The following is a 144,179-nucleotide window of genomic DNA, read 5'->3' on the forward strand; positions in this document are numbered from 1 at the left end:
GGAAGATTGTCCTCACATTTGGTTTTTGAATAGACAGATTTTTTGAATACAGAAAGGGATAACACGAAGGTGGGATTTTAGGCATCGATGTTACTTGATGGGGGAGAAAATTCTAGACTGGCAAGACGTTTAGTGCTACCCAAACTGTATTAAAAAGAAGCTTTGCATAGACACCAGACCAGGCAGAGCTAGCGGTGGTGGCCGCCATATAAGATGTGAGGCTCAGAGGAAGCAGGTAAAATTGCAATGGTTTTGAAAATCTGGTTATCTTGATAATGGACTGGGAGATCATGGGAAACTTTTTACGTGTTCTCCAGAAGCATTGTGTCCACTGAAATCTATATACAGTAAAACCTTGGATTGCAAGTAACTTGTTCTGAGAGTGTTCGGCAAGACGAGCAAACATCTCTAAACAATTTTCGCTTGATAAACAAGGGATGTCCTGCAATACGAGTAGTACGTGACGCCAAATGTCACATGATCACAGCTGAGCCAACGGGTCTTCTCACCCCCCCCCCTTCCTCTGGGGGATTGTGGGTGATCATCTCCCATACCCGGATGCTCGGTCTCAGGCCATGGTGTTTGGCAGGAATCAGTGACTTTTCAGGAGGTTGGAAGGTGCCCATTCATGTATTTTTGTCACTTCAAAGCACCTATGGACAGTCCTTTGCTTTTCCAGACACGAGTAACCTTAGGAATGCTTTGCTTCATTCTAGGTCAGGCTGCCTGCGGATATAGCCCCTTTCCTCGGCTGCCTTATTGCCAGTTACATTAAATACAGTCTATGACAAGAGTTTATTGATACTCTACGGCAGTCAACATCCGTTGATGATGGTGAACGTCATCCTACACAATAACCCTTCTCTCCCTGGTCGCTCTCACACCAGCCATGAAGGGTTTCAAAGGTAAGTGCAGGTGAATTTGTTTATTTTTCTTTATATTTTGTATTTTCTTTATTGTTTTGTATTATATTATGGTGTTGTAATCATTTTCATATGGATATTTTGGGGTTGTGGAACGAATCATCTGAGTTTCCATTATTTCTTGCGGGGAAACTTGCTTTGATACACAAGTGCTTTGGATTACAAGCATGTTTCTGGAACGAATTATGCTCACAAACCAAGGCTTTACTGTATATTCATCTATTGAAAAAAAAACAAGAATGGAAAAGACAGAATTTTAGAATTCCTTGCCCTATATCAAGTCTCATGGCTTGGTCAAAATAAGCTTGGTGCTTTTTATTTGCTTGTCGAGTCTGGATCAAGGTCTTGATTCCCAGATTCTTCTCAACAGGGAGGAAACCAACGTAGCTTTGAATGAAAAGTGACCTTAGGAAGACAATGTGGCCACTCTCCCTCCAGAGGCACTCTCTTGGGAGAAAAATCTTTGTTTTTTTTTTTAATTTATTTTTGAGACAGAGAGAGAGACAGAGCATGAGCAGGGGAGGGGCAGAATCCAAAGCAGGCTCCAGGCTCTGAGCTGTCAGCACAGAGCCCGATGCAGGGCTCGAACTCACAGACTGTGAGATCATGACCTGAGCTGAAGTCGGACGCTCAACAGACGGAGCCACCCAGGCGTCCCTATTGGGAGAAAAATCTTAAGGGTGCTGAGATCTTGGAGGGCTTAAGGTTTTAGGAAGGGTGGAAACTTGGCATGGAACGTATTAGAGACCTAGGGACTGCCAGGCCTCAGGGTTTCTGCTGAGGGCAGAGAGGGAAAGAGAAATGGCTTGACTCACCTCCCTCCCTTCTGCCTCCTGCTCCTTCCCCCCCAGCCATTTGTCTGCAGGCTTTTTCCACCATTACCCAAGGAGGAGGGAGAGCATAAAGCCAGCAGAAGAGAGGACAGTATAGGAGGCTCACTTAGAATGGGCTTCCCTCCCTCTCCCCGAAAATGAAAGCCTTCCCTTACAGAAAACAATGTCATTCCCCTATTCTTGTCCCACCCTGTCCGAAGCCTGCTTTCTCCCAAACAGCACCCCGTTGCTTTATTTGTTTCCTTTCGGGCTTGCTATTGACAGCAAGCATTTCTATTCTCTCTCTCTCTCTTTCTCACTGTCTCTCCACCTCTGTCCCCCTCTTCCTTTTTCTCTCTCTAGCTTCTGGTTCTCTTCTGGTCCTGCTGAGAGAACATAATACCCCCTTATTTGTGACTCTGCAGTGATTTCCATGGCAACCGACCCATGGCCCAGGTACGAGTCTGTGCCTTCGCCATAGGGCTGTGCAAGAGAAAAGGCCATTATGAAAGCTGAGTGTCAGCGGGTTTCCTCCCACAGCCCTCGGCCAGAGAGGAACTTCTGCAGGAGCCAGAGGAGGGACACAGGAATCAAAAGCGGGGTTCCCAGTTTGCTCAAATTTCCCCAGTGTAAATGAAATACCTACAGCCCGGCACATGTGCGTGCGTGTGTACACACACACACACACACACACACTCCACTTCTATTTCTGGCCCTTCAGCCACAGAGCAGTTTGATTCCTTTGAAGGGAATCAGCTTCGATGCTGTGGCCTGGAACAAAGGCTGGGGTTTGAAATGAGACGCGGGCTCAGCAGTTAAGCCTGCTGTGTATGGGACGGGGGGTGGGGGAGAGAGTGGGGACAAGAGCAAAGGCAGGGACAGTTCGGAGGTCATGAGGGTGGTGATGTGGGAATGAGGAAGAGATCTCAGAGCCCCTGACCCAACGATGAACAAGAGAGACATGGGGAACAGAGGTTTCTTTCAACCAGGGAGTTCCTGACACAGAAGCTCGTAAGTGCACATTATTGTGCAGTGAGACTTGAATGCGATGAAATGATAGGCGATGGCCAGGGAGCCCGATCCCTCTCCTCGCTTGTCTCTCTTTCTGTCCTTTTCCTTGGATCTCTGCCTTCTGTTCTATTCCGCTGTCGTCTGGGTCGAGGGAATGCCCTTTGGGGTAGATGCTAGAAAAATCCTAGTCAGATTCCCTCTTCCTTCCTCTCCCTTCCCTCCCACCAGAGCTCTCGAATCCCGATAGAGAGACAAGGGAAAGAGGTCTCTTGCCCGCTGCTCGTGAGAAGGGTCTGCTCACTGAAAACAAACGGACCCGCTGCAGTCTGGAGCCGCGAGGGTGTTCCTGTTTCTGCTGCAACCAGGATGAGTTCATCTTTATTAGGCAGATGTATGGAGGACCGGCTTGTCTCCATAACATCTCCACGGCCATCCGCTCCCCATTTCTTTTATTGATCTGCCTGTCTAAATGAGCACTTCTAAACGCGGTGGGAGTTTTCCAATTAGATAAAAGGCAATTCATGTCGCCTGCTGCCTCCGCACCGCACTAACGGCCCCAGACCAAGAGAGCATATTCAAGACTTCTTGGCAGAACAACTTGCTTTAATCAAGACGGCCCCCTCCCGAGCACCCCCGTCCGCAGGACATTTCTCTTAATATGCGGAGGCTTCCTTTATTGGAGGTGGAGAAAAATGAGCTGTTTCTCCAGGAGTGGGGTTTCAAGGTGAGCCGTGCAGTGAACAGAGAACACACACGGCCTGCTCCCTGGGCTGGCGCTCTAGAAAAGGCAGTTTGGTAATTATTTTGGGGGTCAGGCGATGACTTGAGGATTTTCAGATCTCTGGGGGGGGGTCCTCCTGTCCCCGGATGAGTTGGAGCTTGCCTAGCACTGTGTTCTGAGGGCTCCAGCCACGGTCAGGAGGACCGGAGTGGGGCTGGAGGGGTGGTCCTCTCGCTCAAGGAACTTGGGTGAAGTTGCTCTGGGATGGGACCGGGGGACATTGACAAATACTGCCTTCAGGGCACCTTCAGGGGGGCTCAGTTGGTGGAGCATCCAACTCTTGATTTCGGCTCAGGTCACGATCTCATGGTTTGTGAGTTTGAGCCCATGTCGGGTTCTGTGCTGACTTGGGACTCTCTCTCTGTATTTGTCTCTTTCTCTATCTTTCTCTCTAAAATTAAATATATATATATTTATATTTAATATATATAATATAAATAATATAAATATAAAATATATATATATTTTAATGGGTGGTGGCCCAGAAGTGAACTTCTCCATCCCAGGACGTGCACCACCACCCACTGATGAATCCAGAGGGCCCAGAGTCTGGACATCAGCGGGGGCCTCCCGTGGCCTTTGTAGCTGATCCAATCCTGCCCGAAGTTCAAGGTTGTTTTTGCAAGGCAGCTCTGTTTCTCCTGCTGCTTACCGCTTTCTATTCTAACCGGGCTCATCTTCCACGTAGCTGGGCTATCAGGCTTTCTGATTTGGGGTTCTCCTTTTCTTCTTACCTGCAAAAGCTGCCCTCAGCTGAGAAAAGGAAGATGTTTCAACTACCCCCTTTCTCCTTCTTCTAGATTCCTTTTATACCGTTAGTATTATCTTGCTTACTGCTTAGTCACCAATTAGAGCTACTCGTCTGTATTGACTGCTCACCCCGTGCCAGGCACCATGCTGGGTGCTTTACCGGCCATGCACAAAGTCAGACCTCACCATGGTACTATGAAGTCGATGCAGTTGCCACCCCATTTTATTAATGAGGAAACTGAGGCTAATTACCTCGCTCAAGGCATATAGGTATTTGGTTCCACATGTGTGTGATTACAGAATTCTTAGGTTTTCGCACGCCTAGTCAAAGACGGGTAGTAATCATAATGGTAACGAAAATGTGCTATTTGCTTTTGCAGCCACACGGCACAATCAAGGGAGCGCGACACACAGCTTAGCGACCGTGATCTGTGAACCTCTCCTCGCTGGAACCTTCTCAGGTAGAATGACTTGAGCACCCATTTCCTCTGTCTCTAAAGCACCAGCACGTGCATTGAAGGCCAGAACAGCTCTTCTGTAGCCACTGTGAACACAGATCTCCCGGACAGGGCCCGGGGACGTCATTTGGTGGGGACCATAGAAGGCCTGGGTGGGCTATGGTCGGCAAAGAATTTTCTCTCCTTCTGTGTTGTAGCTTTTAAAGGGAAAGCCTTGGATCATTAGATTTTCTTACAGTGTTCTCTTGCTCGAAGAACTTGGGTGAAGTTGCTCTGGGATGGGATTGGGGGACATTTACAAATACTGCCTTCAGGGCACCCGGGGGGCTCAGTTGGTTGAGCATCCAACTCTTGATTTCGGCTTAGGTCATGATCTCATGGTTTGTGAGTTTGCTGACTTGGGATTCTCTCTCTGTATTTGTCTCTTTCTCTGTCTTTCTCTCAAAAATAAATAAACAAACTTAAAAATAAAAAACAACCCAACCAAATACTTCCCTCAAAAGTGGTCCTTTCTGCTAACCTTAAACCACTGATTTGGAAAGAGCCCAGGACCCTCAACTTGGATTTCTCTTCCCTCTAGACAAATTCCCCTCTCTTATTTATATTTCTTTAAAAAAAATTGTTTTAAAATGTGTATTTATTTTTGACAGAGAGAGAGAGAGAGTGAGCATGAGTGGGGGAGAGAGAGGCAGACACAGAATCTGAAACAGGCTCCAGGCTCTGAGCCGTCAGCACAGAGCCCAATGCGGGGCCTGAACTCACAGACGGCGAGATCACGACCTGAGCCGAAGTCGGATGCTCAACCAACTGAGCCACCCAGGAGCCCCTTATTTATATTTCTTCCAAAGACAGGAGACATTTTTATTCTTTCTCTTTTTTCAAGAGTCTTCATTCTGGAATTCTGGAGTTCATGCCCCAGTCCCCCAAATTGCCCTTTGCCATTCTTCTGGGAGGGCATAGGTTTTATGCATATAAGATTTGTGGCAGCTAGTGCAGGCAGTCTAGACCTATCAAGTCTTAGAGTGATGGTTAGGTGCCTTCTGTCCTACCCTCACCTCAAGTTTATTGTCGTTTGGCTCGACAGAACCTTGAAAGTGGGGGTGGTAGCCGGGGTCTTTTGTAGCCACCACAGCCCCGAGCACCGGGCGGTCCACGGAGATGTCAGCGGCCCCGTGTCGTCCACGTTGGTGCACCGTGAACCCAGAGCAAAGCCAAAGGCTGAGTTATGCATTGTGGTAGGGGGTCATCGCTAGTGGGATGGCTACTTTGCCATTGGGCCTCACACCCTTCCTTCCATTCCCGCTCCTGGCCCAGCATTGGAATAATCCCGAACAGTCACGCTGTCTACATGCAGCCAAGGAGGTGGGCCGTTTCCGTTCGTTCCCTCCTCCCTTCTCTTCCGCTTCTCCCGAGCATGGCGCGGTCTCAGAGGAGAGGCACAGCTTGAGTCCTGCTTGCCCGTGATAATCACACTGTCAGCGTGAGGAAGGCAGAGCAGAGAGAAATGAGACACCTTTCAAATACTGAAATTTCTGGGTCTCTACTTCTCAGCGGTGGCATCTTCTCTCCCGCCAGGCAGTCACAGCGTCACTGCCGCTGCACCTCAGGAGACAGAGCCAGAGGATGATGGAGCTGTGTTGCACAGGGGCCCTGGCCACCTGCTGCTCAGAGTCTCCATGAATCCCCTACAGAAGGCTGTGGAGAGAGGCACTTGACCTTCCCTTAAATCGGAAGAGAGAAGAGCCAGGGACTAGTGTTGGAATGAGTGTCCATTCGAGCTGGGGTGGGGGTGGAGGGTTCACCTTTGCCCTTGGAAGAAAAGGAAGTATTTGAAGCCTCAATAAAGCTTCTGTTCATGATCAACCCCCAGCAGGCCTTTATGATAATTTTTATAACTTCTTCACCCAAAACTCTGGGTGCTTTGAAGGTTAATAACTCGTGTTTATCAAAAACTCCCCTTCAAGGAACTTGGGGAGCCTTGTAGACATTATCTAATTCAGAAGCACCACAGCATGAGGGAACGGGAGATGGGGAGAGGATGAACAGCCAAGATTATTCCAATTTAGCAGAACTAATGATATTAATAGCTCCAACATGGAGTTTAAGTGAGTTTTAGAAAAATCACAAAACAAGTCTTGAGCCATCCGGAAAGAGGTCTCTTTACGTCCCCTCAGACTACCTTCTGGCTCCACTGCTGTGAGCTGGAGGCAGCTGGACCTCACTGGCTCACCTTCCTCATCATAAAAGGGGACAAGAAGTCCTACTTCTTGGCATTGTTGTGGTGTTTAGTAAGGTAAAGGGGTAACATGGTTAATGCTTGGCGAGCATTGCCTCCTCTCGCACTCTCTGTAGGGAGTTGCAGGATACCATTATGGCGGACTAGGGGTGGGGAGGGGGCAATGGGCCGTGTACCTTGTACTCTGCTGAGCGTGACTAAGAATAGGGATACTGGAGGTTGTCTGCGGAGGAGGAGATGGTGGCCATTTCTCTTCTCCAGAAACTTTGACATCTGAAGTCTACAGCCTGGTTTTGTGAGAAGACTGACCCTACCCCCCCCATATCTGGAACAAAAGGAGAACATGTCCTCTGAGTGAGAGTGAAATGGAGATGTGAAGCAATTTTATGGTTCATTAGGGATGAAAAAAGTGTCTCTGCCTGAATTGTCTTTGGGGGGTTGAGTCATTCGTGGAGGCTTACAGTTCTCAGCTAGTTTTACCTATCTTCTGTTTTGTTCCCACTGGAAGAGGAAGCCTCTATGAGAAGGCCCTTGGCCTGTGCCTGCTTTGGAGCACTCCAGAATGGCAACAGACTTCCAATTTTAGAGCAGGACACGGCTTGAGAGAGTTCTCTCTCTCAAGACCCACAAATAAGGATGTGTTATGCGCAATGCTCTTAAGCAGCTGTGGCCTTTTGGGGACTTAAAGCCGTAGGAGAAGAGAAAAAGGAAGAACTCATAAAACCAAAGGATCTTGAGGAGTTCTGCCGGGGTCCTCTCGACTGACCGATGTGGGGAGTCAGGAAATGCACTGCTCTTACCCAGCCTCCCCCATTGCTCATTCTGAACAAGACTCGGGTAAGGAAGAGAAGGAGGCTTCTGTAAGTGCCTCTGTTGGGTGGGTCCCTCCTCATTTTAGGCCCTGCCCATCCTTGAGAATCTATGGGAGAACGGTGAGAGGCAGAAGCTTTCGTCTGGCAGCCAGAGGCCTTGAGGTCCCTTTTGGTCCCCCTCCGTGAGCTCATCTGTCTGTGGCACCCTTGAGCCGTGAGGGCTGTGTGCTAGGCATCTTGCCGCCGATGGCGTGGCTCAGATTCACCTCCTCTTGTCCTGCAGCGTAGATCAAGTGACTTTTGGACTTGCATGGTTTGCACCCGTCAGCCGGTAGAAAAGATAAAGGCAGACAGTGCCAGGACAGGAGAGGTGGTGGACCTCGCCAGTTGGTTCTGGTCATGAAGAAATGGTGACTCAGAAGCGGCTGTCAGGTCGCTTAAATCTCGGGACCAACTTGTCATCTAAAAAGAGTGCAGAATAGTTGCCCTCAGTCCCAGTGGGAGCCGCCCTCAGCAGCGAGACCCATCAACACCAAGTTTGAAGCACAGGGTGGATGCAAAAGAAGTTAAGCTTGTTTCTGTTTCCTGATATAACCAGAGCCTTCCTCTTCCCTATAGGCTAGAATTAATACTCAAAGTTTAGAAGAAGAAGCAAATTTCCCCTGCATTCTCTAGCCTCATACTGAAGCCACACAGATCGCTCTATCATCTCTTGGGACACATTTTTGCCCTGGGTATTACCTGGCAAGTGCTGAAAGCTCCTTCCCTTAGGGGCACCCGGGTGGCTCAGTTGGTTAAGTATCCCACTTTGGCTTAGGTCATAATCTCGCATTGCATGGGTTCGAGCCCCATGCAGGACCTTGTGCTGAGAGCTCTCTCTCTCTCAAAAATAAATGTAAAAAAGAAAAGAAAAGAAAAGCCGCCTTTCCTGGCTCTGAGTTGAGGCACTGGAGCCAGGGTGAAAGGTGTCCTGGGACACTTGCCTCTGGCTATTTCAGCTCCAGCCATTTTAAATCTCAGCATAAATGTCTCAGCAGTGTGTTCTTGTTTTTCTGCACGGGATGGATATGTTCAGTGATTTAACAACCCAGCCCATGACCCAGTATTGTTGTTGCCATTGAATGTGTAATTCTCCATGTACAGATGGGCTTTGATTTTCATTGTCCTCCTTGGCTCTAATTGGGAGATGCTTCATGGGATAGCATAAGATGCAGGTGTTCGGGACGCGTGCATCAATTAGGAGGGAAATCCAAGTTACCCTCCAGCAAGGAAATGGTCTCTCGGGCTGAGAGATGAGAAGAGGCAGAGTGAGGAGAACTTGGTTCCTAGTTTAATGGGCGCCAACTTAGGCTAAACTTAGTAGAGTGAGCTGGAGAATGTATGAAATGGGGGGAGTAAAGCCACGTGTAGTTCATGACCAGTGCTGAACCGAACAATGCTGCCGGCCAATGAGCGTGGCCACGTTTGGTTGTCAGGTCTCCCGTCCACAGGCAGACCGGGTGGGGAGAACGACCCGAGTCTTACCTGTGTGCCAAGTGCTTTGCTGGGCCCAGGGCTGCCATTCCGGGACAGGTATGCTCTCCCTGGCCGCGAGGCCCCTGGATTGTCTAAGGCAGACACCCGCAAGGACGCCCCCCTTCCCCACGAGTTCTTCATTGCCCTCCAAAGAGCTGGACATTTTTGTTTTTCCTGAGAAGCTGCTGTGTACCCACCTGTTCATTTATTTATCAAACGCTGTTTGGAAGCCGGGTATTGGACAGAGTGCTGGCCCCAGAGCCACGAACAAGCACAGTCTTGCCCCAGGGCTCTGGGTGCCTGGTCGGGGAGACAGGCACACGTACTGGAGTTTCCCTCTTGAGGGTGCTAACTGCTGGGACAGATGTGTGCACAGGCGAAGGGAAGAGTTTCATTTGGATTCCGTGTGTGCGTGTGAAGGGAATAGGCCAAATGTGCACGGGGGAGTGCATGCACACATTGTTCAAATGAGCAAAGCCTTGAGCCTTTGAAGACAAGGCTGTGTGTTTCTGGGGGTAAAGAAGGACAGCGGGAGGCTGTAACCCTTCACTGTTCTGCACAGATCACAGGTATAAAGAGGCTTTTCTTGGCCTGCTCCAAGGACAGAGGTAAGCCCACAGTGAAGTTGCCAGAGCTAGCAAATAAAAATGCCAAGTTCCCAGTTAAATTTGAATTCTAGATGAACAACAAATTATTTTTCGAATATAAGTATGACCTATGCAATATTCGGGATATACTATACAAGAAGATAGGCTACTTACCTGAAATTCGAATTTAACCGAGTAGCCTGTATTTTGATCCGGCAGTCTGGGCTACAGGCGTCTTGGGGCTGGAGAGTTCGAGGGGGTCCCAAGGCCTTGGGGGGTCCCGGTGGGGAGCTGCTTGGTAAGATAGGCACTGGAGGTTTTCTGAGGTTCTCATTTCCAACCCTGAGGGAAAATCTGCAATTTTTACTATCATAGCACAAATGAAACCATGTTATGTTACATAATTTATATGGCTAATTCATTCATATATTCGCTTTTAATTCAGTCAACAAATATTTAATATGCCTCTGGGCTCCTTGCCGGGCAATGCGTATACAACGTGAGCAAACGCAGAATCGGGTCCAATTCTTGAGGTGTTATCACGTACTTTGACAGATCTATCACATTTCTGGCGGTTGTCCTATTTTCTGTGCCTGCACCTAGGAAGACACTTACTTTCTGTCGCCTCCACCTCCTCCACTCTTACTGACCCCACATTGTTTTCCACGGCCCTGCTCCCGCCAGTGATCCTGCTTTGAATGGCTTGGATGTACCGACCTCAAAGCTTCGGGTAGATCAGAATCACCTGGAGGTCAAACCATGGGGTGGAGACCAAGAAGTTGCTTTTCTGATGTGTTCCCAGATGAGACCAACGTAGGTTGGGGTTCCTTTAAGGTCCCAGGAGAGCAATCACTCTCTCTACCCCAGTGACATCTCTGACCTGTTCATTTCACGTTTCTCCCTCTGGATTCCCTAGAGCTGAGGGCGAAATGGGGTAATCTGATATCTGGCAGCTCCCAGGGCTATTTTGGGAGTAGGATTTCCTTGTTAACTCGTGGAAGTATTAGAAGGGAAGTCTTTTTGGGAAGAGAAATTTTAAAAATCTTATAAATCAACATTACGGTTATATCATGTAATCAAAGTTGATTGCAGAACATTTAGAAAAATCCTGAAAGAGATAGTTAAAGTGACATAAAAATTATTTATAATTCTGGTATAGTTCCTCCAGATATTTTATATACTTATGTATACATGTATTTCTATATTTCATTCATTTATTCATTCATACACCTGCTCAACCAACATTTAGTGAGTGCCTGCTGTGCTCTAGGGCGCTGCCCTGGGCACTGGGGTGGTGGTAATGGGGAAAAAACCCCAAAGATCTCCACCCTCGTGGAGCCTACATTCTCTTGGGAGAAACCGACCATACGCAACGATATAAGTAAAATATGTAATATTTTAGGTAGAGATAAATACTAAGGATAAAAGAATTAACTCAGGAAAGGGAGATATGAAATGTGTAGAGAGTTTGGGATGATGAGGGAATTTGTTTCTGAGAAGGTGATTTTTAAGTTGGAGCCTGTAGGAGGTTAGGCCACTGGGTAAGAGAAGATTCTAGGCAGGGCAAAGGCCTGGAGTGGGGGGCTCCAGCTGGAGTGTCTGAGGAAAGCAGGAGTGCAGGGTGGCTGGGGGGGGGGGGCAGCAGGTGGGGAGCAGGCTGTGGGGTAAGGCATCAGATCACACAGGTCCTTAGGGGTCATAGTGAGGGCTCTGGCTTTCCTCTGCATGAGGTGGGGACCAGTGGAACAGAGGAGTGGTACCGTTCCATTATTCGATTTCCTTAACAGGAACCACTGTAGCAGCTGCGTTGAAGGTAGATCTTAGGGGGACAAAGGTTAGATCAAGGAGATCCAGGAAGCTGCTACAGTAGTCCAGGCAAGACACGATAGTGGTTTGGACCAGGATGGCGGTGGTGGGAATGCTGAGAAGTAGTTCCGTTCTGGATTCTATTTTGAAGGTGGATCCAGAAGGATTTGCTGCTGGACTGAAGAATGAGGGAAAGAGAGAAATCGAGAGCAAGCAGCTGGAAGAGTAGAATCAGGCATTTACGGACAAGGAGAGATGGCAAAGGGAGTTGGCTTTGTAGTGAATCCTGGGAGCTCAGTGTAGGACAGACGGGTTGTGCCATGCCAGTTAGACGTTGCTTGCAAATGTCCTTCGGGTGATTGGGTGTACGAGTCTGGAGCTGGGGGGAGAGACCTGGCTACAGATGTGAACTTGGGGTTGTCAGCACAGAGGGGGTAATTAACGTCGGCAGGCATGCCACGTGGATCCCCTCGCTGGACAGGTGCACACCTTCCCAGCTTCTGTGTTGCGGCATCCCCTCTTCTGGAGAACTTCCCTCTGCTGATGTGGCCATCTCACCTGGTAGAGGAGGAACCCATCCACCCCAGCCCTGCCATGGCATGGTCTGCAGTGAATGGTTAACCAGCTGCACACGATTCATGCTCTAGAGCTTTCCATGCGGTCAGGCTGGACCTTGTCTCAAGCTGAGACTGCGACATCCTTTCTTCCCCCGACCCCTCTGCTCCTCACTCCCTACAGGTTTCTTCTGAGAGCACCCTCTCCATAAGCCACCCCCCGCCCCCACTCTCTCCCCTGGGCTTTTCTAGGGCACTTCATCTAACGAGACAATTCCTTGAAGCTCCTGGAGTGTGGGGATGTGTGTGCTCCGTGCCTGTGCGAGCCATTCTTCTGGAAGCCTCCGGGCTTTTCAGGTTGCCTGTTATCTGATTGCGCGATGAGTCGGGATGGATTTGTGATGCCACCGGCCTCCCAACACCCTGTCGTTAGCAATGCAAGGCTTGTTGTGGGTACAGGCGGGAGGGCGGGCTGGTCCTTGGGGGAGGCGAGCCATTATTTCCGCCTCGGTGCATTCTAATCATGTTTCCCTCTGTCAAACCTCGCAGCGCTTTCCATCTTGCTGCAGAGTCTCTGCTTCCCTTCCCCTCGGATCAGGGACAAATCAGCATGATGAAGCCTGGCAGTAGATCATTTAGAGATTTTCATCTCTATTAGTAGCCAAGGGTTGGCAGCATCTTTTGAACTGGCGTGTGACTACACGTGTGCATTTTGCTTTTACATAGTAGACGGCGCGGCCTCCTCCTTTGAGATGCTGTCTGTCTCGCACACTGATTTTCAAGAAGAATGGAGGTCATGGAGAAGGATGAATGGGCAGTGAGCAAAGTTCTGTGAATTCTGCCCAGCAGAGTGATTCAGGTATCTGTTGGATCTTTTCTACTTTTCTTTTAAATTGGAGTGGCCGCTACCCGGATCAAGGCACAGGGCATTTTCGACGGCCTAGAACGTTCCCTGGTGCCACCTCCCTGTCAATCCTCATCCCTACCCTAAGTAACCGCTGTTCTTACTTCTAGCGCCATCCATTCCTTTTCCTGGTCTTGAACTTTATGTAAATGGAATCGTACAATCTCCAGCCTTCTGTATTAGACTTCTTTGATCTCCTATTTTGTCAGGAAAATTCCTCCATGCAACTGTATGTCCCATCAGTTTGTCCTTTAAAAATTTCTGTTCGGTATTCCATTGTGTGAATCGGTCATGATTTGTCTATTCTACTCTTACCGGATTGCTTCTGATTTTTGGCTATTTTATATTATCAAAACTATCTCAGTGTCTGTAAACTGATTCAATACCCCTTTCCCACAAAAAGCCTGCACGCTCTATAGGATACGGTTTTGTATCCTCCTCTTCATTGTATAGATGGGGAACCTTCATAGGGAGTGCCAAGGACTTCCTTAAGGTCCCACAGCCATGGTGGGGACAGAGCTAGGATGATAACTCTGGTCTCTCGACTGCTGGTCCAGTGACCTTTCCCAGATCCCTGCTAGCATTGCTGCTGAAATTCTTGACATCCCGAGCCCAGGTCAGGGGGCCTCTCCACCCCCTTGTGTTGGTAACCAAACTGACTTCCTGATCGCTGAGACCCTGCACCTCATTTAGCTGGGACCCGTTCACGACTGAACAAGGGCAGTTTCCCCAGTGGCCCTCCAAGCACAGAGATGCACTCCACACTCAGGTGGCAGCCACAATTAAGTCTCTTTCAAAAGGAAGCAGCGGGAATCCCCACTTGACAGGGTCCGCAGAGCTGAGGAAGGCCTGGCCACGACGGGCCCTTCTGGCTGCCGGTGACCCCTCTGCTCTTCTCTGGTCCGCACTGTTCCTTTCTGCCCCCACAATCTCTATTGCCTTCCGGCTCATTTGGCTTTTCTTTCATGGTTCTTGATTTGCTTTTTCAAGCAAGGCCTCGTCTTTTGGAAGAGGTCGTAGGATTTACCGAGAGTGCTGTTGGCACCCACGAGGCCCCAGTCTTCACGGTCGACCTGAAGGTTAGGTGACCTCATTCCATGTTCACGGACGAGCAAACGGAAGCTCTGAGTTTAAGTACGGTGACTAACTCATCCTGGTTTTCCGAGGACTCCTCCGGTTTTGGCGCCGAAAGTCCTACGTCCTGGGAACCCCATCGGTCCCAGGCAAACAGGGACAGTCCGTCACCCAAAAGTGAAGTGATCTGCCTCAGGTTATAAGCCAGGGCTGAGATCTGAACTCAGGTCTCTCTGGTTCCCAGGTGGTGTCCTTCTGGCTCTCTGTTGTTGGCTTTTCCTAGGTGTTCGTTTAGAACAATTTAGAAGGTATTTTGAGGGATAGGCTTGGAAGCCTAAGGCGTGGGTGCCAGAGTTGCCTCTGGGGCGTGGCGGGAGAAGGCGGGGGGCAGCCTGGGGTCAGCTTGATTTGCAGACGGCCTCAGAGGGGCCCTCAGCCCCTCAGCCTCCCTGCGCCATCTGCCTGACTCATGCTGAGGACAGGAAAAGCCCATTTCTTTAGGTACTGCTGATGAAAAGGGAGGGATAGAAGATAGAGTGCTCTTCCTCATCTCCCGATCTTGAGTCAATCTGGGAGTGTCTGAGGTTTGAGAAAGTGGGATAAGCCAGCCACACATGTGACCCTTTTGGACTACGGCCCGTGAGCTGCTAGGTTCCTAATTTTTGGCTAGTTTTGGGAAGAAGTTGTCTGGGTTCCAGTGGGTCTCAAAGCTTCCCCCGACGAGTTTGTTGTGTCCTTGAGCAGCGCCCCTGCCAGGGGGGTGCTCAGCCCTCTGGAGTGCACCCCAACGCTCCAGTTCGCCAGGGCCCAGCCAACATCCCGCCCCACCCCTCCCCACGGCTAGGGTACCTCTGTGGACAACTTCATCTTCTTTGGCACAGCTTATTTATATTACTTAAGCAGGATTTGACCAATTACCTAAATTAAACTTTCTCTATTAGATTTTACTGTTGGGTGCAAAGTTACGTGATTCATTTTCTATCGGAAGCCAAAGCGAGCTTATTGCCTGATCGTGTGTTTTCGTGTGGCCCCAGGGACGCACAACAATTCTTGGCAAAGGAGTATTCTCCCTCCTGCCCACCCACGCTGACACCTGCTTTTCCCTTCCGCCACCCAGCCAATATTAGGCAGCTCAAAGAGAATTTAAGGGAACACCTTCTAGACACATTTAGGCACAGAGTGGAACAGAGGATTGAGCCAAGAGCCTAAATTCATGGACAGGCCGACAAATAGATATGTTGTCTTTGCTTTAAGGCCGCTGGCTCACGGAAGCGGTAATGTTTTCCAGGGAGGGCGAAGTTGTGTGGGAGGAAGGAGGAGGCCAGGACGGGATTGATGGATTTTCACCTATGTGCCAGGCACCATACTTATTAGACCATTGTATTTTTTTAAAACATTTTAATTTCATTATTATTATTTTTAACATTTTTATTTATTTTTTGAAAGAGAGACAGAGCGTGAGCAGGGGAGGGGCAGAGAGAGAGGGAGACACAGACTCCGAAGCAGGCTCCAGGCTCTGAGATGTCGGCACAGAGCCCGACGTGGGGCTCCAACTCACGCACCGCGAGATCGTGACCTGGGCCGAAGTTGGATACTCAACCGACTGAGCCCCCCGGGCGCCTGTATTTCAATCTCATAGCAAACCTTCTGAAGTACTAGGTTTACATGTGGCCGGTGTGTGACTTGTCCATGTCTCAAGGACTTATCAAGCAGCAGAGCCAATACCTCCTCCAAGTCTGAGTCCAAAGCCCACACTTTTCTTAGGAGTTTAGAACAAATTCCTAGAGGATTCTACTACTGGGGGACTTTAGGAGATACCCACATACCTAACTATATCTCTCATCGGTTTTTCCTTCCAAAGGAGGGAATACCACTTGAGGGACTTAAAATTTATTTTCAGAAACAAAAGACTTTTTGAAATTGTAAATATCCACTAAACAATTAGCTGGTTTCCACAGGCCATTGTGTTTTATTTTATTTTTTTGACCTAATTCATTGTCAAGTTGGCTAACATACAGTGTGTACAATGTGCTCTTGGTTTTGGGGGTAGATTCCCGTGGTTCATCACTTACATACAACACCCAGTGTCCATCCCAACGAGTGCCCTCTTCAATGCCCATCACCCACTTTCCCCCTTCCCCCCCATCAACCCTCAGTTTATTCTCTGTATTTAAGAGTCTCTTATGGTTTGCCTTCCTCCCTCTTGGTTTGTAACTATGTTTTTCCTCTTCCCCTCCCCCATGGTCTTCTGTTAAGTTTCTCAAGATCCACATATGAGTGAAAACATATGGTATCTGTCTTTCTCTGCCTGACTTATTTCACTTAGCGTAATACCCTCCAGTTCCATCCAAGTTGTTGCAAATGGAATGATATTATTCTTTATCACTGCCAAGTAGTATTCCATTGTATATATAAACCACATCTTCTTTATCCATTCATCATTTGATGGGCATTTAGGCTCTTTCCATGATTTGGCTATTGTTGAAAGTGCTGCTATAAACATTGGGGTACAAGTGCCCCTGTGCATCAGCACTCCTGTCTCCCTTACACAAGCCATTTTATTTATTTATTTTTTATGTTATATTTTAAGGTTTATCAAATGTCTTTACATTGCCTTTTCCATTACTCCTTTTTTAAAAAAGTTTTTGTTATAATCACCCAGCGCTCATCACAACAAGTGCACTATTTACTCCCCATCACCTCTTTTCCCCACCTCCCCACCCCTGCCCCTCTGGGAACCATCTGCTTGTTTTCTGTAGTTGAGTCTGTTTCTGGTTTGCCCTCTCTGTCTCTCTCTCTTTTCTTTTGAGTGCTTGTTTGGTTTCTTAAACTTCACATATGAGTGAAATCAGACAGTATTTGTCTTTCTGTGACTGACTTATTTCACTCAGCATAATACTCTCTAGCTCCGACCATGTCATTTCAAATGGCAAGACTACACTCCTTTTTATGGCTGAAGATTATTCCATTGTGTGTGTATGTATATATCTTATCTTCTTTATCCATTCATCTATTGTTGGGCACTTGGGCTGCTTCCATAGCTTCGCTATTGTAGATAATGCTGCTATAAACATAGGGGTGCATGTATCCCTTTGGATTAGTGTTTTTGTATTTTTTGGGTAAATGCCAAGTGGTGAAATTATTGGATCACAGGGTGGTTATATTTTTTTAAATTTTAATTTATTTTTCTAATTTACATCTAAGTTAGTTAGCATACAGTGCAATAATGAATTCAGGAGTAGATTCCTTAATGTCCCTTACCCATTTGGCCCATTCCCTCCCACAACCCCTCTAGTAACCCTCTGTTTGTTCTCCATATTTAAGAGTCTTATGTTTTTGTCCCCCTCCCTGTTTTTATACTATTTTGGCTTCCCTTCCCTTATGTTCATCTGTTTTGTATCTTAAAATCCTCATATGAGTGAAGTCATATGATATTTGTCTTTCTCTGACTGACTACTTTCACTTAGCATAATACCCCCTAGTTCCATCCACATAGTTGCGAATGGCAAGATTTCATTCTTTTTGATTGCCGAGTAATACTCCATTGTATGTATATGTGTGTGTGTGTGTGTGTGTGTGTGTGTGTGTATACACACACACACATATGTGTATATGTACATGTATATACATGTATACACACACACACACACACACATACATACACCACATCTTCTTTCTCCATTCATCCATCGATGGACATTTGAGCTCTTTCCATACTTTGGCTATTGTCGGTAGTGATACTATAAACATTGGGGTGTATGTGCCCCTTCGAAACAGCACACCTGTATCCCTTGGATAAATTCCTAGTAGTGTAATAGCTGGGTCGTAGGGTATTTTTATTTTAAATTTTTTGAGGAACCTCCATACTGTTTTCCAGAGTGACTGCCCCGGTTTGCATTCCTACCAGCAGTGCAAAAGAGATCCTCTTTCTCCACATCCTCACCAACATCTGTTGTTGCCTGAATTGTTATTGTTAGTCATTCTGACAGGTGTGAGGTGATATTTCATTGTGGTTTTGATTTGTATTTTCTTGATGATGAGTGATGTTGAGCATTTTTTCATGTGTTGGTTGGCCATCTGGATGTCTTCTTTGGAGAAGTGTCTATTCATGTCTTTTGCCCATTTCTTCACTGGATTATTTGTTTTTTGGGTGTTGCATTTGATAAGTTCTTTATAGATTTTGGATACTAACCCTTTATCTGATATGTCATTTGCAAATATCTTCTCCCATTCTGACGGTTGCCTTTTAGTTTTGCTGATTGTTTCCATCGCTGTGCAGAAGCTTTTTATTTTGATGAGGTCCCAGTAGTTCATTTTTGCTTTTGTTTCCCTTGCCTCTGGAGACGTGTTGAGTAAGAAGTTGCTGAGGCCAAGATCAAAGAGGTTTTTGCCTCCTTTCTCCTCGAGGATTTTGATGGCTTCCTGTCTTATATTGAGGTCTTTCATCCATTCTGAGTTTATTTTTGTGTATGCTGTAACAAAGTGGTCCAGGTTCATTCTTCTGCATGTCGCTGTCCAATGTTCCCAGCACCACTTGCCGAAGGGACTGTCTTTATTCCATGGGATATTCTTTCCTGCTTTGTCAAAGATTAGTTGGCCATACGTTTGTGGGTCCATTTCTGGGTTGTCTGTTCTGTTCCATCGATCTGAGTGTCTGTTCTTGTGCCAGTACCATCCTGTCTTGATGATTACAGCTTTGTAGTATAGCTTGAAGTCTGGGATTGTGATGCCTCCTGCTTTGGTTTTCTTTTTCAAGATTGCTTTGGCTATTCGGGGTCTTTTCTGGTTCCATACAAATTTTAGGGTTATTGCTCTAGCTCTGTGAAAAATGCTGGTGTTCCTTTGGTAGGGATTGCATTGAATATGTAGATTGCTTTGGGTAGTATCGACATTTTAACAATATTTGTTCTTCCTATCCAGGAGCGTGGAATCTTTTTCCATTTCTTTGTCTTCTTCAATTTCTTTCATAAGCTTTCTATAGTTTTCAGTGTATAGATATTTCACCTCTTTGGTTAGATTTATTCCTAGGTATTTTATGTTTTTTTTTGTGCAACTGTAGATGGGATCAATTCCTTGATTTCTCTTTCTGTCACTTCATTGTTGGTGTATAGGAATGCAACAGATTTCTGTACATTGATTTTATATCCTGGAACTTTGCTGAACTCATGAATCAGTTCTAGCAGTTTTTTGGTGGAATCTTTTGGGTTTTCCATATAGAGTGTCATGTCATCTGCGAAGAGTGAAAGTTTGACCTCCTCCTGGCCAATCTGGATGCCTTTTATTTCTTTGTGTTGTCTGATTGCAGAGGCTAAGACTTCGAATACTATGTTGAATAACTGTGGCGAGAGTGGACATCCCTGTCTTGTTCCTGACCTTAGAGGGGAAGTTCTCAGTTTTTCCCCATTGAGGACGATATTAGCGTTGGGTCGTTCATATATGGCTTTTATGATCTCGAGGTATGCTTCTTCTATCTCTACTTTCTTGAGAGTGTTTATCAAGAAATGTTGTATTTTGTCAAATGCTTTCTCTGTATCTATTGAGAGGATCATATGGTTCTTGTCCTTTCTTTTATTGATGTGATGAATCACATTAATTGTTTTGTGGATATTGAACCAGCCCTGCATCCCAGATATAAATCCCACTTGGTCATGGTGAACAATTTTTTTAATGTATTGTTGGATCTGGTTGGCTAATATCTTGTTGAGGACTTTTGCATCCATGTTCATCAGGGAAATTGGTCTATAGTTCTCCTTTTTAGTGAGGTCTTTGGTTTTGGAATCAAGGTAATGCTAGCTTCATAGAAAGAGTTTGGAAGTTTTCCTTCCATTTCTATTTTTTGGAACAGTTTCAAGAGAATAGGTGTTAACTCTTCCTTAAATGTTTGGTAGAATTCCCCTGGAAAGCCATCTGACTTTGGACTCTAGTTTTTTGGGGGAGATTTTTGATTACTAATTCGATTTCTTTACTGGTTATGGGTCTGTTCAAAATTTCTATTTCTTCCTGTTTCAGTTTTGGCAGTGTATATATTTCTAGGAATTTGTCCATTTCTTCCAGATTGCCCATTTTATTGGTGTATAATCACTCATAATAGTCTCTTATTATTGTTTGTATTTCTGCTGTGTTGGTTGGGATCTCTTCTCTTTCATTCTTGATTTTATTTATTTGGGTCTTTTCCTTTTCTTTTTGATCAAACTGGCTAGAGGTTTATCAATTTTGTTAATTCTTTCAAGGAACCAGCTTCTGGTTTCATTGGTCTGTTCTACTTTTTTTTTTTTTTTTTTTTTTTTGGTTTTGATAACATTGATTTCTGCTCTAATCTTTATTATTTCCTGTCTTCTGCTGGTTTTGGGTTTTATTTGCTGTTCTTTTTCCAGCTCTTTAAGGTGTAAGGTTAGGTTGTGTATCTGAGACCTTTCTTCCTTCTTTAGAAAGGCCTGGATTGCTATATACTTCCCTCTTATGACTGCCTTTGCTGCTTCCCAGAGCTTTTGGGCTGTGGTGTTGTCATTTTCATTGGCTTCCATGTACTTTTTAATTTTCTCTTTAACTTCTTGGTTAACCCATTCATTATTTAGTAGGATGTTCTTTATTCTCCAAGTATTTGCTATCTTTCCAAATTTTTTCTTGTGGTTGATTTGGAGTTACATAGCATTGTGGTCTGAAAATATGCACGATATGATCTCAGTCTTCTTGTACTTGTTAAGGGCTGATTTGTGTCCCAGTATGTGATCTATTCTGGGGAAAGTTCCATGTGCACTGGAGATGAATGTGTATTCCACTGCTTTAGGATGAAATGTTCTGAATAAGTCTGTTAAGTCCTGTTAAGTCCACCTGGTCCTGTGTGTCATTCAAAGCCATTGTTTCCTTGTTGATCTTCTGTTTAGATAATCTCTCCATTGCTGTAAGTGGGTGTTGAAGTCCCTTACTATTATGATATTCTTGTCAATGAGTTTCTTTATGTTTGTGATTAATTGATTTACATAGTTGGGTACAACCACATTTGGAGCATAAAATGTTCACAATTGTTAGGTCTTCTTGGTGGATAGACCCCTTAATTGTGATATAGTGCCCTTCTTCATCTCTTGTTACAGTCTTTATTTTAAAGTCTAGATTGTCTGATATAAGTATGGCTACTCCGGCTTTCTTATGTCAACCATTAGCATGATAGATGGTTCTTCATCCCCTTACTTTCAATCTGAAGGTGTCTTTAGGTCTAAGGTGGGTCTCTTGTAAACAGCATATAGATGGATCTTGTTTTCTAATCCATTCTGTTACCCTATATCTTTTGATTGGAACATTTAGTCCATTGACGTTTAAAGTGAGTACTGAAAGATATGAGTTTATTGTCATTATGTTTCTTGTAGAGTTGGAGTTTCTGGTGGTGTTCTCTAGTCCTTTCTAGTCTTTGCTGCCTTTGGACTTTTTGTTGTTGTTGTTTTTCATCTTTTCTCCCCTCAGAGAGTCCCCCTTAAAATTTCTTGCAGGGCTGGTTTAGTGGTCACAAACTCCTTTAATTTTTGTTTGTCTGGGAAACTTTTAATATCTCCTTCCATTTTGAATGAGAGCCTGGCTGCATATTTTTCCAATTCAGCACATTGACTATATCCTGCCATTCCTTTCTGGCCTGCCAAGTTTCTGTGGATACGTCTGTTGCAAACATGATCTGTCTTCCCTTGTAGGTTAATGACTTTTTTTCCCTTGCTGCTTTCAGGATTCTTTCCTTGCCTGAGTATTTTGTGAATATGACTACGATATGCCTTACTGATTGTCTGTTCTTGTTGAATCTTGTGGGAGTCCTCTGTGCTTCCTGGATTCTGATGTCTGTGTCTTTCCCCAGGTTAGGAACGTTTTCTGCTATGATTTGCTCACATAACCCTTCTACTGGTTTTTCTCTCTCTTCATCTTCTGGGACCTCTATGATTCTAATGTTGTTCCTTTTTAGCGAGTCACTGATTTCTCTAATTCTTAAATTGTGCTCGTTTGCCTTAGTCTGCCTCTTTTTTTCTGCTTCATTATTCTCCATAAGTTTGTCCCCTATATTGCTGATTCACTGTTCTGCCTCATCAATCCTTGCCACCGTGGCATCCATTCGAGATTGCGTCTCAGTTATAGCATTTTTTATTTCATCCTGACTAGTTTTTAACTTCTTTTATCTTTGCAGAGAGGGATTCTAATCTATTTTCAACCACAGCTAGTATTCTTATTATTGTGATTCTAAATTGTGGTTCAGACATCTTGCTTGTATCTGTGTTGGTTAAGTCCCTGGCTGTTGTTTCTTCCTGCTCTTTCTTTTGGGGCGAATTCCTCCATTTCATCATTTTGAAGGGAGAAAAGGAATTGATAAGGTAAAAAAATTAAAATTAAAAAATTAAAACCAACACACACACACACACACAAATGAAATAAATGATGCTAGATTCTAGGTGTGTTTTGGTCTGGTTATTGAAAGGAGCTTGATAGATTAGAGAAAAAAGGGGGAAAACAGATAACATTTGAAAATTTGAGAAAATAAATACAATGAAATAGAATAAAACCACATGATGGGGGTAAAATGGAATTTGAAAAAGTTACCAAAAAGTAAAAAATATAGTAGAAAAAATATAAATATTTTTAATAAAAATGGAAAATAAAAATAAAATTTTTCTCTTTCTGTATTCAAGAAAAAGAAAAGAAAGGAAAAAGAAAAAAAGTTGAATAGATGGATCAGTGAATAGACTGAAATACGATTGAGATTACATTGTTTTCCTCTAGAAGTCAAACTACGAAGCGCTTTATAGTCTGCGCACCAAGCAGGTGGAGAGATTTGTGTTCCTTGAAGCGCGAAGTTGGCCCTGTTGGGCGGGGCTTAGTGTAACAGCTCCGTTCTCCACTAGATGGCGCTGCCTCATTTACTCCGGTGGGTTGTTGTGGCGCTTGTAGGTGTGTACGCGCATGCGCGGGAGCGGTGAAAATGGTGTCCCCCAGCTACTCAAGCCTCTAGTAGCGGAACTCTGCTCTCTGTGACCTGCAATCGCGCATGCGTCATTTGTCTCCAGCTTCCCTCCACTCCCCACTTTTATACTGTCCGTGACCAAGCCGTCAGGTTGCCAGGCGGCACCTCCCTGCTGAGTTTGATCTCAGACGCGGCTGTGTCTTCCGACCCCTCACTTCTGAGGGATTGCGGCTTTGTCCCTCCCAGAGCCTCTGCCAGAGGGTATCCCCGAGCAATGGCCGGTGCGGCTGCACCCAGGAATCCTCGCGGGACCGGGCTGCCGCCGCGGCCCAGAAACTGCAGCCGCCCCAGAAAAAGTTGACGCGATCCTGTAGCAGCAGCGCCTCAGGGATTCCGGAAAATCACAACACACATGTGGCGCCAGGCTTCACCCCCAGCGGCCTTGTTCCAGCACCAGCGGGTGCGGTTGTTCTCCGGGGTCCGCCGACACCTTGGCCTGTGGCGGGGAGGGCACACAGCCTGTAGCGGTGTCCTCCCGGCAGGGGAACCGCCTCTCCTGCATGGCCCGAAGACCCCCGGACTCCACTCTGCTCCTGCGGACTCGCCCTTCCCACCAGAGCACCGCCAGGTATCGAGCCGCGGAGTTTCAGACTCTGCGATCCCCTGTTTTTAGAGTCTGAATGGAACTTAAACCCTCTCCTGTCTCCTTTCTCCCTTTTTAGTTCAGTCCCTGCAGCTGTTTCCACTTTTCCACGTTCTCTCCAGCTGCTTTTGGGGAGGGGTGCTTTCCCCGTACTCTCCACCGCTCCCCCCCCCCCCCCCCCCGCCTCCATCTCCACCCTCTCCCCCCCCCCCCCCCCCAAACAGCTCCCTGCCCTCCGGGGCTTCTCTCTCCCCCAGTTCACCTCTCTGCACCGCGTATCTGCTGAGTTCTGTGGTTCAGGTTGTGCAGATTGTCGTGTTAATCCTCAGGTCAGTTTTCTGGGAGTGCAGGATGGTTTAGTGTTGGTCGGGCTGGATTTCATGGACACGAGAGGTAAAAAAAAAAAAAAAAAAAATCTTCCTGCTCTTCTGCCATTTTGAACAGGGTGGGAAAGACCGTCAAGACTGTTCTAACCCCAGAGTAAGTCAAATATGGCCTTCTAGGTAAACAACAATATTGAATACTTGAATCAGCCAGGCGTGAGTGTGAATTCTGGCCGCCACTGGTCGAAAGCAAGTTCTTGAAATCTCTGGGACAGTTTCTTCATCTACGAGACCAAAGGAACGAGCCCCGTTTTGTAGAGCTGGCAACCGTGTGGGGCAGCGAGGTGTCGACAGATGCTAGTTCCTTCCTTCCTCAGAATTCCTTGCTTCGCAGAAGCAAACCTTCCAAGTCGGGTGAAAACATGAGGAGCCGTTTTCCAGAACACCAATGGAGGACAGACGATGAACCCACGGAGTTTCTTTCAGGGGATGCTTTCTGTACCCCGATCCACCTGACACTTAGCTTTCTCTTTGCTTTTCCCTTTCCTGGCCATCTCGGTCTGTTAGGTCACCTCTGTAGAAGGTGAGCGGAGGAATGATGGGAGACCAATCGATAAATCAGTGTTGCTCTATTTTAGCCACCCTGCGGGAGGGTTTGGCGGATAGGAGTTGTGTACGTTTGCTTGAACATTTTAAACTCTGTGGGTTTCCTCCTGGGAATGCTGCCCTCACCTCCATCGAGAGCTCTGGGAACTTCCCTGACATCCGTTGACAGCCGTATCCCCACAAACTGGGGGACGGAGTTGGCTCCACCGGTAGGTGGGAGGTCTGATGTGGGGAGGGTTTGGCATCGCAGCCACCTACACACCTTCCCACACACAGCCGGTGGCGTCTCCTAGGCTTCTCTGGGGGTCGGGCCTGTGGCTTCCTGCCTCTCACCCCTCACTCAGCCCTGCTTGTGCCCAGGTAGGGCCCAGGGCGGGTTTGGACTCAGATGAACAAGAACAGCCGGGGAGTGGGTTCTGTGGCACGTACCTCCTGCCCTTGCCAGGGGCGCCCCACTCTTTGCTCAATGCCCCAACCATCCTGGCCACTTGTGGATGCTCAGCAGTCACGCCCGCCTGGCCCCACATTCCTCCGACCCCTGCCTCCTGCAGGGATCTAGCTCATTCTTCACAGCTCTTCTGGGAATTAACCGCCCCTAGGATGGTTGTGCTTCCTCCTTCCCGGCCCCCTCTATGCAAGGCAGCTCGCGCTGGGGCTCCTCGGTGCAGACCTTGCCTTCTCGGTTTCCGTCACCCTGCATTATGAAAGAGTGTTGACTTTCGAAGGAGAGGCTGTGACACGTCAACCCTAGCTCTTCTCTGTGTTCTGCACCTGACCCTTCCTTACTCTCCTCCCTGCCCTGGGTGCCCCTGGGCGGTCCTCCTCATCCCTAGGACGGGTTATTGTAGTGGCCTGTTACCTACCCTCCAAACCGGTCACCAGGGTTCCCTCCGAGAATGCACGTGGGACTGCCGTTCCTCCCAGAGGCCTCAGTGGGTTCCCTCGAGCCCACGGGGACTGCACCAGTCTGAGTCAGGGGTTTACTGGAGAGATGGAGGGGCTGTGGATGCGACATGGGGAAGGGCAGGCAGCTGATACGGGGTGTGCCAGTGAGCAGACGACCACCGTGGAGGATGGGAGCCCGATCCCGCAGGGGCCCCAAGACGCCGAGAACGGGCCTCAGAATTGCCACGAACGGGGTGACGAACCCAGCTCTTCTCCAAGGCTCCCACTGATCCTTGGCTGAGTTTGCTCCCAGGAGTGTTAATTATCTGACACCGTGGTCTGCCCTGCATAGGGGCCAGCGGGCTCCATCGGCCAGAGGCTGCCCCCAGGCAGAGTGCAGGCGCCTGCAAGAAGCAGCTGTCGGTGGAGCACCGAGCGCGGAGGGCAGCGGGAGGGGCGCTGGCGGGATCCCCACAGCCTGGCTCGTGAGGCCTCGCGCCAGGCAGCCACCTCCCACCTCTTCCGCCTGCACCAGTTCTTGGGTCCAGTAGCCCCCGTGCTGCGTGCGGGGCCCCGCACACCCTGGCCGGGTTGTTTGCTTGTGTGTTGGTTGGTTGCCCCCATGCTCTTGCTTGTGCTATGCCATCTGTCTTGGATGCCCTTTTCTCATTTCTCCATCTGGTTAACGCCTACACATTTTTCAAACTTCAGCCTGACCTCCTCCAGGAAGCCTTTCTTGACTAACCCCTTCCCCAGCCCGACTCAGATGCCCCTTTGCAACATCTTTCGCCGAGCTGTTTCCCTCCCCAGACCGTGGGATCCGTGGCGCATACTCCCCATGTGATTCATCTTCAAGTCCCTAGTAATGAGCGAGCGTGTGGCCTGGCACATGGCAAATATGTGTTGGACTGAATTATGCATCTGTGTTTCATTGTGAAGCACATGCTTGGGACTCTATACTCGGGTCCTGACTTGAACTCGTCTTTGCCCCACTCTCTTCTCATTGGCAGAGGGAGCAAGGAAATAAAACTGAGACCCCTACCCCCCCCCCCCACCTGCCCCTCTACCAGGGGGAAAAGGCACTTCGTTCTTCCATCCAGAGAGAGTGGAGCTGAAAGTGGTGACCACAGGGAGGCGGAGAAGCCGGAGGGGGTAGAAAGCACTAGGGAAATGCACACGTGCGTGCACGCACGCACAGACACACACGCACTTGTGCATGCACGTGCAGAGAAATGTGGACAGACAGGTCCACATGCAGATAGAGAAAAGATAGAGGAAGAATAACAGACAGACTGAGAGGGACTGGACCCACAAGAAAGGGAAAAGGGGATTGAGGGAAGCAGGAATGCACGACAAGGAAAAGGAAGAGAGAGAAAAGAATGGAAGTCTGGAGACGGGAAAGCGTAAAGTTGAGTTCGGTTGTTGAGCGGCTGAGCGTGGCGGGGACTCAGGACACGATCTCCCGGCCGGTGAGTTCGAGCCCCGCATCAGCAGGGCAGAGCCCGCTTTGGATCTCTGGCTCCCTCTCTCTCTGACCCTCCTCCGCGGTTGTTGTTGCACCATGGCACCTGCTCTGGTGGCCGGCCCGTGTGTAGCGTTTGCCGGACCATCTCTAAACCTTCTTTCAGAGACTCAAATGCACTGCAGCAGAGCAGACCCACCCGTGCAGCGGCTCCCACGTGCATGCCTTTGGCCTTGTGCTGTTGGGCTGTGGTGGCTCATGAAAGAATAATGACCCACATCCAGTTTTAAAGCTGCCCAGTGCTCCTCAGAGCCCAGCTGTCTAAACGTTTGCAAGGCTGGCAACGTGGCCCCGCGGGAGGAGGCCCCGAGACTCGCCCCAGGGTCGGCTTGGCTGCCCACCCCGGCTGGCTCCTGGCTGCCGTCACCGTGCCGGGGAGGGGACAGAAATGGCTCTGCCCGCCTCTTGCGTCCCAGGGCAGGAGCCAAGAGAATAGGGCCCTGCAGGGATTCTGTTCCCCTCCCGCGCGCGCAGGTGGACTTTGGAGCTTGGGAAGAATTCTGGTCTTAGAGGCAAGTCCTTCGACGAATCTGTTACCGCAGACATTCTCTTCCCCACCTTTGCTCGACAGCCGCCGTGCCAGGTACTAAGCCATCAACTCCCAGCTCTGAACCCGGTGTGCCGCGCTCGGCGGGGCGATGCTGGATCTGCCTTGCCCGCTGGCTCCCTGCCAGGATTTGCCAGCAGGGGCGCAAGAGGGAGGAAGGGTCTGCTCGCCGCCGTTTCCCTGCCGATGGGCGGGGGGCAGCACCCCGGCAATGCCTCCCCCCACCGGCAGCGCCCTCTCGGGCCACGGCAGCAGCCGAATGCCCAGCGTGGTTGTGTCAGTGCTCAGGGCCAGCCTCGCTGCTCCCCCTCGGAGACACCAGCGCCGGCCAGGGGACATCCCCTCCCCCGGAAGCCTCTGCGGGGGCCCTCCCCCCAACTTCGGCATCCTAACGGTCCCAGCATTCCTCCAGCGTTGCCCCAACCCCGGGGGTTTCACCTCGCCCTGGTGTTCGGGGTTCTGGAGTACCCAAAACGCGATTGCCCGGCTCCCTGCGCAGCCCCGGGCCTATCGGGCAGGTGCGTCACCTGTTCCCTGCCCTCCCTCCCTGACCTCGGTTATCTCATTACCAATATTCTAGGAAGGTAACAGCCCTTTCGGTTCCCGAAACACGCAGGCCACCCCTTCTCGCCGGTCCCCACGGCGGCTCTGTGCGGCCTGTACTAGCCGCGCCTCGGCATCCAGAGAGGCACAGGGACTTGCCCGCGGTCCTAGTGAGTGGCACAAGTTCACGTTTGTCGCCCCGGTTCTTCCTCTTTCCCCTGCGGCCTGTCTCGAGTTGAATGCACCTGCCGGCCAGCTGTAGTTACCTACCGTTTTCCTGTTGGCCTGCCACCGTGCCTGCCCTGCCCTTGGCCCTTGGGCTTTGAACTTTGTCCGTGGCTGTCTGGATCCTTCACCTTCTGCGGGGCATCTCCTTAACGCTGGTGTCCCTCCCCCTTCCCGTGAGTTTGCATTGAAACTAAAAGCTTTCTGCAACCTTGGACTTAGACCTCGTTCACTTAAAAGGCACTTCCCAGAACACTCAATTTTATTCATACCATAAAACAATCCATGTTAAATAGCTGGGTCACTGCATATTCGCAGACATCTCAGCTCTGAACTGCTTTATTTGGATGGCTACTGAAGCATATTCCCAGAAAAGATGCTGCTGGGTGGCACGGGAGAGGCTTGCCCGGGTTGGGTACTTCCAGGGCAGCTCCAGGCATCTTTCTGCCTTAGCGTCACCCCCCACGCCACCTGTGTGCTGCCACCGAGAACAGAAACATGCCCGAGGGAGTGCCCGCTCTCGGACTGCTTCCAGCGTAATTAATGAAAGCAGAGCTTTGCTTAAAGATCCTGCAGCAACAGTAAGTACCAGGCTGCAGCTACGTCAGAGGGGAAGGAGCACTGTATCCGGAGTTAGGGGACTGGCAGGAGTGAGAAACTTGAGCAAATACCAACCTGTGTGATCCTGAGTTTGCTTAACTTTAAAATGGGGATACTAATAATACTGTCCTAGACTGGGGAGTGATTTTGAAAATATTAGGATCCATGCATGGCCAAATTCTCCCTTCCCTATCATCCGTCATACCCATCAGGGTATCCCTCATACCGTCTTAAGGAAAGTATCCCCAAAATAAGGCAGTGGGAATCAAAGTAGAGCTTTATTGATTTCTCAGCAGGTACCTCAAACCCTCAGTGTGGTTGCATTGATTTTATATTGCTTCGTGGCCTAATACAGCACCCGTTTATTATCTCACGGTGTCTATGGGTCAGGATTTGGGGCATGGTTTACCTGGGTCCCCTGTTTCACGGTCTTTCGTGAGGCTGCGATCAAAGGGCTGCAATTCCCATCTGAAGGTTTGGCTGGCAAGGGTCTGCGTGGCTCATTCACGTGGCCGATGGCAGAATTCAGCTACTCACATGAGGTTACACTGAGAGCCTCAGCTCCTTGCCGGCTGTTGGCCCGAGGTCATCCTCAGTTCCTCGTCACGGGGACCCCTGCAATAGGGCAGCTTACGTCATCAAAGCCAGCAAAGGGCAGAGTCCGTTAGCAAGATGATGTAACACTTTTACACAGCCTCATCAGGGGCATCTTCTCACCTCTGCCAGGTGCTGCTGGCTGGAACCAAGTCACCATTGGGGCAACTGTCCTCACTGGGAGGGGATCACATCGGAGTGCAAACGCCAAGGGGTGGAGATCACCGGGGGCCTCTCAGAAGCTGCTTACCGCAATAGGGCTCTTGGATGCAAGCTGGATAAAGAATATGACTGGGACTTGGGTCTACAGTGGGGACTCCCACATCTCTCTCTCCCTTACCCACGCTATAAAATCTAAATCTTGGGATCCATTCGCCGAGGTGTACCTGGAGAGGGGGGTGTGAGCCTTCAAGTGGTCTGCTTATCCATCGCTGGCTTATTTGGTGGAAGGAAAAGGTGGATGATGCAGACTTACTCCAGGGGCCAGGCCTAAGGCAGGAGGAAAGGATTGAGCCTGGGATCCCGCACTGGCAACATGGCGACACGCTGAATGAATGATGTGGTCTCTGATCGGTTAGGTCAGCAACTCCCTTACACAGTAGGGTTCCCTGCAGTGGGAAGAGCAGAGGCGGCCCTGTAGGAAGAAGGGCTGAGCCCTGTGGCCCGGTGGCTGTGAAGGCTAAGTGGCAGCGTTATGCGACTGGACCAGGTGTGTTAAAGAGTATTTTAACGTTGAATTTTTAAAGAAGTCTTACATAGCTTTGCGCAGTGACAGTATCATAGCCAACGAGGTTTATCCGAGGCGCAATTGTTGCTAATTGAACCCTTTTCCCAATACTCCCGCCGTGACGACTTGAAATAAATGAGTCTTACACACGTATAAAATAAGCTCCAGGATAAGAGGTCACTGTGGCAAGAGGGTCCAGGAAAGATCTCATGGAGGAAATTAAATGTAAGATGCTGATAAGCAAAGGGAGGCCAGGTGAGGGCAAGGGTACAGAGGTGGGAAGCCCTGATTCATTCATTCAGCAATCATGATTGAGAACTGACTCTACACCAGCTCTTAAACTGAAAATCTGGAACTAAAAGTAACAGTGTGGACAAATGGAAGAGGCAGATGGGTGCACACAGAGCTTGACCATATACTGACCCAAGAAATAATTAAGATAGCTACAGAGCTTAAAAGGAGCTTAAAGGAGGAGAGGGGTTAATCCCACTGGACAGAGGAGAGAGGGAGCAAAGGGGTAAACAACACCACACAGAGAAAACCACACGAGTGAGATCCAAGATGTATCTTGCAGGCTGAACAAAGCAGATTATGGAGGCAGTGGGTGAGTCTGGTTGGAGGGGAAAGTTTTGTGCAAGGAAGAAGTGGGGGCTGTACATGCTCTGCCCAGTAACAGTGATGATCAGGGATCTTGTTGCATCTTCCTTCCCTTAGCTGCTGTATCAGTTAGCTGTTGCTGTGTAACAAACCACCCCCAAATGAAGTGGCTTAAAACACCACCTTTCCTTTCCTTTCTTTTCCTTTCCTTTCCTTTCCTTTCCTTTCCTTTCCTTTCCTTTCCTTTCCTTTCCTTTCCTTTCCTTTCCTTCCCTTCCCTTCCCCTCCCTTCCCCTTCCCCTTCCCCTTCCCCTTCCCCTTCCCCTTCCCCTTCCCCTTCCCCTTCCTCTTTCTTTCTTTCTTTCTTTCTTTCTTTCTTTCTTTCTTTCTTTCTTTCTTTCTTTCTTTCTTTCTTTCCTTTATTAAGGTATAATTGATACATCAAAAAACTACACATATTGAATGATATGATTTGATGAGTTCCAGCATAAATACACCCAAGATACCATCACTACCACAATCAAGGTAATAAATATATCCAAAAGTTTAGTTTCTTTGTATCTCTTTGCTTTTTGTTGTTGTTGTGGAAACACTTAACATGAGTCTACCCTGCTAACGATTTTTTAAGTGCACAACACCGTATTGTTAATCATAGGCCCTTTGTTGTATGGCAAGTCTCTAATTCATTTATCTTGCCCAACTGTAACTTTATACCCGTTGAACAAGTTACCATGCTAACGATTTTTTAAGTGCACAACATTGTATTGTTAATCATAGGCCCTTTGTTGTATGGCAAGTCTCTAATTCATTTATCTTGCTCCACTGTAACTTTATACCCATTGAACAAGTCCCCATATCCCCCTTCCCCCATCCTCTGGCAACCACCATTCTATTTAACAATTCATGATTTTGTGGCCTGGCTGAGCTCAGCTGGGAGGTTTTCCTGCTCTACATGATGTTGGCGGGGGTCACTCCTGTGTCTGCATTCAGCTGGGAGTTTGGCTGGGGCTAGGATGTCCAAAATAGCTTCCCTGACATGTTTCTTGCCTCGGTTCAGGTGTCTAGAATGACTGGCTGGGACTCCATCTCCAGATGGGCCCTCATCATATTTCTTCATGGCTGCTGGGTTCTACAAGAATAAAAGTGGGAACTGTCAGGTCTCCTAGGGCCTTGACATTCGAATTTGTACAACATCGTGTTTGCCATATTCTATTAGTCGAGACAAGTCCCGGGGCCAGATGTAAGGGTAAGGGAAATCGATTCCTTGCAGGGAGGAGTGGCGCATGTATACTGGGGGGTCATCACTGCAGATGGTCTACGACAGCTGCACCCTTGTCCTCATACTTGATGTAAGAAACGAGGTTCAGTTGAACCTTGCGGTAATTGCGATCATTCAAGCAAACGGAAGGGATCCCCTGGAGGGTTTGAAAGCTCTCAGGGCCTTATGTTCCCCCTGAAACCATGATGTTTTTGCCAGAGAATCTGCCAGTCCCATCTCAAAGACGAAGGAGTAAAAGACAGCACATTTTAATTCTCTCTCAAAAGTAAGCCAGACACGGGATGCCATCAGGATTTGAAAACATTTCTTTAAATCTGATGCACTTACATCCAAAGGCAGGTCATGAATTTTGCTTCATCAGTAAAGCTTCAATCTCCTTGATGAACATATGCAACAGAAACTGAACACAAAAGGCATAAAATTACCATGGTGATGGCTAATTGTGGCGAATCCGCATCTTAGTTCACAGTAACACAAATAACACTCCGGTGGGCTAAGGTGCTGGGATACAGAAAGTATTATTCTGTTTAAAAGGTTGTGAAAATCACAGTCTGCATACATTTGCACGCTCTGATTAAAGTCACATGAGAAATATAGAAAATCAAACATTACTTAATGGTGAATGGGAAAAGGACATCCTCATTTCCCCCAAAGCTATTTGGGACTCTGGTTTAGTATTATGGCGTGAGGGACTGCAATGTGGTTGGTATCCTCTGTAATCAAGAGATGTTGGGGAAACAAGGTATCGATTTTTAGGGTCCTCTTATCTCCCTCTCAGCAGCTTTTTTTTTTTTTTTTTTTTTTCGTTTATTTATTTTTGGGACAGAGAGAGACAGAGCATGAACGGGGGAGGGGCAGAGAGAGAGGGAGACACAGAATCGGAAACAGGCTCCAGGCTCTGAGCCATCAGCCCAGAGCCCGACGCGGGGCTCGAACTCACGGACCGCGAGATCGTGACCTGGCTGAAGTCGGACGCTTAACCGACTGCGCCACCCAGGCGCCCCTCTCAGCAGCTTTTTATACGTTGGCATCTTCTTTCCCAGATGCCCAGAGCTCCTCAGGAACCGGTGCTGTGGGAGGCACCACGGGGAAGACAAAGTCAGGAGAAATACGAGGCTGAACTTTACTGTCATACCCAGGAGGCCTCAACACCTGCCAACTTTGGGCAGTTTAGCTCCGTGAGACTTCATTTCCTTATGTATAAACTGGGAAATGTATGCATCTTGAATAAAAGCAGCCCGAACATAATGGTTGTTTAACGTCCATGTTAGAAAAGACCAGTGCACATGAGATAATGGCCGTCAGGGAGGCTCCAGCGATGCACTAAAATGTGGTTTGGATTCTAGGTTCTGGAAAAATTCAGAAAAGGAGGTCAGGTTTCCTGAGTAAGGAGAGGCTTGGGCTGGCATAGTCGGGGCAGGCTAAGAGGCTGTTCTTGGGAGGCATCTAATGGGGAAACGTGTGGAGGCAGAAATAGGCATGTTGGTGGACAGCGGAGAGACTTACAATGGTGTGCAGGAAAGCAACGGTGACCCATGATGGGGTCACATCATGGAAGGCAGTGAAACCTAGGCCTAGGAGTGTCCTTAGCAAGGAGGCTTAAGCTCTGAATGCCTTTAGGCAACTGCACATATTCCCAATTATTTTAGGTTTGTGTGACGTACTCCCTACTTCCCAGCCAAACCCACTTCAGTTTCTGTTTTTCCCTCTTTTTCCAAATCACACTGTCCTCTTCCTTCTGTAATCTGCTGTTTACTTCCAAGCGCAATTAAAGGACTGGGCCGAAAGCAAATGGAGCACATCTTGCCAACTCTACCTGCAAAACGCATTGCATTTGCTTAACTGTGACTCAGATTTGGAACGACCCAAAAAGGAAAGGGCAATAGTGTTTGGGTGGTGACGGAACCATCCATTACACTGCTGGAAGCCAAGACGGGGAGCCAGTAGAACTATTTGAGAAAAGATGAGCCGTGAAGCAAGATTAATAATAACTCTTCGTGCCTGTGTTGTGATTTTGCAGAGTTTAGAACATTCTCACAGCCAGTAACTCATGTAATTTTTAGGACAACCCGTGAGGTTGTTAAAGAACATGTTGTTGTCCTTATTCTACACATGGGAGGGGTGAGATGGAAAGAAAAAGAAGGCTTGCCCAAAGTCACACAGCGGGCAGCTGGTGGGGCAAATGGAGGCTCAGGTGGCTTGTTACGTTTTTACCCATCAAAGATACGTCCCACGTCTACTGCTCCTGACGTTTGCTCTGATCACCCCCACCATGGTCCTGGTAGGGACACTGGGTCAGGGATTAAGTAGTTGGGAAATCAGTCGGAAGGCTATTTTGGTGACCCAGACACAAGGGGGGGGAGGGTTCATGACTATAGATCCTCCCTCTTTTCCAGGACCCCTCTGGGCATTGTTTCGCAGTCTCCCAAGGGGCCTCCTTTCTTTTGTCCACTCCTTAGACATGGACATCTCTCCGTGTTTGGCCACGGTCTCTATTCTCTTCTTGGTCTTTGTGCTCCCGTGGGTGACACCTGCCTCTCTCCACCATGCTTTTGCCGTCATTTCTAAATTCGCATCTGTAGCCACACTCACTCCCAGATCCAGATCCATTTAAGGACAGTATCTTGACTCACAAATCTCACCCTTTCTCTTTGTCTCTGGAGTCACACACTGGCCTTTGTCCCTTCCTGCCCCTGAACCCTAAATTCTCCCTCTCCTGTGAATCCTTCTTAGTAACATTGAAAATGCTCAGATGTCTCCCACTAAAGAATGAAAACAAGAAACAAGCTTCCTCAAATGATCTTCGAACCCACTTCTGTCTGCAACCACAGACCCATTTCTCCTCTCTCCTTCGTGTACGAACTTCTCTGGGGCATTTTGGGTGCTTGCTGTCTCCATTCTCCACCTCCCACCCACACTTCTCAGCCGACTAATCTGGTCCCCACCATCATAGGTCTGGCTGGGACCCCCGGGGACCTCCATGTCGCGAAATCTAGTGATGCCTTCTGTGTCCACCCAGTCACTCCACTAGAAATCTGAGAATCATCCTTGATTGCTTCATTTCCCACCACACTTAGGCACTAAAGTCCTATAGCTTCTATCTCAATATTGCACGTATGTGCACCCTTCTCTTGAGCCCCACCTTCCCCATCTTAGTAAAGGAATTCTTTTGCTCAAAATACTGTAACAGCTTCGAATTTGTGCTTCTGACACCACCAACACTGCCTCCTAATTCACTTTCACTGTCGGAGTCGTGGCTCTAAAATACTTGTACGCATGTCGTTTCCTTCTCAAAGTTTCAACAGTCTCCTGTTTGGGTGAAAGATAAAAACGTAAACTCCTTTGCATTCTTTTCTTGCTGATTGTTGCTAACAGGTTCAGAGTCCTCTCTTCCTGTTTGTCCCGTCTCCTTCCTCTCTTTGTTCCCGACACAACAAAGGCCCTTCCCATAGTGCTCATGTGTGGCCGGACTTGCTTCTGCCCTTGTTTTTGTTGATGTTCTTCATTCTTCCTGGGATGCTCTCCTTGCCAGCCTAGCAAATGTTTTCCTGTCCTTCTGGCTCAGCAGCCTGACATCATGTCCTTCTTCTGGGAAGCCTTTCTTGCTCCCCTCCCTTAAGGCAGATTGCACGCTGCTTCTCTTAGGTCCCCAGCACACACGGTATACACTTGTTCTAAAGTAAGGACCTATTTTTGAGCTTGGATTCCCAGGAGAGGGGTCCCGCTGCCTCACCTGGGGAGCTACAACGCTTAGCACGATCATGCCTGGCTGGCACTCAACCAACGGTTTTTAAACACATGGATATGTTTACATCGAGTGAGGTAATCGTTTGTCAGCCACAGGAACCCCCCCACTTGGGCTAATTTGTGCAGGATTTATGTTGAGGCTTCTGGAAATGATACCCAAACCATATGCAGTACAGGCAGGCTCTGCAGAATATCAGAGAGCTGTCAGGCAGTCGTTCTCTTTGTCTTTCTCTGGGGCTTGCTTCTTTCTTGTCTGCTCCTATCTGCACATCTTCTCCGTCCTCCTCTTCTATACCCGCTTTCTCTGCGAGGCCCTCACTCTCTGAAGCTCCATAGCTTTGGCTGGCATCCAGCTTTGCATCACGCGTCTGCTCTCAGCACATGCTGCAGTGCCAACACCTGACTTGCAACAGTCCCTGTGTCTCAGTTCACATCATCTAGGAAATTTATCGGTTCGTGGCCAGCCAATGGGATGGCTACCTTTGAATTGATTCCATTCACTGTCGCTAAGGGGGAAAAGTGACTTGGCCTGAAGCTGTTGGTTAGAAAGGAGTATCTGACATGGGATGTTGAAAGGGCAGGTAAATTGATAGATTACCAAAGAAGGGACAGAATCACAGTTTTGTAAATTTGCTTATCAGAACCACTGCAGCTGGGAGTCATGTGAATAGCTGAAGCCGTGGACAGTCATTTCTCCAAGCTTTCAGTGCCCCAGAGAGCCTTCTGTCCACCTCGGCCCTGTATCAACTCCAGATTCTTCATCCCGTCTCCAGCCTTGGTGTCTTTCAGTCCAGCAAATCAGCCTCACACCTAGGATATCAAACGGAAGCCGACTGATCACTCAGCGAGGGTATGGCTCAGCCTTCGGGTGTTTAACACAGGCTGACTTTTATGGCAGCAGTTCTGGGCCAATAAAGTGCTTTGTCCTGAACTGGCATTTCTGGAGGGAGTAGCTCTAGCCCCACGCATTAGAGATTGGGCTTTAGACCCTGGCTGGGTCTTCCGTTCTCCAATTCTTCCCGAGGGCGTTGCTTTTGTGGATTTGCAGGTATCCAAGAAGTAGTGTGAAGTAGAAAGACCACAATTGTGAAGTCAGACAGGCTTGTGTTTCATTTTCACCTTTAATCTTTGCATGCTTCTGTCTTTCCTTCTCCGATAACCCAGAGTAATTTCCCAGGGGGCACATGTACAGAGTTGAGTGTCCTAGGCTCGTTTTGGGCTTATGATGCAAACAAGCCCAGGGATACCTCGTTTATTGCTTCCCACCAGCGAACTAGTATATCTTCCAACTCAGGGCACCCTGAGTCTCTGGGCCATCCGATAAAAGAAATGATTTGTGTTTGAGGTTCAGAGGTGATGAGAGCGATGTCGTCAAGACTGACGTTTCTATTTGGACATCTGGGTGTAGGGCTTTGAGGAATTGTCAAGGAATGGCATGTTTGACATTATTTGGGCATCTGGAGGCAGGAGAACCAGTCTTAAAAGAAGTTTTTTGGGGGAAAATGATCAAACCTCCAGGCTCAGTCTCCTTTTGTATGAATTATAGACTGTAAGGAATGTACTGTAGGAGGAGTAAGGCTTGTCAGAGTCTTGGATACGGTCGCTGGAATAAACAATCAGTTGAAGAAGGTCAAGGCTGCTCTCTTCCTCTGTCACTGGTAATATTGTGCAAGTTGTGCTACTTCCCAGGACACAAGAGGGCCGGTGAACAAACTGAGGAAGTTTGAAATTTGGTGGTCTCCAAACTGTAAGCCAAACTAAGCCTATTTGGGTGCTCTACCTGTGCTCATGATGTTCTGTGGCCAAGTAAACTCTGCCTAAAAGGAAGTTTAAAAGGTTTTATTTATAATTTAAAGAACTTATTGCAACATTGGTCAGAATGTTTAATATGCAGACACACACACACACATATATACATATATATATATATACACACATATATATATATAATATATATATATATATATAAAATCTGGGGGTACATATGGTATGTAGCACCAAGCTTGTTTTAAATTCTTTTAAACATTTATTTACTTTTGAGAAGCAGAGTGAGACAGAGCATGAGTGGGGGAGGGGCACAGAGAGAAGGAGGCCACGGAATCCAAGGTAGGCTCCGGGTTCTGAGCCATCAGCACAGAGCCTGATGCGGGGCTCGAACTCACTGACCCTGAGATCATGACCTGAGCTGAAGTCGGACGCTTCACCCACTGAGCCACCCAGGCGCCCCTTACCAAGCTTGTTTTATGATACAATCCCTTTTCCCACTTTTCTTTTTGGTAGAATACCTTATGAGGCCATCATTATACGAAACCCTGTAAAGCCGTGCGGAAGTTAACTTCAACAAACACTGTTCCTCGCTGTGCATGTACGTAGGACTGTGTTAAGTATTGCAGGTAATGAGACTAGTCAGGAGTCCTTCAGTCATATGAGATTAAGACCCAGTTTTAGCCAGTTAAACTGAAACGTGGAGTATATTGACTCACGTATCTTGGAAGACCAAGAAGCGGGCTAGCTTTAGGTGTAGCACTATTGAGGTGTTCATTGCTGAATGCACATTCAACAAGGTTGAGTGACGTTGGCGAATTTCTCTATTTCTTGTCTCTTCTTGGTACCATTATGGGACAGGCTCTGTTCAGGTGCCAAATGCCGTAGGTTGGGTTCCCGGGAAACAGACTCTTGAATGGGGAGTTTACTGGGGAGAGCCCTTGGGTATTACACCTGTGGGGAAGTGAGAAGGATGTGATTGGGCATGAACCCTGAAGTGGTTGCAACCAAAGCCTCAGCTTATCCTGAGCTAATTCTGTAATTAGCTAATTACAGCTAATTCTGTAAGAAGCTCTGGAACCCGTCAGAGTTGCGGCCACATGGAAGCAAAGAGTCTATGGCTTTCTATTCTGCCATCAGAGGTCACAGCACCAACTCCATGGTAGTGGCTAGGGTCACTCTCTGGGAGGGAGCGTAAGTTGATGATGTATTTCCTTGTGGCAGAAAGCAAGTCCCAGTGAAAGACCCAGTTCTGAGTCACCGGCCACCAACACTTCTGGCAGCTGGGGAGAGGAGTGTGTCGGCCCCGGAAGGGGTAGCTGGACAGAGTAGTACAGGCCCACTGAGGTCAGCCGACATGGTCCTGCCAGTTCAAGGCCGAACCCTAGAACCTTCTCACTCAGTATTTCAGGAGAGAGACTTTCTTTTCAGGAGACGTTTGCGAAGAGGGAATTTCGCTGTTCAGCTTGGGTGCCTACTGCCCCTGTGATGGAGGAGGTGGATGTCATGTGGTTGACAGATCCCCCCTTATGTGGGAGGGGCAGTCCCCCAAAGGAATACGTGCTGCACAGACAGAGAAGGACCAGTGTCACGTATGGCCTTCAGGATCTTCCTGCACCAGAGAACAAGAAAGCACATCCACAGGTGATGATTACTAGTACTTTTACGGCCCGGGACCACTTTGTCTTCTTGTTTTACAGGTTAAGATAGAGAAGGAAACCTTGTTTCTAGCTTACATTTGCGCTCACTCCCAAATCTGTATTCTACATTTTAATTTTGGAGATAACTCTACATATAGCCTAGTGTGGGCTGGTCCGTTTTGATTAAGAATGTGTTTAGAAAAGACAAGAGGTGGGGCGCCTGGGTGGCGCAGTCCGTTAAGCGTCCAACTTCAGCCAGGTCACGATCTCGCGGTCCGTGAGTTCGAGCCCCGCGTCAGGCTCTGGGCTGACGGCTCGGAGCCTGGAGCCTGTTTCCGATTCTGTGTCTCCCTCTCTCTCTGCCCCTCCCCCGTTCATGCTCTGTCTCTCTCTGTCCCCAAAATAAATAAAAACGTTGAAAAAAAAATTAAAAAAAAAAGACGAGGAAAAAAAATGAGGTCGGAATAATTTCCAACCTAATGTATATAGAAGTACCCTCCTGTGAATATTCTTGTCTAACTTTAGTCGTTGTTTAAAGATTTATGCTGGTTCATTAATAATGATGTACTCGCTCAGATTTGTTGAATGCTTACTATTTGCCAGAGACACAAAGAGGCATTTGATATTCATCATCTCAAGCAATCTTTATGACAACCTTGCCATAAATACCATTACTGTCCCCATTTGACAGGTAAGGGAGCTGAGGTTAAATGAGGTAAAGTAATTTTTCCAACGTCTTATAGGTAATAAATGGGGTTTGACTCTAAAACCTGGTGCTCTCCTATGTTGCCTTATTACTAATGCTGACATCTTTTCACCAGGGTTTTTCAAAACAAATTCTTACCTTAGTTGAACACTTAATACCTCGATTCTTGTACAGCAAATTAAAGAATTTGAAATGGAAGATATATTGGAATGATGTCTTTTAACTTATTTCTGGAGATATCTCCATCTGTATTGGAATCGTGTCTTTGATGTTTTAACATTAAAATTGATTTTTTAAATGATATTACCACAGCATGAAAACCAACAGAGGCTAAAACGTTTGTCCTTGATAACTACCATCCCTTCACCTGTTTTTCTTTTTGTGTTTCCTCATAGCTCCGGTCTCTAGAAAGCACTATGTTTACCTATCTGTACCCATGACAGAACTATTAGGTTGAACCATGTGGAGTTTTCAGTATTTTACAGTTTTCCAATGAAAATGGTAATTGATGTGACTCAACCTAATATTTTTTTCACCTTTAATTCAGTACTTTGCATTAGCCTTTTTTTCCCCATATTGCTACATAGCCTTCTTGTCATCCAATGTCTGATGTTCCATAAAGTGTAAGTTCTCTTAACTATTTGAGTTATCCTTTGTTCTTTACCGGAGTAAACAAATGCCTTCCTACACAAATATTTCCCTCTCTGGATTATTTCCTCAGCATAAATTCCTAGTGATGGAAATTACTGGATTCAAGAAAATTAGTATTTTATCCTTTGATATATATATAGCTAAATTTACAGACAGAATCTATTTAAATTGCAGTCAACAGTGTATAAGTGTACTAACTTCATCAGGACCTGCTTAGCCTTGGGTATTATCATTATTTTTGATAATATAATAGGTATAAAATGGTACTTGATGAATATTTTTGTTTGTCTTTGATCACAGCAAGGTAGAGCATTTTCAAATGTTTGTTTACTAATTTCAATTCCTCCTGCATAGATGATCAGATCATATTCTTTGCTCATTCATCTATCGGGCATCTTACTTGATGATCATGTGCATCTGATATAACATAGATAGTAACCCTTTATCTTCCTTTAAACACATTTTAATCCTTTTTCTCTTAAGTTTTATTATATTATTTTAGAAGTTATAAGATAAATCTTTTATTGCATTATATCTGAATTTTTCCCATCGATGAAAGCTTAGAAAGTTTTAATTCCTGTATATATTTAAATGTTATATTTTATTTTATTTTTTGCCATATTTCATAGGATTTTAAAATATTTACTTTTTTAGTGATGCAGAATTTATTTTGACTTATGGTATAAGTTGCGGATATAAACTAATTTTTTTTTAAATTTGCTGATCAGATATCTCTAAGCTATTTCTTAAATTTGTTTTCCTTTCTCCATTGTATAGAAATGCTTCCTTTAAGTGTATAAAAATATTTAATGTGATAGAGTCTATATCTGGAGCATTTATTTGGTTTTCACATTTTTTTTTTTTTTGTGGTGCCAGATATATTTCAATACCTGACAGGATGGTCTCCTCCACTCATTTTCAATTTTTATAATTTGAGAACATTTAAAATCCCCCCCCATTTTTGCCCCTATATTTTTCTTTTTTTTTTTTTAAATTTTTTAATGTTTATTTATTTTCAAAAGACAGAGAGACACAGTGTGAACAGGGGAGGGGCAGAGAGAGAGGGAGAGACAGAATCTGAAGCAGGCCCCAAGCTCTGAGCTGTCAGCACAGAACCCGACGTGGGGCTCGAACTCACGAACTGTGAAATCATGACCTGAGCCAAAGTCGGACACCCAACTGACTGAGCCACCCAGGCGCCCCTATATTTTTCAACTTAGGCCAATTTAATAATATTTTACAATTTCATAATTTGGTTAGATTTAAAAATAGTATATCAGTTTTCTTTTGCTGTTATAAAATAGCACCCCAAACTTAATTGCTTACCTCCACGCAGATTAGTTACCTTATAGTTCTGCAGGGTAGAAGTTTGATGCTGGGCTCACCTGACCAAAATCAGAGTGCAGTAGGGCTGTGATTCCTTTGTGGAGGCTCTCAGGAGAGAATTCACTTCCTTGTCCTTTCCAGCTTCTAGGGGTTACCTGTATTCCTTGGCTCATGGGCCCCTCTTCCATCGTCAAAGGCAACAAATGTTGTTTCCCTCTGTTTTTCCCTCTGAGGAGCCAGAAAATATTCTTCAATTTTAACGACCCTGGTGAATAGATCAGGCTCTGGATAATCCAGGATAGTTTCCCCCCATTGCAGGGTATTCACCCTTGGTCACCTCTGCAAAGTCTCTTTTACCACATAAGGCAACATATTCATAGGTACTGAGATGTAAAATGTAGACACGTTCGTGGGGTATGAAATTTGCCCACGGGGGCACCTGCGTGGCTCTGTCGGTTAATCGTCTTGACTCTTGATTTCGGCTCAGGTCACGATCTCATGGTTTGTGAGTTCAAGCCCCACGTCAGGCTCTGCACTGACAGTGTGGTGCCTGTTTGGGATTTTCTCTCTCTCCTTCTCTCTCTGCCCTTCCCCTGCTCGCTCCCTCCAGCTCTAAAAACATAATTTGCCCACAAAAAGTAGCATCAGAATTTTTAAGGGGATTATGTTAAATATATGTTAAATGAATTTGTTATTTATGCAGTATTTCACTTTCCCATCCATCAGTAAGTGATCACCTGGTGCCATTTTCAGGATTCCTTTAGTGGTTTTTGAAGACCCTTTCTCCTTAATTGCACTCCTTAAACTTCTATGCTCTTGTGCTGGCAGGACAGGTGCTCCTTAAACTTCTAGTTTGTGTGGTGCTATTGTGAGCAGGACTTCTGCCCACACTCCTCCCCAGTACATTTTTCTAACAAGCTACTGCTTGACATCCTTAATTCTTTGTGAAAATTGATTCCCAAATGTAATCTTAATTTGGCATCCAGTCTACAAGGAGAAACATACGCTGGCAATACATGGGGCTGTGCGGATGCAGCCCCCAGGGAATCAGCCCAGGATGCCATGTTGAAAAATCTCCATTTTCACCACTTACTTGAAAAGATGAGAAAATGCTGAGCATTGAGATGACCTTCAAAGCTTAAGAAAGGTTACTGGATACTCGACCTAGTTTGCTCAGTGTCCCGAGCAGAAGGACACCCAGCAGTCCAGGAGCTGCCCTGGCAAAAGGAAGTGGCATATGAGCCTGGGGTGGAGAGGTGAGGCCTTGCCTAGGGACCCTGCACAGCCCCTGTCTCCAAATGATTGATTAATTTCTACCTCAGCAGATTGCAGCTTGTGACCACCTCCTTCTGAGTTTGATATTCATGTTGGAAGGAGACTTGTGATGTGGAAGAAGGGTCTTTGAATTGGGAAATAGGCCTGGTTCCAGCCTCAGTGGAGAGCTGGGCTGAGCCATAGGGTGGCGAAGAGGTGATGTGATTCCTCAGGGGATCAGTTCTCTTATTTGTAATAGGGGGAGTTGGACTAGATCTTTCAGCTTATAAAGTCATGGAGATTTGAAAGAAGGCCAATTCCATTTGAAGAAGGAACAAAGCACCAGTTATTTCAATTCCCACGTTTTCCCCCCTCTACATTGACTCTGGAGTAACACTTAGGATGTCAAAGTTCTTTTTGACCCTTCACTCTAGAAACGTCTCTGACCTTGTGAGCTAATTCTCATCTCAGCCCCGGAGCTCATAAGCAGCCTCAGAATTCTCCAAGTAGTGACGATGGGCCCTGACACCCCTTCTAAATGGTAGGTGTATAGGATTCAAAACGCATTGGTCTCCTGACACTGGATCTCCCTGGGTGTGTTCCACAGGAAGGCTTGCTGTGGAGGCCAGAAGGAGAAACCTCACAGGCTTGTCTTCAAGATTCAGATAAAGTCCGATGCCTTGGCTCCTTCAGGAAATACTCCCTTGTGGATCCTGTTGAAATGATACCCTCCCCCTCTGTTTTATGCACTGAAAAGTCTTGATATTTTGCCTCTTCACCAGCTACTGTTCCCTCCTCTGCAGATCAGGGACTCCGATGGCCAACAAGATCCAGAGGATAGCTTGGAGAAGCTGTGGTTTCAGCTCCAAACTCAACAGACCACAGTACTTTTCCCTGAAATTCTGCCTGTGGCCCGTCTTCTACTTAGTGTCAGTGCTCTCTGTGTAAAGCCTGGTGGCTGAGGCCCAGTCCCACCTGGAGGTCCGGCAAAGCGTTGGTGTCACTGGGCCTTCTTTGAACTCGAGGTTTCCTTCCTCCCTCATGCCCGAGATGGTTGTCATCTGTTGTAAGTTTCCACACAGCTGCGGGAGGTGAAAGCTGACTTCCCTTATCAACGTTATAACTTGCTGTCGGCAGAGGCATCCTGTTCATCCCCAACCCTTTCCTGGGTTGAGCAAGGGAGTGGACCATGAACCTTAAAGTCCTGGGAACCATGTCATAGCACAGATAGCATGGCAGAACCTGCAGTTATGGCAATTTTATAGACCTTATCGAGGGCCTTTATAAACCAGACCCTGTGGGTGTGGAGGCTCATCTTGAAGAGCCCAGAGTCTCGTTTGGAATCCAGACATAGGAACAGTTAATTCTAGTATGGTGATATAAATGATAACTATAGGGCACACACCTTGCTGTTGACTTGCTGGGTTGAGAAATGAATTTCTGGGAGGCTAGTGATTAAGAGAAGCCCCAAAGATTGGGAAAACCACAACTTGTGTGGTATTCTCTTTTGAAGGTTTAATGGAGAATTTAATGGGGGAAAAGGTTTTCCTCCTTTCTTTCTTTTTTAACATTATATAACTATACTACTTTATTACTCGTATTTAAAAATTGGGGGCCAGGCTGAGTGCCTGCGTGGCTCAGTTGGTTAAGCGTGCGACTTCAGCTCAGGTCATGATCTCACACTTTCATGAGTTTTGAGCCCCGTGTCAGACTCTGTGCTGACAGCTCAGAGCTTGCTTGGATTCTCGGTCTTCCTCTCTCTCTGCCCCTCCCACGCTCGCACTCTGTCTCTCTCTGTCTCTCTGTCTCAAAAATAAACATTAAAAAAAATTGGGGGCCAGGCAGATTTAATTTAGGATTCTAGCTCTCTTACTACCTTTGTGGTCCTGGAGAAGTTTCTTAATGTCTCTGACCTTCATTTTCTCAGTGAAGATTCACTGAGCTAACGCACATGGTGATCTTAGCTACTTGTCTGGCACTTACACATCAGCTCTCATTAATGCTATTATTATTACTGTTACTGTTGGAAAATCAGAGTGATGTAACAAAGGGAACTGTTATTATGAACCTGAGACTGACAATCCAGTTGGACATTATTCAGTGGCAGGAACCGTTACAGAGAGCCATCCCGAGGGTTATGGAAAGTCCAGAAACCCAAAGCTGGCATGGTCACAGAGAAACCCTCAACTTCAGAGGGAGGACTGAGGCCCTAGGCCGGTGGGTACCCTGGCCTGCAGCCCGGAGTGCAGTGAGGCCTGGAGGAAAGGGAAGCCCTCAGGACTGCACTTCAGAGGAGGGAATCCCCAGAGTCGGTGCAGAAGAAACGGGAAGACTTTGTGCTGTTGTACAACGTTGGCTTTTGAAGAAAGACTGCCTTGTAGCCTGCGGGCGCGGAAGGTGAACTCAATCTGAGGACCAGAGGGCCGGAGAGAGGGGCCTCAGCTGCCAGGCCAGATCGGAATTCAGAGGTACTGGATGTAGCAGATGGTGGTGCCAGCAGGCTGCCTGCCTTCCTCCCAAGCTGTGGACACGGGCGGATTGGGCTTTCTGCTTCCTTACATAGCGGCGTGAAACTGCAAGTAGGAATACGGGCGTGAGCAAAGGACTCCCGTAAAAGCATTTTTTTTTTTTTTAAAGAAGATGGTGGGGGCACCTGGGTGGCTCAGTCAGTTGAGCGTCCGACTTCAGCCCAGGTCATGATCCCACACTCCGTGAGTTCAAGCCCCGCGTCGGGCTCTGTGCCGACAGCTCAGAGCCTGGAGCCCGCTTCGGATTCTGTGTCTCCCCCTCTCTCTGCCCCTCCCCTGCTCACGCTCTGTCTCTCTCTGTATCAAAAATGAATAAAAACATAAAAAAAAATAATAAAAAAATAGGGGCGCCTGGGTGGCTCAGTGGGTTAAGCGTCCGACTTCAGCTCAGGTCACGATCTCGCAGTCCGTGAGTTGGAGCCCCGCGTCGGGCTCTGGGCTGATGGCTCAGAGCCTGGAGCCTGCTTCTGATTGTGTGTCTCCCTCTCTCTCTGCCCCTCCCCCATTCATGCTCGGTCTCTCTCTGTCTCAAAAATACATAAAAACATTTAAAAAAATAAAAAAAAAACAAAGAAGATGGTGATGGTAGAAATGAAGGTCTAAAGATCCGCGTGTGACAACAACTTACCTAAGTGGAAGTTGGAGGAAAGTAATTGCCTCTGAGGACGAGAATTGGGAACAGGTCTCTTTCGTTATAAAGTCACTCTGGCGTTTGCCTCGATTCCCTGACGTCTTGCAGATGACTCTGTCTTTTCTCGGGAATCGGCTTGCTTAGTCTTCCTCTGTTTTGGAGTAACCCTCCCATGTAGGGAGGAGCGTGCCCACTTTTGTCCTAGAGTTTGTTCCCCACCTGTCCCAGACCTTGCCTGTGACCAGGAACACAGCTTACACTCTGTTCCTGGAGATGCAGACACGTAAGTAGACGGCTGTCTTAGCTCGGGCCGCTGTAACAAAATACCATAGACTGGGTGGTTGACCCAACAGGCATTTTTCTCTCGCAGTTCTGGAGGCTGGGAAGTCTGAGAGCAAGGCGTCAGCACGGCCGGGTCCTCGTGAGAGCTCACTTCCCGGCTTGTACGCAGCTGCCTTGCACTGTATCCACACGTGGCCAGGAGAGACAGAGCTATAATCTCTTCCTTTTTTTATGACGCCGTTCCCATCGTGGGGACTCCGCCCTCATGACTTCTCAGTCTAAACACCTTCCCAAAGCCCCAGCTCCGAGGACCATCCCATTGCGGGGTAGGATTCCAACAGGAATTTTCAGGGGACACATTTACATGGTTCATAACAGCACCTAACCTTGTTTTAGGGGGTAGGGACTCAGACTCCAACAGACGACTACGGTGCCCAAGGCCTGGCATTGAGGAGCTGGGCTCTGTGGTCAACAGAAGGCAAGCTTTGCTGCCCGCTGCCCAACAACTAACTGTGCATATTATATAGCTTCTCTGAGCCTCAGTTTCCCCATCTGTACTTGCCGGGATGAAGTTTCTCATAGTCTCTAGGGTTAGCGGGAGGAGTCGCTGGGACAACTTGTGTAGAGCACCTAAGGTATAGTAGGTGATCACTAAACGTTCATTGCTCTTGTCGTTCATGTCCCAGATACAATGTCCTTATCCATCCATATTTCTATCCCTTCACAAACAGACCAAGAAACTGTAAAAGGAGATAATTGGCTTTTGCAGATAGTGAGCATTTGAGTAACCTCTAGTTTGTCGGGTAAAATTTTCTGCTCGTGTTTATTTGCCAGGCTATCACCCAAGCTGCATGGCTAACCATCAGACAGGCTTCTTGAGATGGAAGTTTGCAAGGGCAGATAGAGATAATAACACCTCGTGGAGTTGGGCTGGTAAAAAGCAGAAAAGATGGTGGAGGGGGGAGATTTAATGATGAGAGACTCCCAAGAGAGAGCCCCCCCCCCCCCCCCATATTCTGTGCTCTTTCAGAGGTCTATCCATGTAGTCATGAGAGGCCCTGGTCACACACATTAAATGAACAAAGAAAGGTTTCAGCGTTTCCTGGACCAAAGTGCCCTAGAAAGGGGTGTGTGTGTGTGTGTGTGTGTGTGTGTCTGTATGTGTATGTGCATGTATGTGAAGCCTCTGTTGGTAGCATGCGCTGTCTGGGCTGTGGTATAAACCATGGAGAGGCAGAGAAGACTTGCCATTTCATCACTTCTCATCCTTCTCTGATGCCAATGGGCATTATTATGACCCGAGAGGACATAGGTTCATGTCTTGCGTCTAGCAGGAGGGCTCCCGGGGCAAGATTTGAGGGGAATGGTAATGACGAAGCAGCCACCACTCACTGACCAGGTGCCAATCGTCAGGTGCTGTAGCAGATACTTGACGCTCATTATCTTCAACCTTGACAGCGGCCCTGCTAAGTACCCCCATCTTATGACATGTCTCTTTGCCTGGTGACTTCTGAAACTGAAGTCCAGAGAGGTCGTGGCACTTACTCAAGCTCCCAAAGCTTGTAAGTGACTGAGCTGTGGTTTAAACACTGTGGTCCAAATCCAAAATCTGTCGTCTACCCCCGTAACTGCTTCCCTCATCAAAGACGAGCAAGGAGGGGCTCCTGAATGGTTCAGTCGGGAGAGCGTCTGACTTTGGCTCAGGTCATGATCTCCCAGTTCGTGGGTTTGAACCCCGCGTTGGGCTCTGCTGCGGATTCCGTGTCTCCCTCTCTCTCTGCCCCTCCCCGCTTGCACTCTGCCTGTCTGTCTCTCTCTCAAAAATAAATAATAAACATAAAAAAAAGCCAAAACCAAACAAACAAAAAACAAGGAAAGGGGCGCCTAGGTGGCTCAGTCCATTAAGTGTCAGACTCTTGATTTCAGCTCAGGTCATGATCTCACGGTTCGTGACTTTGAGTCCCGCGTCAGGCTCTGTGCTGACAGTGTGGAGCCTGACTCTTTGTCTCCCTGTCTCTCTCTGCCCCTCCCCTGCTTGCTCTCTCTCTCTCTCTCTCTCTCTGTCTCAAAATGAATAAATGTTTAAAAAAAAAAGACCAGCAAGGAAACAAACAAACAAACTGACTATGGAATCCTGTCTGGCTCTGACCCGAATCTGTACGGGCGCTAGGGTGTGGTGTCTACAGCAAGCTGAACCGTTCTGGGAAGGGCTGTGGTGTACCCACTAAGTTGAGCACTGTCTGGAGTGGCCGGGGCTATGGATGAACTGGTAGCATCTGTGGGGTCAAGAGGCTACTAGGGCCAGACGGAATAGCAGCAGGTGAAGGGTGGAGGCGGGCACATGTCCCGGGAGGTGCTTCTCCCACTCTATTCCTCTTTGCCGAGGGACCCACAAGTGGGATTCAGATATCTGCTGCCAGCATCTTCCAGACCTAATTCCTTAGTCTGTTCCGAGGCTGCAAAGATCAGTTGTTCGCGAAGCTTTTGGTTTGAGCCCATCAAATGCCTGCAAATGTTGTGCCTTTTTCTCTCTTAAAGTACAGAGTTTAGCCTATCGATTCGTCCTATATGATTGATTTGTCTTTAGGGTTTTTAAATTTTTTTTTTTCAACGTTTATTTATTTTTGGGACAGAGAGAGACAGAGCATGAACGGGGGAGGGGCAGAGAGAGAGGGAGACACAGAATTGGAAACAGGCTCCAGGCTCTGAGCCATCAGCCCAGAGCCCGACGCGGGGCTCGAACTCACGGACTGTGAGATCGTGACCTGGCTGAAGTCGGACGCTTAACCGACTGCGCCACCCAGGCACCCCTAGGGTTTTTAAATATGTTGCCTATATCTTTTTCGCTTCAAGTCACGGGTTGACAGACGTGGAATAAGGTTTCCTGTTAATGTGCTTCTGTTTATTTTTCCTTGTTTTTGATGCTTCCTCCTATGGCCTGAGAGTGAGTTTCAGAGCCTCCACTGTCTTGTGGTTTGCATTTGCCTGCAAAGCTCTGGGCAGCCTTGCATTTTCAACCTTTCTCACTTAGGTTGTCGCAGATGCGTCTGTGGCATTATTGTGGTTGTTTTTTTATTTTGTGACCCAATACACGAATATGGTCTTTTAATAGATTTTTAGATGCTTTACGTTCATTGTTAAAAAGAAGTTGCATGCTACTTCTGTTATCATATTTGGCATTAGGCCTTCGAATTTTGTTTGTTTTTCCATAGTATTTGACTGTATGATCAGTTTTGCTTGTATGTGTGTGGTGGGGGGGGGGTGGTCCGTGTGTACCTTCTGATGATTTGGAAAGGTTGTGGTCCGTTTGAATTTCTTCTAGTGTTCTGTTGGTAATTTCACACTTGTCTTCATTCAGAGAAACCTGCTGGCTTTGAGCTGCGATCGCTTTTGCTTCCATCTCTCTTCTCTCTCTCCGCCCTTCCCCCATCCCGTACCCAGTTTCTCTTTCTTGTGAAATTTCCGGGGCTCACATTCGTACCCTTCAATATACGTGTCTTGCTCCCAATTGCTTTACCAGGCTGAAATGTTGTATTTTGACCCCGGCCTAGAAAAGAGGACAGAGTCAGCTGCCCTACATGACCTTCCACCTTTGTCTTCCCCCAACTCCTCCCAATTTTAGCTAGTAGTATGATTTCTACAGTATCGTATAACACGCACATTCCATTCTAGTCCCCACCGTTCTCAGAGCTTCGTGAAACGGATCAATGTCTGTTGTCAGCCCTTTTACAGTAGTTTCCCTTGTCATCTCTTGGCTGGTTGAACTCTGACCTCTTGTAGTTTCTCCAGGAGGTTCATGGGAATTCATTCCTTGAGTTCTTGTGCGTTTGAGAAATACTTGTTGTTGCCTCTATCCTTACACAGCAGTAAGGCTGGATATAGCATTCCTGGGTTGGACTTTCTCTGAGGACTTGATCAAATTCATTTTCCCATGGTCCGCCTTTATTTTGGGTTGGTAGTTTGAAGCATCAGAATTTTTCTTAACTTTGAGGTGGCTGGCACTTTGGCCTAGCTGCTCAAAATCTCTTTTATTTTTTTTCAAGTGTAGTAGCTATACCAGGAGATGTCTCGGTGTGGGCCGTTCTGTAACAATTTTCTCATGGACATAGTGGGTACTTTCTTTTGTTTTTTAATTTTTTTTAATGTTTATTTGTTTTTGAGAGAGACAGGCAGAAAGCGAGGGGTTGGGGCAGAGAGAGAGGGAGGCACAGAATCTGAAGCAGGCTCCAGGCTCTGAGCGGTCAGCACAGAGCCCGACGCGGGGCTTGAACTCACGAACCGCGAGATCATGACCTGAGCCGAAGTCGGACGCTCAACCGACTCAGCCACCCAGGTGCCCCAATAGTGGTACTTTCAATACGTAAGTTCATTCTTCTTTTATTGGTGTTAAATTTTCTAAAAATAGATCTTTAATTTTTTTGATTTCCAGTTACTTGGCTCTCTGCATCAGAGTAAATATTGGAATTACACATGCGTTAGGTTGCCATTATGTCTTCCATATCACCTTTCTCTTGAATCCTTTAAAATTTTGTTTGTTTTGGTCATTTTTGTCATCTTGTCCTGCTTGTTGCTTTCTGTGTTGCATATCATTTCTCCTTTGTGGACCTTTCAATATAGACTTCATATTTGTGATCGCTTTCCACGTATTCCCTGGGCTCTCTTACCATGTGCTTTGTTTCCTGCTCTCTGCTATTACATATCATGGCAGAAACATTGTAACTCAGCTCTGAGCTTTAAGATTATAAAAAGATTTTTCTAACTGAATTATTTTTAGTTGTGGTAAAATACATGTAACAAAAAAATTAACATTTTAATAATTTTTAAATATACAGTTCAGTAGTGCTAAGTACATTCACATTGTGGTCCTACCAATCTCCAAAACTCTTTTTATCTCATAAAATTGAATCTCTATATCCATTAAACAACTCCCCATCCCCCCTCCCCCCCCCCCCCCCAGCTCCTGGCAGCTACCATTCTACATTCCGTCCCTGACTTTTATTACTTTTGGTACTTTATTTAAGTGGAATCATACGGTATTTGTCCTTTTGCGACTGGCTTATTTCACAGAACATAATGTCCTGAAGGTTCACGCATGTTGTAGCACGTGTCAGAATTTCCTTCCGTTTAAAGGATGAATATTCCACGTGTCCAGACCACATTTCGCTTGCCCGCTCATCCACTGATGGACCCTTTAGCGGCTTCCACTTTGTGGCTCTTGTGAATGACGTTGCTGTGAACACGGCTGTGCTGTGCAAACATGTCTTTGGGACCTTGCTTTCATTTCTTTTGGGTACATACCCGGAAATTGAATTGATGGATCATATAGTAATTCTATTTAAAAATTTTTGAGGCCCTGCCTTATCGTTTTCCAAAGCTGCTGCACCATTTTACATTCCTACCAACAAGGTTCCAATTTCTCCACACCCTTGTCGACACTTTTTTTTTTTTTTTAACTGCAGCTATCCTAATGGGTACAAAATGTTATCTCATTGTTATCTCATGGGTGCGAATGTTGTCTCTTGAGGTGTTTTTCCCTGTGATTAGTGATGTTGATCCTTCGTGTGTCTCTTGCCTGTTTGTGTATCCTCTTTGTAGAAATGTCTATTCAAGTCCTTTGCCCATTTTTTAATCAGGTTGTTTTGTTGTTGTTGAATTACAGGGGTTGTCTCTCCCTCTCTCTCTCTTTCTCTCTCTCTAATAGTTTGGAGACTATTTACTTGACACCTGTCATGCCATGGATTCATACGGGATGGGTTCCAATAGCTCAGGCTCCTTTCCATTTGTTCCTGCAAACTGCTTCTCTGGGTGGAGCAGGCTGGCGCCTCAGTCGAACCCAAGTACCTTTCTCTTTGACTTCCTTCTTTTTTGGATCATTTCCCCTCACACTTCAGGGAGCTATCTTGGCTCTCAGACTGCTTAATATGCTTAATACATACGTTAATTCTCTTGGCAAGAATCTTGCCCTTCATTTTTCTGTTTACAACAATGCCAACAACATGCTGGGTGACATTGTAGACATTTCCAATTTTGCTATGATGACATTTATGGGACATTTCTTTTTGAACGGTGCTTATTCCGTGGATGTCTGCAATAGCACCTTTATTGTAGATTCACACGTATATGTGGCCAATGGAACAACGCCATATTTCCTAAAGGGCCTGGAGAACATAGAGAAGGTGTCTCTCCTCTTTCCCTTTGTGTTGGTCATCTCCGCAAATTACGGTAAGATGGCAGGTCCTGCCGAAAGCCTGTAGAAGTTCTTTATATATTCTGGATATTAACACATCATCAGATGGATGATTTGCAAATATTTTCTCCCATTTCATGGATTGTCTTTTGCAGGTTGTTTTCTTTAATGCACCTAAGTTTTAAATTTTGACGTAGTCCAATTTATTTTCTTTTCTTTTGTTGCCTGTGCTATTCAGTGTCATGCTGAAGAAATCCTTGCCAAATTCAATGTCATGAAGATTTCCCCCTATCTTTTCTCCTCCTGTTTTTTGTTGTTTCTAATGTTTAAACCCTTAGTGATATTAGTAATTTTTTCCCTGTTATTTGTCAACAGTTTGTGTATTTTTTTTTCTGGTCAATGTTTCATTTCATTTTTAAAAAATTTGTATCTTTTTATTTTCGTATGGTCTTTTTTTTATACACATCTGTGTTGATTCTTTCTTATTAGGTCATCTTTGAATAAAACAAATTAATCGCGGACCTATTTTTTTCCATTAGGTTTGGATGAGGAAGGACATTATGATACAGGGTTGTAGGCACCTGAGAGCGGATGAGTTATTTTAGCCTTTCATTATCTCCAGAAAAAAGAAGCGATGCATGGCTGTTTGCAATTGCGAGTCTATCTGTACTGGTCACAGTCTGCCTGCTGCAGAGTCTGTGTGTTTCTTCACTGAGCTCCTTTCCCGTGCAACACTTGGTGTTAAATGGGTCCTAGAAAATGTCCTCTGACAGCTCACTGGTCCTTTCGTGTAGCTCCAGATGAGAGATTGTTTTTCTGGCTGGAGGAGCCATCTTGTGTGGACAACTGCGCTCTGCCAGTTTCGTCTGAGATCTGCACCTGCTTACGTCCTCGTGAACTCCTTCGCTGGATTTGACAGCTCCTTCTCTCTTAGCCCGATTCAGAGTTTCAAAAGTCTATTCTAGCTTGTTGAAGGTAGACTTTGGACTTCTGTTTTCCATTCTCAGTGATGTCGGGGTGACTTCCTAGGGAAAATGAGGCAGGGCCTTACAGTGGGAGTCGGGGTGGTTGTATTTACCTCAGTTCTCTTCTCCTTTTCTTTTTCGAGCAGCTTGATGGCCTCCCGCTTTCCTAAAACAGAGCACCGAGAGAGCAAAAGCGATATGGAAGTTATGGAACAGAATGGTTATACAGCGGACTTTGGACTCTGTCACTTACTAGCTGTGTGACTCTGGGCAAGGAACTCAACCCTTCTGTCTTCATCTGTAAAGTGGCAGTAATAGCGATCATCAAAGGTGTCGTACGGCGCCCACTCTTACGTACTAGCCCACGTAAGTCTCACCTGTTATCGTCATCCCATTTTACAGATGAGGAAATGGAAACAAAGATTGTTAAGTAAATGGCAGAGCTGTGAATCAAACCTAGGCCAGAACCTGTGCTTGTCCACCTCACGATAATCCTTCTGGAGTTCGGTACTTACCTCATGAGGCCGCTGAGAGGATTAAAATGATAACGCACCTCAAGTATCAAAAACAGTGCATGTGGAAAGTGAGAAGTTTTTCCTTTTCCTCTCTACGCCATAGCTTCCTGTTTCTTGTCTTGTCTTTTTTTTTTTTTTTTTAAGTTTGTTTATTTTTTAGAGACAGAGAAAGCGCATGCGTGTGCACAAGCAGGGGAGGGGCAGAGAGAGAGAGAATCCCAAGCCGGCTCTGTGCTGTCAGATGGAGTGAGACACGAGGCTGAATCCCCTGAACCGTGGGGTCATGACCTGAGTCAAAATCAAAAGCTGGACGCTTAACCTGCTAAGCCACCCAGTTGCCCCCATATCATCCTACTTCTCGTCCGTCTCCTCCTCCTTCCTGTATTCATACCTTTTAATGATACGTAGGAGAAAGTGAGGGTTTGGCATTTTGTTCGACAAAAATGTCCAGCATAGGCCGAGCGTTTGAAAACGCTTCTTTCTTCTGAAGAAAAGCCTAAAATATGGACCTTTGTATTCGAGATACATGAGGAAATGATAAGGAAGCTTTATCTTTTAGTCTTTGGGCCAGTTTTCAAAAACACACCAGTGTTTTCAAGAGCTATGGACGAAGTAGAAGGGAAGGAACCGATGACTGATGACTTTTGGAAGCGGCCACTGAACCCCTCTGAGGCACTGGGACGTGATGCCCGGGCCAGTTTGCATGTGAAAGGGGAAAGGTGGAGCGGTGTTGGGTGTCCTTTTCTTGTGTGGAGAGGATCCTGGCTATCGTCCGCAGCGGCGAGCACTGTCTCCTTACCGCGTCGTGGTTTCTACCTCTGGCTTTCAGATATTAGAATCGGTCAGAAACTGGAGAGTTAGTGACCCGTGTTTGCAAGTCACCTTTCCCATCCTTCATGTTTTTCTCCCTGTGTTTACTTCGCTCTCATTCTGCAGATTTTTTTTTGTGGAGCAGGGGCACAGACTATCAAATGGACTGGTTGGTCTGCGTCTGGACTGACTTCCCCTTTAAACACTGAGAAAGAGAAGAGAGGGGGAGAAAGGGAAAGAAAGAAAGAAAGAAAGAAAGAAAGAAAGAAAGAAAGAAAGAAAGAAAGAAGGAAAGAAAGAAAGAAGGAAAGAAAGAAAGAAAGAAAGAAAAGAAAGAAAGAAGGAAAGAAAGAAAGAAGGAAAGAAAGAAGGAAAGAAAGAAAGAAGGAAAGAAAGAAAGAAAGAAAGAAAAAGAAAGAAGGAAAGAAAGAAAGAAGGAAAGAAAGAAAGAAAGAAGGAAAGAAAGAAAGAAAAGAAAGAAGAAGGAAAGAAAGAAAGAAGGAAAGAAAGAAAGAAGGAAAGAAAGAAAGAAAGAAAGAAAAAGAAAGAAGGAAAGAAAAGAAAGAAAGAAGGAAAGAAAGAAAGAAGGAAAGAAAGAAAGAAAGAAGGAAAGAAAGAAAGAAAGAAAGAAAGAAAGAAAGAAAGAAAGAAAGGTAGGTAGACAGAGGGAGGGAGGGAGGGACACCAATTAGTCTCTGAACCCTAATTCCACATTTCCTGCTGGAGAAACTGACAGGTTTGGCTTTGGCCAGGTGTCCGCATGGGTACAACTAAAGGTTGCCACGTTGATGATGTACTTGCTGAGGGTACCACCCTTCCGAGGAGGACTTGGACAAAGGAGAAAATAATTGGTGGAGAGAATGATTGGGATCTCTTAGCCGCTAAATTGCCATGTCAGGCCCCAGTCTGGTAACTGGTACCTGATGTGGCAATGAACTCTGAACGCCAGGGTCTCAGTCCCGGAGGAAACCAGCATCCATCGTCCTGCCCCCAGTTCCCCAGTTCCCAGAGCCTGCTCACCTGCTGGCCTGAATTCCCAGGGTTTAGTCCATTGACTTCCAGGCCCTTGGTTCCTCTTACTTGTCTGATGTGGACTGTTTGCCTACTGTGTTGCTTTCTCTCGTTGGTTCCTGTGTCTTCTTTAAAGTAGAGGCTGGCCTGGCGTGTCGACTTTGTCTCATCTCTGCCAGTTGATTTCTCCCTGAGTGCCTTGCCCTAGCCGCAGGGCACCCTGTACGAAACTTCATCCAAAGTCACTCAAAACCCCTGTTCTGGAAGCAGAGAAGGGGCAACAGTCCTCCTGGCCACTTCCATTCACCTCTTTCCAAATAATGCCAATCTATTTTAAAAAGGGAACCGAGCAATCTCCAGGGACATCTCACCCCTAAAAAGTTCTCCAAGGAAAGTTTAAAGACTAGCTGAGCTGTTGTTTAGAGATCAATGAAAATGAGATGGAATTTAAATATTAAGAAGAAAGCTCTTGCCTTCAGGTAAAGCTGACATTTGCATAATAATGAGAACGACTCGCCAGATGGAATTGAGAATCTGACTGGAATCTGAAATCCTGGTGAGGGAAGATTCATTTACCTGCACTGGCAATGGTAAGTATGCTAATCAGAGGTTCGCTGTTGTCCATCACGTTCAAGGGATTCTGAGACAAAGAAATAGAGAGTTCACAAGTAGGAGGTGATGCAACTTGACATTAAACTTAATTGGGTTTGTTTTCCCATCAGCCCCTGACAGATGTGTGATTGTGGAAGTCTTGGGGGGGGGGGGGGGGCGATGCCCTTCTGTCCGAACTGTCTGACCCTGTCACTACTAGTGCTGTCATTGTCATTATTGTTATTGTGTTGGAGACAACAGGGGGGAGGGAAAGGAAATCTGGAGTATGGCCCAAATCATTATTGAGAAATAATGGGAACATCTAAAAAGAAAAGTTAAAGAAAAGAACGTCAGGACTCCAAATACACATTTTTGTGTCTCGATGGTTAACACAGGGGAGAATTAGTATGTGGGTCTAGAGTCAATCATTTAGAAGGCACCTTAACTTGGAAGTTGAATTTCCTGAGGGAAATAAGGTTATATTAGCCTGTCTCAAACTTGAGCCTGAATTCTTTAATTCTGAGTCAACAGAAGTTATTCTGGGGGAAGATGGAGGTTAAGTCGTGGCAGGCAAAATTCCAAGATAGCCCTTATGATTTCCTGGTGTTTTGCCCTATATGATTTCTTCCTTTTGAGTGTGGGCAGAACTTGTGTCTCACTTCCAATGGAATCCCTCCCATAATTGTGCGACTACAAAGTAGCCGTATAAATGGCAAGGGTGAAGGAATTTTGCAGAGGTGATTGAGGTCCTGTCAGCCGACTGAGTTTATCATGGGAAAGATTATTACGGGTGAGCCTGACCTCACTGCGTGGGCCTCTCAAAACAGGGCTTAGGCCTTCTTTGAAGTCAGAGGCTCCAAGCAAGAGAGTCTCTCTCTCTCCATTGTTGGCTTTGAACAAACTGCCACGAAAGCCTCAAGGAAACGGCTTCCGTCAACAGCCCAAAGGGAATCTGGAAGCAGATTCGTATCTTGTTGAGCTCCCAGATGAAATCACAGCCCTGGTCCACATCTTGATTTCAACCTTGAGACCTTGATCAGAGAATCCAGCTAAGCCATGCGTGGACTCCCGACCCACAGAAACTGAGATAATGAAATGACTGTTGTTTAAAGTTTATGTGATTTATTCCATAGCAACAGGAAACAGATGTAGAAACTTATTCTTAAATACGGCAGCTGGAGATCTGCTGTGCACGGCAGCCTTTCTGGTGGGAGAGTGGGGCAACGGAACCGATGCCAATGGTGTCACAGACACTTTTCTGCAGCCAGCTAGATGCCATTCTAGGCTTTTCTTATCTGTTTGAGGATGTCTCCTCAGGGCTGTGTGGCTAGTATGTCTCATTTCTGATCCTGGAATTACCACCTGTTTAGCCAGCAGGCTGCTTTTCCTTTTCGGTGGAATGACAAACGATGTGACTCACCCAACACCACACTTTCAAAGTAACGACTAAACTTACGTTAGGATTGCGTCCATCGCTTTATCTGCTTCCTGCCTCTTGTTGCTCAACTAGTTTACTTTTTTCTTAATGTTTATTTGTTTTTGACAGAGACAGAGCATGAGCGGGGGAGGGGCAGAGAGAGAGGGAGACACAGAATCCGAAGCAGGCTCCAGGCTCCGAGCTGTCAGCACAGAGCCCGATGCGGGGCTCAAACTCACGGACCATGAGATCATGACCTGAGCCGAAGTCAGACGCTCCACCGACTAAGCCACCCGGGCACCCCTTAACTAGTTTAGTTCAAGTCAAAACCATACTTGTTGAGCATTTACTGTATTACAGGCTTCCCTTGGGGTAAGGACAGGAAGTGGGGGTGTTATTAATTGGATAATAGAATGGGGGGCAGAATCAAAGTCGAGGGCATAGAGTCCTATAGAAATTTCAATAACCATCTACTCAAGTAGCTATTACAGATGGCAGATGCTCAAGTGTTATAATGGATAGCAAAGGGTTGTGGCTCCATAATTCTCAGATTGTGCGACCTTACAAAAATTATCTTCATGGGCTTCATCTGAAAAATGAGTTTAATAATAATGTCAACAAACATAATACATAAGGATAATGATAAAGATAATAATATTGATGATATGTCTTTGAGAATTGTATGGGGAAAAATACACACAATCCTGGTATTAGAGTAAACACTCAATATATGCTACTATTATATTATTGTTAATGAAGAAAATAAATAAGGGAAGGCTTCCTGTACAAAACAACCTTTTAGCTAAGCCTAAAGTTATTGCTAGGTATTTAATGGGGGAAGATATGGGAAGGTTCCAAGCAGAAGGTCTTTGTCAATGATGAGTTGGAAAGTCAATGGCGAGTTGGATGGACAGTGGCTTCCTGTATCTTTCTATCATATCTTCCTTACTTTCTTTGAAAGAACTCAACAGTTTCTTTCTTTCAGAATAGCACTTGGATTTCAGAATGGCATAGATGCTGGTTTCCAAGTCCCCATTAAGTTTACTTTTCTTTCTGACTGTATCTGGGAGTTGAACCCTGACACTTAGGAGAATAAGGACAGTATATGGCTGGTCCACACTTTTCAGAGCGTTCTGGGAAGGGCCTGCTTAGACAGGTATTATGCTGAGTGAAATAAGTCAGAGAAGGACAGATATCCTGTTTTCACTCATATGTGGATCTTAAGAAGCTTAACAGAAGACCATGGGGGAAGGGAAGGGGGAAAATAGTTACAAACAGAGAGGGAGAGAGGCAAACCATAAGAGACTTTTAAAGACAGAGAATAAACTGAGGGTGGATGGGGGGGTGGGGGAGAGGGGAAAATGGGTGATGGGCATTGAGGAGGGCACTTGTTGGGATGAGCACTGGGTATTGTATGTAAGCGATGAACCACGGGAATCTACCCCCAAAACCAAGAGCACACTCTACACACTGTATGTTAGCCAATTTGACATAAATTATATTAAAAAAAAAAAAAGAGGAATCAAATTCCTGCTCTCAAGGTAGCTTAAAATTTAGTGGCAGTAACTAGGGTATAATATTTCTGGGCTAAAAATGTTTCCCCTGCTAATCTATCAAAGACTTCCTCATTCTAGGTACTCTGGAATCATCTTCATGTAAATACGCATATTCAAAAGCGTATTTCTAGACCTAAAACAAAACTGAGTATTAAATCTCTAATCCTGAACCATAATGAGAAAACAAAAAAGGAAGCAAACTTAAGAATATGTGGGCCCCAGCCTTTGGGGAATGGGAAGATGCACAGTCTTAGGTGTGGAAGCGCCCATTAGTGATGAATTTCATTAAAAAAAAAAATCGTAGATAGTTCTGCAGAATCAAGTGTGGCAGGGTAAGTTTCCTCTCCCCTCGCCCCGTTCTTGGCAAAGAGGCAGTGACTCCTAGGACTACATACAAGTTCTGTCGAAGGAGAGGGTCAACAGTATCATGAGAAGGAGCTTGTAGCTTTTCCAGTTTGAAGACTCTGGAAGCTTTAAGCCTCCTCTTACAAATGACAGTATGCATTGCCCTGTGGTCTACAAGGGTAAACCCAAGACCCTGGGGGTGAGAATAGAGGGCTGGAGGGTAGAAACGGAAAGAGGAAGGAGAAGGCACATTAGAGAGAGGACATCTCGGGTGTTCATATAAGGTGAATTCTGTGGGGGATGAAGAGCAAATTGGAGGGAAAATAGAGCCATGCTTTGCCCATCTCCTGAATCCCGGGATTGTTTATGGCTGCCTACTTATTCCCCATTATGGCCTCTACCTGTGCACCTCTTCTACGCTGTTAACAAAGCTCTGGGGTTAATTTGAGGTTAAAATTGCATGAGACTGCTGCATGTGGCACAGTTTTGGCCTCCTCATCAGCATAAGAAGATTCTGGGAGGAGTGAGAGCTGTGACAGCTCCCTGTTTCTTCAAACCAGTTCTGCTAGAGAGCACCGGCAAAGTCCCCACAAAGTCCAAAGTGTTAGAGTCAGCTCGGTGCTCACTTTGGCTGATACTGATGCTGGTTTTGTACACGGAGCATCACTTGATGTTTGCTCCAAACGTTGTACTTAAGAGTCTTGCTATTTGGGAACGACACAAACAGGACTCAAATGTCTGTCACGATGCCTGATGGACCTGAACCAGTTAAACTCTTAACACCTGGATCGCTTGTTGTTCTATATGGTTGAGTCTCAACCCCCTTCCCTCAGAGGGCTGACCACAGTTTATAACTTGTTTATTTATTGCCTGTCTTGTCTAGGCTGTGAGTTCCTTGGGGACTGCGCTGTGTGTCTCGTCTACTGCTTTATATTCACAGTCTAGCCCACAGCCTGGTACTTTCAATGCACATTTGCTGAAGGGATGAATGAATGAATGAATTTCAATGGCACCTTTCTGAGTCCATGAATACGTATGGTTTCTTTTTTTTTTTTTTATTTTTTTTTTTATTTTTTATTCTTTTTCTTTTTTTTTTTTTTTTTTTTTTTTTTTTTTTTTTTTTTTATTTATATATGAAATTTATTGTCAAATTGGTTTCCATACAACACCCAGTGCTCATCCCAAAAGGTGCCCTCCTCAGTACCCATCACCCACCCTCTCCTCCCTCCCACCCCCCATCAACCCTTAGTTTGTTCTCAGTTCTCAACAGTCTCTTATGCTTTGGCTCTCTCCCACTCTAACCTCTTTTTTTTTTTTTTTTTTTTTTTGTTCCCCTCCCCCATGGGTTTCTCTTAAGTTTCTCAGGATCCACATAAGAGTGAAACCATATGGTATCTGTCTTTCTCTGTATGGCTTATTTCACTTAGCATCACACTCTCCAGTTCCATCCACGTTGCTACAAAAGGCCATATTTCATTTTTTCTCATTGCCACGTAGTACTCCATTGTGTATATAAACCACAATTTCTTTATCCATTCATCAGTTGATGGACATTTAGGCTCTTTCCATAATTTGGCTATTGTTGAGAGTGCTGCTATGAACATTGGGGTACAAGTGCCCCTATGCATCAGTACTCCTGTGTCCCTTGGATAAATTCCTAGCAGTGCTATTGCTGGGTCATAGGGTAGGTCTATTTTTAATTTTCTGAGGAACCTCCACACTGCTTTCCAGAGCGGCTGCACCAATTTGCATTCCCACCAACAGTGCAAGAGGGTTCCCGTTTCTCCACATCCTCTCCAGCATCTATAGTCTCCTGATTTGTTCATTTTGGCCACTCTGACTGGCGTGAGGTGATACCTGAGTGTGGTTTTGATTTGTATTTCCCTGATAAGGAGCGACGCTGAACATCTTTTCATGTGCCTGTTGGCCATCCGGATGTCTTCTTTAGAGAAGTGTCTATTCATGTTTTCTGCCCATTTCTTCACTGGGTTATTTGCTTTTCGGGTGTGGAGTTTGGTGAGCTCTTTATAGATTTTGGATACTAGCCCTTTGTCCGATATGTCATTTGCAAATATCTTTTCCCATTCCGTTGGTTGCCTTTTAGTTTTGTTGGTTGTTTCCTTTGCTGTGCAGAAGCTTTTTATCTTCATAAGGTCCCAGTAATTCACTTTTGCTTTTAATTCCCTTGCCTTTGGGGATGTGTCGAGTAAGAGATTGCTACGGCTGAGGTCAGAGAGGTCTTTTCCTGCTTTCTCCTCTAAGGTTTTGATGGTTTCCTGTCTCACATTCAGGTCCTTTATCCATTTGGAGTTTATTTTTGTGAATGGTGTGAGAAAGTGGTCTAGTTTCAACCTTCTGCATGTTGCTGTCCAGTTCTCCCAGCACCATTTGTTGAAGAGACTGTCTTTTTTCCATTGGATGTTCTTTCCTGCTTTGTCAAAGATGAGTTGGCCGTACGTTTGTGGGTCTAGTTCCGGGGTTTCTATTCTATTCCATTGGTCTATGTGTCTGTTTTGGTGCCAATACCATGCTGTCTTGATGATGACAGCTTTGTAGTAGAGGCTAAAGTCTGGGATTGTGATGCCTCCTGCTTTGGTCTTCTTCTTCAAAATTACTTTGGCTATTCGGGGCCTTTTGTGGTTCCATATGAATTTTAGGATTGCTTGTTCTAGTTTCGAGAAGAATGCTGGTGCAATTTTGATTGGGATTGCATTGAATGTGTAGATAGCTTTGGGTAGTATTGACATTTTGACAATATTTATTCTTCCAATCCATGAGCAGGGAATGTCTTTCCATTTCTTTAAATCTTCTTCAATTACCTTCATAAGCTTTCTATAGTTTTCAGCATACAGATCCTTTACATCTTTGGTTAGATTTATTCCTAGGTATTTTATGCTTCTTGGTGCAATTGTGAATGGGATCAGTTTCTTTATTTGTCTTTCTGTTGCTTCATTGTTAGTGTATAAGAATGCAACTGATTTCTGTACATTGATTTTGTATCCTGCAACTTTGCTGAATTCATGTATCAGTTCTAGCAGACTTTTGGTGGAGTCTATCGGATTTTCCATGTATAATATCATGTCATCTGCAAAGAGCGAAAGCTTGACTTCATCTTTGCCAATTTTGACGCCTTTGATTTCCTTTTGTTGTCTGATTGCTGATGCTAGAACTTCCAGCACTATGTTAAACAACAGCGGTGAGAGTGGGCATCCCTGTCGTGTTCCTGATCTCAGGGAAAAAGCTCTCAGTTTTTCCCCGTTGAGGATGATGTTAGCTGTGGGCTTTTCATAAATGGCTTTTATGATCTTTAAGTATGTTCCTTCTATCCCGACTTTCTCAAGAGTTTTTATTAAGAAAGGGTGCTGGATTTTGTCAAAGGCCTTTTCTGCATCGATTGACAGGATCATATGGTTCTTCTCTTTTTTTTTGTTAATGTGATGTATCACGTTGATTGATTTGCGAATGTTGAACCAGCCCTGCATCCCAGGAATGAATCCCACTTGATCATGGTGAATAATTCTTTTTATATGCCGTTGAATTCGATTTGCTAGTATCTTATTGAGAATTTTTGCATCCATATTCATCAGGGATATTGGCCTGTAGTTCTCTTTTTTTACTGGGTCTCTGTCTGCTTTAGGAATCAAAGTAATACTGGCTTCATAGAATGAGTCTGGAAGTTTTCCTTCCCTTTCTATTTCTTGGAATAGCTTGAGAAGGATAGGTATTATCTCTGCTTTAAACGTCTGGTAGAACTCCCCTGGGAAGCCATCTGGTCCTGGACTCTTATTTGTTGGGAGATTTTTGATAACCGATTCAATTTCTTCGCTGGTGATGGGTCTGTTCAAGCTTTCTATTTCCTCCTGATTGAGTTTTGGAAGAGTGTGGGTGTTCAGGAATTTGTCCATTTCTTCCACGTTGTCCAATTTGTTGGCATATAATTTTTCATAGTATTCCCTGATAATTGTTTGTATCTCTGAGGGATTGGTTGTAATAATTCCATTTTCATTCATGATTTTATCTATTTGGGTCATCTCCCTTTTCTTTTTGAGAAGCCTGGCTAGAGGTTTGTCAATTTTGTTTATTTTTTCAAAAAACCAACTCTTGGTTTCATTGATCTGCTCTACAGTTTTTTTAGATTCTATATTGTTTATTTCTGCTCTGATCTTTATTATTTCTCTTCTTCTGCTGGGTTTAGGCTGCCTTTGCTGTTCTGCTTCTATTTCCTTTAGGTGTGCTGTTAGATTTTGTATTTGGGATTTTTCTTGTTTCTGGAGATAGGCCTGGATTGCAATGTATTTTCCTCTCAGGACTGCCTTCGCTGCGTCCCAAAGCGTTTGGATTGTTGTATTTTCATTTTCGTTTGTTTCCATATATTTTTTAATTTCTTCTCTAATTGCCTGGTTGACCCACTCATTCGTTAGTAGGGTGTTCTTTAACCTCCATGCTTTTGGAGGTTTTCCAGACTTTTTTCTGTGGTTGATTTCAAGCTTCATAGCGTTGTGGTCTGAAAGTATGCATGGTATGATTTCAATTCTTGTAAACTTATGAAGGGCTGTTTTGTGACCCAGTATATGATCTATCTTGGAGAATGTTCCATGTGCACTCGAGAAGAAAGTATATTCTGTTGCTTTGGGATGCAGAGTTCTAAATATATCTGTCAAGTCCATCTGATCCAATGTCTCATTCAGGGCCCTTGTTTCTTTATTGATCGTGTGTCTAGATGATCTATCCATTTCTGTAAGTGGGGTGTTGAAGTCCCCTGCAATTACCACATTCTTATCAATAAGGTTGCTTGTGTTTATGAGTAATTGTTTTATATATTTGGGCGCTCCGGTATTCGGCGCATAGACATTTATAATTGTTAGCTCTTCCTGATGGATAGACCCTGTCACTATTATATAATGTCCTTCTTCATCTCTTGTTACAGCCTTTAATTTAAAGTCTAGTTTGTCTGATATAAGGATGGCTACTCCAGCTTTCTTTTGGCTTCCAGTAGCATGATAAATAGTTCTCCATCCCCTCACTCTCAATCTAAAGGTGTCCTCAGGTCTAAAATGAGTCTCTTGTAGACAGCAAATAGATGGGTCTTGTTTTTTTATCCATTCTGATACCCTATGTCTTTTGGTTGGCGCATTTAGTCCATTTACATTCAGTGTTATTATAGAAAGATATGGGTTTAGAGTCATTGTGATGTCTGTATGTTTTATGCTTGTAGTGATGTCTCTGGTACTTTGTCTCACAGGGTCCCCCTTAGGATCTCTTGTAGGGCTGGTTTAGTGGTGACAAATTCCTTCAGTTTTTGTTTGTTTGGGAAGACCTTTATCTCTCCTTCTATTCTAAATGACAGACTTGCTGGATAAAGGATTCTCGGCTGCATATTTTTTCTGTCTAGCACACTGAAAATCTCGTGCCAATTCTTTCTGGCCTGCCAAGTTTCAAAAGAGAGATCAGTCACAAGTCTTATAGGTCTCCCTTTATATGTGAGGGCACGTTTACCCCTTGCTGCTTTCAGAATTTTCTCTTTATCCTTGTATTTTGCCAGTTTCACTATGATATGTCGTGCAGAAGATCGATTCAAGTTACGTCTGAAGGGAGTTCTCTGTGCCTCTTGGATTTCAATGCCTTTTTCCTTCCCCAGTTCAGGGAAGTTCTCAGCTATTATTTCTTCAAGTACCCCTTCAGCACCTTTCCCTCTCTCTTCCTCCTCTGGGATACCAATGATGCGTATATTATTTCTTTTTAGTGTATCACTTAGTTCTCTAATTTTCCCCTCATATTCCTGGATTTTTTTATCCCTCTTTTTCTCAGCTTCCTCTTTTTCCATAACTTTATCTTCTAGTTCACCTATTCTCTCCTCTGCCTCTTCAATCCGAGCCGTGGTGGTTTCCATTTTGTTATGCATTTCGTTTAAAGCGTTTTTCAGCTCCTCGTGACTGTTCCTTAGTCCCTTGATCTCTGTAGCAAGAGATTCTCTGCTGTCAGCTATACTGTTTTCAAGCCCAGCGATTAATTTTATGACTATTATTCTAAATTCACTTTCTGTTATATTATTTAAATCCTTTTTGATCAGCTCATTAGCTGTTGTTATTTCCTGGAGATTCTTCTGAGGGGAATTCTTCCGCTTGGTCATTTTGGATAGTCCCTGGCGTGGTGTGGACCTGCAGGGCACTTCCCCTGTGCTGTGGTGTATAACTGGAGTTGGTGGGCGGAGCCGCAGTCAGACCTGATGTCTGCTCCCAGCCCACCGCTGGGGCCACAGTCAGACTGGTGCGTGCCTTCTCTTCCCCTCTCCTAGGGGCGGGATTCACTGTGGGGTGGGGTGGTCTGTCTGGGCTACTTGCACACTGCCAGGCTTGTGATGCTGGGGATCTGGCGTCTTAGCTGGGGTGGGTAGGCAAGGTGCACAGGGGCAGGAGGGGCAGGCTTAGCTTGCTTCTCCTTAGGTGATCCACTTCAGGAGGGGCCCTGTGGCAGCAGGAGGGAGTCAGATCCGCTGCTGCCGGAGGTTTGGCTCCGCAGAAGCGCAGAGTTGGGTGTTTGCGCGGAGCGAGCAAGTTCCCTGGCAGGAACTGGTTCTCTTTGGGATTTTGGCTGGGGGATGGGCGGGGAAGATGGCGCTGGCGCGCGCCTTTGTTCCCCACCAAACTGAGCTCTGTCGTCCGGGGGCTCAGCAGCTCTCCTTCCCTTTGTCCTCCAGCCTTCCCGCTTTCTGAGCAGAGCTGTTAATTTATGACCTCCCAGACGCTAAGTCGCGCTTGCTGTCGGAACACAGTCCGTCAGGCCCCTCCGCTTTTTGCAAGCCAGACTCGGGGGCTCTGCTTGGCCGGCGAGCCGCCCCTCCGCCCCGGCTCCCTCCCGCCAGTCCGTGGAGCGCGCACCGCCTCGCCGCCCTTCCTACCCTCTTCCGTGGGCCTCTCGTCTGCGCTTGGCTCTGGCGACTCCGTTCTGCTAATCCTCTGGTGGTTTTCTGGGTTATTTAGGCAGGTGTAGGTGGAATCTAAGTGATCAGCAGGACGCGCGGTGAGCCCAGCGTCCTCCTACGCCGCCATCTTCTGACACACCTCAATACGTATGGTTTCATGTCTGTATACCTCCAGGATTTGTAAGGTCACTGTGTCTGTTTAGTATGTTTGGACCACAGGAATAAGGGCCTCTCTGGGTGTTTGTGTTGACACTCCTCCTCTTGTGGACGTGGCTGCCATTTTCTCTCTCTCTCTCTCTCCACCCTCTGTTGCCCTCTCCTGTCGTAGATGGTCTTACTGTCCTTCTCTGTAGCCTGCTTTTTGGTGACCATGTCATTGGAGAGCTAGAGGCTAGCGATTATTTTAATGTTCACACTTGTTCTGTCTTTTTGGTGTGAGGTGTGGGGTGGGGGTAGCTGTTCAGCAAAAGGAGAGAGAATGGCTTCCAGCAGCACAAGTGGGGCAGCTGTAGAGGAGGGCAGGAATAAGAAGGGATGCCCATCTTTCATAAGTGATACGCGCTAGGGAATTCTTCAGCTGGAACACCGTGGCCTTGGTGTTGCCCAAGGTGGACAATGCACGTAGCATCTGCCAGTGAAAGAAACACCATATTTCTCTTTGGGAGTGTGCTGTGAACTTCCGTTGTGGGGTTCAGGTAGAACTCGGCAAATATACCCAAGCCTTACCGAGTATTTTCCGGGATCTGACATATTTGGACACATCTCAGCCATAGGTGGGTTGAAACCTGAAGCATCTCTTCCTTTGGGCGTCCAAGGTATGCCAGGTATATTAGCCAGCATTCTCCAGAGGAACAGAACGAATGATATACATATGTATGTGTGTGTGTGTGTGTGTGTGTGTGTGTGTGTGTGTATGTGTGTGTGTGTGTATATATATATATATATATATATATATATATATATATATATATATATACAGCTACTGTCCAGGCATCCCTTAGCCCTGTCAAGTTCACACTTGAGTGTCTAAACTAAAAATTTATCCACCAAACTGGGTCCTACTGCAAGTCTGGATGAAAACAGAATAGTACCTTCTTCGTGGTCCCAGGAACCAGACCCACTGGGCAAGCGGGGACACAGCCCTTCCTCCCATACAGCTTCTTGATGGAGGAAACTTGGTGCCAGCTTAGAGGTTGGGTTGGGGTTTATGGCTGAGTATGTGTTTGCATATCAGTTGTGCCGGAGAAGAGGGAGGTGCCATCCCAGTGTTGTGATGGTGGCCCCAGTTGCCTTTTCTTCCTTCTGTAAGAGTAATGCTGCTTGTCATTTATAATTAAACATAACTAACAAAGTCATTCTGACAGGCAAGAGACTGTTGGAGGAGTACTGTTCTCTGAGAACACCGAGCTGGCACTGAACCGTTCGTCGGCATTGTTGTTATTGTCTTCCTGCGGTTATGATCATTATTAATAATGATGATCATGATCATTAGGCATAGGAAGAAAATAATGATAAAATGGCTCTAATTAGACATTACAAATACATCATGTTCTTATCATTAGTTTGTCTCGTATTAATTATAATCACTGTAATCACTATAACAATATGAACTTCTGCTTGAGTTTGTCTTCTATATGATCAAAGCACTGAAAGACATGATCTTGTTAGCTTTTATGACATTCTGGCAAAGGGAGTGAACTTTTCAAATTATGGCCCCGTGTGGAGTACGTATGGACTGAAAAACTCCAGAAACCAAAAATAAAATGCAGCAAACTTAATAGTGGGGAGGCGTGTCTGATGAGGCATGAAGTCTAAGGTGAAATGGATTTCAGGAAGTTCACTTCTACTTTCCATGTGAATTTTGCCTCTGCCGTTTCCTAGCTGTGTGACCTTGAGAAATTTGCTTTGCTTCTCTTGACACAGTGATTAATAGTGGTTTATCTCCTATTGCAATGAGAGGCAGCACACATTTCCCTGTTTTACTCCTTCTTTAGTTAAATGACATGACTCAGTGCAGCCTGCAATAAGGTCCCAGGCTGTGAACTCTTGGAAGAAACCAGGGGAATATTTACTTGGCACCTGTCACAGAGTGAGACACATGGTTGGTTTGTGCTTAATGAATGTTGGTTGAATGTATAAAGACATTAAAGGAAATCACTTTATATAATTTACATATGACTTACATAATTTATATCTAGAAGAGATTTTAAATAGATTTTTAAAAGTTTATTTATTTTGAGAGAGAGAGAGAGAGAGAGAATGAATGTGAGTGGGGAAGAGAGAGAGAATCCCAAGCAGGGTGCAGAACCCAGTCCAGGGCCTGAACTCATGAACCATGAGATCATGACCTGAGTCCAAACCAAGAGTTGGATGCTTAACCAGCTGAGCCACCCAGGTGCCCCAAGATTTTAAGTAGATTTATTAATTTCTGGTATATAGATAAGCTTCTGAGATGGCGGAAGTCAGATCTAATCTGCCCTTTGCCCCAGTCAGTTGCCACCCTTGGCCTCTGACTCTTTACTTCCCTCAGCAACTCCAAGTGCTGGGTAGAGACCCTTGGAGGCAGCTGGTGGGAGGGAATGAGGTCCCTGGGCTGTGGTCACCAAAATCGGTGGACACATGAGTGAAGATGGCCCACTGATGCTTGCCATGGCAGTTGTCAGCCCAGCGGGCCACGCCTCTGCGCATCCTCCTTCCTCCCTTCCTCTGTGGCTGAGCTCTCCCTTCCGGGGCTTGCTGCCCCTTTAAGGCCATTCTTGAGCCCAGGCTCGACCTCACGTAACTCCCCACATGCAAACATCGTACACCATGACTTGGACCTGGGCTCAGAGGATCTCCTGTTGGGGGGGAATCCTGAAGTTGGCTAAAAATGGCACAGCCTCTTAGATATGCCAGCACCCCCATTCTGCATAATTTACACCCTAATTGCATCTGTGAGACGTGCTGACAAAAGTAAGTTCAGTTTTGTTTCAATTATCGGAAATTCCTCATTAGTAGGGACACATTAATGAAGTCTTAGTTGTCTTTTTAGAGCGCTAATCACGGAGACTAAGCACACTTCTATCTGGCTTCTCATGCTCGACCTCATTTGCCCTCACCAAGGTCAGCAAATTCCCAGTGTCCTCACATTCAAAGGATGCTTCCGGGCCTGGCCGCGAATCCTTCTGTGCAGTTGTCCGTGCTCTTGCTTTCCCTCCCAGGCTGTTCTCAGAGGCCGTGTGTTTGAGAGAAGGAGGTGGGATCCTCTCTGAAAAGAGGCACCCAGGGCAGCGGGGACTGAAATAAACCCAGGGGAGCGAAATGGACCCCTATTACCAGAGGCCACCGGGATTTGGGGCTGTTTGTTACAGCAGCTAATGTGTTACCCTGGCGGCTGTAGACAGAAATTCCTGGAAAGTGGTTGTTGCCCAGATGGGAAGTCAAGAGGGAGAGTCCTCTCTCCCTGGCGGGGCCACACTGCCTTCCGGCCCCTCTTCTCCTTTGCTAATGACCCCGGCACCTGTCTGGCAGTCAGCAGCTCGCGCTGACTTCCTTCCATGGCTCCCGCAGATGAAAAAGTGGCTCCGCCAGGGCCAGAGTCAGGCCCGACACACTCTTCACCCACTTCTCCTCGGCGTCCCCTCCCGCCCTACGCTCGCTCTTGAGCTTCTCCATACGGTGCGGGGCCATCGATCACCTCCCCGATCTCTGCCTGCGGGCCGGGCCCGGGGATGGGGGCACGGCCCCCGGAGCACGGGTGTGAGCTGGCCATCGTTTCAGGCTCACGAACGCTCCGCAGGCTCCTTTGCCGGTTGCCAGCTCCGGGCTTCGCGTGCTGGAAACATCTTGAGCAAAATGTCACGGAGAGCATCTCGGCAGTGTCCCGCTGGCCGAGGACACGGGGCTGCCGAGCGCGCCATCTGCCCGCAGCCTCTTGGAGGTAATTGTATCAGAATCTCTCGCGTCCTGGAACAAGGGGGATGTCAAATGCACTTTCCTTCCTCTAGGAAGGTAATTTTCATTTTCTCCGTTCACCGGGGCCGCATATGGTTACTGTCTCCAGGTGAGAGAGAGAGAGAGAGAGAGAGAGAGAGAGAGAAGGTGGGGCAGCGCTGTAGGGCGAAGGAAGGAGAGGGGCGCAGTGGGAGCTGGAGGACAGTGAGGGAGGAGGGGCACATATGCTAATTTTGGCAACTTTTAATTAGACGATAGGCTGGAAAAATTTCATTATTATTCTTGCTCAGCTTTCCGACTGCAGAGGCTTGATGTCTTCTTTATTAGTGTAATAGTCTGAAAGCATTTTCTTTTTTTCTCCATTGCTAATTTGCATTAGGGAAAGGCAAAGTGTCTGATACTCTTGCAAGGAAAATATTTTCAAAATTTGCTGAAAACAGAGCTTTCCTACTTTCCCTTCCCCCCTTCCTCTCCAGCTATTGCTTTTTCGTTTGGGGTGGGCGGAAAGGGGGATTCAGTTCTAATAATAAAAGGATGGCTAATGAGACTCTTCTCTGGCAAGAGAAATGCACAGTAAGTCCTCACTGGAAACATTTTTTAGATATGGGGCTCCTCCAACTCACCTTTTCTGGGTCACCTTTCCTGAGATACAGGGGTCTTCTGGATTCCTCTGCCTTTCGGTGGACATACAGAGCCCTTTTGGAAAAGAAGGGAGAACAACATCGCTCACGGAATTATTTATGGAATTTTTATAACAAAGGCTATTGACCAAGACTGAGGGCCGGGCAGCTGTCTGGATGCCCTTGGGTCAGGTAACAAAAGGCCTGTAGACATGAAACGGTGTGCTTTGAAACATTATTTCCATTGTTCTCACAGCAAGTATACAAATCAGATTTTTTAAAAAAAATTGTTTTAAATCATTTTGCAGCTGAAGAAATTGCATTTTATAAAGGAGAAATGATTCACCCAAGGTTGACTAGTCAGTGGGTGATGAACGGGCTCTATTTTCTTGGGATTGAGGGAGGTCATGGGACTTTCAGTTTTAAAATGAAGACAGTGTTGGGGCCCCTGGGTGGCTCAGTTGGTTGGGCATCCGACTTGGCTCAGGTCATGATCTCATGGTTCGTGGGTTCCAGCCCCGCGTCGGGCTGTGTGCTGACAGCTCAGAGCCTGGAGCCTGCTTCAGATTCTGTGTCTCCTTCTGTCTCTGCCCTTCCCCTGCTCACGCTCTGTCTCTCTCTCTCTCTCTCTCAAAAATAAATAAACATTAAAAAAATTAAAAAACCCCTCAAATATGTAAAATTGGTAAGGATCCAGAATTTTGTTAATAAAAAGGTAAGTATCAATTATAATACCATAGATGAAACCCTGAGAAGGTTTTAGAAAAGATAGTTACCAGGATGTATTAGAGTAGAATCATATTCACAGGACATATACTCTGGTAATGGACTAGGCATTAATTTTTAAGAATTTTTTTTTAATGTTTATTTATTTTTGAGACAGAGAGAGACAGAGCATGAACGGGGGAGGGTTAGAGAGAGAGGGAGACACAGAATCCAAAACAGGCTCCAGGCTCTGAGCATTCAGCACAGAGCCCGACGCAGGGCTTGAACTCACGGACCGCGAGATCGTGACCTGAGCCAAAGTCGGACGCTTAACCAACTGAGCCACCCAGGCGCCCCTAGGCATTAATTTTTAATAAAAAAAATAAGCCAGCAAAGGGGTGCCTGGGTGGCTCAGTTGGTTATTCACCCAACCTTGGCTCAGGTCATGATCTCGTGGTTTGTGACTTTGAGCCCCATGTCAGGCTCCTTGCTGTCATCACAGAGCCTGCTTTGGATCCTCTGTCCCCCTCTCTCTCTGCCCCTCCCCCACTTATTCTCTCTCTCTCTCTCTGTGTGTGTCTCAAAAACAAATACACATTAAAAAAACAACATTAAGAAATATGCCAGCAGGGGATATCAATTTCTTTTTAAATTTAGTAGAAATATTACAAAATCCTGTGCAAGAAAGCTAAACAAATAAGCATGAAATAGTTCTCCTTCAGGAACATTTCATATCTTATCATGGTTTGGTCTTACATTTTTTTTTTTTTTTTTAAATTTTTTTTTTCAACGTTTATTTATTTTTGGGACAGAGAGAGACAGAGCATGAACGGGGGAGGGGCAGAGAGAGAGGGAGACACAGAATCGGAAACAGGCTCCAGGCTCTGAGCCATCAGCCCAGAGCCCGACGCGGGGCTCGAACTCACGGACCGCGAGATCGTGACCTGGCTGAAGTCGGACGCTTAACCGACTGCGCCACCCAGGCGCCCCTGGTCTTACATTTCAATGTAGCATTAGGTCAAGCATCAGGCAGAACCGATTGAAATATCTTTTAGGTCAGAAATAGTTGAGTGTAGGTGATTTTATATGGCCCACCCTAACCCTACTATTCCCATCTTGCTGAGGGAGAAATGGAATTTCTTACTGAGATGGTGAATCATTGGAGAGACAGGGTAGGGAGGTGCCTAGCCCTTCTGATTCCCAGCACAGCGCTGTCTATTTTTCCTATTTCCAGCTCCAGTTCCAGTGGCTGTCACAGAGCAGAAGCGTGACGAATCCACGTGTGGGTTTTGAAAAACGGCCACAAATTTGTTGACCCTCTTCCCATCAAGAGGCGGCATCCATGTCCTTCCGCCTTGAATCTAGATAGTCTTGCCATTAGTTTGACCAACGGTATGATGGAAATGACACCACGTGAGCCCCAAGGCTAGGTCATAAAAGGCCATGCGGATTTTGCTGGCTCTCTGGGGAGGCTCATTCTTGTGACACGCCTCTGTGCAGCCCGGTCACCCTGCTCTAAGAAGCCCAAGTCATACGGAGAGGCCACATGTGGGTGCTTCCACGTGTGGGTGTGCACGTGGAGCCCAGACTTTGAGCCATTCTGGTTCAGGTACCAGACGTGTAAGTGAAGGAAACTCCTGATGAGTCGGTCCCCGGCCATTTGAGTCTTCTCAGCTGAGACTCTGGACACGGCACAGCAGAGACAAACCATCCCTGCTCTATTCTGCTCGAACTCCTGACCCACAGCATCCATGAGCCTAATAACATGCCTGCTGTTTAAGTCACTGAATTTGCAGGATGTTTGCTGTTCGGCACTAGGTACCCGAATACTGCGGAAAGGATGTGTACTTTTTCTTGTCCGGGAAGTCAAGCTTCATTCTGGTTACAAAACTGCCATGGGAGCCCCTAAGATAATGTGAGTTCCAGCCCGCTGCTCCCCTGCCCATTGGAGCTCATGCTTGTCATTGGCTGTGCAGGAGCATAAGCCATGCGTGTCAAGGTGACACTGCCCCCAATGGGCTTGATCTGACAACCCTGAGGAGGGCTTCTGCCTACTGTGGGGATCTCAGTCCGCAGACACTTGGGCTTGCCAGAAACATCTCTTGTTATATTTAAAAATTTTTCATCATCCACGATGTTATTTAAATTCATTAGTTAGCTTATAGCGCAGTATTGGTTTCCGGAGCAGAATTTAGTGATTCATCACTTATATAGAACACCCAGTGCTCATCACAAGTCCACTCCTCACTACCCATCACCCATTTAGCCCATCCCCCTACCTCCCTTTCAACAACACAATATATATTTTTAAAGGAACAATGCATATTCATTACAGTAGGAACTGAAAATACAGATGAGCCAACGGAAGAAACCAAGACATCTATAGTCCCAGACATCAGAGACAATTGCTGCTAACACCTCCCAAACCTCCTTTATTGAGCATGAATCACATGACCCAGTTATAAGTGTTTAATTATAATAAAACTCATAGACATATGTATCATACTATCACATCATATATGTATTTTTCTTTTTACCAAAATATCGTTGACATTGTTCCATGCCTATATACAGCTCTAATTTATTTGTACTGATTGCACAAGATTCACTGTGTGATTGCACTGTAATTTATTGCTTCCCTTGTTGATGGGTGTTTATACTTTTACATACGTTTATTGTACAAATCATACTGTATCACCTGAGGATAGTGCTTAAGTGATTTAAGCTGGCTGTTGGTTGATGTTTTTCTTGTTTTGTACATCCCAGGGACTTTGCTAACAGGTTGTCCCTTATTCTCTAGGTCTGTTCTGCCTGCCCCCAACAGATCCATAAACACACACACACACACACACACACACACACACACACACACAAACACACGGGAAAATATGCATAACACACAGGGAAATTCCACAGAAAATGGCATCTTGAGATTTGATGCTTTCAAAAGGAAGTTAGGGTTTTTCTTTCTCAGACATTGTGCATGGTTAAAGCAAACATCTCCTCCAGGAAATAAATGTTTAAAGATGCTATGGAAAGTAGATTATGCCAGACATGAAAGGTTTTGCCTTCCCTTACTGTTGTATTTGTAAATATATCCCCTATGGTTTTTGCAATTAGGAAATGTCAGCATAAATGTGAAATAAAAATGGTCGGGGCAGCTAGTTGGTTAGATTTTCTTTTTTTCTTAAAAAAATTTTTTTTAAACATTTATTTATTATTGAGAGAGAGAGAGAGACAGACCGTGAGCAGGGGAGGCGCAGAGAGAGAGGGAGACACAGAATTTGAAGCAGGCTACAGGCTCTGAGCTGTCAGCACAGAGCCCGACGTGGGGCTTGAACTCACGAAGTGCGAGATCATGACCTGAGCCGAGATCATGACCTGAGCCGAAGTCGGATGCTTAACCAACTGAGCCACCTAGACGCCCCAGTTAGATTTTCTAAAATGGAGGACATAAAAGAGACATAAAAGGGTATTTACATAGATAAAGCTCTCTTCCTTCTTCCTCTCTTTCTTCTTCCCTCCCCCTTCTCTTTTGTCCTGCATCGACTCCTCCCCCTCCTCTCCATCTTCCCCTCCTCCTCCCCTCCTCCCCCTCTCCCCTTCCTGTTCTCCCCCCTCCAGCCTCCTTCTTCTCGTTTTCCTCCTCCTCCTCTTCCTCATTCTTCCTCTTCCTCCTCCCCTTCCTCTACTTCTTCTCCTTTTTCTCTAAGCAGAAGATCCAAAAAGACTCCCTTGCTTTTTGTTAACTGCAGATCAGTAAAATACGGGCTTTTCTTTTCTTGACATTGCTTGCTGGAGTCACCTGGAAACTTTTCACAGGACAGTAGCAATGTTGCTCAGAGGAAGCACTTTGGAAGATGAGGTTTCTTTACTGGGAAAGAAAAGAAGAGTGAATGGACCTATCTCTTGATATGGGTTGGACCTCCCCTGCTACCTTTCCTACTCCTTGGTGTATTTCCACAACTTGAGGTGTTAATCTGGAACTGGTTGAGTGGATGGTTTTTGATAGGAGATTAGGTATGAAGGCAGTTGGACTTTAGGGGCAAGTTGGGTTTTGCCATCAGTCTGAGTTGAGTTAGACTCCAGTTCCATCACTTACTTATGTTGAGAACTGGAGTGTGATGGAAACTCTTTGAACCTAAGTTTCCTATTTTGTATGATGCAGACTGCACAGGGTTGGCTTTGTGAGGAGTGTAGAAGATAAACACAAAGTGATTGGCACACGATAAACGCTCACAAATGTTAGTTTCCAACTCTGTCCAAGACTGCCATTTTGAATGTCATAGTGTAATGAACTGGGGAAATACAATTCACTGGAATTCTCCTGAGAAAATGAAAGGTATCTTTAAGGGAAAGCATTTTTACAAGAGCTTAGGGCAGAACTAGTTACCCCTTCTTCCTCTACCCCAAGGGGCCAGGGTGTGTCCTAAGTCTGTTTCGTGTGCTTAATGGGAGACATTGTTTCATTGGTTGTTCTAGACGTGCTTGCGAGTGAAACCAGGAATCTGTGAGCTCTGGGAGGTAATGTGTCTCCATGTGTAGCCCGAGTCTACCACCAGGCTTTCCTTTGGAAACTGGTAAAGGAGGTCACAGTGCTATGGATTTCAAAACAGCGAGGGATTCAGAGGCAACAGAAACAGGAGAAAATGGACTTTTGAGTTTCCAGATGTTGTGGAGAGGCATATTTATCGTTATGGACAATGGAACTGGGAGTCTGGACAAGTTCAGCTGAGTCTCTTGTGCATTATTTGTGATTGTTTCTATTTACAATCTGTTTAAGATATTGGAACAAGATTGATTTAACCAAATTACTATGAAATATAATCTTTAGGTCTGACTTTTCTGCCCCCCCCCCCCCCCAGATTTCTAAAAGAATACTTTGGACTTCTAACATTGTTATTGCCTTATAAAATATTTAGTGGCCTTCTGCACAAATCCTGGTGCTTTGCTCAGAAATAACATAGCTGGCAGCAGGGATAGGTCAAAGCTGGATGAAATCTAAAATTAATGCAAGAAATGTGCTTGTTTTCCCAGAATATAATTTCTTTCCATTCTGTCCCAGTTTTTCTCCAGATCTTAGACTTGTGTGCTTATCTGCAAGTCTGCATTATTATGCATTTTACAGTCTGCGATCTTTTCTGTTCAAGGACACAGGCTATAAGTCAAGAGCGAGAGTTGGATTCCAAAGCCTGGGCATAGACCATCCAGGATTGGAGCTAGAGAACAGATTTCAGGTGGAGCAGCCACTAGGGGAGGTATTCTAATACATATAGATGGATGGTCAAATTTGCTGCTTCCTCTTGGACCTCACCATGTATATATATAACACAAATTACAACTGTTCTTGATATTAACAACCTTATTATAAGTAATTATTGGAAAGAAGGAAAATTAGCTTTATGCTAGGCCCTGCATTAGATGTGTAAATATAGGCTATGCATGTAATAAATTTAAGTGCTCTTAAAGGAATGTAGAAGAAAGCTTTAGTTATAAATAAAAATAGGGGCGCCTAGGTGGCTTAGTCGGTTAAGTGTCCGACTTCAGCTCAGGTCATGATCTCGCGATCCGTGGGTTCGAGCCCCGTGTCGGGCTCTGTGCTGTCAGTTCAGAGCCTGGAGCTTGCTTCGGATTCTGTGTCTCCCTCTCTCTCTGCCCCTCCCCCACACATGCTCTGTCTCTCTCTATCAAAAAATGAATAAACGATAAAAAAAATAAAACCCATGTTTTTGGAGTGCCAGCTGATAATAAGGATATCATTAAGATTAGACACCAGACAATCAACTTATGGCTTGCAATTCCAGGAAAAACTGCTAGAATAATAATTCTAGAACAGAATTTTAGAATGGAACTCCTTTCAGTAAGATGTTACAGGTTCTGCAGATGCTACTGGATACTGAAGCCATCAGCCAGAGAAGGTTGCTTGAGGAAACGGAAATGAATAATAACCATTATGTTCCAGGTACTTAAATAGAAGTTCTCTCCTTGAATACTTATCATAATTTTATGATGTAAGTATTATTATTTTTACAGATTAAGACGTTGAGGAAAGGAGAGATTAAGGATTCGTCTAATCTCATATAACAAGTGAATGCAAATGGGTCTAGAATTCAAACCATGTCTGTTTAGCCCCAGAATGTATTCACTTTCCAGCAGGCAGGTGCCTGTAGGGCTTATGCATTTGATTCAGAAGATGTTTTGCTTCAAAGTCAAATGGAGAGTTATTTGAATATAGAACAGTTATCCCCAAAATAAGACATGAGGAGTTTCAGCATTGTATTTATTGGCAGTTGGCAAATGGCCATCTTTCATTGCTTTTCTAGTGTCTTGGACAGACAAGAAAATATTTGCAAGTGTGGTGAAAAGAATGGGACTTTCCAAGGTGTTTTCAGATAGAATGTTGAGAACAGAGATGGTGAGTTGAAGATACTCCAGAGGGGCTGGCTGACTTCCTACAGAGGGTTTGCAGAGTCAGAACAGTAGTGGGCGATCCCAGAAACCAAACTTGCCACTCCCTCAGATTTGATGAGGTTCAGGGAACTGACTCTATACTATTTATTAATTTACAAAGTAAGATTTCATTTCCTGTGACCGTAGAATGGTGCCTGATGCCCAAGAACGTTTTTCTTGGCGCTGAGATAATGGCTATATATCTTTGTAACTGGGGGGTGTAATAGTGACTAGACTCAGAAGGAATGAAATTGAATGACCATAGGGGAGTATTTTCTCTAGGCTACAAATGAGATTATTCTGTGTTTAGTGACCAGAACATTCTCATCTGCTAGATTCTTGTTCATTAGTGCCACTTTTCCTAGACTCCATATAGATCTTATTCCTTTTTTTAGATTCACTAATTAAGTTGTTTAAATAAGAGTTAAAAATTATGTACTCTAGTTACCTTAATTTGATCCCCATGAAGCCCTGAACTTGACTGCTCTGAATGTGGGAAACCCAAGGCCAATCTCTTCCATCAGTGTAAATCTCCGATGTCACACTTATTCCAAGGTTTGAAGTTAACTTCCTATAGCCACCTTATAGACCAGCTACAGGCACATATGACCCTTCTCAATAGAGCTGACTTAGTCTGACCTGACATTCAGCAATGAAGTGGAATTAGGAAAATCATTAGCTAGCGATTGGATTATAGGGAGAGAAAACTAATATTAGATGAATTTGGGAAAAGATTTCTGTAATAAGAATTAATCAAAGAAGAAATGAAGTATATAGGAAGGGATGGCTATTGAGGTTTATTTTGAGCAAGAGAACTCACTAAAAGAAATATTTCCTGGGAGAGAAGCTATGGTTCTGAAATATTTTCATTTAAGGATGACAATAATTTGAAGGGCTCATGTAAATTAAGCATCACTATTTTTAAACATATTTAAAAATTTGTTTTTTCAAATGATTCAAGGGTAATGTGGCATGGTTGGAGTTCCATATATCCCAATTATGGTGTGTTTATCTTTATATAACTGACAGATACCTAATGAGCACTAACTATGTATGAGGTGACTGCTAGGCATTATGAATAAACATAATAAGATGGTTTCTTGCTTTAAGGGACATTTGCTTTAAATCCCATGATGAAATACTCTAACACAGAGTGATGACAACCAAGAGCCATATGTGCTCTATGCCCAGGGGGCGGCACATCTACTATTCAGAAGTATTGTGGTAACATCTTGGAGGTCAAGAGCTGTGTAGGGTAGCATTAACTTAGGTCAGGGAAGTTCATCAGTGTTATTTACCCTCTAGGAGAGGTAAGATGTTCCCTTTAGGCATGAGTCTTTGGAAGAGTCCTCAAGATTCCCAAGAAGGTATTGTTCTTGTTTTTAATTTGGCTGCCTTTGCAGGGTTACAGCTCTACACTTATATGGAAGCATAGACGCCTGTGTTCAAGTACTTTCCAGGAGAACGTTCTAGAATCTACAGCTGTCCAATAGTTATTAAAATCATAGCTGAGAAATAAAGATATAATGCATAAAGGATTGCAGTTAATTTCTTCTTTTGAAATCCAAATCTTTCTTTTTTTAAAAAAAATTTTAATGTTTTGATTTATTTTTGAGAGAGAGAGAGAGAAAAAGACAGAGCGTGAGCAGGGGAGGGGTAGAGAGAGAAGGAGACACAGAATCCGAAGCAGGCTTCAGGCTCCGAGCTGTCAGCACAGAGCCTGATGTGGGGCTCGAACTCATGAACCACGAGATCATGACCTGAGCTGAAATTGGATGTTTAACCGACTAAGCCACCCAGGTGACCCCCAAATATTTCTTTCTAGACCCCAAAACCTATGAACTTGGGTGGGATAATAATGCCTCCCTCAAGATTTGTATTCTGGGGTGAGTCATGAGCCTATGCTTAGGAACGGTATGAGAGACAGCCTGGGACACCCCCTGTTGGGGCTGTGGAGAGAATGTGCCTGAGAATATCTTCTATCATATGGTACAAAGCATGGAGAGGAGTTTAAATTTATTGGGCAAGTTGCTCAGTCAATAGTCTAGACTTGCTTATTGACAATAACTCCCTCTTTGGACATTTGAGTGTATTTATCCCCCTATGGTAGTAAGTGCAGGAGCAGAGAGAGTAATGGAAAATGAGATCTTCCACCATTACAACCTGGTCACTATCAGAAGGAGAATCACCATTAATGAGAAGAGACTTGTTAAGATGAAGAAAATGGGTCTATTTTTTTTTTTTAAGTAGGCTCCATGCCCAGTGTGGGGGTTGAACTCATGACCCTGAGATTCTTAATCACTTGCTCTACTGACTGAGCCAGCCAGGTGCCCCCCAAATAAGTCTAAATGAAATTATTTCCACTTACCAGATTATGTGACTTAATTAGCCCAGATCTACCCTTTCAATATGGTAGCCACTAGCCCCATGAGGCTATTTACATTTGCGTCTGCATTAATCAAAATTAAATGAAATTTTAAAAACCTAGTTCCTTAGTTATACTAGTAACATTTCTGGTGCTCAGTAACCACATGTGGTTATTGGGCCACCATGATGGACAACCCAGATATAGAACATTTCCTTCCTTGCAGAATCAGTAGGATTTCCTAGATTGCAAGATAGTCCTGGTCTAGAGCATAACAAAGAAGGAATGACCCAAACAATGAAGTCAAGAGTCCATTTTCCAGAGCGATGTATCAGGATGTTTTCTATTCCATTCTTGGCTTTACTTATCCCATTATATTATTAGTTTTGATTGAGCCAGTACAAACATATCATGTTTGCTCAATTATTTTAGAATAAGGGAGATTTTCCCCATTAGCCAAATGTATGGGCTTACATTTGTATATTATATACTTTCTTTGCTTCCCTCTCTTATTGGCTTTGTAGAATATCTGAATTTGGTACATTAATATAGCTTCTATCATGAACTGTGGAAAAATTCTGGTTGGGAAAGTTGATTGAAATTAATGGTTCAGGGAATCTTTTGAATAATTTGTAGATTTCAATTTTTCTTATTCATCTTCTTCTCATTATCACAGGTAACCAAGAGTTAGGTATATATTTTTATGAGCAACAAAGAAAAAAAATGAGAGTCTGACAGACAGATGGAGAGGGACAAAGGAAGGGACCAACAGAGATGAACAGAGGAATACAAGGAGGGACATTTATTGAGTGCGCCCTGTGAGCCTATTACTAGGCTAGGTTATTGTTTCTTAATTCGTATAATAACCCAGTGAAGTAGATTTTATTTTTATTTTATATCCAGGAAACAGGTCAGAGAGGGATTTCACTTTGCTCGGGGTTCACACAACTAGTAGATGGTAGTACTGAGAGTCAATGAAACTACCTTACTGGAAGGATCATGAATGTTCCATTCTATCAAGTGCTAAGCCATTATCTCTTTCTTTCCTGAGACCTGACAGCTCTCTCTTTTTGTTCTTATATTTTCTTCTCTCTTCAATTTTTTTATTTGAGGAGTTTTTGTTCTCTTTATTTAGAAATGAAGAGCAATGTGTTTGAAAGGTTTTCTAAAGTGATTCTTGTTCTGAATTGTATTATACCGGTTTTCTGCTCTTCAAATTTTTATTGGAATATTAAGCAATGGCCAATGCTGTTTCATTTCTAATGATTTCTCGTTTTTCAGTGGGGATGATTTTATTTGGGTCTTTAATTTGCTTTTTTTTTAAAAATTTTATTACATTGATTTATTTTTGAGAAACAGAGTGAGACAAAGCATGAGCGGGGGAGGGGCAGAGAGAGAAGGAGACACAGAATCTGAAGCAGGCTCCAGGCTCTGAGCAAGCAGTCAGCACAGAGCCTGATGCAGGGCTTGAACTCACAAACTGTGAGATCATGACCTGAGCCGAAGTCGGACGCTCAGCTGACTGAGCCACCCAGGCGCCCCTTTAATTTGCTTTTTTAACATGTGGGGGAAGGGGTGAGAGGAGTGAACTAGGACAGCAAGTTACTTCAGTGTGGTTATATTGTCTCCAACTCCTCATTAAAGCTGCTGCATTTTCTGTTGTCTCCTTTCAAATTTTGGTATTCTGCTCTTTTAAATGGGCAGAAGTTTAGGGTGAACCTCAACAAAGCTGCATATGTCACTACTCTCTAGTGATTTAATGTGAACCATATATACTTGTATGGTTAAACAAATAGAATGCAAACAAAATGCCCATTACCCAGTTTAAGTAACGCAGTTGTTCAGACAGCAATTACTTGGGGTGGGGGGAGCTATACCGGAGGTTTGCTTTTCAGATGGTGTTAACACAAAGAAGAATAAGCTGCAGGGGTAGATGTCACTATATTTCTGGGTAGATTATTTAGGGACGGGTACTTTCTAGGTGTTGGCATGACATGTCATTTACTTCTCACTCCCGGGAGCAGATATTGCTACAAGGTTTTTACAGTTGAGTAAACTGAGGTTCAGAGAGATGAAATGACTTGTTCAAGGTCACTTAGCCAGTAAGTGACAGAACTAGAACTTGATTCTGGCTCTTCATCTGTGTTAGTGAGAGGTTTGGGGAGAGACTTTACTCACGAGAATCTCACTCTTTTATTACACCGGGCACGTTTGATAATATCTGGTGACATTTTTTGTTATCCCAACTGGAGATGTAGTGAGTAGAAGCCAGGGATTCTGCTAAACATCATACAGTGCACAGGCCAGCTCCCTCAATAATGAATGATCAGACTCAAAATATTGGTAGTGACAAGGTGGAGACATCTTGCTTTGAGGTAAACAAGCCAATGGACAGCAGACCTCTTGTCCCCTAGGTCTTGAGGACAATAGCATGTGCGAGGGTGAGGTTTGGCTTGGGAGGAGAGGCAATAAAGACTCTAGGAAGCTGCAATAGCTCAATTCACTTAGGCTGTTGGCTCTGAAAGGAGAGTTAAGAATTTATATTGAGATTCAAGCCCATATTTTCTGATTCCGAATCTAGTGATTTCCATAGTTTCACCCTCTTAACTTGGCAAGTATTCTGTACAATTTCAGATTTCTTTTGCAGAGAACTCTCGTTAGACAACTCAGAGTTTAAAAATATAAACAAGCATTAGTGACAAACACTTTAAAAAATGAAAAGTTTTTAATGAAGATATATCAAGGTTAAAGAACCAAATCGCAAATTTCTATGATTTTTGAAAAAACATTGCCTTTGAGAAAATGATGTAAATGTGTGAATGCCTACATAACTGTCTCAAATGTAATTTACTTCCGTAGCTTGGTTGGAAAATTGCTCTTTGTTTTAGAACAAATTTTGGTCTATGATGGGATACTATAAAGAAAACCCAGATTTACACAATATTAGGAAAATTATTTTATTGGAGTGATTTATTATAAGGATCTGGGGCTTCAAGTATACAATCCAATTTTACTAAATGAACCAAATTTTTTTGTTTAAAATATTTTTTGTTTATTAAAAATAATAAAGACAAACAGTGAAATTTATTCCCCATTTTCCCTTTTCAGTTACTCATGCGTTATGACTGTTATTAGTTTCTCCAGTTCTCTTTAAGAATTTTCTTATCCATATGCAAGGAAACAAAAACACACCTTACCTTTTTACACGTAGATTTTTACTACTTCTCTTTATCTTATTTTCTTACTGAGCAACATATCTAAGTAATGTTTCCATATCAATACATAGAGAACTTTCTAAATTTTTTTTTTTTTTTTACCACTATGGAATATTCCATCCTTAGGATGAACTACCCAGTCAATCTCTGTTGAAGGACATTTGTTGTCTCCAAACCTTCATTATTAACCTTATGCATATTTCAATTCAAACATTGTGTAGGTATATCTGTGAGGTAATTTTTGAGAAAAGGAATATGAGGGTCAAAGTGTATATGTATTTTTATTTTTGAAATATGTTGTAATGTTGTCTAACACCAGGGTTACAGTCCCACCAGTAATGTACAACAGTGTTTGAGGATGTTATTAAACTTCTGGATTTTTGCCCATAGAGTGAGTTCAATTTTTCTTTTTTTAAAAAATTTTTTAATGTTTATTTTTGAGAGAGAGAGCGAGCAAGCGCGCATGCACGAGCAGGGGAGGGGCAGAGAGAGGGAAACAGACAGAGGTTCCAAAGCGGAATCCATGCTCACAGGAGAGAGCCTGATGTAGGCCTCAAACTCAAGAACCTTGAGATCATGACCCGAGCCAAAGTTGGCGCTTAACCACCTGAGCCACCCAAGTGCCCCTGAGTTCAACTTTTCTATTTCCTTTGTGGAAATCAATATGTTTAAATTTTTGATTTTTTTCTGGGGTCAGTTTTGGTAAATTCTATTTCCCTAGAAAATTATTTTATGTAGATTTTCAAGTTTGTTTGTATGGAATTTAATAAGGCACTCTCTGTGATTCTTTAATTTTCTATGCATCTTGTCGTTTTTCCTTTTTATATTTATACCTCCTTAAAAAAATAAAATAGAGAATTATTTATATGTTTTTACTATCCTCCCCTCCCTGCCAAAGAATCATCTTTTACTTTATTGGTTCAAAATTTTTCCTAGTTTTTAATTCATTGATTTCTATTATTAGCTTTCTTATTTTTTCCTTTGGTTTATTTTACTATCATTTCCTTTTCTTTTTTTTTTAATGTTTATTTGGGGAGAGAGACAGAGAGCAAGCAGGGGAGGGGCAGAGAAAGAGGGAGAGAATCCCAAGCAGACTTCATGCTGTCAGCACAGAGCTGACGTGGGGCTCAGTCCCATAAACCTCAAGATCATGACCGGAGCTGAAACCAAGACTCTGATGCCTAAATGACTGAGCCACCCAGGCTTCCCTTTTTTACTATCATATAAAAATGGAATATATGATTAATGATTTTATTCTATTTTTGGTTGAATAGATGGTTAAGGTTATTAATTTATTGTCTGAAACTGTTTTAGCTGATTTTTATTAATTTTTGATGACTATAGTTTTCCTCATCAATGCATCAATGCATCTGGAATCTTTGATTCCAGAACTGTTTAAGAAAAGAAATAATATTTAGGGGTGGAATGGCCATTTTGTCTTCTTTTGTAATCAGATTCTAGTTTAATTCCATTGTGATGGGAAAACGCTATCTGTTCCATTTTTATCTTTGGAATCTAGTGAGGTTTTATTTGTGGCCTAATACATGGCCAATTTTTATGACTATTTCATGGGAACTGAAATAAAATGCGCTTTTATGTCAGAGGAATAAATTTGATATATGTCAATCAGGACCAGGACGATTTCCACTTCATCGGCTTTGGGCCGATGTTATTTAGATCTTCTGCATCCTTGCCCTTGTTCTGTATTTTGTTTGTTTGTTTTGTCTAATGACTGATGTCAAGGGCTAAGAAAAATGACTTTGTCTCTAATCTCTAAAGTATCTCTATTTCTTTTCATGGCTGATGAGATTTCTGCTTTGGCTTATGAGATTTCTGCTTTATGAATATTGCTGATAAATTATCGGGTCTGTAGATGTTCATAAATTGAGAATTTTCAATTTGAACAGGAAATTTAGCCTTACCAAGCACCCTTCTTTGTTTCATTAAATGCTTTGGAGCCTTAGTTCTAACGTACCTAGTATTAATACGGTGACCCCTGGTTTATTTATGTCTTAGCAATTAGTCTTTTGGTCCTCTTGTCGTTAGCAAGAATTCCCGGGAACAGCAATGTTCCTGTTGCTTCACCATCTTTCCCTTGAACTTCTGCATTTCTGCATTGAGGTCCTCATTCCAGGAGGTATTTATGTCATTCATATTGAAGATAATTCCTGGCAAAACACTTGGTTTGGATTTCAATCTGCCCCCCTGGCACCCTTTTTCTGGTAAGAATTTCTGTTTTTCTTCTATTAAATTTGCATCGATATTTTCCTATATCTCTTTATTGCTCGTACTTTAATCCGTTTCATTCTCCTGGATGAGCTCCTTAAGGGGTTGTTCTTTGGTGACGGCGGGAGGGGGAGCAGTATGCCCAGAGACGCCTTCCAGATTTCACCCTCAAAGGGGCTTGCTGGCTTTTACTCCCAGAGACCGACTACTTCCGGAAAGCGGAGCTCGTCTCTGCGTTGCTTCTTTTTTTGGAGTCTCACCTTATTTCCTCTTTCCAAGTCAAACTGAGTCCTGCAAAACTTTTCCCTGCTGCCCGCTTTACCCGGTTCCTATACTCATTTCACGAACAAGAGAGCTGGCCTACTTCAGGATGAGCTCCGCATCTTCAGGAAGTCTATCCTTGGCTGGCGTTTCCTGAGATCCGGTGGCTGGGCCTTTATACCGCCCCGCACGCTTCTCCCTGTTGCTTCTGGCACAGCCGCGGCCTCGTCCCGACTGCTTTGGGAGCCCTTTCGTAGATTTTTGAGTCTATAGATTATATGTGTCCCGATCGCACTGACGATGGGATTTGTGCAGCCTCATTAATTCTCACTTTTGTAAGATTTGCACAAGAGGTATGTATACCAGAATTCTGACTTAATTTTGAGATTAGGGTAGGCACACCAGTCCTTCAGAAGCGTAGGTCAGGGGCAAAGGGAAACAGAGCTGCAAGTTTTTTTTTGTTTTTTTTTTCCAACGTTTATTTGTTTTGGGGACAGAGAGAGACAGAGCATGAACGGGGGAGGGGCAGAGAGAGAGGGAGACACAGAATCGGAAACAGGCTCCAGGCTCCGAGCTGTCAGCACAGAGCCCGACGCGGGGCTCGAACCCACAGACTGTGAGGTCATGACCTGAGCCGAAGTCGGCCGCTTAACCGACTGAGCCACCCAGGCGCCCCTTAAAATACACCGTTTCACCCACACACTTAGGAGCAATTGAAAATGTGAGGAGGTGTGAGAAAGCTTACGTAATCTTCACCTTAAATTCTGGCTGCTGCTTCTGACACCCGAAGTCTAGGCATCTCTGTCACACAGGTAGGGCCATGTTTCTAAGTCTACGTTGCTCAGACGATACAGTTGCCGTGAGGGACAGTGAGGCAGGTGCTTTGACATTCTGTGTGGCATGGTATATGTGGGGACGGCCTTGCCCCCGCCGTTTCACGCCATCTTGATGTCTCCACTTGCTTCTCCATGGACATAGCCATGGAGTGCTGGTGAATAACTGTGGGTAGTAGGCTGGCCCTTTTTAAAACTGGAAGTCATCGGGGCGCCTGGGTGGCTCAGTCGGTTACACGTCCGACTTCAGCCCGGGTCATGATCTCGCGTGATCTCGCGTGAGTTCGGGCCCCGCGTCGGGCTCCGTGCTGACAGCTCAGAGCCTGGAGCCTGCTTCTGATTCCGTGTCTCCCTCTCTTTCTGCCCCTCCCCTACTCATGCTCTGTCTCTCTCTGTCTCAGAAATAAATAAACATTAAAAAAATTAAAAAAAAAAAACACTGCAAGTCATGATACAGGATCAGCGGGGATTGCAGAGAACGGCTAAGCCACGACACGGAGAATAGTCTTTATTTGGGGGTAGCCTGGGAGGTATAAGCATTCCACGAGATTTGATATTTTTCACTCACATGACATTATACCATCACTTTCACCGTCTTTGAATGTCAAGGACAAGGTTATTTATGTATTCCTTTTATTATTATCTTCCAGTGTCACCTAGCTGCTTAGCAACACTCTAGTACGTTTTCTGGGTTATTGTCTGCCATGCTGAAGGCAGAAATGGTTGGGGGATGGGTTGAATAGTGATGAGAATAAATAGGAAGAAAATTAAAAAAAAATTTTTAACGTTTATTATTTATTGAGAGAGAGAAAGAGCACGTGACAGAGAGCAGGGGAGGGGCAGAGAGAGAGGGAGACATAGAATCCAAAGCAGGCTCCAGGCTCTGAGCTGTCAACACAGGGCCCGACATGGGGCTCAAACTCACGAACCCGAGATCATGACCCAAGCTGAAGTTGGATGCTTAACCAACTGAGCCACCCGGGCGCCCCATATGAAGATAATTTTTTAAAATTAAGAGCACTTTCCAGTATATAAATGTCGGTATTGTGGATACAAAGATGATGATGGAGGGCAGTAGGCCAGCATTTGTTAAATACCTATTATGTGGCAAATATTGGGCCAGGCATTTTGTTTTTTTATTCTTTTCTTTTTATTATTAATTTCTTTAATTAAACAACTCTAGTATGTGGGTGTTATTAGCCCCGTCTTACAGAGGAGATGTCTGAGGCTCAGTGAAGGGATAGAGCCCAGACTTGGATTGATGACTTCTTCTACTGCTCTGCACTGATTACATTTCGGGAGAGAGAACAGGCATGACTACAATTCTCTGACAGGGAGGAGATGGGAAGGGACTGGCAATCAAACAAGGTAGCCTCAGGGTTCCCAATTTAAGTCCCAATTTAAGGCCAAGGTGCCATCTAAACCTAGGTCCCAAGATTATGGCTATTCTTTGACTTTCTTTCTGAATCAAGAGCCTGGAGAGTAGGCTGGAAGGGAATTAGGGTTTAAGGGATTAAGCACTTTCGGTGTGCTTACTGCCAGGAAGGTTAAAAACTAATAACCAGCCACAACTGTTAAAGAGAATGCATCGTTTCTCATTCAGAAAAATATGTAAGCCAGCAGGTCTCCTAAACATCTCAAGGGAAAGATTATAAAAGTGTGTTCTGTGCTTCTTATTCCCAGTGGCTGGCGTCACACTTCCTGGCTTGGTCCAGTGTGGGAAATCAGAAGCTTTTCTGTGCTACTTTGGCAGGGAATTCAACACTTGTCACTGGGTTCGCTCTTTCCTACCACCTCTGTTCTCAAGGACTTACCAAGTCAATTAGCTCACCATTTTACCGTCATGGGCTTTTGCGTTGAGTTCGCTGCTACCATCTTCCTTACATGCGTTTGCTTTCAGCACAGGCTGTTTGAAGTAGAACTTTGCAGCGTGTCATTTCCTATGTCACAGGAAGATAATATGGCTGTGTAATTAAAAAGGTTAGCAACACTGACATTTCTGTATTTGTGCTAGAATTATCTTGATATTACCAGGGATTAAAGAATTCTGCCACCTGCTAGGAACATATGCATATGTTTGAGCAAAGGTTAATGAGTCTGTTCAGAAAAATGATTCAGGTAGGGGCTCAAGAGCAAGTTGACACATTCTAAAGTAATAGAGGTATATGTTCTGACCTTAGGTCAGTTGGGTAAGACCATTTGAAGGCTCCTTTGTTAGGGAGGTGGCAGGTAGTACGGTGGTTTGATTGATTATTTCAATCTTGAACATAAGACACATTTTCTCTGGCTTACCTAGATGTTCTACCTTGCGCGTCTATCTGCGGTGTCAATTCTGTGTCAAAGTAGTTGGATGTACTGTAGGGGCGCCAATGCCCCTTTATCTTAATCTCTGTGTATTTGTCTTTGTATAGTGTGATGGCGTGTACCTGGATGGTAGCCATGGTGGAGGAATATACACAATGACTTGGATAGATAAATATATTGCATACAAATATAGATGGACACATTGGATCCCATTTCATTACACTCACACCACATTTCAATTCTCTGTTCTCTGAAGGTCTTCTTAAATTTTATGGCCAAGCTTTTGAGAATCTTCCGAGTCTCTGAGCCTTTGTCAAAAATGTTATTTTCAGATACGCAGGTGTTGGGTGGTATTTTCTCTTTGATTTACTTACAAAGGGAGGTGGCACTTTGTTTTTTGAAAATTGCTCTCTAGACAAACAAGACATCCCTCTCAAATCAAGATGGTGGCCTGACCTGAAGAAGCCCTTTCCCCTCCCAGAAAAGTGGAGTAGTGAAACTTGTCTGCCTCTTACTCAACTGCCTTACTTTAAGAAAGGACTTGTTAGTTAGTTTAAAAATAGTCATCTTTTATTCCCTGCCTGTCAGGGCCTCTCTGCCTTCTCTCAAAAGCCAGCATTTACTGATGTTCTTTGATTGACACCCTCCTCAGCACTAAAATGGAAGAGAGAATGGGAGAATATTCCATTTTATTGACAGGCGCTGAGACCCTGTCAGGGACAATTGCTTAGCAACCTCTATGGTGCCACTTTTGGGAAAGGGAAAGAAAGGACACAGTTACATATAAATGAAAAGAAAGCATATGTGACAAAGGCCGACTATCATAAAACACTGAGTATTTTTTTGTAACTAGCTCTTGAAGTTAGCAATGTAACTTGTAAGATCTGCACAAATTATCTTTTTCCTCCCTCGGGTTATCGGGTGACTGAAGGGTTGAGAGGGCATCAGGGGTGGAGTGAAAAGTAGCTTGTTCTGGGATGGAGGGCCCGAGTTCCTCCCTCGACTCTCATCCTGGCTGTTTGACTCAGCACAGGCCTCTCCACATTCCTAAGCTTCATGGGTAAAACTGGGAAAACCACCTTTATAAAAATGAAAGAGGTTTATAATGCATGTGGAAGGGGTTTGAAAATTATCTAGAACTTGTAAAATAAAGGGTTCTTAATCATTGTGCTACATTGGGACACAATCTATGAATTAATACGATGCACACATAAGTTGGACATAGATATAATTTTAGTAGTGTAGAAACAACACTGGCTTATGTTTGAAAATATTTTAAAAATGCCTCTGATCCTTGTAGTTCTGTGATACAGAATATCTACTATCTCCATATTCTAGTTAGTAATTATTAACCCCCTTTCTAGGTATGGAATTTTTCCACAGCTACACTGGGGGTAGGTGGGGGCTTGATCAAATCGGTTGGTTTCAAGCCTGTGGCATTTCCACTCTTTTTGGCATTTTCTGTTGCTACCTTTAATTATTTTTGTAAAAGGTTATGTAAACAAGCTTCCTCCAAATTATCTGTGGTGAATAGCCAGTTTTGTTTTGTTTTTTAAACATTCTAATGTGTCAAATGTGGGTATTTGTAGAATATAATACAAATGAAACAGTAGAGTTGATTTCCTGGTTTGGACAATGTACTATGGTTAAATAAGATGCTATAATTGGGGGACACAGGACACAGGGTACATGGAAACACTGACTTTTTGGTAAGTTTTTGTGAGTCAACTTATTTCAACAATGTCATTAAGGATCAATTATTAGAAAATAAAAATAAATGCAAAATACACAGTTCTTACATTTTAAGTTATTAAAGTCAAAGATATCCAATGACTGTCAAATTCTTACAAAAGTTTTTAAATGCGTACTCTCAATTTCTGTACTCATTTTGTGGTGGACCGGTGACAAACAGGTCCACTGACCACACTGGTGTGAACGTGAGTGAAAAGAAATTCCTCTTTTGTTTAAATAAGCAATTCCTGGAGGAACTGTAATGTCTCAGCCTCAATTTTTAGTCCAAGGAAGAACATCTGATTCTCCCAACTTTGTCCATGTCTGGTCAACTATGGTGGGGTGGAGAAGGCAGAATCATGCCAGGGCCCAATCCAAGAGTGAACATTAGTTCTTAGAGCAGCAGGGATGGAGATAAATCCAGGAAGTGGCCAACAAATGACTCGATATGTGGCCATTGCTAGGGATGCAAAGGTGAGTCTCTGATGGAAAGAACTGTAGATTGCTGCCCCAAATGACCAACTATTAAAATAACATCAGGTGAAGAGGAGCAACTATGGGAATTCAGAGAAGAGGAAACTTCTACTTGGGGGGATTACAGAGTGTTTCTTGCAGTGGGGTGGCATCTGAGCAGCTTAAATGCTCCTTGTAGCACCTGTGATGTTTGAGAAGCGATAAATGGGGAAAGCCACTGTTGGGTTTTGAACAGATTGTTATTTTAGGAAATTCATCCTTAGCGGTGAGGAAGTTGGAGTAGGGGCAGGGGATGGTGAAGCCAGAGTCAGGGAGGCCAACTTTAAGTTGGTGCACGGAAGGGATACCAACACCTGAATGGTGGCTATAGGATGGTGGAGGAAGTGGATGTGAGAAAAACTGAACGTGTAAGATGGAGCATAGCAATCGATTCAATGAGATTCAGGGAGCTAAACACATTGGGGGAGGAAGAAGAATGAGTTTAGTTTCGGTTGTACTGCTTTTGAGGGGCTGGTGTGAGTTTGGGTGATGATTTCCTCATGCAGTCAGAAATATGGACGTCAAAGCATCAGGAGTATGCGTTCACCCACCTGGTACCTCGAGTAGTGTCCCTTAAAAAGGTATATCCAAGTCCAAAGCCCTGGTTCTTGTGGTGTGACCTTATCTGAAAAAGGATCTTTGAAGATGGAATTGAGTTAAAGACCTTCAGATGAAACCATCCTGGAATTAGAGTGGTTATGTCTTACAAGTATTCTTACAAGAGAAAAGACAGGGAGATTTGACACAGAGAGATACACAGAGAAGGCCGTGTGAGGACACATAGAGAGATTGGGGTTAGGCTGCCACAGGCCAAGGAACCTCTAGGAGCCACCAGGAGCTGGAGGGCCCTGAAGGATTCCCCACGGGAGCCTTCACTGCAGGTGAGCCCCACTGACACCTTGATTTCAGACTTCAGGCTTCCTGAAGCGTGAGAAGAAACTTCTGTTGTTTTAAGTCACCCAGTTTGGGATAATTTATTATGGCAGCTCCAGGAAACTAATGCAGCACCTCCTCCGAGAGCTCAGTATATATATTTCAAATGATGTTGTTCTTGTGTTGTGAAGTAGAGGGAAAATGAAGCTATTTATTCATCTTTATTAGCATCTCGTTTCTGGGTATTTTCAAGGTGGCTTTTCTTGCAAGTCAGGAGAGGTGAGAATGAAGTAGTTCAGAAGAATGAAGTTTAGGACACCTGAGCAAGTGTACAAGTGATTGATTTATAGGTTGATGTACCACCCTGTCCCATGTAATTCCTTCCTTCCTTCCTTCCTTTCTCCCTCCCTCCCTCCCTCCCTCCCTCCCTCCCTTCCTTCCTTCCTTCCTTCCTTCCTTCCTTCCTTCCTTCCTTCCTTCCTTCCTTCCTCCCTTCCCTCCTCCCTCCCTTCCTTCCTTCCTCCCTCCTCCTCCCCCTCTTTCTCCTTATCCTTTTTTTTTCACTACAAAATCTCTCTCTATTGGAGGATTTCCTACCATAAAAACACAATTAATTAGCTTTATTTTTTTTTCAACATTTATTTATTTTTCGGACAGAGAGAGACAGAGCATGAACGGGGGAGGGGCAGAGAGAGAGGGAGACACAGAATCGGAAACAGGCTCCAGGCTCTGAGCCATCAGCCCAGAGCCTGACGCGGGGCTCGAACTCCCGGACCGCGAGATCGTGACCTGGCTGAAGTCGGACGCTCAACCAACTACGCCACCCAGGCGCCCCACAATTAATTAGCTTTAAATTTATTTTTCCATTTCTTTTTTTCAATATTTAAAGAATATATATGTATATATATATAGATGTATACATATGTATATATCTCTATCATCTATCTATTTATTATCTATCGGTCCTTGATGTATAATGTTACATTAGTTTCAGAAGGTATGCAGCATAGTGAATTGACAGTTCTGTATATTATGCTGTGCTCACCACATTTTTCCATTTCTAACTTTCAGAATTTATCATTTTGGAATAACCAGTGTTACCCCATTCACAAGTAATCAGAGCCCCACACACAGTTAAGTCTTATTCTGGTTAAAGATGTGATTATTTTTTTCTCTTGGACCTTTTGAGGTATTGAAAAATAACTTGCAGACCCCTCTAACTTCATTGCTGCTGTCAATATTTGGTAAGAGGTGACTTCCTAGAGAGCAGACATTCTGTTTAGCCCACTGCCTAACACAGGCCATGGCACAGAGTAGGTGAATCCCTTTGTGGCTCTAGGAAGGCAGACAGGGTAAGAGACAACTAATGCTTGTTGGATAATATCCCTGGGAAAGACTCTCTGTACCTAAACTGTCAAACAAAATGTTCTTCAGGAGAACATTCCTCTAATTGGACCAATTAGGGCACATGTCTATCATTGAACCAATCACTCCGGCCATGAGGTATAATTACACTGCAAGAATATAACTGGTTTAATGGCAAGTAGGTCTGACTCCTAAGTAGTCCTGACTCCTAAGGATAGGGTTACTGAGCCCCGTTTTGATTTGCCAGTCCTTGGTTCAGACATCCAGCAGATGGGGTTACGTTAGCCTGGGAAGACTGAGAATTACTAATAGAGTTATATTTGCGTCCAAGTGCATTGCTCTGGGTCATACCCTTCAGTTATATAATCTTGAAAGTGATGGTGTGTAACTGATCCAGATGAAGAAGTCCCAAAACTTCTTCAGACTAGGTGAACTGCAGAACAGTTCCAGTCTTATTTATGGAGGGGGAAGTTGGCTGTCTAGATGTCTGATGCGACCTTACTCTCAAATTTATGATCTGTAACTCTGGGGCTATTGTTTAGAATTATTGTAACCTGGAAGCTTACAAGTTCTTTGGAGAATATTGTCGACCTCTCTGCTGTATTGTTTAATTTTTTTTTGCTGGAGCGTGGTTGACATACAATGTTATATTAATTTCAGGTGTACAACACAGTGATTCAACAATTCTATACATTATGTAATGCTCAGCCCAATAAGTATAGTTACCATCTGTCTCCATACAATGTTTTTACCACATTATTGACTGTATTTCCTCTGCTGTACTTTTCATCTCCGTGACTTATTTATTTTATAACTGGAAATTGGTACTTCTTAATTCCCTTCATCTATTTCACCCCCCACCCTCTCCTCTGGCAACCACCCGTTTGTTTTTACCACCCTGACTTCCTTTTGTATCCTTCAACTTGTAAACTTTGTTTGCTTTGCCCAAGTCAAAGTCAGTGTTTGTTCTTACTCAGTGGATCTGAGTCAACTATTGACGTTTACCAGTTCAGTGGTTACCCACAGCTAATTGGTTTAAGGCCAATCCTGAACCGTTCCTGGGGTTGGGGCTGGGGCTGAGGCTAGTTCCTCCAAAACCGCACAGCATCTACAGTGGACCATGGCTAGCATTGATGCTGGGAGCGGTTATTACAGTGTCTACGCATTTTCATTGTTCAACCTCTGATGGATATTTCCCTTGCTGTTGCAGATATCATTAATGTCTTCCTTTTGCAAATGAGACTATGAGATCACACTTTTACAATGTAAATTATTTATCAGTCTAACACAGATTATTTGTTTATATAAAGAATATTTGGAGGTGCAAGAAATGTTCCTGGAGCCAGAATGCTAAGGGAAGGTGGTTTTAATTTATGCTTCCTGGAGATTCAGGGCTTTCCAAGATATCTCATAGCTGAGATGGCAAAGGAAGGGCAAAGCTTTGGATGCCAACCTGTTTCAGTCATGGTGCTGCTTTCTTAGATGTTTCATGCATGTTGTAGTTATACATGCAGTATTCCATTTACGATCTGATGCTACTAACATGCAGGTGGAAAGCCACTGCCCCCTGCTAGCTCTGTGACCTTGCAAAAAAAAAAAAAAAAAAAATCCCTCCTCCTCTTTGGTCCCTGGTTTCCTTTACTCGTAAAATGAGGGTGCTGGATGAGAAGTTCTTGAAGTTCCATTTTTTTCTCGACAGTCCGTGGTTTTGTGACTTTTGCCCTGGGCCCAAGTGGTGCTTACTAGTTGCATAGAAACTGACTACATCGCTACCTCGGAAGTCATTAATTCGGTGCGGCTTCCCCCTCTTAGTGAGTTTTCAGCTGGATGATAATCATAAAATGCCAGCATTGCCGATGTGAGATGGAGTTAACAGTCTGAGATTTGCTAAGTGTTTCTGTGTGATCAGTGTGAAAGCAATCACATCTCCAGAGTGAGAAAGGTCAGTGCCCTGTAGCTGCCAGCCCTCGCCGCACTAAGGGGACGCCAAGGGGACTGCCACCCGCCGAACACAAATCAGGCCACGGAGTGAATACCCTCTACTGATGCAGTCTAACAGCTCCGGATGTCAAATGATATTACTTTGGGAGACCGTTAAGCCCCTTTCTCAGTGCTCAGCAGTGTGCAAATCCCCTCATCTCATTTGATTAATCTGAGCGACTACAGAATATTTTATTAGGCGCAGAAAACATGACTGCGGTGCGATAGTCTGTGGCATTACTGAGCCCGGAAATTCTTTGAAGTCTTGTGTTTTCTTGTTTGTTTTCCTTGGTTCTAGTTTGCTTGCAAAAGGGGGGGGGGCTCTCAGTGAATTCGTGTCCTGTATGAATTAACGTTAGTGACTATATACATAAATAATAAAAAGGGATTATACAGTGAATCGCAGCGCCTGTGTGATCAGATTCTTCCCATCCTCAAGAAAGGACTCCTTTCTGTCTCTCACTGCCTCCACACTAAGCCCTGAACACGCACCAGCACTTGGCAGGAAGGAGACCATGATATTCGATATTCACGGCGGCTATATCTACCTAGCTGGCAAGCTTACGTGTGATTTTTAGTTCTCTGTGTTTTTAATTCTCTACATTTTTATGGCTGGCCCATATTATATTATAGTATAATAGACAATATATTTGGAATAACGTGTGATTTCAAACCGCGTTTTCCTTTTGTTCCTTTAAAGGTAATTCTTTCCCCCGGGAGGCTCCGGGAATGCTGGGATTTTTTTGCCAGCCTGCCGAAAGGGAAGAAGGTACCCGAAATGCCGCGTGAGATGGATTCACCGGGCCCGTGCCTGGGACGCAGCCCCGCCCGTTCCTTTTCAAGACCCAGCGCCGCCGTGGCCTGACAAGCGGTAAGAAATGTGCTAATAAAGGCGACGAGCCACTCCGGGGCTGGATTTCATTTCCAGCTTAATTAAGTCCTAGAAACACACCTGGCCTCCAGCTTTGAAGCGCGGCCACGAAAGCCCGGTGCCCTCCTCGGCTCGGGCTCGCCCCGCAGCGACGGTGGGAAGCCAGGCTGAAAGGAGAAGGTGGAGGGAGGCCGCGGCCGGGGCAGATGAAACGGTGGAGTCAGGAAGCAGTATTTCAGAGAAGGCCGCTTCATCCGGTGCGCGATCCATTTGCCCTTGTGCTTCAAAGGTGAGCGGCGCAGCGGGCCTGCAAACGTGCCGAATTGAGACTCCTCCAGGGGCGCCCTGCCGCGCCTGCCACCTGCTGCCCCCACGCCGGGTCCTCGACCGGTTCCCTGCCCCCCCCCCCCCCCATTGTGGTGAACTGGGGACAAAATGCACTTTGCTGGCGCAAGTCCTGACCGGTCCCCGGTACTCTGGGCGGTCCGGCTTCTCCCACATTTACAAACTTCTGGTTACTTCTGGTTCTTCACTCCCTGTGGCCAGCCGATGCTGCCCGGGGCCTCTTCGTCCTGTTATCCCAGAGACCCGAGATTCTCTTAAATGTGACTAAAGAGGAAAAATCCTTGCTGTGATTTACGGAGCCCAGGAATTTGCAAGGCACTTGCGTGACATCACCTCCCCCGTTTTCGCCACCACTTGTGATGAATTGCCAGGGTTTCACAGGCGAAGAAATGGGGCTCCAAAAGAGCAGGTAAGTGTCTTAGATCTAAGAAGCAGAACCCGAGACCGTGACTTGGATACCTGGGATTTATGAAAGGGAGGCCATCAGGAGAAGCCTGGAGGAGGCGGGGTGGGGGGGGGGGCAGGTGGGAAAAGGGAAGGGCGAATAAGTTTGTGGTCTCAGGAAACTCAGCCTTGGCCTGATCCACGGGGGAGTCTGGAGCATAAAGCACGCCACTGAGCGGTCCCCACCTTGAGGCCAAGAAGCCGACTGAACCCTTCTGAGTCATCTGTTGTGGGCCGTCCCTGGGGGTGATGACATGGCTCCTCAGGCCAGGAGGCTCTCATCTGCCAAGGGCAAGTTTCTGACGCGAGGGGCCAGCTGGAGCTCACTGACAGCCGACACTCCCGGTGGCTGGGGGATGATGGTACCGCCGGGTGAAGAGGCTCTGGTCAGGTGCCCCCTGCACCCGCCAATCTGTGATCGATCCACACTCCTTGCCTTTGGAACCTAAAGATGCCTCTGAGGGTTGTGGCGACCCAGGGCGGGGGTCACTTCTGTACTTGTAGAATTGCGAAGGTTGTGGCAAACGTGGGGGTACCCGATAGCCATGGAGAAGAGGAGGAGTCCCTTGGCAACAAGCTGTGAATATTTCCCTCTCCCCTTTGACATTTTAGCGTGTGGTACCTTCGCGAGAGCCGCCATTATATTTAGAAAGTACCTTTCCTGTCTTTTCGAGCGCCAGAGTCCCTAGGGCAGAAATCTTGCTTTATTCCATGTGCAACATACCTGAATGCACACATGCCTCGTCTGTAGTCGACTACTAATGAACCCTGGTTGAGTTGACTGCTCCTTCAGTTTGGGGGGGTGGGGGTTACCCCTCCTGGTGTTATTATTTCAGTCAACCAATCACTCACCAGTAATTCAGCGTCTGTTATTTGTGACTAGCTCAAGGGGCGTCCTGCCGGTGGTGGCGCCCGTTTTGTCTCCTACCCATCTGTCTAAGAGTCTCAGAGGCCAAGAAACAGCAATGGGAGGGTGAGGCCTGAGGTAGTTCTAGCGAAGGTTTACTTACTGGGCCAGGAAGAAAGGCAGTCGCACAGGGAGTCGTGTGGGAGAAAGAACGGGTGTCTTGGGATTAGGAGACTTGAAACACCACCCGGCTTTGCGTCTGTAAAACGGGGCCAAGACGCCGCCTGGCTAAACGTGCAGGGCTGCTGTGGAGGGGACCAAGGGAGACCATGCAGGCGAAGCCTACACACTGTGCAGACCAAATGAATACATGTCTAAGGACCGACGGCGGCTCCAAGGCAAGAATGATAGGCAAAAGGGCTAGGAATCCCTCCCTGAAGTTCAAGTGGCACATTCTGCCTTTACTGTGTGTGTGCTTAGAATTCAGTGCCTTAGGGAAAAGAAAAAGCGAAAGGCAAATCGGAGTTCTTCTCTCTTCACTTCCTGACTTCAGGTATCTGTATATGCTATAATTAGGGGCCCCAGCTTACACCAATTTCTGAAAGTTTCTCATTTAATTTTACAAGGACGTATACACTTTACAATGCCTGACACCTGCTCAAGCAGGCAAATAATTGTTTTGACACTGTGACAGTTGTAGAGAGTATTATTTTAAAAATTTCTAAAACCTGCCAATGGGATAATTAGACTCTAATTCTCATTTGCCAGGGCAATGAGCTCTCTGGGCCAAATTACTCCTTGATGGCATGCCAGCCCCCTTTTCCTAGTCCTCATTGGCTGGTGGAGATTTAGTTCCACACGGATTGTTCCTTTCCTCACCGAGAACTGATTTTTGACCTTTAAAGATAATACAAATTATGCATTGAGCACATCACTTGTGGGTTTCTTTCGATGGGTGTTTTATTACAGTTCTCATGGCTTGAAGAATACCTTTAATTTAATTTAATTTAATTTAATTTAGGGGTGACCCAGTTACTGGCCCATGGCATGGGACAAACACATTGGCACCCGCATCTTGTTACATAGTGGCCAGGAAAGGAGGGACAGCCTGGGGAACAGAGTCCTAGGAAGCAGGTAAAGAGAAAATCTGGACATGAGGTGAGGATCAGGAGAGAACTGGCCAGAGGCGTCATCATGTGTTTTGGGTCAGATTTAGGAAGAATCCCGGACCTGCCAGGGGTGGAGGAAGCGGGGTGGTTTCCTTCCTGGATTTCCAGGGCTGCACTGCTGGACCACGAGCTTGGGGGCTGTTAGGATGTGGAGCTGGGCCAGGCAGCCTTCTAGAATCCCAGCCTTGGTTGGAGACTCCAAACCTTGGAGACTCCAAAACCTGGTTGACTTTCAGAATTTGGGCCTTAGATGCATTCATTTCACAGATGAGAAAATGGAGACCGCGCAAGGCCTGCTTAAGGTCACGTGGCTAGTGAGTGGCTCAGGGCACTCAAAAAATCTGCATTGACCCGTGCATGTTCAATGCTGCTGGAGTTTCTAGACGTGGAGGAAGTTAGTCAAGCCAGCTGGGGAGATAAGACTTTACCACCTGTCCCCCTCCCATCAGGCAGAGGCCAGTGCCCAGAAAATGGAACGATGGAGGGCTGAGCCACCTTATTCCTGAGTCCGAGGGTTCTGCTGTGTGGAACAGGTAGACGTAAAGAGGAAACTGTGTTTTGAAGGTGAAGGAAACCTAAGAGTTCAGGTAGACAGTCATGAATAGGGAGGGGCTGACGGAGGGGGCAGAGGGAGAGCAGAAGCCAGGTGAAATATTTCTGCATGTGGAGAGTCAAGTTCAAACGGTGCAGAAAGGCATACAGTGAAAAGCACCCGTTCTTAACCCGTCCCTGCATGCCTCTGACTCACGTCCGCAGGTAGGTTCTTCTTGCTTTTGATTCTTCCAACAGTTATCTTCAAAATTCTCAATAGAATGTGACACTTTTATTTCTCCAATGATTAATTTTATCAACGTTTTTTATTTATTTTTGGGACAGAGAGAGACAGAGCATGAACGGGGGAGGGGCAGAGAGAGAGGGAGACACAGAATCGGAAACAGGCTCCAGGCTCCGAGCCATCAGCCCAGGGCCCGACGCGGGGCTCGAACTCACGGATCGCGAGATCGTGACCTGGCTGAAGTCGGACGCTTAACCGACTGCGCCACCCAGGCGCCCCTCCAATGATTAATTTTAAACATTAGCTGCAGACTCTCTGTTCTGCGTGATCAAAAAGAAAAAAAAGACCTGTGTCACTGCCCCCCTCCCCGCCACCTTGCCTCCTCTCATCCCACTCTTTTGTTATTGGGTGGGTTCTTCTGTGGGCACATGAATAACTTTTAAAAGTGTACTTCAAGTGCTTCATCTTGATCCATCAAATTTACACAAATTGGACTCACCGTTCTGAGAGATAGAAGATAAAATTAGAAGCCCTGAACTTCCTTTCACTTTTCCTCCTTGCAATTCTCATGATCTCCCAACTACATCGTTAAATATCGTCAAGGCTTATTACTTTTTCATTCTATTTTATAAATATGCTTAAGCCTTCCTTGCTTTGCCCGTAGATTGAATTGAAAATTCAAGCATCTCTACGGGTCATTAGCAATGTTATGATTACATATTATTCACCCCAAGATCAAGCAGAGTGGCCTTCTGGGAGGAGGAAATGACATGAATCTTGTGTCGTGTAGATTTGGGCTTTTCAAAATAAGCTTTCAAAGTGTTAAAATAAGAACTTCTTGTCACTTACTTCAGCTTCTCAAAACAGTGACATTTTAAATGGGCTTTATGTATGTATTTTATTCATACAGATGTTGTGTCTAAAGTTTCTAATTTTCTTTTCTTTTTCTTATTGAAACACAATCCCATCACCACTTTACAAAGATTTTTCTCACTTGATCGCATTACCTGCCGAATACGAATCTACCTTTTTGTGAAGAGTTTTCTCCCGATACTCTAGCTTAATGTTCTGGTTGGGACCTTTTACTTTTCATGGCCTGTTGCACAGTTGTATCTCTGGTCTGGTTTTCCTCTTTAATGTGCTTGTGGCTTTGGACCTACTGTTTTCATGGTTTCCATTTTCTTGGCCTTTTTTTTTTTTTTTTTTTTTTTGTCTCCTCAAGCATATTTTCTAGTAATTTTTCTTCCCCAGAAAGGGGACATGAGGAGGTAACTCTATGAATCTTGCATGACTCAATACTCAGCCTTCACGTTTGAGTGACAATTTGGCTGGACATAAAATTGCTATTTAAGCGTATTTTCTTGCAGAGCTTTGAAAGCTACTTGTGGTAGGTTGGGTCCTTGAGAAGTGGAGATGGAGTTTGGAGAGCAAGATGTTTATTAAAGATCAACACCGTGGAGGGCAGGATTAGGCTGACTGAGAATTGAAGCTGCTTTGCATGATTTGCAGGCCTAACAAGCCTCAGCCAACATGGCAGGCTGGATGCTCTGGATTGAGTGCTACTCACAAATACCCCGTGTTGGGCTGAAATGGCTGGGCCTTTACACCTCCCTCTCTCAGTCACCAGATACAGGCTGTCCTGAGAAGGGCATGACTTTATGGCACTAGTGTCCTTGTAAGAAAATAAAGAGACACCAGGGGCACATGAATTCACAGGAAGAAGCCATGTGAAGACAGTGAGAAGGTGGCTGCCTGCAAATCAAGGAGGAAGGCCTCATGAGAAACCAAACCTGCCAATACCTTGATCTTGGACTTCTAGTCTCCAGAACTGTAAGAAAATACATTTAAGTTGCCCAGTGTGCAGTATTTTGTTATGGCGGCCCCAGCAAACTAATATAGCTCCCTAAGTTTTTCTGGGGGAAATTTTTGTGACACCCTTATTTAGAGCCTACCGCAGTCAAAATGATTTTCTAATATTTCTGAACTTTATCAAGGTACAAGGTTGAGTACTGTGGAAAAAAACATTTTTTAACTGTTTTCATGCTGGTCATGTTCTGAGCTTCACAGCAGATTCTTTATTTGATAGTATCTACTCACCTCATCTGCCTTCCACTTCTCCGAAGAGATTTGCTCCTGTCGTAGTTCCGAAATGTTCTTTAACCTTCGTGACTTTGCATCAGCTTAATGGCCTCTGCTCATCCCTAAATCATGACTCCTTAGTGCTAGGAACCAACGAATAAATGGGGGTAAGAATAAAGAAAATCAATTTAATTAGTGGTTGGATTTAAATCTGACTTGGGAGGTAGAATTTTGGTTTTATCGCTAGGGCACTTTTTGGAAAAGAGCAAATTATCTAAAATCAAAACCTAACTCTTCTACATCCTAATTCTATGCATTGAACTTAATATCTGGTTATCTTCATTTGGCTAGGTAATGTTTCCAAGTGACCATTTCCTTGGAAGTCAGATATGGTGTTAAATCCCAGCAGCAAAGTGTTGGCCAAAAAGTTCATCAATTAAGTAGCATGTATTGAGTGTGTTATGTTTCCATCTCTGGGCTTAGTACTCAGGGGACACAAAATATCCATAAAACACTGTGTCTCTTCTTAAGGATTGTTTCCGGGAGGCTGGCTTCCATAAAATGATATGGATATGTCTACTCTGGGATTACCAGGCTGTTGGAAGGTCTGAGAAAAACCACAGGAATGGGAAATATCAGCTCAGTTGAATCACAGGTACATTGCACGGTTTCGAAAGGGCTGAAAGGTTTGCTGAATTTTTACTCCCGATTTTCAAGGGAACAGGACTCCTAAGATGTTCAGCACTGCTTGCCAGTTGACCATGCTCTTTGGTGCTCTGTTTCTTCTTGGTTGCTGTTTGCTGCTTGGCCTGGACACTGCTCCTCATCCCTGCTTTTACCTACATCCACACTGTGAGGTCTTTCGTGGACTCTAGTGACTGTCGGTGTCACTCCATACTAGACGTGACCTAAAAACAAGTCGCTCTAAGTGAGGGTAATTATGCTTCTTTCTCAAAACACACGAAGTACTTCCCCAGTTTAGGACACGCAGTAAATACTCATTGAACATCAGCTGTGTGTGGAAGGCATCTCCTCATCTTCAAGGAGGAATTCGAGTGTCATCGTCTCCATGAAGCTTTCCCACCCCCTGCTCAGCTCTAGGTGACCTTTCATATAGGCTGTAATCTCAGCCTATTATTAAAGGACCTGGCACATAGTCGGCATCCAAAGACTGTTGTTGATTAAAATATTTAGGACCAACTGCTCTTTCATTGGGGATGAGGTATATAAGGAAAGGAGAGAGAGAGGAAAGATGGAGTTAAATTATAGGACACAAGCAAGGGAGATATTTAAACATTTCATGATATTCAGTAGGTTGGCTGTCTGGGAGTTGATGAGTAGAAAATAGGTGATGTGATCTGACCCAATGGAAATTGGGCAGGTTAATGAAGTTCTATTTGGGGAGACTGGCCTTCTCGAGAATTCAGCAAGCTGTCTCTATCATCAGCTGTAGCCTTATTTTAGCTCTGCCTATAAAGGGCTGTTAATGCCTGACTCTAACTACCGGTGAGCCCAGGATCCTCCCAGATGCTATCCTCTGCAAACAGCAAAAGTATTTTCTTAGGCTGAATCGCTGAATTTGTCTCACTCTGCTGTGGTGAATTTGCAATTACTTTTCTTGGCCCAGAGAACATCCTGGTAAGATACAGTTTTGACAAAATTCCAAAGCACCGTTATTACGTGCAGAAGAAATCTTTATTTTGGAAATTGTTCACCTGTGATGTGAATCTTTCAAATCTTCGTTTATGTGAAGCTCATGATATGTGTTGGGTATTTTTCTCCTTCATGAAGGAGACGGCTCAGCCACGTACTGAAGGTGTTTGATTTAAATGTCAGTATTAAGAAGCTGAATTGGTTCAGGAAACCCTGAGACCTCAACGCAGTTGTTCTGCTCCGAACGCCAAGGGGAAAGCAAGGGAACGGAACCTAGTTCCAGGATCCTGGGAAGGTGTCCACTTGGATGACGGACTGGAGGTAGTGACACATTTTAAAACCGTGTTTAAATAAAGATTATTTTTAAGGAACTGTAGTGTAATCACACCAATTATAATCACTCACAGCCTCAGGGTAGGTGACCAACTCATGTGCACTATCAGTGAGCTAGATAGGTAAGGGGCAGTTTTGTTCCTGTTCACTGAGAAACGGTTCTGGAGCTTTACTCAAGTAACCTGGATGGGCCTGGTTCAACCAGCGGAACAGCCTTAAGAGCAGAACTGAGTCTTTCCAGAAGAAGAAATTCTGCCTGTAGGCTTCTTCAGCTCATGCCTGAGGGTGCCGCCTGCCTCTCCTCTGGCCCCATCTGTGGATGTTCCTGGCTGTTCCCCATAATTTCATGAGGTGATTTCTTGCAGTAAATCTCTTAGTATGTATTTCCCACTGGTTCTGTTTCTCTGGTTGAATCCTGGCTGATACTGTGACCCAGAAGTCACTTCTTCTCAAGCTATGAAAGCAATACCTTACATTTATATCGAGCTTTATAGTTTTCAAATGCACTCACATAAATGATCTTTAGTAAATCCTGGGGCTGTAAGTAGGTGAGTGACTCATCACCCTTGCCGTCACCGCCAGTATCATCAACTTCATTGTCAGACATCACCGTCATTACCACCACTGTTGCTGTCTTATAGCTGAGAAAAAGGGTTAAGCAGCCAAAAGGCAGAGCTGGAGCCACGAGCTGGTTCTTCTAACCCCAAATATTATGTGTAACATCAGCAACCCTCTGTGCAAAACTTCAAACACCTTATCCTCTGGCTTTCTGGAGATCTTCTGATTGTCATTTCCTCTGTTGCAGCTTACAGTCCTTACTCACCTTTCCAGCCACCGCACCTGTGGAAAACTCTGGACCTTGTCAGCGTCAGTAACCACATCGTTTCTAAAATCTGTATTTTAAATCTCTTTAAAAATGTCCCTTTAAAAACCAATAAAACAAAAACAAAAAGCCTCCAGGCATGACCTCTTCCTGTGGGCTTTTCTATGCAACACTTCTGGTCATTTTGAAACCCTAATTTAAGTGGTAAATAGTTTGTGGTCTTGGTTAAGCGTATCCTAACTATGGTTCTTTATAAAGCAATTTTTTTTATTTAGTAAAACCCAAATTCATTTTTACTCAGTGAATGTCAGTCTCACAACCAAGAGTCCAATGTGGATATTTCCTGTCTGTAACATAATGCTTGATACCTTGAATGATTGAAATGAGGCCACATAAAGCATTTCCACGTGATCGTATATACATGCGCACATGTGTTTGTGTGCAAACTATATGTCGTAACGTGTTAAGCAGCAAACATGTTTGAATGTAACTCCTTGGAAAAATTTATCAAACCACAGAAGAATAATCTGAGCCTCAATCTCTTGATGTTTCTTTTAAGGATGATGAGGAAAAGAACCAGCTAACACAGGCAAGTTGCAGAATATTGACGAGCCAACACGGTCCATATTCATTTGTTGAATAAATGCATCGGACTGTCTGAACAGCCTCATCTCCGGGCAGTTATAAATCAGGGAAGGATGCGCTGCAGTATCATGATGGAAGATTTTTAGTTTCCTGTAGAGGAGCGACACCATCAAGATGGCAACATAGGTCATTCCTGACCTTTGTCCCTTCCATGAGAAGCCTCCGTAGCCATCATCCAGAGGCGAGCCACCATTGTGAAAATCCCAGAACCCCCGGATCTCAGAGACTGGGAATGGGAACGACTGCATTCGGAGGACAAGAGGAGCGTCTGCACTCTGACTGCATTGCCCGTCCCCCAGGACAGCACAGCCACGTACCAAGAGGGCCTCTCCAGGCCTATAGCTTTTGTGGGAACGAGACCCCCAGTGGACATCCAGCCACCCCAGCATTGTGGGACACTTCTGGAGAGGCCCACTTGGATCTCGCCTCATGGGGATCCCTGGGAGATTCTGCAGGATCACTGGGGGAATCTTGACCACCGGGGATCAGATAGTGATGGAGGAGGAGGCTGGGACTTACAGCAACCAATGCCCAGATGTTGGCAGACTGCATTCCTGCTTGCCACGGCACCTGAACAGAGATCCCATCTAGTGCCTCTGCCCATCTACAGAGCTGAGCTGGTGCCCCCGTCTGGTCAGGGAACTTGCTTGACAGTTCTGCCTGACTTGGATCCCCAGTCAATGAGCCTGACCATCTAAGGAATCCGCTCTACAGTCCTACTTGGGCAAGGAACCAGATTCTTAACCCCACCCAAATACTGAGTATAGACGCAAGTCCCAACCGACCAGGAATGCTGCACAGGGAACCTGGGTAGCCACAGAGCTCATCCCAGAATCCCACTTGGGTGGAGAGCCAAGCCAGCAGCCCTGCCCAGCTGATGAACGTAGCCTCTGGCCACACATGTGAACATGGCCTATGGTACCACCTGGCCATGGAGCCCAGCCTTCAGCTCTGCCTCACAATAGAGCCTAGCCCATGGCCTTGCCTGATTGCTGAACACAGCCCGAGGCCTCCCCTGGGTGGATAGCCCAGACAGTGACCACTCAGTTACGTAGCAAAGTCTCTAGTCCCACCTAATAGCAGGCTTAGCTGGAGGCACCTCTCGACCGGGGCACCCGGACAGCAACCTTGCCCAAAAGCAGAGCGCGGATATGGGTCTGTCTGATCACAAAGCCCGGCCTGTGGCCCCCACCAACTTCAGGGCACAGTCTATCGTCCCACCTGGTTGCAGAGCACAGCTAGTTAGACGGGGTGTCCAACTGTGAAGCCCTGCCTTTAGCTCTGCCTGAATGTGGAGTCCAGCCAACAGTACCATCCAGTTGGGGAGCACACCCTGAGACCACACCTGACCTGGAGTGATGTGGAGCCCAGCCCGTAGACTTCCCAAACACATAGTCCAACTGTGGCACCACTCTGCTAGGGAACACAGCCTGTGACCTCATCTGACCAGAGGCGATTGCAGAGCCCAGCTGGTGGCCCCACCTGACTGGGGAGCCCAGCCAGCAGAACCCCCAGCTAACCTCAGAGCACAGGCAGTGGCCTCACCCAACTAGAAACCCTGACAGCAAGCCCAGCCCTCACACAGACACTACCAGCCGACCCGTCCAAGACCCCAAGCTGAGCTATGGTGAAGGACTGTCCCTGCCAAAGTGAACCTGTAAAGGCTGGACGAGGAGACTGCTCACTCAAGTGCACAGAGGCCAACACAAGGAATCAAGAATCATGACGACAACCAAACATGACACAACCAAAGGAAACTAATAAAGATCTATACACAGACCCTAAGAAATGGAGATCTGTGAACTGTCTGGCAAAGAATTCAGAATAGTCAGAATTCAGAATGTAAATGGGTGCAGCCACTATGGAAAACAATATGGGGGTTCCTCAAAAAATTAAAAATTGAACTACCCTATGATCCAGCAGACCCACTTCTGGGTGTGATCTGAAGGCAATGAAATCGGTATCTGGAAGAGAGAGCTGCACCCCTAGGTTCATTGCCCCATTATTTACAATAGTCTAGACATGGAAACAAGCTAAGTGCCCATTGTCAGACAGATAGGTAAGGACAATGTGATGTGTCATTTTTAATCACAAATAGTTTTATTGGGACATTTGTCTTTTCCTTATTGATTTGTATTTTTCAAATGGAACTAGTCAAATGTTAAAAAATAGAAACTATACAGCACATTTTTTGTTTTTATTTTTTTCATCTTGATTTTTGTGAGGTTCAGTTGCTGGTTCTGCCAGGTAATGACAGAATAAGCTTGGGATTGTCATTTAACCTCTCTGACACTCAGTATTCCCATCAGTGGAAGGGGAACAAGAAAACCTATCTGCATCATTTTGGGGTTTAAGTGGAATAACATACTTAAAATACTTTGGCAACCTCTTGTGATTGTGTATACTTTTGGTGCTCTCATAAAGCCCTAATGGACTTCTCAGGACAATCACTTTAAATTCGTAAAACGAAATACATAGAACTATAAAGGAAGCCAATTATATTACAGTTACCAAAAAACTTTTAAAGCAAGTTTGTGATAGAATACCATACGTATTTCTTTGTTAATGTTAAAAATGAAAATATCAAGCCGATCTATAAGTACTATAACTAGTAGTGAAACACATAAATAGTATTTTAATGTATCCACCAAATGAATACATGAAAATATCTGTCGGGGCGCCTGGGTGGCTCAGTCGGTTGAGCGTCCAACTTCAGCTCAGGTCATGATCTCACGGTTCACAAGTTCGAGCCCCGCGTCAGGCTCTGTGCTGACAGCTCAGAGCCTGGAACCTGTTTTGGACTCTGTGTCTCCTTCTTTCTCTGTGCTTCTCCCTTGCTCACACTCTGTCTCTGTCTGTCTCAAAAATAAATAAATGTTAAAAAAATAAAATTATTTAAAAAAGAAAATATCTGTGACCTCTGTTGTTGACAAAGCCATATTGTGGGTTTGCAGCCTACATTTGGAAATGAAGAAAATGCTAGATATTAGTTAAGGAATAGTTAAAAAAAAAAAAGGTGAATTTTATTCCTTCCAAGTTCGGGGACCTCTGAACCTCTTATCTAGCAAAAAGCAGACACCTGATAGCGGTTAGTTCTCTCCCTTCTACTTTCTTCTTTCTGATGCCTGTCCCAGTTAGCACTGTCCTCAGGTTTTCTTCCCTTTTCACTTCCTAACAAAATGTGACTCCAGGACATCAGGCATTTGGCCCAGTGGCGTAGATAAGTTTATGTTCTTGATTCCTTCCTTCCTTCCTTCTTTCTCTTCCTTCCTTCCTTCCTTCCTTCTTCTTCTTCTTCTTCTTTTCTTTCTTTCTTTCTTTCTTTCTTTCTTTCTTTCTTTCTTTCTTTCTTTCTTTCTTTCTTTCTTTCTTTCTTTCTTTCTTTCTTTCTTTCTTTCTTTCTTTCCCTTCCTTCCTTCCTTCCTTCCTTCCTTCTTTCTCTTCCTTCCTTCTTCTTCTTCTTCTTCTTTTCTTTCTTTCTTTCTTTCTTTCTTTCTTTCTTTCTTTCTTTCTTTCAGAGAGCAGGAGTAGGGAAGAGGGGCAGAGGGAGAGAGAGAATCTTAAGCAGGCTGCATGGTTAGTGTGGAGCCTGATGTGGGGCTTGATCCTATGACCCTGGGATCGTGACTTGAGCCAACCTCAAGAGTCAGATGCCCAACCAACTGAGCCACCAGGTGCCCCTCCTTGATTTATTTCTTAAGAGCATATCTTTGGCAGAAGTTGAAGGAATTTCAGCATAAGGACAAGGTGAAATGAGATTCCGAGATTCCGAGGAAGAAATGGGATCACAAAGAGAGCAGAATACATACTTTCTGAAACTTCAGACTGGTACCAAGGATCAGCTGCGGACTTCACTCCAAATCACCCCTCTAAGTGGCTCGGTCTTTCCCCTCAGGGGTCAGGGTATAGAAGCTCAGAGATCTGGGACTGGGTCCTACCCAGTTCCTGGCACGCTACACTGAAAGCCCATTGCGTGTCTCCTCCCAAGTCTGCATTGAATGATGGTACGTTGGTAACGTGAAATCAGCATGGTGGGAGTATTCACATTGTAAAAATCAGCAAGTGCTACATGGCAGGGCTTCTTTCCTCCTCTCCCACATTTCCTGGAAAGCCAGTTGTTAGATATTTGTCAGTCTGTACCTATCCCTTCCTACCTGGTGATTCTGCCTTAACAAAATTAGTCATTCTTTCTGTTTGACCACCATTTAGTGGACATTTTTGTATCCTCAGAAAGGGATTTATACACTTACATCATTCCCTGATTCTGTAACTCTGTCTTTGGGATTCACAAATCTATTAGGTTGTCAAAAGCTCTGGGAAATCCTGTAGTTAAGTGAAGCTATCTTTGTTCAGTCCAGCATTTCCCCAAGTTGTTTCCTGAGTCCTTTATTCATGGACCACCTACTGACGCCCCCAGTGAAATCATGGAAGGTACTAGATTTCACCAATTTGATCTGTAGCTGCATTGCAGAATGCAGTGCCTCACCAGGAAGAGAGGAGCCAACCATACTAGTTATTTCAACAGAGATCATTTAACTTAGGGAATTGAACTGCTGAACTGGCATTTGGAGGACTGTAACTGAAGAAAAAGGAAGCGACTGCGGAAACCATCTACCACCCTTAGGCTGGCGGAGCAAAGAGAAGAGGTGGGGTTATTAAAACCCAGAAGCTTGGATCAGATGTGCAGGAATATGGAAAACAGGGATCCGGAACCAGCTACTGCTCCTGGGCTGGAGAGCCATCGCTGAGGTGACTGCGGCACAAGAAGCAAGCGTCAAGGAGCAAATCCCTTCTTCTTCCTCCAGGCTTGCAGTCTCCCTTTCATGCCCTTTATTGGCAGATCCTCACAGGAAGCCAGATGGCAAAGGAGGATTTTGTCTGTGGAGTCAAGCCTCAGAATGATAAACCAGGAAACAGAAGGGTGGGTGGCACTGAGAGACAGTAGCTTAATAACCAGCCCAGATCCCAACCTACGTGCGTGGTCAGTTTCCAAACAATCTGGGTCTGGATGGCGCCAGAGGCCCTTCCCTCCTCCCAAGGGCTAGAATAGCCACAGGCATCTTATTGAGGCTCTCCTCTTTTCTTAGACAGCAGAAGCTGTTCATTAGAACAGAGAAAGTCATGGTTTTAATTACATTTCTCTTAGAACTCAGAAGGGTTTAAATAGAGAGAAAAGAGATTTCAACAAAGTAAAATGATTTGGCAACTTCTTCTAAAGGGTTTTTCAGCAGCCCTACCTAGATTCAACTGTTTTTGAATTCATTCGGTCTTCCATTTTAAGTACCCAGGGTGATGATGTACCTCATTTATTGCTGGTGGTGGGTGCTTAGTGGACAGCTTAGGGATGGCAGGGCCGTGTGCGGAAACAAGATGCACAAGGAACAGAAGGAAAGAGGCACCCTGTTCCCCCAAAGTGCCCCTTTTCTGAGAGGTGCAGAGTGAGACACCTTTCTGGAGGAAAGCGGAAGCTGAGGCTAAAGCATCTGGAGTCTTCTCTATAGATGTGCCGGTGATCCCTGTGGAATGATTTCTTACAGATGAAAGTGCTCGGGTGTGGATGTCCGACTTAGGGCAATGTGCATACTTTGAGGAAAGGAGATAGTTGGCTTTGAAGCCATGCCAGTCACCAGTTGGGTGGCTCTGAGAGAGTCAATTCATTGTATTACTCCCTTTATTATTGATAATAATTGTACCCGTCCAGCTCTCATTTTTGGCTCACCCCGAGGATCAAAAGAAATGGTGGCTCAATATGAAAACATGTCACAAGGAGGAAAGTGAAATGAGAACACAAGGATTCAATAATAAGGAGCTTTGGGCTTCTTCAGTTCACTTAGTTCTTGGCTCTAGAAGAGATAGATAGAAGAGAGAGGCATCTCCATCATCATAGAGGAATTGCAGTGTGCACCTTTCTGGGCTTAGGTTGCACATGGATTTCCACACAAATATTTGTCTCTCATGTTGTTATCAGAAAAGCTCCCAATGTGCAACTGAAAACAATCCGAGGAGAAATATCACTGTGTTTCCAGGCCAAGTCAGTTTTCTATGTTTATTGTTTTCAGTGTTTCTTGGGGTCAAAATGGAGTAGATGTTTCTGAAATTTTAGTTTGAATCTAGGAGTCAGCTGCTACTGCTACTACTGATTGCTGCTGCTGCTGCTGCTGCTGCTGCTTCTTCTTCTTCTTCTTCTTCTTCTTCTTCTTCTTCTTCTTCTTCTTCTTCATTATTACAGTTGTAACACTTGTAGTAGTATTTATTGAGTGTTAGTGTATGCCGGACACTTTTTCAAGCATCCATACTGTGTTCCCTCCTTAAAATAACCCTGTGAGGTGGACATTGTTTCTATTTTAATTTAATGTTAGGAAACTAGGCATAAAGAAGTTACCTGAGGTTGTAGATAGTAGCTTACGGAGCTGGGATTTAAAGCCATATAAAGTAGTTACAAAGTGTGAAATTTGAGCTCTTCTTCCACATTCAAGAAACACTTTCATACATTGTGTAAATCAGAGTTGCTTCTCAATGGCTTCTATTTGTTCACCTGGGAATATCATTTATTGGACATTTTCAAAGCGCTGGATCGGATTCTAAGCATTTTCTGTGTGCAACCTTATATAATCCTTACAGTATTTTACTATCATCACCCTATTTATCAGGTGAAGAAACTAAGGTTCAGAAAATTTAAGCAATCTGCTCAATCAGGTTCACACTCTGAGTAATTGTTAAAGTTGGTATTTGAACTCCGGTCTCCATGACTCATGGAGTCTCCATGACTTTTAGTGTGATGCATTGCATAACTCTTTGCTTCCTAACCATAAATACATATTTTTTCTGTTTCTCATGGAGCCATCAAACTTCCCTGAACATGAGTGTAAAGCTTATAAAAATGGGAAAGCTGAAATAAAGCTAAATGAAGATCAGAAATCATGTACTGTCAGCAGGGACTGGGTACTTATGCCAGGACACTGGGATGAGAGGTAATGAAACAGAGTTTAATGCTCAGGCTTTGAACTTCTTAAAAGAGAAGGTGAACAAACAAGAGGCAAACAGACAAAAGAAAACCAAACCCAAATGGAATCCAGTTCATCTGGGTTTGTATAGTTTGTATAGTTCTCACTGTCAGACAAAATGTCAGACCAGTTAGGTAGAAGACACACACCTTCCCTAGCACTCAAAGTCCAGAGAAATTTTACTTAAGTCTTGTATTTGGACACCAGTCATGGTTTGTAAGGAGCTTCCATGATACACAGCATGGTGTGAGTGAAGGCTTGGTGAAGGCTATAGATTAGGATTTTATCCTATGTGAAATCGATGAAGTATTTCCAGAGTATCTTTGAAGGACAGTGTACCGTATTCATTTCTGATGTCCTTATTAGAACTCACAGTTTAGCACAACATGTCAATTAATGCCCTTTGAGCTGTCATAATAACTACATGGGTAAATGTGTTCACCAATTTCATAGAAGGAAATGACTTTATTTATGTACAAAGAGCCAACTGTCTTCTTCTTGAAGTATTGAAATAAAAACGTGAAAACCAACATAAAACTTGTTCAACTTCATCTCAACAATTTCTAACCATCTCTATTTTCTCCTTGCAAGACCTGGCAGGACCTCAGCTTGCTCAGTCATTTATTCATTTGGCTCTTAATTTGGTCCCATATTAGTTAAGGAGGGCCTTAGGCTTGACCAGCATCAAGACAAAAGAAACAAGGGAAGAAACCTTGGTCAGGAATCTGGTGGGTCCCAATGATCCATATGCATTTATGGCGGGGGTGGGGGGAGTGGGTCTATGCATGATTAAGTCAGCTGAGCCCTACCTGTTAGTGTTAGGCTGGAACACACAGGCTGAAGCTACCTATAAATCATCCAGGAAGGTAGAAAATAAAGACAAGAGATACAATCAGGAGACAAGTCAGAATTACTGAGTTGGAGTGATAACCTTTCAAGGTCAGGGAGATAAAGATGCCCAGAACTGGGCTTATATTCGTGACATCAGCACAACATTCTTGAGCTTGAGATAGCGGTGCTTTTAGCAAAGCATAATCTCACCTCCTTAGGCTGGCAATTCACACTCCTCAGTCTGCATCGCTTGATGGACAAAATTGCAAATAGGCAGGTCGAGGGTAAACTGAGAAGCTCAGTGGATCGTGGTCATGTGCACAGTTGTATCATCACGCCTAGGTTCCAGGGTTTTGCTCAAATCTGACATCTGTATATCTAAGTCTGTTGGTCCATCTATCCATCCATCCAGCCAGCCAGCCAGCCAGCCACTCATCATCTAAATAGAGCTATATCTACTGCCTCGGGAATTAAACCTAGTTCAGTATTAAAGGAAATGCAGCTAAATTAAACGTCTTTACTTCCTAATAATTAAAGGAGTGCACTAGACATGACACGGAGCGTAAGTAAACTGTGCATTCATTTATAACCACAACTAACATTTATTTATTTTTTTATTTTTTTTTCAACGTTTTTAATTTATTTTTGGGACAGAGAGAGACAGAGCATGAACGGGGGAGGGGCAGAGAGAGAGGGAGACACAGAATCGGAAACAGGCTCCAGGCCCCGAGCCATCAGCCTGACGCGGGGCTCGAACTCACGGACCGCGAGATCGTGACCTGGCTGAAGTCGGATGCTCAACCGACTGTGCCACCCAGGCGCCCCCAACTAACATTTATTAAAACACTCTTACGTGCCAGTAGCTGCAGGAAGAGCTAGGGAGGGTCTAAAGATGAACAAGACATGTCCTTGATTTTTAGAATTCACAGTCTATAGAAGGTACTGTGTTTGCACACACATCGACGACTCCATGTTCTATCCTCTTCACTCCTTCCTTTTTCGGAAACATACAAGCAGCTCTTGCGTCAGGGCCTTCGCACTTGCTGTTGCCTCTGCCCAGGAGGTTCTTTACCCAGATACATGGAGCGTCGACTTCCACACTTCCTTCAGATGCCCTCCAGCTGTCGCAATTTCAGCGAGGTCTTCCTTGAGTACCCTGTATGAGGTAGCAACTCCCTCTTACTCGGGGAACTTTGTATGTCCATACTTCTGAATTATTTTTCTCCCTAATCATAAACGTTTACTTCTTTTGTTGTTGTTTGTTTCTTCTTTCTTCTTCTGGATGCCAACTAGAATATATGTTTTGTGAAAATAAGGGACTTTGCTTTTGCTCACTCCTCTACCTTCATGTCCGGAAAAAGAGCTTGACAAATAGTAGGTGCTCAATAAATATTGTTAAATGAATAATACGAAGCGGAAAAAGGATGCCTATATATATATAAATGAATTGTTCGACAACAACAGGGAAGGAGTAATTTCTCTGGAAATGGAGATAATGGCTTATGAATCCTCGAATAGAAAGGTATCACTTTCCTTTCAAAAAATAAAGTCCACTTCTATGGGACAGCCAGCTTCCATGACAGATACATCCAACATGTTGGGAATCAACGTGCTGGTTAGCAATGATGAATGACCATATGATGCCTGAAAATTTTCCATTACCCTTTGAATTTTTTTTTTTTTTTTGTAGTCTGGGACCATCTGGAAACAAATGGGTTTGACCTCATTTCCAAAACTACTTGTGAAGCCTGTTCCTGTTAACCAGGAGCTAAATCTTCACTTGTGGGCTCTCTGTGCTTGATTCTGTGCTCCAGTCCTTACAGTTCGGGCTGCCGATGGGACTCAAGAGAACACTGAGCATTTTCCTTGTCACAAAAGCCATCATTCACTAGAGACTGGGAACAGAGAAGAACTTTAATATCCACTGGCATGGCTCAGTGCAGCCCGGACTGCCAAAGAAGCAGGTGTTCAGTGATTACTGGAATAAGTTCGAGGCAAGAATCCAAGCTGTGCATGAGCCCATGTGACCACTTTCCTCATAGTGCTGTGGATGTCAGACAGGTAAATGAGGACTCTCAGGTAGCTGGAGAAGACCCTCTGGGGCAGCTCTTCATTCCTACAGTCATTCAGCTAACAATTATTTATTGAGCACGTGCCTTGTGCAAGGCTCAGAGCCTGACCCAGCCTTGATACAACTAAAGGGTTTCTCCGGTAAGTTTCTGCAGTCCTCTAAGGGTTTCGGGAAACCTCCTCTTGGAGATCATTTTAATCAAAGAGCATCTTTTGTAGGAAGGAGAAACACACTCAGACAAGCTTTTTAAAAACAGAGGACAACAGGGGAGACATTTTCCAGAATCCAAATTCAGGAGATGGCAACATAGCAGCTCACTGTGTAGTTCTCTACAAGGTGCCATGCTCTCTGGGCACGACTGCTCTCTTCCCCTGGGCCTGATTCCTCTAACACCCAGTGCCTCGGGCCAAAAAAGGCCATTTCAGACCCTGCTGGATCGTGCCATCCACGAGCAGTCAAAGGAGACTGCTCACAGCCTGCGTGTTCTATTCCAGACTCCTGGAAGGGAGAACCTGATTGGCTCAGCTCGTCTCTAGGGCCCTTTCCCATCCATCAGACATAACAGGGGGTGAGGCTTTGTAGCCCACCATGCTCTCAGCAGGACTGTGAGGAGCGACTCTCACACAAGGTAGAATGAGGGTACAGGGAAGGCGTGCCTGGAAGCTCTAGAGTAGACTCAAAGGGATGTTCAGAGTTAGGGATGAGGGATTTTAAATGGGAGCTGAGGGAACAGAGCTGTCATTGACAGGAGCCACTAGTTACATATATGGGACACGGGGGAGGGGAGATTTGGAGATGAGGAAGGAAGCCTGGATACTCAAGCTGCAGTCGTGGGACAGGCAGGGGTGCTGGTGGTCACCAGGTCACTTGCAAGGAGGCAAATGCTCCTTCACCCGTCAAGGCCTTCAGTCCTACACTGGATGGTGACGTCCTCGAGGGGAGGAGCCGTGAGCTTGTTCGTCTTTGTATTTCAACATCCAGCACGGTTCCTGGGACATTGTTGATGTTCGAAACATAGTTGTTGATCAAACAAATGAAGGAGTGAGTGAAGATGCTTGAAGGAGTATCCGTCCTCTGTGAAGCTTTTCCAATTCTTCCCCCAGCAAGTCGGAATTCCCTCATGTGTGCTCCCACCATGCTAACCACACCTTACGGTCATTGTCAGATGACAAATCAACCTCTGGTGCACAGAGTGTACTTTATTAAGTAGAGAGTGGGTTCTATTAAGCAAAAACAAACAAGTGGGAATACGTCAAACTAAAGAGCTTCTGAATAGCAAAGGAAATAATTCTCAAAATGAAAAGGCAACCTTTTCATCCTTGCAGAGTGGAAGAAGATATTTGCAAACCATATATCTGATAAGGGGCTAATGCCTAAAATTTGTAAGTAACTCATACAACTCAATAGCAACTTATCATCACGGAAGTGCAAATCAAAAACACAATGAGATACCACCTCAGACCTGTTAGGATGGCTATTATCAAAAAGGCTGGAATGTATTATTCTAAGTGAAATAAGTCAGACAAAGACAAATATCACATGATTTCACTCAAATGTGGACTTTAAGAAACAAAACAAATGAACATAGGGGGAAGGAAGGAAAAGTATGATAAAACAGAGAGGGAGGCGAACCATAAGAGACTCTTAAATACAAGAACAAACTGAGGGTTGATGGAGGTGGGGGGAGGGCTAAATGGGTGATGGGCATTAAGGAGGACACGTGTTGGGATGAACACTGGATGTTACATGTTAGTCATGAATCACTGGGCTCTACTCCTGAAACCATTATTACAGTATCTGTTAACTAACTTCTATTAAAAAAAAAAAGGTAAAACATAAGTGTTGGTGAGACTGTGGATAATTCTAAAAATAGAACTATCATATGATCTAGCCACTCTACTTCTGGGTGTGTATGTCAAGCAAGGAAAACCAAATCTCAAAGAGACATCTGCCCTCGCACATTCATTGCCACATTGTTCACACTAACCAAGACATAGAAACAACCTGTGTCCATCAAAGGATGAATGAATAAAGAAAATGTGAGATATATATATCTCACAACGGAATACCTATAAAAAAGAAGGGAATTCTGTCATTTGTGACACTCTGGATGAAACTTGAGCGCATTATGCTAAGTGAAATAAGCCAAAGACAAATACTGTATGGCATCACTTATGTGTGGCATCTAAAAATTTTAACTCACGGAAGCAGAGAGTAGAATGATGGTTACCAGGGTCTTGTGAGTGGGGTGGGAGGAAGGAACGCAGGTATTGGTCAAAGGATACAACCTTTCAGTTGGAAGGTGAGTAAATTCTGGGAGTCTGATGGGAGGGGTAGTGACCATAGTTAGTAACACTGTGTCTTACACTTGAAATTTGCTGAGAGAGTAATCTTAAGTGTTCTCAACACACACACACACAGTTCACTATGTGAGGTGATTGGTGTAGTAATTAGCTTAAATGTGGTAATCATTTCACATGTGTATCAAATCATCACATTGTACACTTAAAATATATACATTTTTTATTTGTCAGTTATACCTCAATAAAGCTGGGGGGAAAAAAGAAAGGGAGCTCTATTAATCGTAGAGTTTCCAGCTTCTAGCACACTGCCTGACCAAGTAGGACCTTCTCAGTAATTGGCCATCAAGTAAATACTATCATCCGCCTTTTGATGACCTTGACCCAAAGGCTTACTTTTTTGATACAAAAATGCATAATATTTATTTTTTCTAATTATGAAACAATAAAAAAGTTCACAGTGTCATGTCTTGGTATCTTTATAAATTTATGTCATTTTGAAGAAATAAAATTATAATTATTACATGTATACAAATATATTAATATTTACATATATACATGAATACTTTCCTACACTAATAATTATTCTTTTTTAAAAAATATAATTCATTGTCAAATTGGCTAACATACAGTGTATACAGTGTGCTCTTGGTTTTGGGGGTAGATTCCCGTGGTTCATCGCTTCCATACAACGCCCAGTGCTCATCCCCACAGGTGCCCTCCTCAATGCCCATCACCCACTTTCCCCTCTCCCCCACCCCCCATCCGCCCTCAGTTTGTTCTCTGTATTTAAGAGTCTCTTGTGGTTTGCCTCCCTCCCTCTCTGTTTGTAACAATTTTTTCCCCCTTCCCTTCCCCCATGGTCTTCTGTGAAGTTTCTCAAGATCCACATCTGTCCTTCTCTGACTGACTTATTTCACTTAGCGTAATACCCTCCAGGTCCATCCACGTTGCTGCCAATGGCAGGATTTCATTCTTTCTCATAATAATTATTCTTCAAACATTGGTTCTTAATGTCTATAAAATATTTCATTTGTACATAATACAACTTATCTATCTATCATTGGACTTGGAGGCTATTTCCAGGTTTCACTATCATAAATATTTCCTATGAGAATTTCCTCGTGCATGAAACTTTGCGCTTTCCTGTAGGGGCATTTCCCACAGTGGAATGATGAGATCAAAGGGCATGCACACTAGGGCTCTTGATAATTATTGCCAAGTACCTCTAGAGAGGGTGAATTAATGTACTTGACACGAGTTGTGTATGATCGTGCCCGTTTCCCCACATTCTCACCAGCAGGTGGAATTATAATTTAAGAAGATGTCAATTTGATCCATGAGCCCACTTGCTCAGAACGGGGCAGAGACCATGGCTTGCCCTGGGAGCAGTGCCACTGGCTGATGGCATGAGGGCTGTGGCAGGGCAGAGATGAAAACAATACAGTTCATGCTTTCAATTACCTAGAGTTTTGGGGATTAGAAACATCTTATAAACACCTCTTTTGAAAGCAAAGGCAGAGCAGAAAATAAATATCAGTAGTAGAGCAGGAAGACAGGGACAGGATTCTCGTCTTTAGGAAGCCTTGGACATGGGTCATTTCTCAAGGTACTGTTGCAAGGAAGACAAGACAGGCCTTTACAGATGTGTGATGTGAATGGCAAGAGGCAGGTGCCCTGTTTATCGTCAGGTGTCCAGAGTGACAAACAAGACTAGTAGCCCGCTTGACTGTGCGGGGCCATGGACGGTGGGGTTCCTGATGTTGCTTAGAAGCCATGGGCAGCTTGGGCCCTGGCCAGGCAGGATGGGCTCAGATTGCTGTAATGGGAATGCATCGGACACAGGAGGCTGTGGCTGCAGGTGGGGCAGGGCAGGAATGTCTTGGGAGGGGTCATGCTTACAGGCTTCGGGGCAAGACCATCCCAGTGAGAGGAGCCTGAAGGTTAAGAGACTGAAGGGACTGACATTAGTCCTGGAGAGGAGTAGACTCAGCTTTGTGTCTTATCCCCTCTCTCTCTTTTCCAAATCCTTCCCATCCCTTCTCTCCAAATGCTTAACTTCCCAGGTAGAATGACTGAATGATTTCTTAATTTCCTTGCCTTCTTATGGACCAAGCTCTTCGTGTCTTAACCTCCCCTGACAATGTAGTCCTATCAAAATATTTTCCTAACAAAAATTGTTCTCTTGTAAGATGTTTGGTTGCAGCTACTAACACGAGATTTCAAACCCCAAGCAATAGAGATCCTGGCCCAATCTGGACTCTCAGTAGACCTCGGTTCTCCTCAGGCCCCTTTGCTGAAGCCTGATCTGTGTTGACCCCTCCCTCCCTTCCTCTTTTAGGACACAGGGCTCCTTTGAACTAACTATGTGCCATCCTTCCTTTGGGTACCAACCCCTCCCAAGTTATGAGAGGTCTGGCCTCGCTTTGGGGAAGCAGTTACCCCTACGAGAAGTAGATGGGGCCAGCCAGTGGCTCTGGACAGAGTGGGAGATAAAGGGCACCTGGCTGTGTGGAAGCCCAGCCACTGCAGGATGCTGAACCCAAACCAGCGCCTCTCCCTGGGGCAGGGAATCCATGAGTGCCTGGGTTGTGCCCACGCTGCCTCCCCTCTCTCCTCATTAGCTACTTTCTGTCCTGCAGGCAAAACAGCCGTGGAAGAGACTCTTTGGTTCTACTAGCGAATTTCCAGAGAAGAAACTGAGGGATTGAAGGGCAAGAGCCCACGAGAGTGTGTCACTGATTCACGCTCCCTTTCTCTCCTTGGACCTGGGTGGATTTGCCTGCAAAATCCCCTGGAAATCTCCGTTTATTGCCTTAAAACATGATTCTGAGCTGCAAATAAGAGAAAGCCATGGACTTACCTTGACTGCAATGTGCAAAAAGTGGAGATGGTTCCTCCTCATTCGAGGGAAAAAGGGAAAGGGCCATTTACTGAATAACTATTGTGTCTGGAAGAACAGACTGAAGTGGATGTTACTGCACCCAGGCTCCTTGGGCACCTTCCGCCATGTTTGTGTGTCTTTCCCCCAGCTTCAGTGGGGGTTTTCTTCCCAACAGGGGGCTCCTCAGACTGTTCTTTGGAAGACTGTGCCCCGTGTGGGACTTGCTTGGCTCGAGTGTGCAGAGTTGGAAGTGCCTGAGAGTGTAGGGTTCCCTTCCAGCCCTGTGGTGGCTCTTAGCTGGTGACTGACAGAACCAGGAACAGGAATGTCCCACTCCCTTGCCTCCAGTGGGGACAAACTCTGGCACATAACTCATATTCCAGATCTTCTCTGTGGAGTCAGGCTGAGGTAACCTTTGGCAGGTCTCTCCCCAAGATGGCATCTCACTTGACTTCCTCCTCCTCCTGTCCTGCTTCCTCCACTCCCTTGCTGGACTCTCTGGGAGCATTTTCTTCATAAGTCACTTGTCCATGAATCCTAGGCTTGAATTCTGCTTCTGAGGATCTAAATTGTCCTGCACTTGACAAAAAACTTGTGAAGTAAATGGCATTATCCCCATTTTACAGGGGAGGAAGCCAAGTCTCAAAAAGTGGTAATATGTCCAAAGCTAGTGATTTGAATCCAGTTCTGACACCATGAACTCAATGCCGTGGGAAATAATCAGCATTTAGATAAAGCTAGCCAATGGGCCCCCTCACAGACTCAGCTGCTTTCTCAAGGTCACATGGAGAGTCAGGGTCCTGAACTGAATCAAGGGAATTGCGTATGTCTGAGAGGTCTCTGGCCTAGTGCAGAATTGGCCTTGTAACTCTATGACGGTTTTGCCGACTGCCCCCTTCCTCCCTTTTCTCTTCACATGTGGCATCTATCAGCTGTCCGCCTGGAGAGTCGCTTTCACCTGTGGCTCTTGTGGGGGCGGCCAGTGAGCCCTTTGAGGACCAGGAACATGTGCTACTTATTGTGAAATCCCCAACACCGTGGTGCTTGGCAAATAAGAGGCACTTAAATGAATATACCTTCAATTAAAGGCTCCAGCCACAGGGCAGTTTCCTTTATGAGAACTCTACTCTGGAGAAATCAATTAAGTCAGAATGAAGGGAGATTTTGATTCCTTAAAAAGAACTTGCCGTATCTTGAGTTAATTTCTTACTCTCTAGTACCTATATTGTGGCTTAATGCAAAGACTTCGAGCCAATGCTTTCTCTTTTGAGAGTCTTCCCTCTGAGGTTTCCTTTCCAACAGTGTTAACTAATTTTGTCAAAAGGTTTTTACCCTAGATACATTTTCTAATGATATACGTATTTTAAGGGCCCCGTGACATCAACCCTAATTCTGGAGAATTATGAATTCCTCTTCTTAATATTCTATACAGAAATCTTCCACTAAAATCAGGCCTAATCAGTATTTTGGACGTTAAACATGAGGCAGAGGATATGCCTTCGCCAATTTGAGAGGTCAAATAAAGGCATTATTATTTTTTAAACCGTGAATCAATATGAGAAGGTCTTGTGTTTTCCCGTCCATGCTGCTAGCACTTTTTCTCACTGTTTTTTTTTTTTTTATCAACCTTCCCCTCAGTGAACCAACCGGGGTAATAATTCAGCTGGATATTATGGCCCACAGTTCCTGGAATTTTTCTTTTGAAAGGTATGTAGGTGGACTTTGTGATTACGTAAGCACAAAACTAATGGGATTGGCAGGAGCCCCAGCTGAGAACAGGCGGGTGCCAGGCAATCTTCTCTCAGCCTTGCTCTGCTAATGCCTCGCGGGGTGTGGGCTGGTGCTGGCTTGCTTCCGCTATGCCTCACAACAGGATCATGCCCACTGTGCCCCGTCACATCTGAGTTCACAGCTGTAACTGGAAAATGGGGGTTCCAGCAGCCTTCGAAGTTACAACTACAGGGGGAGCTTGGGTCTAGAATCAGAGCTTGAAAGGTTGCATTGGGGGGAATCCATGGTAATAAGTGGACTGAACCAGGTGCTTATGTTGACCCCTAAACTTTATGGAAGAGAATGCTTTGGAAAGTGTTTCGGTTATCTGTTGCCGCGTAACAAACCAGCCCAGAACTTAGAAAGTAGCGTTACTTTCTCATGGTTACGAGGGTGTGGAATTTGGACAGGGCACAGTGGAGACTGAATATCACCATTTCACTTGAGTCTGCTGGGGCTGGAATGCCTTCTTCACTCACATATCTGTCACCTGACCAAGGATTGTTCAAACAGCTGGGGCCTGTATGGAATGGCTTCACGAGGACCACATGTTTAGCTTTGGTTCTTGCTACAGGCTTTTCCTCGGTTTTCCTTCATGTAGTTTGGGGGCCCCTCTCTCTCCATGATACGGCCTCTCCATGCTGTCTCTCCAGCAGGGTGGGAAGAATTCTTCCATGAGAGCCTAGAGCCTGCAAGGGTGCAAACCCAGAAACTTCTGAAGGCTTGGGCTTCAGAATCAGTCACACTATGTTCTTGCTTAAGTCATAGGGTGGTCCAGATTCAAGAAAAGGGAACTCTACAAAGATGTGAATACTGGAGGCCTGGCCCCCTAAAATCTGATGTGACAGACCCTCGCAGTGTGGTTGAGGGAGAGCGTTGACAGACATTGGGCACATAGGATAGCCAGAGGCTCCTGTGGTATGGGAGGTGCCTAGGTGTGCCAGATAAAACACAGGACACCCAGTTAAATTGGAATTTCAGATAAGCAGTTGATAATTTTTTTTTTTTTAAGTATAAATGGGTCCCGTGCAAGTCAGCCGGTGTTCCATATTTGGGACATACTTATATCAAAATAGTTTGTTGCTTTTCTGAAATTCAAACCCAACAGGGTGTTCTGAATTTTTATCTGCTAAATCTGACGGCCCCTTGATGAGAGCCCTGAGAACAGGACCGGGGCCCAGGTCCTGGAAGCTGTTTGGTGGTCTAGTTACACGGTGGTTCACGACAAGTGAGGACCAGGGCACGCGAGCAGAGAGGGGAGGGCAGATCTCTGAGGCCAGCAGAGGGGACTGTGCTCAGTAGGAGACCTGCGTGTGCAGGCAGTGTACCTTTGGGGCCGAGACTGGGACAGTAGAGTCGCACAGGCCAGAGAGGGACCCTCCACCCTCGAGACGGCTCTGAGAATTGGTCTTTTTTCCGGGCTTCCTGATGAGGTAGATAATAGTGCTACTTCATAGGGTTGTGGTGAGGGTTAAATACAGGGGCGTCTGGAATGCACTTGGCGTGGCGCGGGGTACGTAGTGGGCACGTCGCTGCCGTCAGAGCGACCATTCTGGTGGAGATACCAGTGCAGGTCCTGAAGCTGGCACAGACAGAGGGAAGAGGTGCAACGGAAGTTAACATTTCCAGAACGCATGGCCGGCTCCGTGCCTGGTGCCTGCAGTGTTCCATCTCCCTGAATCATAATAGCCTTTGCAGGGACAATAAATCAATTTTAGAGATTAGTGAATTGACTTGGAGGAATTCATAAGTTTGCCTGAGGGGCAAAGTCAGGTCCATCTGACATCAGAGTTCTTTTTCTTCATAATGAAAGATAAGGCAATATAGTCCGTTCAGATGGACCTCCATTCAGGGACCTCCAGTTAGTATCCTGCTGCCAGCCTTTCCCACTGACCTTGGCCACTGTGCTGCCTTAACTGTGAGCCTTCTCTACTCGCTTATAAGATGGGAGAGTGATACCCACTTTGCTTCTCCCAGAGTCTTGTTGAAAGCACTCACTGTGGTGAGGGGTGTGAAGGTATTTGTAAACTCTAGAGTGCTCCACAGATGCCAAAATAGTTTTCTAAAGCCTAGCACACAGAGTTTCAATGGAATCGAATATGTTCATCGTGTATTCTGCTAACTGGGACCTTGGTAGGGTGAGGAAATGCTTCTCTTCTGATGTCATTGAAGAAGGGCCTCGGTGAGGCAGAAGGGGAAGAGCAGTCTTTTTTCTTCTGGAACACTCTAGGACATGATTTTGGGGGGCGGGGGGGGGGTAGGGGTGGGTACAGCTTTCCCCAGGGGACTTACAGCAGCCTTTCAAGGCAAAATAGCCGGGCAGGACGAGAGCAGGACCAGTAGCTGTGTGGGCTCCACAGCTGTCCCTGTGGCTCATTGCTTCTAGGTAGCCTTACAGGTGGTCCCTTGCTGGAGGCACAGGGAGGCTGATCTAGTGATTGGGGAAATGCCAGTTTCATGTTTCTTTCATTGTCTGCTCAAGATCTGGAACTTATTTACAAGGCCACTATGAACGTTTAGACTTGCCCAGAGAGCAGCAGCTTAGAAATATGTGGAAATATTGTCATTATCTCTTTTATGGGCGAGCGTGATGTAAACAGTGACTGACAAAGCTTGAGTGAGCTGGGTCGTGCCTCTGTCTTGGGTTTCCAATGTCTCTAATTCACTCTGGGTCTGAATCTCTATCCACCCAACACACTGGACGTGCAGATGCATTCATTATTCTCACCGGCTCTGCCCAAATCTGCCACATAAGGAGCAAAATGGTCTGCAACCACAGACAAATTTTCTGGGCAGTAAATTATAACAACCTGACAAGAGAACATTCTAGTTCTGACACAAATTTTCCAAGTTTACCAGAGGTAACAGCATAACTGGTGGTGTGTGTGTGTGTGTGTGTGTGTGTGTGTGTGTGTGTTTATGTGTGATGGGGGTGGAGTGAATGTGCAGGCTTCTGAAAGGCATCTTGTGAACACCGCAGTGGAAGGGAGAGTGAGAGCGTTTGCTGCTTGGTAATGAGATTCAGTGTTATGGGGCTGTTATTTTTAGAGTTTAAGCTATGAAAATTTCATTCTCTCCCCGGAGGCCTCCTCTCTGCCATTCTTTAGCACATTAGGTGAGAAATCAAGTGTCATCTTTAAAAAATGATAACAGATCCCAAGTTAGCTTGTAAAAAACACTGCTCTCCCCCAATTCTAAGTGTTTGGTCTGGTAAGAGTCATCTTAGAAATTGGAATTTTGATTTGAGATGAGCAGGGAAGGGACGGAAAAAGAGTGATTTGAAAATCTTGAGTTAGATAGGGAAGACTGGATAGAGAATTTAAAAAAAAGGTGGAACTGGATTTTACTCTTTTTGGATAATTATGTGTAAATGCCTATGGCAAGTTGTGTGTGTGCATGTGTATGTGTATGTGTATATGTATGTATATGTGTGTGTGCATATATGTGTGTATAAATAACTTAACATCTCCCACGTGTGTGTTTCAGATGTCCTTTTGATATATTCTATGACCGCTTTTTGATGACATTGGTCTAAATTCTCTCCTTGGGTCATACTCCTACATTATGCTCACCTTAATGCCCATCAAATTCCTTTAGCAAGGCTAGTAAGCTGATTGCGATCTCAAAGTTTCTACTTTGACCATATAAGCTCCAGAGACAGATTTCTATTGTCCTATTTGTATCCTGTTTACCACTGCATAAATCCAGTCATTAATAAAGTTCAAGAGGCTTAAACAAGAAGGTGCTCATGGCTTCAAATACCGCCTATATGGGCAATGATCTCCAAATGCAGCTCGCGCATTAACCTTTTTTGGGAGTTCCAGACATGTAAATCCACCTGCCTCCTTGCCAGATCCACCAGGATGTGTAACGTGTACCTGGAACTTAATATATCCCCAATCAAGCTCTTAATTCAGTTCATGCCTACTCCTGATTTAATTCTTTTGCAGCTTTCTACTTGCCAGTAAGTCCTCTCAGTTTTGTGGGTCAAAAGTCATGAAGTTGGACTTGATTTCTGTTTTCCTCTCTCACCCCGGGTCTCAACCCACAAACAAATTCTGTCAGCCCTACTTTCAGAAGATATTCAGAATCTGACCCTTTCTACCTCTACTCCTCGCACCCTGACCAAGCCAACACCGTCTTTGGCCTTTATTGTTGCAATATTCTAACTTGTTCTGCTCCCCCTCCAGCCTATTCTCCAACAAGAGTCCTCGTGATTCTTTCACAACCTTGGCCAGATCGTGCCACTCTTAAGTTCAAATCCCGCCCATGGCATTTGAGTAAAAGCCATTGTGATAGTGAAAAGCAAAGTGAAAGCCACATCCTTGCAAGGCCACGTGCTGCCTCCTGTTCCCACCTCCTGCTCACCCTTCGGCACACTCTACCCATGCTCCTCTCCCTGCTTCCGGTGAATGTGCACCGTTAAAAGATAAGTTGAAACATATTAACAGGTTTAAGAGTTCATTTGCAAAAGGAAAGAGGCACCCTGTTCTCCCAAAGACCCCCTCTCCTGAGAGGTGCCACGTGAGAGAATGGAGCGTGCAGGGATATTACTATGATTACTGTAAGCAGGATAATTCCCGGTGTCCACAGTGCACTTTAGAGCGATGGTTCCCGATACCCCAACAAATCAGAATCCAGTAAGTCAAAGAAAGACTCCACTGAAGAAGTCACCTTCTTAAGCCAACTGGCTTGTTCAGTGATCTTACGTAGCTATGTCTCAGCTTCCTCAGGAGTGTCGAGTGTAGGAAGTGGTGTTGGCCATAGCGTGCACACCTCCTTGCTCAGCTAAATTATAAATCAAGGGCTCTCCTATTACCAAGAACAGTTTTCTTGGCAGGGAGTGTAGATATTTTTGTTGGGCAGCTATTACTTCAGCAGTAAGTTTAGAGAAAATTACAAGAGTTGAGCATTGTCCTCCCAAGCATTAAAAGAGAGAAACACAAGCTGCAAAAAGACAAAAGAAACAAACCTTTCACGTTGGATTTGATGATCTTGAACCACGATCTTGGGGGAGGTGTGCACCTCAAGAGGCCATCTGCTTCTAGGGAGGAACCTCCTTAGTCAGTATGAATTTTAGATCTCCAGCTGGTATGCAGTTCCCAGAGTCTGGAGGAGTCCTTTTTAATTGGGACATGTAGACCCAGGGTTCAAGTCCCTGAGGTTTGACTGCTGGCTGAGTAGTGAGGAACACCTTGTATAGTCCCTTCCAGGGAGGTTCAAGGGTTATTCCTGGTGATTCCAGATCAGAAGGGTGGGAGAAAATTTGAAACATTACCTTGGGGAGTTGTAGCCAGCTATTTGAGGGAACTAGAAGAATTCGGGGTCCTGTCCAGTGTATAGGTACAAAACAAAACCCAAAGACAAGAAGCACGACTGTAATTTGATATCCACAAAGTTGTGTTATAATTTTCTACTGAAATGTATTTTTTCTCTACAATTATCATGATTTATATCAAGGATAATCACAGTAAGACTAACTTGTTTGCAAAAATAAGTCTAGTTCTATTAAACTTGCCTTGGTAATTTACATAGTGCAGCCAAGAATAGTGATTGGCCATATAGGCCCTTTTAAAATCAGGTTTGCTGGGACTTTTCATAAGGAATTTTAGACTGGACTTTTAAAAGCCTCACAGGTTAAGAAACCAATCCAAGGACTCACAATCAGACTGCATCCAAAATACCTACAGATTTGGGTAAATTCTTCTCTTCATGAGGTCCCCAAGATATCTTGAGGTTCCTGGGCATGCTAGAAATTAACCCTCACCTGGTTAGGCTGCCAGGAACCCCGTAAGCAAGGTACTAGGCTGATTTTCCCAAGGGAATTTTATTGGCTTTATAAAATAAATTTTAGTTTTTTAAAACTGTCTGGTCATATCAGATTCTCTGCACATTCTCAAATATGACATTCCAATCAAGGTGCTGGTAATATAACCAATGTTTCCATCAAACTTATGCAGATAACTATATTGCCATGAAAATAAGAATACTCAAGTTTCCAAATTCTGGAGGGATCAGGTAGAGAGAAAAAGTAAATGTTTAAATTCTGTTTACAATGGTGTACTTTGCACAATTATTTTTCAGTAATAGATAACTTAAGAGGAAAACATTTTTCTTAAATCTGAAAAAATTAAACATTAAGAAACTAGCAATGTTTCAGAGAAAAAGTAAATACATATATACATAAATATATATACATGAATATATTTACATGAATTTATGAATGAATACATAAATATACATATATATATAACATCCTCATAAGGATGTTACACTAATAATATGAAATTGAATGAACTTATGAGGATGTTTTATATATATATATATATATACACACACACATATATTACATATATGTACTTACATATATATACATATATATATACATATATATACATATATATACATACATATATATACATATATTATATATATAACATCCTCATAAGTTCATTCAATTTCATATTATTAGTGTTCTGCTTGAATCCAGGTTTTCTATTAGTTCTCACAATTCTTACTAAGTCCAGTTTTATGATCTTAAAAGTTATCCGAAACTCATATTCTAGGGTACTTGTCAGAGTCCTTTTCATGAATCTTTCCCAAGATGAAGCACTTTTGTAAAAACATCAGAGTAAAATAGTAACTATCTGCAAATGACAAAAGACTTAAAAGTGCCCATGGTTAAAGATCTGATGAAAGTTCATTATAATAAAACTGACAAGGAATTTGTTTATTGCTGTGACATACAACATTTTAAGATAACTGAATTATGACTGATAACATTATACCAGGACATATCACATTTCCAGGAATTTTGAACAATCTCTAGAACACTTATATCAATAACATGAATTGTTACAACCTAAAGAGGTTTATCATCCCTTATCTGACAATGTTTCCTGTATAATTTAACACACCACACAAACCTAATTGGTTTACATCTCTCTTTCACAAGGTGAAAGACAAATCCTTTGAGATTGTCCAGGGACCCTCAAGGAAATCTCAAAGTTCGTTTGAGGCAAAAAAAAAAAAATTAGAATTTGATTTTGAGAAAATGTCAAAAGGTTTGGACACTTGATTAAATACGATCACAGACCATTATGAAATAATTCTTAATTATCTATTTAGCCATAGCAACAATAGAAGATGTTAAAGGCAAATACATGAGGTTCTACAGTTATGAACAAAACTTAGCTCTCTTAATAATGAGAAAACTGGGTTTTCTTAAGTAGTCAAAGACCTGTTAAAGATAACATGATGCATAGTAAATTGTTTTGGTGAAACACAAAATCTTTTCTTTCCAAGCAGATTACTTAAAGGATAAAGAAAAATCTTTCATAATCTTTTATCAAGAGCAGACCAATAGTCCAAGAGGAACTATTGTCCTTTTAGCAGATGAGAAAAAATTAAGCCTGAGTTTTAGTTTTACATAAGCACACCAATGATACCATAGCTTGTTTTTAATACCCTTATTATTTCTAGTAGTTTTAATTACACATATTAATTAGAATTCTTAACCCTTAGAATCCTTAATTCGTAGTGAAAACTAAGAAGTAAGTAATTGGGATTAGCAAATTTATAAACACATTTCATAATTCCCACACACATTCTTCTCCCCTGAGTAAATTTTCCAATGTGGCACAAAATATGTTTGCTAATAGTCCCAAATGTCTTTAGTTCCTCTGTAAAAGGAAGCCAAGAATGGATAAATCTGTGTTCAGTAATTAATGCTTTAGTATTTTATCTTACTTGGAAATGATCTAGATATTCCACAAATATTCATCATTTAACTTATCTCAGTATAACTTTAAAGTTTCAAGTTACCAAAAAGATGTTGAAAACTATTTTTAAGTAGATGTACTATACATTTATAACTTTATTTTACTTACATCTATTTAATTCATTTGTTTTTATCAATTATGTTTAGATTAGTCGTGAAAATTTTATAAGACATTAAATGACTAACAATTACCTTATTTTTCTCACCGGCAAATTCTGTAACAGAGATAACATGAGCTTATTTGACTTTTGATAAACTAGGTAGAATAAAAGTATCGTATTTAATGATGGTAACTCTAAAGATATGCCTGCCTTAGCCAACAAACTTTAACTAGCTTTTGTTTACTGAAGATTATCTTAAATCACATGAACTTGAAAAACAGTTGAGTTTGTTTCTATGTTTCTGAGAGTATACTTAATTTATATAAATGATTGTCTTTAATTAAATAGAGCTCTTTACAAATAAATTTTGGCAATACTGTCCAGAGGTAGAAAAATATCACATATCTGTAACACACATACAGAGAGACATTTTAGCTAGGGGAGAAGGCTTAAAAAAATTTCCCATCAGGCTCTGCATACAAGCTTCCAATCTGGCCAAGTTCTGACCACAGGGTTACTTACAAAAATCCTCTCAAATATCTTTCTTGGTTTCCGGTGGCACAAACAGTAAGTATTCCTGGCAGTAGTGAATTACACTTTGGGTATAAGAGGTATCCCCAGAGATGGTGCACAAAGTACTGCCATCCAAAGGTCCAGAGACCTTCCCAGTTGGACCCAGTATGTTGTGGGACACAGCGTGATTTTTTCAGTTGGGCCCAATGCAACTCTGCTGGTTTCCAGATCCAGTCCAGAACAAGAAATGTTCAAATAAAGTCTGAGAGCTCCAAACACAAGAACTGCAGAGGTGGGATCCCATGGGCACTTGCTTGCCACTCTAGAGGCCGCTGAGAAAGCAGCATGCTCTGGGGTGCCACAGGTACCTATGTCTGGTTGCTCATAGCTCCTGGGGGCTTTTGGGGGGTCTCATTCACTTCCCTCTTCTGCCCCCAGAACTGTTAAAAGATAATCTGAGGCATGTTAGAAATTTGCGGAGTTTATGTGCATCACAATCAATTTGAATTTGGCGACACTCAATCTAGCAGATAGAAAGTTTCCTCAAGGAGCTGTACAAAATGAAAGGTTTTTATGACCAGAAGAGAGCAGGAACAAGGAAGTTTTTCCAGGCAGAAAAGCAGGTTGGTTATTGTGAGGTCGATTTCCTTTAGGGGATATAGGTTTTATGAGGCAGATGACCTAATTAGTGCTGATCATGCGATACCTGATTGGTTTAAGCTTCCGTTTCTTGGACAGCCAAAATTATAGTAAGTGAGGTCTCGGTTCACTGATGTGGGGCTTAGCATAAGCATCTCCGTTTTGGTCCTGTTGTCTTATTTTCTTAACAGTATATTCCCATTCATGTTTGGTTCACTCTGCCTGGATGCTTTTCTTTCACACATGTACATACACTCTCCTGTTCGGTTTCATCCCTACTTAAACACCACCTCCTTAGAGAGATTATCTCTGAGAACTTAAAACGGTGTCCCTATTCCTTATCTTCCTGACTCTGCCTCTCTTAGCCTATTTTATTTTTCTTCGCAGTGCTCATCGCCATCTGACACTACATGCTTATTTGTCTGTTTCCTCTCACCCCGATCTAAGCTTCCTAAGGCAGAGATTTATTTTTTTATTTACTTAATCTTTAAATTAAATTAAATTTTTTTTTGTTTTGTGCTGCTGTGTCTCCAGCGCCTAGAACAATGTCTGGCATATAGAAGTTGCTCAGTACTTACTCGTTAAATGAACAAATGAATGAGTGCTCTGCTAATGCATTCTACAACATTCCGGTAAATTCTCGCTAGCGTTAGTGCAGTTATTTCATTCTGATGCTCTGGGGTGTGGTGCAAGGACGTGCACCATAAATGACACCTTGTAAGTGGAATTTGTTCCTTACTTCTTCCTGGTCACCCCCTGAAAGCACCTTATTCTGGGGAAAGAGCTGACTGGGGCAGAGGGATCACAAACCCAGGAAAGCTGTGGGGGTGCTGGCTTCCTTCCCTCCTTTTGTAAATGATCTGAGAGTGACTTCTTGTAAGGTCACTCCCAGGAAGTGCTTGTTGCAGGAAGCCAAGCCCTGACAGCTCCCTGGTGACCTCCTCCTGGGCCAACTTGTGCTCTTTGCAGAGATGAGGGAGGGAAATCTGCTAGTTAGAATGCTACTTTGCAAAACTAGAAATAGGATTTGCAACCAAGCTCTTGTAAAAGTTTACTCTCTTGACTCATAAATTTAGCCTGGTTTTGCACTTTTCCCTGACTGCAGCTCTGTTCAGGTATAGGATTTTGCTTCCATATTGAAAAATATTTCTCTGCTTCCTCATCAGCTTAAAACAAGTTTCTGGAAGAGTATAAATAGGTGAAAGATAAACTTCTTAAAAATAAGACACCTGAGGGGCGCCTGGGTGGCACAGTCAGTTAAATGGCCCACTGTTGATTTTGGCTCAGGTCATGACAGCACGGAGCCTGCTTGGGATTCTCTCTCTCCCTCTCTCTGTGTCCCTACCCCACCTCTAAATAGATAGATAGATAGATGATAGATAGATAGATAGATAGATAGATAGATAGATAGATAGGTAGATAGATAGATACATAGATAGGTAGGTAGGTAGATAGATAGGTAGAGAGATAGATACGTAGATAGGTAGGTAGGTAGGTAGGTAGATAGATAGATATAGATAGATAGATAGATAGATAGATAGATAGATAGATAGATATCTGAAAAATACCCTGAAAAATATGATGGTTGCAAACCTCTGTGGGATGCTGTGCTCTAAACAAAGTCAGGGATGGTATGGAATCCTGTGTCCCTGTCACATGCAGTGTGGCAGATCAAACCCTCACCTGATTTTGTCCCCAGTGGCCAGGACACGTACTATCTGCAGCTATGTATTCCAGGAGGCCCTTAGTTATGTCCTCACAGACTTGGTTTGTATCTGGCAGTCCTTGCCTATATCTGACAGCAAAGCAAATGGTTTCAGGAAAAATGCCTTTATTTTTTTCCTTTTGATCTTTTTTTCCATTGTTTCCTACAAAACTAATCCAACTGGCATGAGGTCCTCTTGTTTCGGTGTATTTCCCTTTCTGGTGCCTCCTAGCTGTGTGGCATCTCTGGGTGGGGGAGGGTTCTCAGGCCCACTGGGGAAAGAAAGTGTCCCCCAGATCCTTATTATCAGTGGGGTTTCTGATTGACCCCACTGGCTGGGCTCACCTGGTATTGGCCTCCTGTTCCATCGAGGGTGAAATGAACCTACCTGGGCTGCCTTCTGTGGCCAGGCTGTGGATGAGGAAACATCTGGCCTGGATTGTGTCCTTCCTAGGTTGGGAGGTCATACAATGCCCTGCCTCTGGGTTATTCCTCCAGTCCTGGGGTCTCAAACCAGCTCACTTTCCTCTTCCACCTTTCTGACTTCCCCTTTGGTTGTCTCTTGAGTTATTTGCAGTGTTTATTATTGTACTTACTGAGGGAGAAGGGACAGGGCAAGATTATGCCATCTTGTTCAGGCCAGAAGTTGACAAGTTCTGTTTTTAAAAATAATTTTTAGTCCAATACCTCTGTGATCTGGAGGATAAGGCAAAGACTGCTTTAGAATGAGGTGGACTTGACTTTGACCCACAGCTTCATCTGTTATCAGCCATGTGACTTTGGGTGAGTTCAGCCTTCATGTCGGTAAAGAACAGCCAGATGGGTCACTTAGGTTTCTTAGGGTTCAATGGACAACACCAGATCTCCTTAACTTGAGAAAAAGAAACGGGAAATGTGCTGGAAGATGAATCATTCAGGAAAAGAGAAGATACTCCAGTCATTTTCACAGAGGGGGTTTAATAAGGAGTTTGGATTAATGGGTACTGGAGGCCAGAGAAGGCGAATACAGAACAATAGAGTTAATCCAAAATTAGTGACGGCCAGAGTCTGAGGAAGCAAAGGGAGGCGGTTGGAGAAGTGAGAACCTAGAGACTTATAGGCAGGGCCCCAATGAGCTGGGACCCAGACCTCTGAGGAAAAAGCCCTGCCTGGTTGGGGCTGGTAATTTGTGGGCAGAGGAGAAGCAATAAGGCTGGTCCAGAGCATGTGGAAATACAAGCTAAGCAGTAGCAACAATGCTACGAGAACCAACTGTTTCCGGAATCAGTTGCTACTGGGGTGAATCAGATGCTGCCAGGTGAAAAAAAGCAACGTGTTTGCAGGAGGAGCAAGCTCTTTCTCCCTCCTGTCTTCCAGGCTCCCTCTCATTCCCCATTTTGGCAGAGTCAAATATGGATCCAGCCTAACAAGAAAAAGAAAAAGAAGATTTGCACAGGCTCCACCCTATGTAAAGAAGAGTGTGTTTTGAGGTGAGAACCAATCCCTCACTAATTAAGAAGGACATGAAATAGTTCATAGAATCAAAGGAATTAATGAACATCCGGTCTTAGAAAGGGCAGAAACCAGGCCTGATGAGGGCAGCTAGAAGGAATACTCACTGAACTCTTTAGAGTACTGACATTGTCTAGGGATTCTTTAGAACGTTGCTGAAACCACTTTTGGCCCCTTTGTGCCCTCAGTCAAGAGCACGGTATCTGGGATAGAGAGACAACTTGGCCAAGGTTAACTTATATATCCATTCTAATGGTCCAAAGGATCAAAAGTCGGGGATCCCATAAATCTGGCAGCCTCTTAGGATCACATGGAGTAGGGAAAGGGCTGTCTCCAAAGGAAATAATTCTGGGAGGAAAAAGAGATTAGAAGATGTATATTACATTCCAGTTACCTATTGTTCTTTGGCCTTGTAGTAAGGGAATCTTGACGTGGCCAGGTGGTCTCATTTTCCAATTTAGTGGGGGAAAAAAGTGGTATCTTCTAGAGGAAACAATCTTTCCGTGGGCCTGGAACTTCTAGACTCCACCATCCAGAGTCTCAGCAATAGAGGGCGATATTTTTGCCAGAGATTGAGAGGCTCCACCCATGTACCAATGCATCTTAGATCCTGGACTTTCACATTCTGATTATGAGAAAGAACAATTCATGTTTATCTTGAGTTCAGAGTACATAGTAGATTCTGAAAGAAAGACTCGTATAGCCTCAAGATTTACCTCCCTTGTAACTGCGTTGGGTCTTCAGTAAAATATTTCAGGTTCTCTGTGGCCAATTACTTCTGGGTAATGGGGTAATGGTAAGCCTCTTAGATTCCATTGGTAATAGCTATTACTTGTGTTCTCTTACTCTGAAATGAGTTCCTTTGTTAGTAATGTTGTTTTGACATAACCTTATTGAACATCATGGATATGCTAGAATAAGCATGATGTCAGGGAAAGAAAACTTAAAGCTAGACATATTTTATCCATTGAGGACTAGTTGCTGCCCTATACATGATGATAAGGGCAATGTGCAATTGACTTGCTATAGGTATCTGACTGGTCTCAGGATATGACATATCAGCTCAAGGTGGGTGGTGTTTTTACCTTACTGACTTAAATTTAGATTTCCATATATTGCTTCTTTTACTCTCTTACCATAGTTTGAGATACCTTTAAAAATATATCTTGTTTGGGGCACTTGGGTGGCTCAGTTGGTTGAGCATCCGACTTCACCTCAGGTCATGATCTCACAGTTTGTGGGTTCGAGCCCTGGGTTGGGCTCTGTGATGATGGTGCAGAGCCTGTTTGGTTGGGATTAATTCTCTCTCTCTCTCTCTCTCTCTCTTCCTTCTCCCCTCCCTCTCCCCAACCCCGCTTGCACTCCCAAAATAAATAAATGAACTTAAAAGAAAAAAAATATATGTATGTCTTGTTTAAGCACGAGTTTTAATTGTTTGAAACTAATTATGAAGTGATTTTGATGTAATTGGCTTAGTCTTTCCTCTCTTATTGTTTCTGTTTGGTTTTTGTTTGTTTGTTTTTGCTTTTATAAGCAATTCTGTGATGAATGCCTTTATATGCAAATATTGTGCTATGCTCTTTAACTCCTTTGACTACAGACCCCCTAGAAATTTTGGAGAGTCCTCCTGGGTTTGGATCCTATTGCGTAGGGCTGAGCAAGCTGCACGGCAGCTGATATGAATGCTTCCTTTCGGTGGAGTGTGCTGCACAACCTGTACAGCTGTACGTGGAAGCCCTGAATCCAGACTCTGCCACAAACTTACTGTGTGAGCTTATGCAAGTCCTTTGCAACTCTGTTGCCCCAGTGTCTACATCTATAAAGCAGAGGAAATAATACTTACCTCATTGGGTTGTGAAAATTAAACGAGTTAATATATATAAAACCCTGAAATAGGCCTGGCACATAGCAATTCCTATGCATATTATTATTATTATTATTATTGTTGTTGTTATTTATTACTGCTATTATTATTGTTGATGGGAATGAACATTATAGGGCATTAGTTGCAAACTGCCAGATGGAAGCTCATCTTTAAATAACTGAAGACCACTTAAAGGATTAATTCTCTAAATATGAAAGCCCAGCATCTCTGGTTGATGTCATGACTTGGATTCAAGAATCTTCAAGAACTATGGAATTCTAGTCTTGATACCTTGTTGAGGTGAGGTTGGAATACTAACCCACATTCCCCAGAGGGAGACACAGAACTGAAGGTCAGATGGCTCTGGACGGGAATGGGAGCCCAAGAGGAAGTGTGTGGTCATTCGTCGTAACTACAGAAATGGGAAAACCAGTGAAGAAAACAAGTGGTCAGGAGTTTGGTGGAAAGGAGGCCTTCCCCCCACGGGGAGGAGGTGATGGCAAGCTCTCCATGATCAGGTGGAACAGAAGCCTGGTTCCCACCAGAGGCTGATGCGTAAGAGCCATCTGTCACAGTTAATTCTGAGTCTGGGTGTTCTGTTTAGCTCTGGCTTCGTGTGGCATTATGGTCCAGACGAGAGTCACATGCTGGCATCTGTTCTTCCTGTCTGAAAAGCACCTTGTTAACCAGCACCAACAATTTTCAAAGGAGTGCTTTCAAAAAGATGCAAAGGGCAGCAGAATGCTTGACCGAGACCATCTGGTTTCGGAAGGTCTCCTTTTCTCCGATGTGTCTACTCTCATTAAAACAAAGCACGAAGATTCCCATGCCGGGGAATGTGGGCAGAAAAGCTCTATTGCAGGCAGTTTCAGAGGCCTCTCCAGAGAGAATAAACAGACTGAAGGCTTGGGATTGTCTCTCATTGCATTGAAGGGGCTGTGGAATGCTTTCTGCTCTCTGACCTCACACATTTGCATGTTAAGGGAGAAGCTATTAAGACTGTTTGGAACCTAGGGTATTCTTTGGGGCTACATATGACCCAAAGGCAGGGCTACTGTGCCATCTTAGTTTATGGAAAGCAGACCCCAAGACAAGGTTTTGAGTCTACATAATTTGTTTGGGAGGTATGAGAGGAACTCAGGAAGAGGATGGAGAAGTAGGACAGGGGAGGGCAGTCAGCCAGTAAAGGGTGTGTTAACAAGCCAGTCATCACTGTGGGTAACCGGAGTCCAATCCCATAGGGACGCTCTGGGAAACAGTAGAGCACTGGACTCAGAAGTCTCCAACCCTGCGGTGAGGGAGCAGGGGTATTTGTACACCGACTCCCTTCAATCATTGGTGGAGGGCTGCTCTAAGAAATGTTAATTTCCTTGTATTCCCAAGACTCAATGTCTTGCTGGGAGCTTTAGAAAAAGCCCTCAGGCAAAGAGGTGCAGATACTGGAAGCTGGAAGGCTGCCTGCACGTACCAAAATGGCAAGGTCTGAGTATTATGGAGGAGCGCCTGTTATGTGTAGCTTCACTATCAACACTCAAACCCAGGTCTTCCTCTGGCCCTTCCTCCTGCAGGGAATCTCGGCAGATCAGTGTGGCTGATGAGGGTAATGCTGGTTGAAAGAGTAATTAATCACATTAAAACAGGAAAAATTTGTTAGGTTAAGTTTATATTTAAGGAAAATATATCTTTTGTATGCAATCATGCATCTGGTCTTTGGGATTATTTTATATGATATATTTTGTTGGTAGAAAAAGAACGTGGTGGACAAATTGGTCTGAAAGTAAAACATGTTTTGGGAAATAAGACATTTGGATTCACAGACATGTTTCAGAGGCAGCAACGGCAAAGTTTGGATATTTTTGTAGCTATGAGGTAGGTTTCAGTAGGGAAAACACAGAGATTTTATTGAGAAGGGGGTTGAGTTGGGGTGACAAAGGATGTGTTCATCTTCTGAACTTCACAATATCTTGGGAATGGCCCACTCCTGACCTTCCTAACCATGTGGTTATAGTCAACCTGCACCCGCCAAGTCTCTGTGAGGCCCTGCTGCTTTTCAGCTCCTTCCGGACAGTTCAACTACATGGAAGAAACTTTGGGCTGTAGGATGTGGGAACACCTTCTGGTGGATTTGGTGAGTTGGTGTGGATTGCTTTTGTCATCGGGTTCAAGAGAGTATAAAATAGGAATCATTCTTGCCCTGCAAATATTTTTGTAAAAAAGTCTACCTTACTTCTTGGATGATCTTGAAGGAAGATTCCATTGTTTTTTTTCCCCCAGTCATTTTGAGATATTAGAACAGTTTCAATTATAAGACTAAAAATTCCAGCCTAATCTGACATCAAGACTTCAGCCTCCCCAATTCAAAGCCAGACGTAGGTCACGGCGTGAAGATAGACAGGGGCCAGGGGAGATTGTATTTTGTTCTTTGTCTCCTTGTCCTGTCTCCTTCTCAACTAACTCTGCTAAGCTTGGCTTCTTCAGAGCCACAGAACATAGAGTGGAAGACTTACAGGTGAAGAAAATAGTGTTGTTTGGTTGTTGCTTTTGCAACCTGCAGTGATCGTGTCTTTCTCGTGGCTGTCAAAAGCCCTGTGTCAAGGCAGGCATCCAGTTGCTGGCTCTTCTGTGCATTCTCAGAGACGCCCAGTGATCTGGGGCTGCTATGGCTCACTGTTTTCTGGGGAACGGACACAGTCTCTGATGACTTCTTACAATTCCTCCTCACATCCAGCTTGCCAAGGCACATCGCTGGGAATGCTTTGTCCCCGTAGGCAGTCCTCTGGGGTGGACCCCTCCAGGTAGTGTGAAGCATGGGCTAAACTTCGCAGAATCCACATGGGAACTGAACTCCCTCTATCTACCAAACTCTCAAGGTGAAGTTCGTTTATAGTCGACCCTCAGCTGATGCTCCAGCTAACCTCTCACCTTCACACCTCCCCAGGTTCTGGGGCCCCATGGCAATTCTTCCGACAACGCTCTCTCTCTCTCAAGTTTCGTGGGCCAGAGAGGGCATTTCTGCTTGTTCTTCCCATCAGATAATACCTTTTATAAAAATGAGTTTTGGGGAACTCCCTCTTGTTGTGGGTTAGAAAAGGGGAAAGAATCCTCTCTGATGATTCTATGCTTAATAAACTCAACGTTTTTTAGGGAGGCTGGATGTCAAAGATGGACTGTGTAAGAATCCTCTCTAATGATTCTATCTTTAACAAACCCAACCTAAAAATGAGGTTTTGGGAACTCCCACTTGTCCCCACTTGTTGAAGAGGCAATAAGAATCCTCTCTGATGATTCTACCCTTAATAAACCCAACTTCTTTTATGGAGGTTGGATGCCAAGGATGGACTGAATGAGTTTGGTCATGTGGTGGTCTCGCCTGCACGGATGGTGTTTAAGCATAGATGTATTGTCTAAGCCAGCACAGGCTAAATGCAGTAAACAACAATCACTGAATCGCAGGGGCTCCAAACAACAGGATTTTACTTTTTGATCATGTCCTTGACCAAAGTGGGTCGCTGGGTGTTGGGGTGGCTCTGCTCTGTGCAGTGGCTCAGCATCTAAGCTGCTTTTACCAGTGTCTTTGCTGTCTTCTGTGTGGAGAGGACTTCTTCCGCAATATGGCTTCCTTTTTGAAGGAAGGTGAAGAGTATGGGCCCTTTCTCAGAATGATGTTTTTAAGTGAATAGAAAAGAATGATCAAAATATTAATAACATGTGTTGAGGGTCGTATACATGCTTTTTTATCAACACATTCACTAATGAGACTGAGGGGACAGGTCTAATATCTTATGTGATTTTGAGGTAGTTTTGAACAAAACAATATTTCTGAGACGTCGCTAACATACTACGAAAACACGTTTGGCTTCTGTTGGTGATAAGGTCACAAGTGCTGATAACAGTATGTAATGCTTGGTCTACATTGATAGGTTGAGGGAAAGGTGATATCAGTCCTAGGTTAATGAACATAACAGAGCAACTTGTTCCCATCCAAGTTCATTCCTGAAACGGACCCTTGGAAATCTATGAACTCTGGTTTAGGAATCTTGGGGTGCGTGGGTGGCTCAGTTGATTAAACCTCTGACTCTTGATTTCGGCTCAGGTCCTGATCTCATGGTTTGTGAGATTGAGCCCCATGTTGGGCTCTGTGCTGACAGCATGAAGCCTGCTTGGGATTCTCTGCCTCCCTGTCTCTCTGCTCCTCCCCTATGCTCACTGTCACACTGTCTCTCTCTCTGTCTCTCAAAAATAAATAAATAGATGTAAAAAAAAGAATCCTAAGTCCTCTACGAGATTTTGCCAATAGCGAGAGAAGGAATGGGGAAGTGTGGCAGATTACAAAAAATGCCCACAGTTCTCTACCCCTCCCTGAATATACACTCTTGGCAATTTGGCTTTGTGTCTTTTCTTATCAAAAGGTGGTGTTTACCTTCCTGCTCTTTCAACCTGGGCTGCCTTTGTGACTCTCTCTGGCCAATAGAGTATGGTAGAAATGACATCATGTCAGTTCTGATCCTGGCCTCGGGAAACTGCACACGTCTGCTCTTTTTCTTAAATCCGGTCACTTCCATACGAACACCTCTGGATCTGTCTGCTGGCTAATGAGAGACATGTAGTCAGCTGCCCTGTCACTTTAGCTGCCTGCCAGACAAATTCCACAAAAAGAGAGGCCAGCTGACCTCCATCTGACTGTGGGCATAATGGGGGTCATAAGGAGACTAGGAAAACCACCTATGGAGCCCAGCTTAGATTCCTGTTGACCTCTGGATTGTGATCTAAATAAATGGTTGTTTCAAACCACTGAGCCTGAGGTGGTTTGTTTCACGGAAATCACTAACATAGCCCTGCTTGTAATTGACTTGACTAGGTGGTGACAATTACTTTCATTACATTGCATTGTTGAAATCTGTTTGCAGGGTCCCACCTACATACAGGAGGAGGCCGTACAATGTGGTCTACTAGTATGCCCGGGGCAGGAGGACACAGAAATCAGTGGCTCTCTGTCTTAAGCACTTACTCATTTTATTTTGCTTTGGAGCTTCAGTTGAAACCCTGGTACAAAGACAGAAATACCACGTACACCCCTCTCTGCCTCGTGCTAGACGCCGTGACTGTCTGTTGTTCCAGTGACTCTCCCGCCCACATCTGCCTCCAAAGAGGACAGGATTCTGGTTCAGTAGACTCAGGGCAGCTAGAGGAGGGGGAAGAAGCGTGCAGGCCTCAGCCATAATCTCCAACAGCATTTTTAAACACCTCTAGTTTCTTGTGTAGAGTTCCTTTGGGGGCCCAGAGGGCGGAGCCATCCTGGCAGGATGCGTGCATTCTTGGGCTGCCGTGTGGCAGTCGATACCATCGCAGCAGCATCTACCGTGCCTGGTAACATGATTTATAATCCATGAGTCTGAATAATGTTTCAAGCTCCCAAACCCCACACACAGAAACTATGGAGTGCGTTAGAAGGATTGCAGTGCTTCAGATAGACGTGTGTCTCAAGCCTTTCTCTCTAACTTACTAACTTGGTGACCTTGGGCAAACTCTTTAGAAGCAGGAACGGTTTCCTTTTACAAAATGTAGGCAATCACATATCCATGTTTCTGGTGAGCATTACGGGAAAGAATGAGCATGAACGTACTCGACACTAGAAGGTTCGTCGCAAATACTAACTGAATCCAAATTAAGGGATAAGCAAGCAGCCTAGCATTTTAAATCATACTTTCCAAGCAGATACAGGTAGGAAAGTTGAATTGATTAGCACATTGTAATCATAAGTCCATGTAAGGGCCCTCCCTTGTATTACCCATTTATTTAATTTCATCCCTATTCCTGTTCCACTGAGTCATTCATTTTTTTCTATAGGTATCCATTCTAACATTCTTTACATGTATCCTTAAACAATTTTTTTTCTTTTTAATGTTTATTTATTCTTGAGAGAGAGACACAGAGCGCAAGCTGGGGAGGGGCAGAGAGAGGAGGAGACACAGAATCCGAAGCGGGCTCCAGGCTCCGAGCTGTCAGCACAGAGCCCGATGTGGGGCTCGAACTCATGAACCGCCAGATCATGACCTGAGCCGAAGTCGGATGCTTCACTGACTGAGCCACCCAGGTGGCCCTCTTTCGCTGCTTTCAAGGATGAATAGTGTTATGTCCAAATATTTTCTACCTTTGACTTGCCCATTCCCCAATTACTGGCTAACCAGGTTGTTTTGAATTCCTACAGCATGCACCAAAAACATCTTCTCAAATGTCCCTTTACTAACCTGCTGGAAAATGTCTCCTAGATGTAGTCTCCAGAGAGGATGGATACATCACAGGGTGTGTGCATGCTTGATTTGACTAAGGAGGGTTAGGGGGCTTTCCAGAACAGTGCCTGTTTATGTGCCCGCCATTACTGCATGAAGAGCCTATCTCCCGACATCCTCACCCTCTTTTTAATTTTTGTATTTTAATGGGTAGAAAATGACATCTTGTTGCCATTTAAATTTCTATTTCCCTTCCTTCTGGTGAGTGTGAGATCTTTGTGGGTATGTTGGCCTTCGGGGATTCCTTCCCTGCACCAACACTTCATGCCCTAGAGAATCAGTTTTCTCAGGACTGCATACCAACCACACCATCCTTTCCCCACTGCTTGGAAGAGTCACCTTTACTCTGCGCCAGAGGCCCCTACAAAGGAGGATCGATGGCTGAGGTCTCCGTTCTGCTCCATCTTTGTTCTGTTCACGTCTTTCTACACCAGACCAGCGGCCTTCCCTGCCTCTCAAGATCATGTAGAGTATCCTTGCCCCA

General features: G+C 44.7%; 1 long non-coding RNA gene and 1 pseudogene across 1 annotated transcript; both read left to right on the forward strand.

The window, feature by feature from the left end:
- Positions 1–721: 721 nt before the first annotated feature.
- Positions 722–97,384, forward strand: LOC147577045 (uncharacterized). Its single transcript, XR_015255733.1, has 3 exons — positions 722–905; positions 4,658–4,738; positions 97,169–97,384. It is a non-coding gene; the product is annotated as an uncharacterized LOC147577045 (long non-coding RNA).
- On the forward strand, positions 30,401–30,524 carry LOC112850654 (U4 spliceosomal RNA; annotated as a pseudogene).
- Positions 97,385–144,179: the final 46,795 nt, after the last annotated feature.

Source organism: Puma concolor, chromosome C2, assembly GCF_028749965.1.
Source record: "Puma concolor isolate L17-30 chromosome C2, mPumCon1.1.hap2, whole genome shotgun sequence".
Classification (NCBI taxonomy): Eukaryota; Metazoa; Chordata; class Mammalia; order Carnivora; family Felidae; genus Puma; species Puma concolor.